Genomic DNA, 142941 nt, shown 5'->3' with positions numbered 1-142941 from the left:
GAGTAAAAATATCACTTTTATATACTAGTCACGTTGTTTCGGTTGTTAAAATTAACTTAACCTTCCTATCCTAAAAGATATTGGCGCTTAACACAACACGCTGCTGATATTCAATGCAATTTAGGTCGGTGCGACAAAGTGTATGTTACAATTCTCTCAATACATGTTTGCCTTTTTGATCAAAGTTGCATAAATAAAATATTCATCATGGGTACATTTTATCAGCTGGAGACTGGAGGACCCTCATTTGTAGGTGAACATTTTTTCAAGATTATGGGGTCATACTTTTTAGGGTATTGCTCGGTAGTGGCCCTTTTTTCTGAATTATTGCATTCCCTGCAATAGGAATGTAAATTACTGGTATACTCCGTTTAAACTTTATTCTTAACGTATGGCTTCAGTATGAAAATCAGAAACTATAAATATAACCAACTAAACTAAACTAAACTAAACTAAACTATAAAACTAAAACTCATTTGCCAAATTTTACTGTTAAATTTGGGAAAAATTTCCAACCGCTTCAATATTTTGTAAACTATACTTGACATTTTATATTTTTTTTCGGAAGGAAAAGAAGTCAAATTTTATTTTTTATCTAATTAATACATAAAAAGGTATATGTTAAAAAATCTAATCATGTTTAAAAATGGTTTTGCAACATATTTTTATTTTTAACGGTTACAAATGATGATCATGTTTGTTTTTAATTTATTTCAACTTTGACGAATTTCTAATATTTTTCTTTTTTTTTAATTAACGTTATTATCAAATATTAAATTATTTGATAAATTTTGAAAAAGATCTGTCTTAAAATTATTATTTCAATTTGTGGGAATGAAAAATTTGAGGTTTAATTTTATATTAATTAATACTGTAAGTAAATACTTAGACAACAATATAAAGCTGTATCTTTTAAATTATTCAATAATTTTTCATTAAAAACATATGTTTGGTCAAAAAATCTTTACGAAATAGAATAACTTCATATTAATATTCGTCACCTTAATTTTAAAATCAAATCTTATTAGGATACTTTATTTAATCTCTTGTGATGTTCAATTAAAGACCTCAAATTATCTTATAACCGAAATTAAGATCAAGAATTAAAACAACGGTAGTTCTTCATAATTAATAGAAATATGACTGGCTTCAATTTGGTACTAATGTTTACTAACAACAAAAAACACATTGGCATATTTTGGCACTAAAGCTGGGTTCGTCAGATTTTAATAGAACCCGGAAATCCGGAGCATTAAAGCTGTCCTCTCATAAATCGCTTGGCCCTAGTTTTGTAAGGCAGCCGGTGAACAGGGCTTTCATAAATTACATTTGTGGTCGCTAGACCCGGAGAGAACACAAGGTTGACGTGAATTTGCTCGTGATATCAAATATTAGAGGCCAAACTATCAAACTGCAAATAACTCATTCAACAAAATTTTAATTTCCAAATAAACTAGTTATCCCTCGTGAGTTTATGATTTTATCAATCTATTTCATAAAAACCTTTAACCTACTTTAATCCTTAAGATGTCGAAACTAACTAAATAGTTGAATTTAATATAGTATAACGTTACCTGAAAACCTGAAATAATATAGGGATATGTCATAAATTTCAAATGAGACAAGGGTATTGGCAATTGATGGACAAAACAAAATCTTTCTTTTACTCTGATCATTTTTCAAACATTGTTCAGAAAAGATAACATTACAAAGGTATTCATTACTATAATGGAGGATAAACATTTCTTGCGAATTATTTCAATATTTTTTAAGGTAGATGTATTGCTTTCCTATTTATTAGAAAGAGCTGAAAAATACATGTAACGTGTAAATAATGTAGTATAAGAAAATACCGTAACATGTGCTCATAAAATCAATGTAATTTATTCTGTAGAACAAGAATTTACATAGCTGTACTTCATCCCTTTTTTTGCCAAGATTATACTTGTAGATAACGGTTAGTCTCCTATATATTACTGCAAATGATATTTTATTGCTCTTTCAAATTTTATGGAAACCCACGGAGGTGTTCCTGAAAAGAAAAACACATTTATAAAATTCAAATGCTACTATTAAAGTTATTATATACAACAATTCTTAAAATATTATATTGAATCAACATTAAAAATCATGATTAAACTTGGCCATAAATTTAATTCAAATTTACTGCTAGTAGTTATAGATAAGCATTGAACGTGTTATATGACCCAATTGCAACAGCAATCAAACAAAAGTTACAGGCCAGCATTAGTTGTAATACCAATTTATATTCGATTCGTAAAATTCCTTTAATCTTCTAGCTCTTAATGTAAATTAAATTTGGAAATATCTAAAGGAAACACATAATTAACCATGTAAATTGAACACTTTCTATTAAATCAAACAAATCTATTTGTTTGGATCACTCTTTTATATAATTTTACCCTTACCAAAGCTTTTGGAATTGAGTATACAATTGTTTGTCACAATTAACATTATTTCTCTTGTTCATTAGATAGGCACTGCTTTCATATGCACGGAATATTTTCATAATGTTTCTCCTTCATACTCGAAATTGTATGTATAATTTAGGTAATACCACGCATTTTATCCTCCTTTGTCTCTCTATATGAGTAACTCCGTTTACAAGACAGGTATTTAACATTAAAATATAATTCATCGTGTTGATTAATACTGATGATGAATATTTTTTTTGTAAGATTTCAAAAGTATGAAAAAAAAAATTTTTCGACATAATATGTTGTCGTAATAGGTTATTGATAGAATTTTTTTTTCTTTTTACTAGTTACAACCAGTGAAACGAGAAATACAATTGTAGCAGTCTCTCGCTACATATAATATACAAGATTTTCGAGACATTATTTGAGACTCGTTCGGCTTAAAAGATCTTGTAAACCCTATTACCTCTGAAGTGTCCTATCGACTGGTCTGAAAATCGCAATCACAGAATATTTGCAAATGTCAAGTTGTACTTAGGGTTATAATACAAAATAAATACACAAATAATTTGTAAAATAAATTATTAAAAACATGCAAATACAGTTTAAATGGCAGATATTACTTACCACCGCCGTCCTACACTTAAGCTTTTAACTCTAAATAATGAAAATCAGGTTAATAATAATAGTCTTGTTTGCAGAGGTGACTAGTTGGTTAGTATGTTTAATGCTTCCGATAAACGAGAGGTATGAAAATCTAATCTGTTAAAATAAAAAAACTAATTAGTTTTTGATAAGTCACAGAAGAAAATAAAGCCCTATCTCCTCGTCATCCAGAAATTTATTTTTTTATATTTAAATATTTTATAGAAATATGATCTGTTGTTAAACCAATGGCAGGGCAAAATTAGTGAAGAAGTTCTTAGTAAAACACTGATTTAAACGAAATAGTTACTCTTGATGCTTAATTTCTGTTAGGGGTAATGGAATATAGTACTATATTTAAAAATATATTTTGAATTTATTTCAAGAGATCTGAATTTGGTCTTAAAACAAATAACGAGAGATTCTGAAACATAATCAGTCTAGACAAAAAATTATATTGAGAAAAGTCAAAAACAGGATTTAGATTATTTCTTTATGTATAAAAGTCACAGTATATTTAAAAAACTGGTATGATATATTCATGTAATAGTGTGTTACGGTTTGTTTAAATCTTACTTAAAAATAATATTATCTATATTCTGTCGTTTGATATTATATAGTTCACATTTGTTCACATTTCATAGTCCAGCCTTAACTTTAGTTATCAAATCTTTGGCAATATTAGATATTATTTAAAAATACTGTCATGTTACAAATAATTAACTTATTTTACATACCTATAATATATATATATACGTACGTACGTACTACAAATTTCGCAGACTGCCGTTCATACTAGAAACCAATCTGGAGTTCGTATTAATAAATCTTAGACTAAGGATTCAGGTATAATGTTATTTCTATGGAATTCGATAGTGCGCTCATGAATCTACGTACAGGTGGATAAGTCATTTATTACGTAACGTATATAGATAGTGCATTATAACTAAAAATATTTGATCAGCAGACTTGATTTGATAATTCCTTTAAATAATCAGAGAATCCATTTCTCTCTTCTCCTTTTGTACATTGATTCGTGTGTTTAAGGCAGCTGGTCATAAATTATAATCTTGGTATCTTGCCACGAAGTGAACGTTGAGCTTTTTGGGACCAGAAAAAAACAATTTGCTCTTGAATAACTTTTTTATTATCTGAAAATAGAATAGCGAAGCTGCAGTAATAATTTACGATGTACTGCTAATTATTAAAATAAAATAACTTTATTGTCAGTAATGGAAATTAAGAGGACAAAACATGGACTTCCGATTCTTTCTCAAATGACCTGAGTTATTTTTATTTTTATTTAAAACTTTAAAGGAACTGTTCGAAAAGCGAATTTCAAACTCATAATGGATACTAAAATTCTACATGTACATAATCGTACACTATCAATATATGTACAATACAGTTTAATTAATAATAATCGTCTTAATTCAGTAAAAAAAATTTAAAAATGAAATATTAAAAAAAACATCAAAATTCAGAAAGATTAAAATTAAATGTTTCCGTTTTTAACAGAGATTACGAAGCATTTGGTCTTTTGTTCTGTTTTCAGTATTGGAGAAAGTAAACGCCATCCGATTCTACGTTTTCCAATTGTGCCCTCTTTATTAAACTAATAAAATTTTATGGTCCACGTATTTTAAATTCACAAAAGCATTTCTCTTCGAATGAATCGATTTAGTCATGAGATTGATTAATAATAACGGATGCACGTGGGGCTTTCACTGTCTAATAATCTTATCTATACATATAATAAGACAGTAAAAATCGAATGTCTGTACATTAAATATTTTTCCATAAAACTGATAGGAGGCGATTAAAGAAGAGTCATAGAAACCAAAAAAACAATTTTTGTAATTTTTGTCTGTCTGTCTGTCTGTCTGTCTGTCTTTCTGTCTGTCTGGTACGTTATAACTTCAAAATTACTCAACGGATTTGAACGCGGTTTTCACAGTTGGGTTACATATAATTAGGAGCATTGTCAAAACTTTGTTTCGTCAAAATCGGTTAAGGGAAAAAGAAGTTATGGTCAATTGAAAATTTACTTCAAGCACTGCTTCAAAACTATCAAACACCACAACTTAATATTGATTAGTTAAATATTATATATTAGTTAATTACTTCTAATATATGTTAATCTTAATATTAAAAGTTATGAGAGGTAACAAAAATAACAAATAACGCAGTGCGTGCGGGCGTGGTTGAACATTGTGCTCGATAGATGGTGTTGATACAAAACGCCATCAAAATAGATCGCGGTGCTAAGATTCTCCTTTGTGTAATGACTACCATGCGGTTCGAAAATTCATTGTTGTTTGTAGGTAGTTCTTGTCTATTATTTGTTATCGTCTCTTATCTGTATGTTTTAAGTCTGCCATATGTATGGTTATGCGAAAAGCTACCAAAACGCGGGCGGAGCCGCGGGCAACGCTAGTTTAAAATAAATATCTGATCTAAGATATAATTATTTTATTTACCATTTCATATTTACATATTCTCTTTCCTGTTACTGCAATTTGTCATAAATAAAATCATTTTACAGTATTTTTGCTGATGTAGTGGTTAAACGAACAAACTTACAATCATAACTTAGTCTGCGGCTTTTAAATAGGTCTGTGGATGCTCGCCTTGACCATGTGTACAGAATTAAAGTGTCATCGTGAGATTATTTCATAACGTAAATAAAGTTAAATGATTATGAATAAATTTATTATCATATACTCACAAATATCTTTCTCTCAAATTTTATAATTTATCAAAGCTACATGAACGAGGTTCTCTTATAAATAACTGAACGAATAATTCTGCAGCTGCCGTTAAAATATTAAGGTTTGCGACTGCTGTTCAAACCGGTAAAAAAAAAAAGAAAACGCTTAAATTTTCCACTGTTTTGTTACATGGTTAAGACTTACGCGCCCAAACAAAAATTTGCCTAAAATGATCAAGGGGACAAAGTATAAGGACAATATTATGTGAAAATAATGCAATTTTGTTTCTAAATTTTTTTTCTTCACATTTATGTTTTGTATCATAAATTAATTTAAAAAACTTATAAGTATGAATCAAGATATATGTATCACAATTATTGTTATTATAACTAAAGATCAAGTATCTCAATTTTACAATTGATTTATAAATATAGATTTTACATGGATCGTTTATAAATTTGACGAATGTTAAAAATATTTTGTCAATTCTGATATTTTGTAAGTATTACATATATTTAAAAAGTGGAATACTATTAGGAAAATTCGTAGAACTTTTTATAGGTAAGCTGAAATGTTTTAACATTGCCGTCGAAGTTTTTATGGGGCATTTTATGGACAAGGCTAGTTTGGTATAATGAATAAATATATAGAAGATATGTTATTCGAAGGGAATGTAATAGAGGATTTTAATTAAAACTTACATACTAATTGTGTGTGTTATTCGATAAATTAAAATATATATATATATATATCTATATAAACGAATTATTAGTGTTATATATTCATTTCGTAACTCCCTATCACCTCACTGGTGGAGTGTACCTGTTACAGGATTCATAAGGGAACTGTTGTTGCCCTTTGAATGGTACTGTATTAAAGAAATTACTCTATCAAGAGTATCTTTGTAATAAAATATATTTCCTAAAACATCTATGAATTCATTTTTCCCATAACGAGAATCTCTTAAATATTTTCTATTTTCTTTCTGCTTCTCTTCTATATCTATATTTTGAAAAGAATGAAAGTTTTTTTTTATGATATAATAGATTTGATAATTTTGTAAGGAGGGAGAAGCTTTAGAATGGAAAATAAGTTTTAATGTTGCATATATTTGAAATAGAAATACAAAATATACAATAGTATTTTTTTTGAAACACTTCTTTTCAAGATTAAAGGGCTTTAAAATACTTAACTTTTTGTTTTTAGAAATAGTTTTGTTAAATTTTATATATATATTTTTTAAGCTTCATTCTCAAATCATTTTTTATTTAAAAACCTTTTCAACCAATGACGGAACATGGGAGGTGAACTCTTTGAACTAATATAAAAATCAAATAATTGATAAAGGATTTGATTTGGAAAACCTATTAAGAAAATAATTGTGTTCAATTTATTTTAATTATATTAAATATTAAATTTAATTATTTATAATTAGATTGTATTTTTAAACAGATTTAGAACGACTTCATTATTTTTAAAGAGTGACTTCAGCCTTACTGACCTTATAATGCCTTTGTTCTTGATTATCGTCAGGCTCTCAAACTATTGAAGGTTCCACAAGGCGTCCCTACGAAATCTCATGGTTCTCTTAAGGATAAATCATGAACACGAGGTTAGCTTAAGGGTAATTATGTTAAGCTCAAAGGTACCATTCTCTGAATTTTTATTTTCGTATCCTACAATAGTAGGTTATCGTATTTGAGGATGCGGCATTCCAAAACGTATTATTTTTATGTTTTGTTCCCAAAGTTACTAGTGGAATCAAGGCTGTAGAGGCAATGGTGGAAAGTGCAATCTCCTTCTTATTCCACTACTGATGTCCACTACAATTCAGTTGTACTAAATATAGTACCACTTAATTGTTTTTCAAAAGAGCGACGCCAGCAAATACTTGAGTTTTTGATTATCGCCAGACTTTCAGGCTGCTAAAGGTAACTTGGTAGACGGTTCGAAGAATCCTTTATTTTGAAGAGTTTCGATTACTGCAATGGCTCAAGAGAGAATGTTTTCTGTACCATTGTAATTATTTGTACATACCAATACTCATTGTTGTAACAGAACTTGCACAAGTAGCTACGAAGGTGGTTATGCAGGTCACACCTGACAATTTTAATCATCCATAATAATTATTACACAAGTTAAAGGTATTCACTGCCATATTACATTTTTACGGGTGGTGCACTCTCTGCACCATCGAGCTTTGGCATTTCATGGTTCTCTTAAGGAAACATCAAGGACCTAAATGAGTAGGCATTACTTTAACCGTAAGAGCTTGCATCAGTATATTATTATTTTATAGGAGCGTTTTCTTGAAATATGGAGGGAACAGCTATATTTTAAATAGAAAAGTAGCAATTTCATTTTATGCTTAAGAAGTTCACCATTATTACACATCTTGGGTAAAGCTAGTAATAGTATTATTTTTTAATAACCTTAAATGTCAAAAAAAATTTGTTTGCCCAGAAGAAAAAAAAATACACTATAATAATTGACCTTTTACATAAGTTAAGGCAGATTTGAACTTGGTTATTCGAAGATTTATTTGTCCTCGACTATCTCGTGTACGTACAATTTCTGACAAGTCAGTCGCGTCCCCTCCCTTCCAACCGCTTACATTGTATGTACATATGTACGTCGGGAGGATAATATAATTAGCGCGGGGACTTTAGACGTTTTATTTTTATTTTACGTATTATATTAACTTACTTTTTCGATAGTAAATAGATAACGTATAATTATAATATTATTAATAATTATTATAATTACTGTTATACAATATTATTGTACTCTGCATTTCTGCTGCAAAATTCAACATTGAAACCTTAACAAATCCGAAATATTTTTCAGGTTTTATTCTACAATTCAGTTCTTAATCACATTTGCATTAAGAAACGAAGTAATCGTATGCTTTTGTTTTTAGACTCGTCTTTATTTCAAGAACATCCTTAAAAGAGTTTATATTCACAATATTTATTTTGAGAAGTACATAAAATGGTGTTTCGAATTGTAACAATTTTATTTTCCAAAATGGGAACATGTCTATGCGAACATTATATCTTTACGGCGACGAATGGGGCTCACGGTTAACACTATTGTTGAAACGTGGTTTTAATGCCAAGTATGGCTAAAACACGTTTTGGAATTTGCCATGATATATTTTATATTCTTTCCTTTTAATTTCTCTCTCAGAACTTAAGTTTGAAAGGTAACTCTAATGAAAACTATGTTTCCTATCGTCGAACAGTAAAAAACTGTAAGGATATTAATTTTACTAGTTTTGATTTTTTATTATTAATGACTTCTTTTACCAGAAGAAATTAATAAGAATTTTTGTAATGTTTATAGCGTTTAAATATAATACGTGTATACACATATAAAGTTAAGCTAACTTTGTCCGTTAATTAAGATAATAACTATTCAATAAATACGTACACACTAGTTTATCATAGCCAAACACTTTACAATTATAATTAGTTCCCATCGTATCTAAGTACACTTTACAACTACTGTGAAAATCAAAAACCAGTTTTATATTATTTTTTTCTTCGTTTCGAAACCTACTAATTTCATTTATTATTTTATACTAGTAGACCCGTAGAACTTCTCCTGTCATTTCAAAGATATCATTCAGATCACGGGGCTGGGTAAGGGACCTTGTTCGTTTTCAAAACCATAGACCGTGGATTTCAGTAATAAAGTCCTTATTTCTGAGTAATATAACACTAATTAAAGCAAAAAAATAAAATACCGCTACTCTAGAATTATTAGATTTACTTTAACGATATGAAAGATGTGCGATCTATCTGACTGATGGAACTTACGAGTTAAATATATTCTCATCTATATTAAAAAAAAGTTTAAAATAAAGGTAATTGTGTTTTCTCTTAAATTATATATTTTTCGAACAATTTTCAAAATACTTTTTCTTCCTTACAATAAATTACTAACACAACAAAAAAAAAACTACTGAAATCATTTCAGCCGTTCACACGTGATGACATGTGTAAGAAAAATATGGATTCATATATATGTAAATATATATATTTAGTTTTTAAAGCTTCGTACCAATCATTTTAGACCTGGAAATGTATACCTGATAAGGCAAACTTTGTTCCGTCTTAGATATCCGATGTCCATCTCCTGGTTCATAGCTAGCAACCAATTTTGAGCCATCTGTACAACCGTTCTAAAGTAATAAATAGTGTAATTAACATAACTTTCTTATATATATATATATATATAAATAAATTTGAGAGGATTTTCTCACACCATTTCACTTGAAATTGATTCTATATGTAAAAGCCGACGTAAGCTCGTCGTGGTAAGATCCCGACTGCTTTCATAGTGCAAGCCGGCTACTTCGACGCAGACCGTACAGACGGCAGAAGAAAAGACTATGTAAATAATGATTGTGACTAGTGAGAGAACCGAACAATATGGAATTAAGGATATAAACTAACCAGTATATACCTCCTGTTATGTACGAGTATGTATAAATAAATATTATCAGTATAAAAATATGAATTATATGGATAAGGATTATTAAAAAAAATATATTATATATAAATGTAATTGTTAATATAAATAAAATGGTTGTAAGTTTTTTTTTATGGCAAAGAGGGCTAATGAGCAGACGGCCTACCTGATGTAAGTAGGCCCGTCGGCCATGGACATCCGCAGAAGTATTTTGCGGATGCGTTGCCACCCTTGATTTGGGAAGAGGGAGAGGAAAGGATGGAAAAAAGGAAATGCAGGAAAGGGTGGAAACAGGGAAAGGGCAACCGGCTCTCTCACTCATCGGGCGAAACGCAGCCATTTAAGGATATTTCACGCCGATCTTCTGTGAGAGGGTGGTATTTCTCCTGTCGAGCCAGCCCATGTTCGAGCTGTAGCAATTTGACCACAGCTAGGCTCTTCCACCATTACTTATAAATATAACTTCTTTTTACTAAAGTATAAGTATAAGATAAGTAATAAGATTATTTATAATTAAGGCATTGCATTATTAATAACAGTATTGTATTTATATATCTGTAAATACTGTAAATATAGCTTACCTTATAGTTTTATTGAAATGAATTGTTCAAAATTTTCCTACGAGATACATAAAGTAGAATATCTGACAGTTTTGTTATTTGTTTGGATTTCTTCAATTTTATTTGGTGATGCATATTGGACTCTTCTATACTAACAAGAGCTTTTAGCTTAGTGGCTCCAATTCCATGGATTTGACAATTTGAATGATTGAAAAATTTGTTGTCTGTTTTAAATTTAAATGTATAATTTTATTTTATATTACCAATTCTAAGTTTATTGAAATATACAAGTTTTAAATCAAATAATGGTAATTTATAGGAGTGTATAATTTCATATTAATAAATCCTTATTGTATCGAATTGGATTGACATTGACAAATGACTAGCTACTGAAAGTCAAATGGAGGCGTCCAAGTAATCTCAGTTTTCCAACCTATCTAATAAATCTCCATCTAAAAACTCAAATTAATCTTTCCAAAGCTGTTTGCTCTGAAACTTGATATTTGAATAGTCTTCAAGATCACAGCTAGTTAATCAAACAGCTTTTGGGAAAAGCTAAAAGCTATAATTAGACCTGCTTTATTCCACATTTTTATTAAATAACTAAATGAAGGGTGATATTGAGTAAATAATTCATTAATTTCCATAAATTGTCACTGTTTCTAAAGAATACTTCAATATAATCTGAACTCTAAAATCTGAAAGAACTGAAACTCAAATACGTTTCTTCCACCTACTAATAAATTTATCTTTAGTGAGTAACTTGAGTGCAAAAAACGGGTTTATTTTGTCTGTCTTTTATTGAACATTTCATCAGATTTTTTTACAAATACTTTAATAAAGATCAATAAAATATGTCCAAATTTATACAAAGCAAAAAGCAGCATCGAGTCCTACTAATGACCTCGCTTGTTAATGTTCGAATGAAATGTAGAAGGTTGTTTGAAAAATGTGTATTTGACAAAATGTTGAAACAAGGAATATTAAGGTAAAAAATTATAAAAAACTGAAAAAGATAATATGATAACAAATATATCAATTAATATTTAAAACACGGCTATCACCTTGATCGTGTTTTTTATAACTTGCTTGAAAAATTGTCCAGGTTTAAAAAGGTAAATAATAAATTGAATATAAGTAAATTGTAAATAATCACTTTAGTATATATGTTTGTATCCATGCACATGTAAGTTTCAAAGTTAATAAAAATAAAACAAACGTATAGACAGTTAATAAAATCGGGTCGCTTCGATAGACATGACTTCTCTTTAAGATTGACATACTTAATGTCTCGGTTAATTGACTAAATGACTTTTAAAAAAGAAGATAAATTACGTAACTTTTTGCTGTTAGAACATTTTTTTTTTTTATTATTTAAAATAAAATCTATTAACTTTAGAAGCACAAACAATAAAAAATTAACATACAGGAATATAAGAAAAAGTTAATACTTTTGAAGTTTTCATATATATATGTTATCTTAAATAACAGCATATTAGTTTACAGTATTTTACTTTTTGTATTATTTACGTTACCAAAAAAAAAAGAAGGATTTACGAAACCAAAGTTCATGGTTTTTTAGAATTATTTTGTTTCAAAAGAAAATATTAATTTTTTTATTCACTAAATTATCTGTAGGAATGTATAAACTTTACGAGTATATGAGGAATTATGTATTTAGCATTAATTCTTTAGCTTTTCTGAATTTTATTTGAATTTCGATGCAATCGCATTAAACAATCTTAATTACTATAATATGTATGTATGTATGCTTGTGAGTTAGACTGATGGCATCTCATTTCTTTTTGTAGATAGTCTTCCTTTTGTCTTTTCTAGTGTCCTATACTTCTCAATTACAACCAAAGAATTTTCTAAAATCACATTCTCTGATCTATGTATGATACGAGCTACATACGTATATAGTGTATAGTGTTTCTAGAAATCTGGACGGAATTGCAAAATATTTTATTTTTTCCTTGATTTGTGCACTAAACACTATTGTATTCAAAATTTGAAGCTTTTATGTATACTAGAAGTGCCTTCAAGCTTTGATTATCAGCCAGTGAGTGAGAAACAAAATTAAACGAAATGAAGAACTTTGACTAGTTGAAATTTTCGTACTACTGGTTCCAATTGAATGAGATTAAAAATATACCATATTTACATTAATGCTTGCTTGGTTACTAGAAAAATAGGCTTCTAGATTAAACCACAACGAAGTTACGTGAGTTCGAAAGTCGCCCGAACTGCTTTGGGATAATATGGTACGGCCGTTCAGCTTTTTTTGCTCGACTTGGCGGGGGCACTGCCGCTAGTCGGAGTTTCTATGATAAACCAAATCAAATGCCCAAGAACTGATAAAGGCATCGCGTATAGAATAGCACGCTGAAGTGAAATTAAATCCATTGTTATATTCCATGACGATCAGATCATTGATAAAGCCGAATCGTTAGTTAATTCAAATTTTGTTCTACACTACTATGTACCGACGGTTTTAGAAGGGAGGGGAGATGACAGGATTATTGATGGATCGTTATAATTGAAGCCCTTTGGGGGAAACATAAAATCAGGAGTGGACGATGATAGGACAATTTTATTGATTTATTTAACTGGCTTACCCTTTCATTATCAATGTCACTTGACTTTAAACACTTGAGTTTTTGCGTGGAAGTGTGTCAAATTTGTAAAATTTATTGCTTCTGATGTTTTCCAAGATACTTAAATTATTCGTTGTAAAATAGAATAATAAAACAAACAATATGCGTATTATTTATAAAAAACAGATCAAAACAAAATTCACAAATGTATTTAAGAAAAAAATACGTTTGGTATATATTTAATGAAATTTTAACATATTAGCTTCGAATTTTAACTAGTTAAGTTATATTCAAATCGATGATGTACTCATTACTTCCTACGTTAAAAACAACAAGGTAATATACTCACAAAATAACAACAAGAGAATAATTAATTAAAAAAAACTTTTTCTAACCCCTTTTATCATTTATCATATACAAGTATAAGGTAATTCTTTTTTCACCAAATACATTTTTTGTTTTATTTACCTATAGTCCATAAATCTGGTATGTGTACATGAAATAACGTACATTCTTATAGCTTACTTCAAATATAATGCTACTAAAATAAAATATAGTTTTAATTAAATGACATGTTATATTATAATGACGACATTAAGTAACATGGGGTAATGTGAAAGATATCTGTAGTTATCGACTTCCTACCATAGCCCCATTTAGCTTTACTCATTGATTTAAAAATCATTAGTCAAATAGTAAAGTTTTGTATATTGAAGAATTTAATTAGACCGTAAATTTTCAAAAATTCATCCATCGCCACACACGTTGTCGCATCCTTGGTCTGTCGGACCTTGAACCTATGCTGTCAACCTCTTTTCAGGCAACTGAAAAGACCAAAAATAAGTATTTAAAGTTTATTTTTCTTTTACAATTTGTTAGGATTACATTTATATTTCTCATAGATTTTTATTGTTAACGAAACATAAAAAACAAAATACTCCAGTTTAATTTAAAATAAAATCTTTTAAAATAAAGTTGTAAAATATGTACACCGGAATTATTCGGAAGTAAAAAGATTTATTTGAAATTTCCAATCACTGAAAACATTTCAAACTGTTGGTAACAACTTTCTTGTGTCCATTATTCGACAAGAACTTCTTTATAAGAAACTTATCTACAAGAAAATTAAAGGTTCTTTGCTTTAATTTTTAACCAAAAATCTGGTATCTCTCGAAATTGAAGATTGGTTTTGGAAGCAGTTTAAATTTTTTAATAATATAATATACTTTATTAGGAACAATATAACCAAGCATTCTTTTAATTAAAAATATACGTACGTACTATTAGAGAAGTCTCAATTATTTAATTAGCGCAATAAAAAGTGTTATTTATTTACAAACTGATATGTGCAGAAAATTTAAAAATATTTATTGGAAGTTAATAAAAGAAATATGATAATTATGTCATATATTAAACCATTATTGCGACGATACATTGAGCTGAAATCCTTTTGGTGTGACAATAAAAACCTCCATTCTAAACGTTTTATTTTTTTGTCATTTCAATATATATAGGTATATAGACATTTTTGAGCAGCTTAACCATAAAATAGTAAAGTAAAAGAATAGCATTAACAAGTCCTTGAATATCATTAATTAAATTTTCTAGCCCATTTTGTCCACATATTGACTTTTCATTAAACACTTATTAATATTACCCTAAACATTTAAAAGTAGATTAAAAATGTAAGATAATGGGTTATACAGATAAAGTACTGGCAATAACTTCGGTACCCACCCGTAACAATGCAAAGTATTCCAACCTAATTTGGTAATTTAAACTAGATAAGATATTCAATCTACTGCCCCAAGGAAACCAGTAAATGTAATTAAAAACTCAAACTTGATTTATAGTTAACTACAAACTAAAATAGCTGGTTGGCAGATTCACAAGTATGACATAAATCGAAATAGGGATTGTTCTCGGAACCTCCAGTGACATATACGAGAACACGACTAGCTGATGTGTAAAAATTATATATAGACATAAATAACAACAAACACAATATAACCTTCGACGGCTAAGAAGAGTTCTCGCTTCATACACGTCGCTCCCTCATTGACGTCCTAGGCCGAGGTGTGGCCTTTTAGAGACCTTTGAGACAGAGGTATCCTCCATGGTCCCTTCGGAACTAGAGGACCACCCACCAATCCCGGTGACGCTGTCAAAGCCGACAGGGGTAAAAATCAAATAAAAAAAAACATTATTTTTATTTTGTTTTACAATATGTCATGAATCTCATTAATTTAAATAAAACTTTTGTTTGTAATCCGTTTTTTATTTTTAATTCACTAATCAGTTGTGTACTTAATTATATTAATGATTTTCCAACAGGCCTCAAAAAAGGTTATCAATTTGCCTGTATTTTTTTATGTTTGTTACGTAAGATTGTTAAGGGTGGACTTCCAAGATGGTCCCATGAAGATTATAACAAGACCTGATTTTGAAATCCTGGGAAAATTGAGGAAAACCCTTAAAATGTGTTGGCATTCATAATCCACATTAAATAATGGTATTACTGAAGGTGTATTATGTGTAACTTACATTGTCAGAAGATAGATTTCGTAATCTTGTTATTAACTGGCTTCAAAGAAAGAATAGGTTCTCAAGCTATCAGATTCTTTTTATATGTATGCTCCCTGATTTCTCGAATACTACCGGACAGATTTAAGAATATTTTTTTTATCTATAAGGTTGTATCCCCCAAGTAGTCTTATTGTCACCAAATCAGGTTTTTATAAAGGGATCCTTCAAAAACTGAAGGAAATCAATTCTTATTTGAAAGTGTTTCTTCACGTTTTTCGGATGACTCTTTAAGTCGTCATGCTAAATTTCTTTCTTTATGACGCTTTAGATGCCCATTTTTGAGAATTTGCAACTTCTGAACTCGACTCCCTCTTATACGAGATGCACGTAAGGAAGGTCCTTTCATCTTGAAACTGCTTCTTTATTAGGATAAAACTTAAACACTTAAAAAAATAGAAAGTAAAAAGCAAAAAATATTTTACCTTCGTTACCTTACGATTACAGCTATATGGGTAATATTTCTTAGTAAATAGAATCATTACAGGTTTTTATCAAGTTATATGACAATAAGGGGAGGTTAATCTAGGTTTAAGTTTATTTTAGGTCGTCTATTTTAGTATTCTAATATTATACATTAGTGTTTAGTTACTTAATCTGTAGAAGGCACTAAATTAGACAGACACCAACATATTAAGAAACTTTATTTAGTTAGGTATTAAATTAGGTTATTGATTGAAATAAACATTAATTAATTAAATTGAAAAGTAAATAAAATTAGTGTTCTTTATCTACATCAGGTATTGAGTCGATTTTTTGAACATATTTAGAATTTATTATTAGATATGTTAAGTTAGGAAATAGTATTTAAGTGTCAAATATATTTTTGTATTTCAGTTTCTGTTTTTTTTTAAAGTCGTTTTTTACTTAATTTTGTTTCTTATTTTTAAGGATTTGACAATTATTATTTATTTCTATCCACATTAAAGCACTCAGACATATTTTAATCACCAAGATTTATTATCTATAACAAGAATAGTTCTATGTATAGTAGATATATACATGTTAACAATATACAAGAAGTAGAATAAAACCTTAAACATTTATAAATCTCATCGAATTTCCAGCTGGCTGTGTACACTTAGGCAGTGGATTATCATGTCATCGAAACCCTACCACATCCATTTCGTATTTAATATTCCGGAGTATTTCAGATCTTACTATTGAATGAAACAAGGATACCTTAACCATTGTCAATTAGGTCTAGACATGGAATGTTATATATTCATATACTCATATATATATACACTGTCTTACGTATATTCATTTAGAAATATTACTATACTATTTATTTGTGCAGTAAAATTATAGTATATGAATTGTTCTAAAATAAGGTTGTCTAATATTGTAAATAAAAAATATAAACATAAAATAAATTGTGGTTATCCTTTATTTATATAAAGAATTAAGTAATTTTGTTTCTGAAACTCACATAATCCTTTTTTTTGCAGTATAACAACTTTATGTACTTTAAATAGTAACTACACAGCTATGTAAATAAATCACGTCAATTTAGTAAACCCTCTATAGCATCACGCTTATTTGTACGAACCAAATATCCTTGATTACAATGTTATCTATATTTCAATATGTGTATTACATAAACAGTTCAAATTTTGGTATGTGGCTTTGACACTATCTACATAATATTATTGATTTCTAAATTTTTTACTCAATACCTCACTTGTGACAGGTCAGACTAAAATAGTTACTTTTTTTTAAATTGAAAATTTCTTTTGTCACACTTCCATAACAAAAATAGAGTATTTGAAATTTATTCATAATAATAGAGGTGAAAAATAAATTCTACTATTGTGTCCTTTCTGTGAACTCTATTGATTCTGGCAATTGTATCTTGAAAGGCGCAAAGAATATTTGAGAGGAGTACTAACATATATTTAATATAATTATTGTGGATGTATATATCTTCATTATAAAAATAAAAAACTCGTAAAACATTACTATTACCTAAAATAAAATATTATCAATATAATGAAAAAGTTATCTAGAAATATAACAATTATATATTTTGTTTATTAAATGCAAACATATAATATTACGAAAGTATTTATTAAAATAAAATCTCAATTTAGTTCCTAAAACATTACTTATGAATCAAATCAAAGCCATAACTCAGTACGTGATCTTCATTTAAAATAAGAGCCGTAAAGAATTACGGCTTTCTTTGTGAATGCAAGCAACATACAAATTGCAGTTCTTAGAACTAAGGACTAGTAAATCACATATTTCAGACAAATTTTATATATACAAATGAGAAAAATATTTGTTAACTTATTCATAACACAGTGTATAACCCCTTGATACCATATTTAGATCGATAGACTGATTTTGAAGCTCTGGCATCAGGAAACTCGATGAAATAACGTTCAAGTATAATATGAAAAATATCAGTGCATTTTCAGATAGTTTCTCTTATTTTAGATTATTCCCAAGACTGAGTTTCAAAAACGCTAATGATTATATTCGACATCCTCTAGAAATTAAAAAATTAATTTAATGTGTATCTACGTGGATAACACTGAAAATATTTAGAAGTGTCCAGTTAGAAACATTGCTAATATTATTTTTTTTAATATAAATTTTAGTACTTTTTGGTAATCTAATGTAGTATATAGCATTCATTTGTCATTTGAATGGGCGGCAAATTAACCTATAGTTATATTAGTGCTGTTAGACGCATGATAGAGGAAGATAAAAAAGTGACCTATGTGGTATGGGTCAAACTAAAAAAATATTACACGAACATTTAGGCGTCTGGAATCTTTTTCCATACTTTAACTGACGACCAAAAACACCTTCGCATGGACTACTGTCGCCAAATGTCAGATAAGTTCAACGGCGGTGACTCAAATGCTGTATTTGATAACGTTACAGGTGATTAAAGCCGCATATGTTGCCACGGACCCGAAACTGAAATACTATCAGCTCAGTGGGTGTTGCCTTTCGAGGATCGGCTAACTAAGATATAGAAAAGAAGAAGTCAAGGAAGAAAGATGATTGCCTCATTCTTTAGTCGGAAAGGACATTTCGCGAAAGTTGTGTTAGAAGATGGAAGGACAATTACTGCAGACTGATATATCAATCTTTGTATGCCTGTTGTCTTGGAAAAAAATTGACAGCAGCGCCCTCTACACAGAATGGTCCTACACCACGACAATGCTTCAGCGCACTCCATGAAACGGATTGTAAAATACTCATGTACTCATGATGCCATAGTCATCTATGGCAGGTGTCAAGACAATGAGTCATCTGTCATACAGTCTTGACCTGTCCTGCAGACTTTTATTTATTCTCAAGAAGTAAAGATAAAATTCGAGGCATTACGAACTCTAAAGATGCGGTGAAAGCGTACGGAAATGTTTTCCGTAGTACGAAAATGTATGTACGAAAATGTTTCATAGAAGAGACCCCGAAGGAGGAATGGGCCCATGGTTCCGTCGAGTGCGACGATATGTAGAGAGGACTGGAGATTTATGAGAATGAAAAGAGAACGGAAAGTATTGGTAATTATCTACATTAAGGCGTTTTTCATTTTCTAAACATTTTCAGTTACCTAGGTATATATAGGGTTTTCCATTAGGGGCGCTTGATCTTTGAAATGCAAAAAAAAATACATGTAGGAAAGATATTTGCGAAATTTTTTTTTTATTTGGAAGGTCTATCGACCCCATTATGTATGGAATATGACATCATTCAAATGACCGCCACGGCTTCGGTTGGTGGCGCGCACACGAAAGGTCCAATTTTCGATGACTCTGGCGCACAAATCGGGCTGTATTTGATCGATGGCGTGGCGTATGTTGACTTTGAGGGCATCGGTGGTTTGCGGCTTGTTGGCATAGACCTGCGACTTAAGAAAACCCCACAAGAAAAAGTCCAGCGGGGTCAAATCGCACGATCTCGGTGGCCAGTTCACGTCGCCTCCGCGCGAGATGACCATGTCCAGAAATTGCTCGTGCAGAACTTCCATCGTAGCGTGTGCTGTGTGGCACGTAGCGCCGTCCTGTTGAAACCACATGTTGTCCAGATCCATATTCTCGATTTCAGGCCAAAAGAAGTTGGTTATCATCGACCGGTATCGCTCACCATTGACGGTGACGGCCACACCATTATCGTTTTCGAAAAAATACGGACCAATCACGCCTCCGGCCCAAAATCCGCACCAAACAGTCACTTTCTGCGGGTGCATTGCCACTTGGTGAACCTCGTGTGGATTGGTCTCGTCCCAAATACGGCAATTTTGCTTGTTGACATAGCCATTCATCCAAAAATGCGCCTCGTCGCTGAAGATGATTTTTTTGCCAAAATCGGCGTCAACTTCCAACTGCTCTAATGCCCAGTCAGCGAACACACGGCGCTGTCTATGGTCATTAACCTTGAGCTCTTGGGTCAGCTGGATCTTGTACGGGTGCAGGCTCAAGTCACAACGCAAAATTCGCCAAGTTGTCGTCTGCGAAAGGCCGAGTTCCTGTGCGCGACGCCGAATTGACTGCCGCGGGTTTTCGAGGACACTGTCGCGCACAGCGGCGATATTCTCGGCAGATCTCGCGTTACGTTGACGCACGGGAACCGGCTGATTGTTAACTGACCCGGTTGACTCGAATTTGTCCACCAATCGACGGATAGTCGACTCGGCAGGACGATCATCGCGACCGTAAAACGGGCAAGTGCGCGGAACGTTGCTCGAACTGAAGACCCATTTTCATAAAACAATTTTATGATTTGCACGTGCTGCTCGACACTGTAACCTGCCATGGTGGTTTGGGAGGACGGAATGAATATAACACACTGCATTTGACAGCTGTCACTCAAACAACATGGCCGCAATCAGCTGTCAAAGTTCAAGCGTCCCTATTGGAAAACCCCATATGAAAAATAGATCTAAAATCTAGTTTGACTGTTTTACAAGAAAGTTGATGACAACCTGTTAAATTTATTTTAAAAGAACAAAGCTTCACCAAAAAATGAATTGTTTATAACATTACAAACGATCTATACACAAAGTGGTGGTAGTTTTGTGTAGTGTAAAATTTTGTACGTAATTTCTTAGCCAGGCGACGTTGCTGTAAAATGTAATTTCAAGTTTTGAATTTCTAAAATAAGATTTTTGCATACAAATAAGTATATTAAATAAGTTTCTTTTTACGAAATATTACACATTTTATTCATGTGTTTTTGTTTCTTATCGATAAAGGAGATCATAAAAATTGGAAAGATTCTGGCAGAAATGAAAGACCTAATGAGTATAATAATAATAATAATTCCATTACTCGGGCTGTCCTGAATCTGGTGTTTCGTTGAACATATTGCTCCGCTGCGGAATATTTGCTTGGCCACCTTTCCAAATTTCGTCTTCAAATATTGGCACAGACGGTCAAGCTATAATATCTTCATAATTGTCGTGGTGAATATCTGGCTTTACATCATTATCATCTTTACCATGTGGACATTGATATTTGTATTAGCTGCGAGACCAAATTTTCATTAAGAAAAACCGCAGTTAATGCTTTTGGGTGTAGATGAATCTTTCAGAACCTCACCCTTTCTGGCGATATGTCACACCTGACTGGTCTCTCGAAAAACTACACCTCAATGGTAAAAAAAACATTTCTTAAAATTAATCGAAAATCGTATTCTGATAATTTTTGGAGCACCTTTTGTAAAACAAAATGCCATATTTCACTGTGTTACTTAGAAAGGGCACGTCTTCAATATTAACGAGTATATGACCATTGATTCTGGTGAGGTGTACTATCAAAAAGTATCATTCATGGTATGCTTGTAAGCAATTGTCTAGTTTTTCAAACCACATAGCATCTTTAAATATTCGTAGTGGCCTTCGGGAGTAAGGAACCCTATGTAGAGAATAAAGTCATCCCTAATTCAGATCTGGTGAAAACCAGTGGGATAACTAAGCTCGTGAAGTGAGTAGATCGTCCAAGCCGATCAATTTGATTGTGAATGTGTGAATACGGATGCCTTTCACTCTCCGTAATGCGATTATTTGATTGAAAATCAACGCACATACGGTCTGTGCAATTTTTTTGGTTACCATGATTATGGAACTTGCATACTGAAATCGGAAATTCCTGATGATGCACTTATCAAAAAGAATCCGATGTAAAGAGAACCGAGAAAGGCGTTAACCCAGAAATTTTTGATTCTCGATCTTACGACGTTTTTCAATAGTCGGCACGGAATCAACCTGAGCCGTGGTGCTATTTCGAGGGAGCTGTTAATTATGTGCACAATTAGCATAATTAGCTAATAATCAACAAGTATGTCGAACACCATCATTAAGTATCCCGGTCTTAATTATGAATGGATACCGAGTTCTCGGAATTATATATTCTCCGAGAAATATTGTTCAAGTTAACTAAGCTATTCGCGCATGATATCCGCTTTTCTATTATTAACTACGTGATCGTATACCGAAGACACACTTTTTATTATTCGGGCCGGCACATTATCTGCTGTCGGCGTTACGTTACTATTACTAGATTTTACCACAGCGGTTAATCTCACGAAGATGTTTATTGGAGTATGTCGAAGCGGGTCGAAGAAGGAGTTCTCCACAAACTTCTTAACTTGTGTGTCTATCGACGAGTTCGCAATAGTAAAAAATAAATAAAGTTGAATAAAGAACCTACATAAACACTTTCAAAAATCAAGGTGTAATATCTCGACTACATTATTAGTATAGTATAAAAAGATATCTTAGTTAATTTTTATATACATAATCCAAAGACTACCAACTTCTGTAATGACAGCTGTGTGATGTAATAAAATATTTAATTTAAATAAGTCAAATTTAATATGGTGAGAAAGAAATCGAAGTAATATTTTTATTCCTAATTTAAAATATCTTACACATTTTCAATTATGATTTAATATGTGAAATCAAATAATAACGTACTAAAAAGTTTCTTAATTTAGAGTTAAGTGTCAAATTGAAGATTTTAAAAACGAATGCATATTATTTTCCTGACTTTAATTAATATTTTGAAGTTCCCATGTCACTCAAATGACAATATACCGTTAACATACTTCTGCTTCAAGTAGAGTGAAAAACAGTTTGGTGTATCAACGAGTTTCCAGTATATTCATTATTGCCATATAGTATACTCATATTACTATTTATTGGATCAACATGTGTATCCTACATATTTGAAAGTTACGGAGAGCGATATATATACAATTTATAGAACTATTAATTCATGGGCTGGTATTCGTATCGGTGGGCGGGCCGATCTCATTTGGATAAGAGGGAACATGAATGCACTGAAATATCGCAATGAGGTAGTGGAATCTGTGATTATCCCACACAGGGTATAAATGGGTCAAGAGGTCTAACTCATGCACGACAATGCCCGTGCCCATACGGCTGAGCTGGTATCAATTATGCTTAGGGACATGAAATCAGTCCCTGTCTGCCTGTCTGCCTGCTCAGTCCCCCGACATGAATCCCATTGAACACGCATGGGACATGTTACAACGAAGAGCTATGGTAAATTTTTCTCCAAATTTGATAACAGAAGAACAACTTTTCCTGCACTTGAAAAGAACCTGGGACCTGATACCACTGCTCGATTTAGATAACTTAATTTTGAGCATGAATAACCAATGCCGAACTCTAATTAACGTTAGGGGAGGAAATACTGATTATTAACTTTAATTACATGCCTTTTTTGTTATTTTACGACTTTAATTTTCATAATTTCCTACATAAAAGTCATTATCTACAAATTAAAAATTATACTCAAAAATAAAATCACAAAAAGATAAATTAAAAATCTTTGATCCATCTCTTTTTATGTATTGCAAGTATAAACCATAATATAAACTTCAATTTCATATATAATTGTTTTAACAAGATATGTACAGAATTTCATATTATAAGGTAAAAATGAAATATCCCTAGGCATTGTTGATGTGTGTACATTAGCAAATATAAAATGCAAAACTTTTATTACTGAATTTGTAATATCATTTTAGTTATGGCTTATAACGAATTCGGGTTTTGGTATATCACTAACTTATCCTGCCGAATCACCATCTTAAAAGTAATAAGACATAAAAGACCGTCTTAGAATAGGAACCTTTAACACTAATATACCTCAAATTCACGACTCCCATTAAAATTTATTATTGTTATTATTACAGTCGTTACAATTTCAGAAATAAGACATTTTATAAATTGGTTTTAATGTTATTCGTTTCTATGAAAAAAGGAAAATAATCTCAATTATTAATAATTTTCTTCTCTCCCTATTATATTTTTATTCGAAGATTATTATACTTATTTATTATTTCTTATGCTTTTATTCAAAAATTTATAAATAAATTTGAGATGTCCATTTATAGATTTAATTTATTATTTAAAATATTTCTAGGTGTACTTTTGTGACATTAAGACGAAAGTTCTAGGCATTCAACGAATACACCATACGGATACTTGGTCCATCATGTTGCAGGGAGAGGAGCTTCAACAGTGCCTGGCACTTGCAATCCAGGTGTAGGTTTAAAGGGCCCCTATCTAACAGGCGATAAACGCTCACCTCCACCATTCAAACTCCCTTCCTAGCTAAACAAATTTGAAAAAAATCTACTAAGGCTGCCTTCAAATTACGTTCTCAGAACAAATTGATGTTAGTTCTGAACAGGCCCAAGTCTTTCACTAGGTTTATAGAGAGATTTATCTGTTATACGTCTCGCTCCCATTCTACTGCGTAGAAATCTACAACGACTCTATTCCTAGGTTTCCCAAGGAAACTTAAGCTCTATTATCATAACGCGCTTTAAAATTCGAAAATATAAAAATATGTCTGGTCTGGAAACTGACGTACAAATAACCTCTGGGATTTTATATTGCTTCTCATACTTACCCATCGCTATAGTCCAATTCGGAGCCACTTTAATGATATAGTAAGGCCCGACGTTTAATTTTATAACTCGAGTGCCTTCTCTCAGAAAACCTATTGATCGGTCCTTTGTAGTTATTTCCATTTACACTCTGACTACCGAAAGACTGACTGACTGCTTCACGTATGATTTCAAGACATCTATCGTGACGACGCTAATATTGACCGCTATCCAGGAGTACACTATATCCTACCAGCAAATGCTAAGCAGTTTCAACTGCCTTAATACAAATATAGCAAGTTTTTTTATTCTGATGTGGAAGAGACATTTGGAACACATTGAGATAAAAAATTTGCAGTGCTAACGCCAAATCATGAATGAAGGTGCGCCATTTTAGTACTAATGGAATGCAAAAATCTGGTATGTCTAACCACTCGCTCTGCAACTCTTAACTTATTCCATGGATCTTACATTTAGCATTCTCGTCTTGTCGATTGAAACTTCAATATATCCGTATCTTTGGCCTTCTTACTCTGTGACTTTGTTCTCCTATCATAAACTTTTATGGAATTGAAGTCTTGACTCTAGCTCTAGGGCAACTTTGTCGTTTGGATGTGATTTATCGACGTCATCTTAAGATATCCCCCGGATATATCTCTCTGTAGGTGTTTATAGAGCTCCGATGGCCTTTTTAGATTCATCTCATAACTATTGCGATTCCTGAATAAAACTGACGAATCAGCGATAGCGAGAGCCTGAGTCAAAACTTCAACACTTTTATAACTCCTTAATCTGACTTTGACAAAACGGTTTAATTAAAATCATAAACAAGGAAAGGCCAATTTAAACGTGAAGTTGGGTGATTATCGTATACCCAAATATTTTTGACGTTACTAATCGGTTGGTTATCTACCTTGTTTAGACCCTTTAAAAAGCTATCTAAAAGTTTTTCTAAGGATGAGGTACGACCTAAATTATCAATTTTACGACGGAGAAATTTAAATGTTGCATTTTTTGTAACCGTAGAAACATATTGACCGCCTAACGATAATCCCGGATCGTGTGAGGTATATCTTGTATTCCATTTACCGAGATACAGACAGTGACATTTGTTTGGTTTTGCCCTCAATTCATCCGTCCACTCACAGAATTTATCGTGACGTATCAGTATTGTGAGCTTATTAGCGAAGAGTAAAATGGATTCCGCTAACCTCATTTTTCTCATTACTTATTAGTTTATCTACTAAAATATTAATAACAATATTAGATATTATTAGTGATAAACAACAGCCTTGAAACAGTTCTACATTGTCACTCAAAGTTTTTGAAAGGCCTTATTTAGTTTTTATAGAAAATTTGAATTTTGAGCAATATAACGCTGACGTAATACATAAGCTGGATATTTTTTAACCGACCAGGTATAATGGAAAACAAATATTCGAACACTCTTTTACAATTTTGCCAGCAACACTGACACCTGGAAAGCTGACCCTATTACTCATATAATACGGTCTTTTTAACATTAAATGTTCAACTAGTACTTAAAATGAAATTTTAAATGAAAAAATACAAAATGAAACAACTGTAACTAAAACCGACTAGAATACAATATTTTGGAGGTTGAACTTTGAAATCTTAGCCGTGTCGATAACTTTAAAAATTTTTCAATGTTATTTAAATTCTAAATGATTTATTTTTGTATTGAAGCTATAGTCTATTTGATACAAATAGTCTTTAAATATCATGTAATCGAAGACTATGTTATTTATTACTCCCGTAAAAAATATTAATTTATTTTAATCTGAGATTTTCATATACAACAAAACATATGTATTTTATACTATTTGGGTCTTATCAGACTTAAAAACTCCAAAATAATTGCTTAAAATTGTACCTATGGACAGTAATATTTATTTTGACTGCTTTCCAAAATGAAATAAACTAAAATTACAGTTTTTCTGGAATTGTTTAGCTTTAGATGGTATTCCTTAATGTATAACATCGATATAACAAAGAATTACAATAAAAGAAAAATTACAGACATGTATAATGAAGCAACATCATGAAAATTTTGTCATAACCAAATTCTTTAGCAAAAGTTAACATAACTGACTGAAGATAACACGTTTACAGCAACCTATACGGCTCATGAAAAACGTTATTGTAAGAACGTGGATACGTTACCAAAGAAAACTCAAAATGGATTCTATGAAAATATTTTAGATCTCTCTGTTGATTTTCCACACTATTGATGTCACGCCCAAAATAATTTTTAGCCTTAAATATGAAGAGCAGTAAGATTAAACAAATGTTTATATGTGTGAAATATAATCATATATTTCATTGTTTAATTTTAACCTGATGAATGAATGTTGCATTGCTATTCTAATTTTTAAAAATAAATTGTTGTTCGTCAATCGTTACCAGCAATCCAGCCAATTTATATCTTTTCAATGTTTGATTTAAATTTAATTTGTTTTTGTCATATTCAGCCAACAATTTCTTCATTTGGTCGCGTATTTTTCAGGATTTAAGAAAAACGCTCTAACTGTATATTGAAGTCTGGTAGTGTGATCCACTGTAAGTTCACACACTGCTTCTTTTTCAAGATATCGCCTATTATGTCAGTAGCTCCCTTCGATTATGGTAATATGGCAGGTAATCGCTCAACTGCGTTTCGAGGTTTCTCGGATTGAGCTATCTCGAATATGTTTTTTACTCTTGCTCTTAAAAAATTAATTAATACATCGGATTAATGTATCATCCGTATATAATCCATCGTCTTAGTCGTAAGGGTGGTAGTAGTTTTGTAAGCACAAGTTATCTTTTAAATAAAATAAATGAGTGTATCTTGTCTTAGAAATAAGAGAAACATGTATATTAAATTACTAAATAAAACTAAATACCCATTGCGGATATGAGATGTATATGACCAAAAGTGTTCTACATATTACGTACAATACGTAACATGCATAAAGTTGTTGCTTTGATGATATGAAATGCTTAATATTACTTTTATCATAATTTTTAATTCATATTACTGAATTAAATTTTAAACTACACGAATGTGAAATTTTCTGGCACCTGTGTGAATTTACAATAGTTAACAAAATTATGTTTTGCAATGTGATAACATGTTTTAGCTTGTAACAGTAAAGGCAACAAGAATTTTTTTTGTTCAACCTTTTAGTATTAAATGGCAGAGTCTTTTATTTATTTAAAAGTCTTTATCATTGTTGTCCAAAAACTAACTTTGGTTGTGAATTATTAGAAATGACCAGTGGTTGAAAACTACTCAAAAGTTCCAAGCGTCTTCAATTTTAATCAACTTTAACACTTTGAAATAATTAAGTATCGTTTATGTAATGTTCAACTCTTGAATTATAGTACACATCTAAAGACTATGTTTATATTTATAAAAACCTATAATTCTGTATGATTTTTTTTTAATGAAACTAATATTTTTGTAAAAAACTAAATTTTCCTGACGTTTCGGTTACTTTTCAGCAACCGTGATCACGGGCAGACGAGATGACGAGACGAGGAAATCTATTAAAAATATGGGTTTTATTGAAATTAATAAAACTCGCGAAAATCTTAGATCTCATTACTGTATGATTTTTTTTCACACTTCATTTGTTGATTAATTTAAAGGGGCTTAAATTTTATTTTTTTTACAAAAATCTATGCCCTTATAAATGAACACCACATATCATATTATACTTCTTATAAGTATAAAATATTATAAGAATCGTAATTTTTCAAAGAAAATCGAAGAAGCATAATATAAATAGCAAAATCAAAATGATTATTTTTATTAAGTCACATCGTAATTACTTATTATTGACTTTAAATCAGAAATATATGTAATATACATAACATATCAAGCTTAACACAATTTCATCTGAAATAATACATTGGGAAAGCAAGCTGTGAAGCTCGGTTATTGCTTCTATAGGAAACTCGTAAACAAGAGTAACAGATGTCTTATTGACTTAAGTTTCACTGTAAATACAAAAACTTAAGATTCCGTTAGCAAAAGCAAAAAAAAAAATTTTTTTAATGGCTAAAATTTATTTAGGATATGGATAGTAAAAAAACAGTGCTAGTTTCATTTCAAGTGTTATTGTTATAATATTATTAAGTTACTGTACTATAAATAAGACACATTTTTATATGCTTATGCGTGTGAAAAAGTTTGCTTGTTTATTTAGAGCTTTGATTTTCAAAAGGCAGACCAAGTTGTTACGAAAGTATATTTTGTAAGTTTGCGTTTCATTACGGTAGTGTTTCGTTATGGTTTGCACTATTTTTTGATATTTGAAAGTCTTAAAATATAGGAAAACAATTTTAACTTGAATGATGATCTGAGATTTCTAAGATGTTCTTTCTATGGGTATTGTAGTACACATTTTTTCATCACAATTCAAAACCTATCTTAACATTAGAAATTTAATATTTTAAACATATTGAAACTAATATGAATCTTGATATTTGTGGTAATATGTCTACTCATTATAACTTCTGTAATTTACTTATGAAATCTCATCATCGAAGTTGTATATGATTTCTTAAGTTTGTTTCAGTAATATGCAGATTTTTATATTATATTCTTATTTTTTATTACATACCATAAATGTGGTAATGCTCTTGAAATTTTTAATATTTTTGGCATTGAAATCTATACATTCAATTTCTAACTTACAAAAGAATAAATAAGAGCATTGACTACAAAACTCAAACACAATCCACATTCAATATTATTTGACTGTTTACAATAAGCTTTTAGTGGAATACGAGTTTAAAAAAGATTTTGTCATATTTAGGATAAAGGTTATCTGACACCGGGAAAGTGCTTTTCAGAAACATTCATACGTTATAAAAAGTGAGTAGGTATGCATCTAAATATTTCGATAGAATATTTTCTATTTGATATATATATATATATATATATATTATTTTTATTTTTATTTTTATTGTTTAATTATCAATTACAATGTAGTTTCATAATATTTTATGTTATAAATTAATTATGATTGGAGGATTCCAGTGGAAAACTGAATAGTACCGGGGTATACTCGAGCGTCTAGACAAGGATATAAAATAATGTTTAAATAAAAAAACCGACTTCAAAAAAACGACATAGGAACTAAAAATCAAAAAATATTATTACATTTAAATACTATTTTACATTTAAATACTATTCTAAATCAAAAATCGAATTAACTCCTAATGTAAAGAAACGAACATAATTTTTATTAAGTTTTCAATAATCTTATTTAATATTTAACTAAATATATACAATTTCTTAATATCTAATCACCTTTTGAAGTCGACTTGTAAACTAAAGTAAATTTAAGACTAAAATAAACTCTATTCTAACTGTGGATTGTCATACATTGTACAAACGAAGAGGGACGTCGGTAACGAACATATCACAGCTATGAAAAATAGACGTGCATTGAAGTGTGGGATTAGCAGTAGAGAAACGAAGCCATTACATCCATTTTAACAAATAACAGATCCTCGCTCGGAACACAATTTTATACCGAAATATGTGTGTATTTTTTATATTTTTATGGGGTAGCTTAATTCATTTTCATAATAGTAAAAAATTACCTAATATTAAAAAACTAAAATTTTGCAAGCAATTTTTTTTTATCAACACAAAGGTTTGGGAAATTTTAATGACCTCTATTTTAACGTGCTTGGTGTTACGTAACAATTTATAATCTCAGACGCGAAACACCTAACAATTATGCACTGGTTGGCAAGAATATTCTAGATTGTGACTTCAAATTCGATCGATGCAATAGCGTTTTCCTTCAACTTCTTTGAATTTCTCTCTCACTTTTTTGATTTTTAATATTTTTGTAATAAAAATAAAAAATATTGATACCAGATCAATATTTATATGCCGGTATGCGTATGCCATTCTGAGAGACATTCTAAGATAATAAAGTTTATGAAGAATTTTTTTTATCACTTTTTAAATCTCAGCCCTATTCCCTAAACCCACAAAGTAATTGAAATTACTAAAAAATAATAAATCCTAACTTCAATAGATAAAATGGTTATCCATCAACCAAAACCTGAGATCTTCTCATAAAAAAATATAGAATTTCATGTCCATACCTCAAGAATCAATTAGAAAATTCATTGTGAATCTAGACAAGTGCGTAAAAAATCGTTTGTTGTAGATCATAATTAACGACACTAATTGGAATGAAAGTAATATTTTTTAGATTACTACTCATATTTTATTATTTTAAAAAACTACACACTCCCTACGTTTCAGTTACTTTGCAGCAACCGTGATTATGGGCAGACGAGATGTTAATGTCTGTCAGTTGGTCTTGTTATTTATCACCTACAACCAACGATTTAATTACTTAATTTTCTGGTGTACTACTCTGGATGCCGGCAGTATACGCTTACTGTGTCACGAGGTCCTGCGGTGTAGCTACGGATATGTAATTATTTTTTTTAAAGACGGAGTCCAAAGTGCTGGATAGATTCCAACCATCTTCTCTATTGAAATAGGGATGCTTTTTAATTTCAATAGGCTCGCGGATTAACCTCGGTATGCACCTGTCTTCACGAGCGAGAATTTAAGGTTTATCAAACCAAATGTGACCTGGTTTATACATTGTGTATACACACACTGTTGACTTCGACGCGCGCCTAAGTTTAATATATATTCCTTCACCCTTGTACCGATGCTCCTCTTTGTCTGTATAATATATGTAATGTTCATTAGGAATCCTGACAATACTTTTTGACAAACTGTGTACAGGAAACTCACACGTACGGATAGGTATCTCAATGGTAACTCACACCACCACTCTATCCAGTTAGCTACCGTTGGCAATACTTTATTACAGAGATCCCAACATCTTTGTGATGCTGACCATCTAATGGACGTGCAGCACCAGGCAGCACCAACTCCTGAACCAATTGGACTTTGTATGGCGTCATATCAAGGTCTTTATGCAAAATTCGTCTCAATGATGTTTCCGAAATGTTCAATTGTTGAGAACGACGGTAAGTTGATGTTAATGGCGCTTCACTCACCCTTTCTGCCACAGCAGCAGTATTCTAGGGTGTACGCACTGTTTTTGTCTTTTCACGCTTTGGTTTATCGACGAGAATGCGAGTTTCTTACTACATACGGAACTGACGATGCTTCTTTTCTTCCAAAATCCGTTCGTACACAATCTGCAACATCACAACATGATTTGCAAAGTAATGTCGCAATATTTCCCAATATGCTCAAGCGCATACACTACCATATTCGTTCAGTGGAAGGATAAAACTAATTCTCTGTCAAATCAGACATGAGCTAAGTGTTACCATTCACGAAATAAGCACTAGTGGGAAAAAACGTTAGATGGCGGCCACTGTAGTAGATGGAATCAGCACTGTACGTTCTCCTTCGTTGGTACTGTAGAGGTTGCGGATATCATTTACGAGAAGCCGTCAGCCTGACCTAAACCCTCCTTGGGAATTTCATAGCTTTCTTTCTCCATATTTATATACATATAGTTACATATTTTTCCATATTGCTAGTAACAAGATATTATTCCATGTAATTTCACAGTAATTAATTTCAAAGATTTTTATTTCATTATGCTTAGATATTCACTTATAGCTACAGATAAACTAGTCGGGATTAGTATAGATGTAGTTTATAATTTACCTTCGTTCACAAAACTTATTACTTACCGAGAAGTTGAATTCCCAATAGGAGAAGCAGCAATATTTTCTATACAATGTTTTTCTGTCAATTTGTTTTCTGGCACATACAATTTGTATATCAAGTCAATAATGAAAAATCTTTTAGTGCGATAATTTGTCCATCAACTAAATATACGTACTTGTATATTTATAGTCACTATACGGTTTGAAAGAAGCCAAACACTCAGTTCTAATATACAAGTAAATATAATAGTCTGAATACTCTCGATTTTCAACCCTTTCCTGCTTATTTCCACAGTTAGTTTTATGAACTAAATCATCACAACGAATAGCATCTATAATTTTGAATGTATTTAATTGGGTGGTCCAGTTCTACGCAGTAAGTCAGTTATCGAGGGGTTGATCTGAGTCCTCGGCGCTCAAGTAACTGCCAACACTCTTTCTTACTGTATGTGTTCGAAACCATCCGAAATTTGAAAAAAAACCTGGCACTTGACCGTTTAAACCGATTATAACTTTCAAATAAACGATAATATTGATCAATATATCATTACTGTATAGAAATATTGTACCTAAATTTTATCTAAACAAACACGAGTACAAAAGCTTACCGCTCTGTACTACTTAGTATAAACAATTACATTTTACATATTAAATAAGAACATTTATGGCGCAAACTTAATTTCAATTATAATTTTAAATATTTATATTTCAATAAACTTCCTTACATCATGGGCCACTAAAAAATTCATGAATATTTTATTTTTAAAGTCAATTCCTTTTTAAATAAAAGACTTGCATTTTAATACCTACACTATGCTAATAGAAGGCAAATTTTTGCCCTGTCCATATTTATTCAGTAATCGTTTTGGTAGCTCATTAGTGATTTCACTAGCAAAACAAAAGTAAAGTTAAGTAAAGTAAAAACTTGAATGCTCAAACGTGAACATAACCCGACTTGCATAATACACAGAATATTTTAAATTCATTATCGTCTAACAAAACTCTAACAAAGATTCATTAAGAATAATAAACGACTATAATATATATCACGTCATTTGTGCAACTTTTTCGATTCAAAAATGTATTATTTTTCTTATAAGTTTGGAGTTGTCTAGAAGACAACCCTTTTTTGGCCTAGAGCGCTTTAAAGTTTTTAAAGTTGTTTGTTTGTCATGAAATTGTGCCACGGAATTTGTCAATAGCTTAATTCTACAGGGAGTTATTAGCAGTGTTTTGAAACTGTTACGAATATTCTTTCTTACTATCAAGGAAAGAGCCTGTAACTTAAACCTAGAAAAAAAAAGTGTATAAATTGCATTTCATTTAAGTTTACCAAAATATAAAAGCTTGTGTTATTAAACAAAAATTACATCGAATACTAACATAAACACCAGATACCTGACATTTGCATATTTCATATGATTATTTTTTTCAGATGTTTATCCCGGACACTAAGATGAAAATGATTCAAAGTTTTGTTCTATAGGACATTTACATGTTTAAAGATAGAGATAACGAGTGATGCCAGACATTTATATGTTCCCCTTGTATTATAATTTAAATGTTCCACTTTTTCGTTGATTTTGTTTTCCAGTTGTAGTGCCTAATAGTAATCAACCATTATATCAAATCTATAAAAGCTATGTTCTATTTCCCTTTAACTAAAACCCCAATATATTGTTTTGATCTTAGCAATTAACTGGCGTCAGTGGTACTGCTTATGATATTATAATTTTTTTTACCTTTGACTTTTAAAAAATATAAAATTGTATTAGTATTAAATATCAGAACATTTTCTTAAACTTAGCGGGATTAAAATAATACTTCTTGGTAACAAATTTTAACTCCCACTTCTATAATCACTTAATATAGCAAATCCTAATTTTCATTTATTTTGATAACGATTATAGCATTATTTTACTCAAGAAAATTTTTTCGAAAAAAAATAACTGGAAATAGACTATAGACTTCACAACCTATTTAGTAACTGAGACGAATAAACAGTTTTACTAATTGATTATTCCTTAAAAAAAATTAGAAAACCAATGACATATATATCAAAATTTTGCATAGTAAACTAAAAACATCAAAATATATATAAGTAAAAAGTTTTTAATTCTTTCACTGATAATCTATATTATATGTATTGCTATAACTATACATTGCATCCTTAATTGTTTACTCGACATTTTTTAGTCTACTCATACTTCCTATTGTCCGAGGTTTTCGATATCCCCCAAAACTCAGTTATTTTCATTCCAACTTTCAAATCCTACGGTTGTCTTATTAAAATTTAAAAATAGATTTTTTTTTAAAAGCCTTAATCCCTAAACACATTAACACGTACGTAGGCATTAATATCTTATAATACCTTATAGAAAATAAATCCCCTTTTGTTATATTAATCATCATCATCCTCATCATTATCAGTATTCATTTAAATGAAACTAACGTTTTGGGATTACAACATGTTATTTTATTATTTTCAAACGTGGTGAAGGAACATGTCTCAGGTGCGCAATATTATGTATGATGCCTATTTTTAAATAGGCGCGCATCAAAGTCAGCAGTATATGAACACACAATGGACAAACCAGGCCACTTAATTCGGTACGATAAACCAAAGATTTATCGTACCGAATTAAGGCGAGGCTATTGAAATTAAAAAACATCTCAATTTCAATAGAGATGATGGCTGGAATCTATCCAACATAAGGGATCCCCTCCTTAAAAATATAGAATGCCATGTCGTTGTCGGTAGAAGATAAATAACAAGACCAACTGACAGATATTCACATCTCGTCTGCCCGTGATCACGATTGCTGCAAAGCAGTTTTAAAAATAATGAAATAACGCATAATCCGAAAATATAAGTTTCATTTAAATGATATAACCTCCATATTCCTTACATATTACAACTATTTTTATTTCATTCATATATTTATTTATACTATATACTTGTATAGTCGAGCGGGTGATACTCGACCGTAATTGAATGACTATTTCGAGTTCAAATGTAGAATATATCATTATGTTTAACATTTTGTGCCAATAACCATATTGAGGAATCTTGACGGCTTGAAAAATTATATCTGTGAATCAAAGTCGTGATAAGTTTTTTTTATTTCATATTTATATGAAAACGTGATTTGTGTATTTCTTCCCCAAACAATCTTTGACCTTGACCTTTTAACGCAATTCTCTTGAAAGGGAAAACAAAGTTTTCGTTATACGAATAACACGCTTATGTATTATTTTATAGGAAGAAAAATCTCACGTTTTAAAATTTGTTTGAATTATTTCAATTGAATATATATCTGATTACCGAAAATTTTAACCTGTTCAAATAACATCGCCACGTTTATCTGCCTAAAACTTTAAGAATTTTGCTTTCCTATATCTGGACTAAACTCTATTGAGAAAGGGATTTTCATCACTTTAGGTTAAATTGTGTTTCACATATAGTTGCAGAATAATATATACATTTCTCAAATACAAACATTTACTCGCTTGACTAACAAATAACATCAAATGTAAGTCTATTAAAAAAACTAATAATAATGATCTAATTACAATTCAATATGATATTTATCAAATGGTGAAGAAATTGTTACCTGGGGTCAAAAACATTCTGGTAGACCATGTGTAAAATGTGCTTGTGTTTATTGTTTTGGTTATGTAAAATTTTACCGTCGTCAAATGTGTTTCACACGTCACTGACATTTTACATTTTGCTTCAAATTATTGAAAATGTCAACCGTATTTCATGTGTTGGGCTAAGATTATTTTTCCAATATATTTTATTGAGAGAATAATCTTGACAGAACTTTGTTTTCTACAATAATCCTTATATTTTGAAGATTGTCGACTGACTAGCCAGTATTCCTTCGATAAAAATAACACTCAGTTTAAAAAGTAACCTTTTTTTTCTGGTCATATATATATTTTGCAAATATAAGTATTAGACGTTCTATAAAATTTAATAGTGTTATTAAATAAGTGTAGGACTAAAGATAGTTAAAGTTGACTGACTATACTTTAAAATAAGAAAAATTTTAGTGAGTAATTAATAATTTTTATCTTCATTTTCTGAAAAATATATTTATGAGTGAGACAGTCTTTTCGGTATATTCTAGAGTTTATTGCTAAAGTAGTCTCAAATATATATACCATATCTATATTTCATAAGAAAGTATAGGACATCAGGTACGATTATATATTTAAATATTAACTACATTGTAATTTTTAAAAATATTTAAATAAAATTAAAGTTGTTTTGTTCATTAAAGTTGCTTTTTCTAATTATTTTATAAATAGATGAAACAAACGGAATATTTAATTTTATTCCAAACATCGTTACTCGCTTTATTCACTTTTTTTTAATACATTTTTAATTATGCTCTCTATTTATATTACAATTATTACTGGAATACGAATGATTTGATTTATGAATTCCTTTGATTCCTTTGACACAAAATTGTCTAATCTTATCACACTGAGATGTTTATAATACATACAATTCTGAACTCACTCATCTGCTACTCGAGATTGTTTTCAAAAGATTATAATAAATACGCAAGATTCTAAACATTTAATTATTTTTTATTCAAATCAGTTGGTTTTACATAAAACGTGTAAATAGGGGGACCACAACGTAAAATTACACAACAATTAAGACATTCCAGGTAAAAATGTCAATTACGATAACAGGACGATTTTATTTTTACTGCGATATAAAATTTCAAAGCTTAAACAGGTTTTTAAATGATCCCCTCTCCATCTTTATTAATTCTTGTTAAATGAAGCGGATGTTCTTGAAGTAATTTAATAAATGTAGTGGCTCTTAACTCCCAAAACATTTTACAGACCGGGTTGTTGCTTTTATATAAGGCTGAAGGGTTTGAAATTGTATTAATTTAAGAAGTTACCTTTCTTGTGAAGTTTAAAATCACGTTATTGAAGTTGTTATTGTTGTCTGGATTTATTTAAGAACCAATAATATGTAGATAGACATCAAAACATTTTAGTTCTTAATAGCGTTGTCAAATCAAACGCTGTGACATAAAATAATTATAGTAAGTGAAAATTAATAAATAATTGTAATCTATACTACAGAAAACATTTTTTCATGTGTGTATAGAAAAAGCACTCTGTAAAAAAAATGCTGGAATTTAAGAAAATTAAGTTTGAAACAGAAAATAAGCAATTCAACTTTTTTCTCGCTATCTGTGTGGCTATTTAAACAAATCTCGGAAATTAGTAAAAGTTATGTATAATTTATTTTACGGTAAAAAAAGGTAAGGCTTTTAAATATAATGAAAGAAATAACTTCTTTTCTTTCATAATTTATGTAAACATTCATGGCCTTTATTTTTATCTTGGTTTTAATTTTGAAAAACCGCTATAAAAATTTAAAACTCTTAAAAAGATACGAGTATGGTTAGTAAAAAAAAATTAGAATCCAATATCTGTCCATTGGGAGTTCCGAGGATAAAGGTACTGATTAACAGCTTATCGTGAGTTTCAATTACTATTTTTCGCTTCAGGGACTTTTACAGAAAAGAAAATCTAAATAAACCAAGAACCATGGATTCCTAGAGTTAAGTTTAGTAAATATATTGGATTTGGGCAATATATTCCTCTTATAAATATCGTTTGTAATACATCTGGAGGCGTGTAGTCTTATTAAGTATAGTGTAAATAATCAAGGGCATTGTTATTGAACTCAAATTCTAAGAAATAAAATCTAACAAGACAACTGTTAAAATAATATTCAAAAATATATAATATAACAGAAGAGTCCTATTTTTTAGATAATACAGAATAGAGTCTCATGACAAATGACTACGAAATTTCATAAAATATAGTTAGAACTGAATGTTTCAAATTGAATTTTTTTTATTAACATTCCAACAACAATGGAACAAAAGATGTAACCCATTTTCTCGATTCCGTAACAAAATATAATTCCGTTATTATTTATTATAATTAATATGCTATATTCAAGTCATAATTAAAATACGAAGTTGAATAGATAAATGTTATTCACTGTTTACTTCAAATACACGATGGTACGTTGTTAATTTTGGAACATACATATTTATATGCGAAAAAGTTCCATTTTAGTATATATATATATTTATATATATTTATATATAACTCTATGTCACTTTATAACGATGATTATTATGAAAATTTACACTGAAAATTTTGTTACACAACGTTATTATAATTTGTAGTGATCAAAGCTGTTTGATTCAATATCAGATGTCATATATAAAATTTGGTTTATATAAAATACGTATATTTTTTAATATAATGGTTAGTACAAATAAAAAAAAGCAGTAAATAAATATATAGAAAGCCTTTATTAATAATATTTTGTAATGCCTTAAAAATCATATCTTCTTTAATAAAAAATATAGGCGTTAAAAGAAATCTTCCTTTAAATCTGACCAATACGAAATACATATTATTACTGACTATGTTTCATACGTAAAACATATTGAACATATTTATTTCGCATATTCACGCTTATGTTTCTTAAAAATCCTACTGTTGTAGAACGCTACCGATTTCTAGGAGACTGTTTGACTCAGAACACGCCTTTTAATTAACTGTCCCTAAACTATACCTTTTTTTTTTTTTTTGATGACGCAGGGAAACTTTTTTTACGAGCCGTCTCACCGGTTTTGGTGGGGCCGGAGAGGATGTGTGAGACTCGACCTGGGCAGGTCCCTACTCACTAAAACCACTGCGAAAGCCATCGGCCGCTATGTTGGTGCACCCCGGATCTGTCAGCGACAGGGCACACCAGCGACTGGCCGGTCTTGGCGTCCCTTAACTATACCTACATTTTTAATGAATTTGAGGAAAACGTATTTTTAATCAAGGTAATTATTCTCTCTACTGTAGGAGTAATAGATAGCCACGGACGATAAACTATTTAACTATCAGCTGGCCAATTTGTTTTCACTGGCCAATTTGGCCACCAATTTGTTTTGTTTGGGTTTTGGATCTCAGAAGTTCACTCCTTGTTGTTATAACGATTGAAGTATCAATTTCAAACTCTGCAAATTTTGGACTTCAATACATGCGGTAATTATACTCGTAAATAAAACTGATAAATAATTTTCATTATATTTTTATATAATTTATGTTTTATAAATATAAAAATTTTTTTTCTTTCGTATCAGAATACTATTACATAAAATTTTGTTCTATAAAATGGTTGGCGGTAATAAAATTCAACTAAATTAGCTCTTTTTCTGTTTATACCAATGTTTCTTATTTCTTTATACATCTTCTGAAATAAATGTCACGTTAAATAAATTTTGAGTTAATACAGTTTAAAAATAATTATGTAAAATATTCAGCAAAAAATTTCAAGAAGAGTAGAGATTTTAAATATATGTGTAATAGCATCCACACTCGGCTTATCTACATGGATGACAATTGGTTATGAGAACGGCTGTAAGAAGTTTTGATAAAGATTAGAGACGCCAGACCTTTAATGAGCTGGAGTTACGGAGCCTTGTTGTTGTTTACAAAATGTAAACGAGAAGAGAGCAGTGTTATTATCCTGATAAACTGTATTTCTGACTTTCTGAGGGATAGCTCTCTACAAGCAATATTCAATAGATGCTCACCTAAGCCAATGACGGTCAAAGCAGGAATTCCTCGGAAGTCTGTCCTTTCCATAACTCTATTTTTGCCTCACTTTTTTAAAATTCATATTTTGGTTTTTGATGTCATTTTAAATTCAACATGTTGAATAATCCAATAGGCGGACTATTTATTTTTTAGCACTTCTACAACTTCTGTATGGAATAAAAGCTGTCGCTGAAAATAATGCTAATATATTCAAAGAAAACTGTTAAAAAAAAGTTTTATCCAAAAGACCTACATACACAAAAAGCCTTTTCTTATTTTATTTTTTTTGCTATTATAACGCTTTTAAAACTACACATGTGAATGTCACTTCAACCCTTCATCTATACATATAAGACAGTAAAAATCGAATGTCTGTACATTAAATATTTTTCCAAAAAACTGATAGGAGGCCATTAAAGAAGTCATAAAAACCAAAAAAACATTTTTTGGAATTTTTGTCTGTCTGTCTGTCTGGTACGTTATAACTTCAAAATTACTCAACGGTTTTGAGCGCGGTTTCCACAGTTGGATTATATATAATTAGGAGCATTGTCAAAACTTTGTTTCGTCAAAATCGGTTAAGGGAAAAAGAAGTTATGGTCAATTGAAAATTTACTTCAAAACTTTTAAACACTACAACTTAATACTGATTAGTTGTATATTAATTATATATTAGTTAATAGTTAATTAGTTATATTAGTTACTTATAAAATATATTCTAATATTATATGTTAATCTTAATATTAAAACTTATGAGAGGTTACAAAAATAACAAATAACGCAGTGCGCGCGCGCGGTTGAAGTGTTGAACACTGTGCTCGATAGATGGCGTTGATAAAATAAGTTATCACCTTAGATCGCGGTGTTAAGATTCTCCGTTATGTAATGACTACCATGCGGTTCGAAAATTCATTGTTGTTTGTAAGTAGTGGTTACCTCTTATTGGTTATCATCTCTTTTCTGTGTGTTATTATTTCAAGTTTGATAGATATATGGTTATGCAAAAAAGGACCAATAAGCGGGCGGAGCCGCGAGCAACAGCTAATATTATATAAAATTATTGAAGTATTTTTAGAAAATTTAATGTAATCTTTTTTTTACTCATTTCATTTAAAAGACAATTTCACAATTTTGTGATCTTTTTTAAAATTAAATAATAATAAACCGTTTTAGAGACAGCTATTTCTAAAACACTATACACTTACTTTGTTAAAAGGTAAATAAAAACACGAGACAGTTCAAAGTCTAGACATTCAATAGGAATATCTGAAAATTATATCACGTTATTAAATTGTCATTTTTATCAAAGAAAAAGGTGTTTATTGATTAAAATTTTATTAGTTAAATTAATTTCTAAAAGAAAAAACACACTGACAAAGGTTGAGTTAATTATAAAATAAAGCAGAAAACATACAAGGAGTCAATTCGCAGAATATTTTATATATAATATTTCGCAGTACAAAATAAAGAAATGATTTTAAATTACCATAAGGTTCGTTGGTATGATCGTCTGGCAAAAAATTGCAGAAAATGGCGTTATTTTTTTGGGTCTTAATGTTCTTTTTATGACCTTTTATTTCACTTATTCGTTTAGCTTTAGAAAAAATTTTGAGTACAAAATAGAATTTTTTTTTATTGAAAATTTTTTGTGTTGGTATTTAACAGGTGCCACTTAAAAATATCGTGTTCCATTAAAACTTGAACTAAAAAAGTTAATAAATATTATTGTTACTATTAACATTGAGTTTGATTACAATAAAGGAAATTAAAAAATCACCTTAAATGTAATAAAATAAAGAATATTTTTTTCACATCGCCATAGACAGAATTACCGTTACCGAATCCAGGCAATTATATGAAATCGCATTACATACGAATATATAAGAGAGATTTTTTGTTAATTTATAAGATTTAAAAATTAAAGATAACTTTATTTTCGTATTTTGGTGATAACCTACAACTCACAATTGTATTTTAGAGCCATATATAATTACGACATAGTTATTATATTTATATAATTTAAAAAAAACATTCTCGGCATTAAATTGTATTATTAACGAAAAAAAATACGCTTTCATAGAAAATCCAACTAAAAAATGGAAAATATTTAATAAATTTGAATTGAAAATAGTGTAAGAAAATAATAGTTTAAAAAAATAAAAATAAAATATTTAATTTAAAAAAAAGCGTGCGGTGAGTGGTATCAGTGGTTATAAATATCTTGAACAGCACCCCAATTAAAATTTATTTTCCATATTTTAGTTCTATTTTCTATGAAAGCGTATAATTTTAGTTTTCTTAAAATATTATTTATTTTTAATTTTTTAGAATTTTCCATAGAAGTGTATTTTTCAGTTTTTTTTAAACTATTATTTTTTAAAGTCAGTGACTTATCCGATAGATGAGTAAATTAAGTGCTTGCTGCCTTCCTTGGATAAGATATGCGGTTCTCAGGTTCCCTCTTCGAAAATTTTATCTTAATCACAGTCAGTAACTTATCCGAGAAATAGGTGATCGGCGCGCTTGGTAAGTTTTTCCTTTATTGATCTTGACACAGACACTACCAGGTCTCGGGAAAACAAAAAATCGCTAAACCTGATTATCCTAGTAAGGATAACGGGTCAAACTGTTTAAAATATTGAATTGTCATCGGCCATAAGTATGCCAAATTTCGAGTTAATCCGATGTTTTAAAGGGGGTCAAAATCATGTTCAAAGGTTCCGTTACATACTAACATACTTACATACGTCTGAAGCTAATAAAAGCGTATTAATAAAAATAAAACTTATTTCTTAAGACAATGTGCTATTAATTATATAAAAAGGTTAAATATTAGAAACCTTGAATAATTAATTTAAAATTTCAATAAATGTTATTATTGATGCCATTTTCCTGTTATTAATAAATTTCCAATAATGAAGTCCTTGTAAAATAAAGAAACAACTAAGTTGAGAGTAAAAAGTTTGATTCCATTTAAAATAATTTCATAAACGAGAATTTCTTAATAAGAAGTGTATATTTGAATGATGGTAATGACTCTATTTCATTTTTTCGAAGATGTTATCTATGTTGAACGTTATTTCTATGTTAATACAAATACTTGTTACAAAGATTTTGCCACTGTACGTTAATTTAAACTAGAAAACAGAAGCGGCGATTAATATTTGATTTAAAGAATTCAATAGCATAATCACATACTTATAATTATGCTGTACATTGTACGATGCTATAAATTTTTCTTTACAATAAAATAATTCATTAGACAGATATGTTTTTTTTATTCGACTCAAATTATTTGTAATTGCAGATGGATTCCTTAATAAAAAACAAAAAAAAGACGGCCTTTAATAATCTTCAATATAATTTTAGAAAAAAATTATATATTTAATTTTCCAGTCTCGTTACCTCATATAATTGTATGTACAAGTATGTTTCTCTCTTTCTGGACATCAATATAATAAAATTATAAATATTTTTCCCACCAATGATGGTTTGCACCAACATAATAATTAATATACCATATTTTTTACTTTGTTTTTATTTATAATATCGTTACAGCTTAAACTTTTATAGTTTTAAAACATTTTATATTTTCAATTTTGTTGACATATTCACAAAAACCAATAGTGCGGAACGAATCAATTAGTTGATTTGTTCGTAATAGAGAAGAATAACAAACGGAATAATTCTAAAATCACATTCAATCTCAATATTATAAAAATATCTTAGATCTCATTATTCAATATTATATATCGTGTCAAAATTAAAGTCTCTTTTTGAGTAAATAAAAGTAATTTTTTTAATTCCATTTTTTTTTTATCAAAAAAATATATATGCATTCAAAAAATATTTCCTGCAATCTAATAAAAACGAAAAAAGATCTAGAAATATTGGCTTGAAAATATTTTTTTTTTTTTCAAAAAAATGTTTAAACTTATTTGAAAACTCTAAAAGTTTACATAAATATATTTTTTTGAATATACTATATCGAAATAAATTATTGTTAAGTAAAATATCTTTGAAAGATATATCTCTATTTTTCTTTCTTAGCACTTTTGAGAGCGTCTAGTACAACAATGAAATGAATGTCTTGGAACATTTCAGTATTCTGGAACAAGGAGTTGATGGCTCTTGTTAAAGCACAATTAAATGGACTCATTGAATTGAACCATGTTCGAGTAAAATATTCTTTGATACAAGTCGTATAAATAATGATAATTTTATTGAAAAAATAAAAATTTCAATTTCGACTGTATTTTTTAGATTCGATAGCAAATAGTGAGCAGATAATAATTATTATTTTATGACAAATTTAACAAATATTTCTAAATATATAAAAAATTGCTTTGCAGCTAATATAGGTTTTCAAATAAAAATATATTATATTGTCCGTCTTTTAAGTAAAGATTAAAGATTTTGTAATATATTTACAAAAAGTTTTAACCTTCTACCCTCTATTACAAAATAAGGTTGGAAGCCATAAAGTTCTTGTTTTCGAAACACAGTTCGTGATAAGAAGGCGAACTTTAAACAATTATATATTAGCACTTCTACAAATTCACGGCTACAATAAATTTATGTTTTATTATTATAATTAAAAAAAACATAATTGGAATTCACTTAAAAAGTGGAGTTGGTAACCTAACCTAAACTAGATGTTTGTAGCTATGTTTGAATGTGATTCCAAACTGTATTCTGTTATATGTAGATGTATTTTAATATTGTTGTATTTTAGGAGCTTAACATAATAAATATTATTTATTAACATAGGTATGAAATTTGATATTTCAAACATATTACTGGTACTATGTTCTTCGTGTTGACATTTTCGTATGATTAAAGCAAAGCCCAGCAGCTTTCATTACCTTATGGTATATGCGTTTTGATCTCGACCATTATTGCTTTTGCTACGAGTATAATCAACGTAGAATTCAGAAATTCAATTTAACTAGGCGTGGGAATAAACATGTGATATAATAATAATCTTATATTAATATTATTAATTGAATTGAGTTACGTTGAAATAGATGATAATTTCATAATTTGCTAAAAACCATAAGTTGTAGACTTATAGAATAACATAGCAACATCAAAGGATACATATATTAGGTTTTTTTCTATTTAATCTGTATGCAAAAAAGAAATATTTAAGCAAGAAAGAGCAAGAAAAGATGCTGGATAAAGATATTAAATTTTGTTATATTTATATAGTTGGATGGAAGTTATTTAACAAATGTAACAATGCCAGCATACCATTTTGTCAAATTCGACCAATTTATTCCTTTAAAATATAGTTGTATAAATATTTTAAAAAAAAATAACAATATTTAAATAACTTATTGGAAGTCGTTCTTAACGTATTCTTGAGGGCCCCTTTCTCTAATGCTTCATGGCCTTGTAATTAGCAGATTGACTAACATTAGTCAAATCTCACAAAAATATAAAAGACACCTACCTATGATCCAATCAAAGCATAAATTGTCTATTGCACATGTCCCGACTTTCCCTTGATATCGACAAATTAAAAGAAATCAATGAAGATTGAGTACTTAACCAAAAAAAATTTGTAAGGGACCCAGCTGCTACTCTTCTCTCTAAGAAATGGGCTCTTAATGTCTCTTCAGAGTCTCCTTGTTAACTGTCCAATACCGCAACTACGGATTTTATTGACTAGACTCATCAGTTGCTGTTACAATCGTACTAGTACTCAGGTAGGTAAAACTGTAAAGCAGAGCTCTCTGGGCTAGCTGAGCTGAGCTGACTTAAACGCAACTCTCGAGATATCCCCAAAAAAAAGCCAGTAGAGTGAGATCTGGGCTCCGGAAAGGCCATGAAATGTCTGCTCGATGCGATATCAGTTTTCCATTAAACATTTCGTTAACAACTGCCAAAGACTCGTTGGACGTATGGGATGTCGCGCCATGTTGTTGAAACTAGGTCCTGCTATTATAGGCTCCAAAATTATGTAGTTGTGGAAAGAAAAAGTTATGTAACATTGCTGTGTAGTAATCAGAATTTACTATTATTGTCCGGCCTTACTCATTTTCGAAGAAATGGAGTCTGATGATTCCGTGAGCCGACATGGCAACCCAAACTGCAACTTTAAGCGAATTTAAAGGTCTTTGATGTTTCAATTAGGGATTTTCTTTGGCCCAATACGACAATTCTGTTTATTAACAAATCCACTTAAATAAAAATGAACTTCATCCGTAAAGAGGATATTGTTCAAACTTAGAAAACGCTCTAACATTGTTTTTGCAAAATATACGACGTAAATGATGGTCATTTGGTTGCGATTCCTGTACCAATTGGAGCTTATATGAGTAAAATTTAAGATCTTTGGTTAAAATACGGCTTAAAAATGTTCTTGATATGGCGAGATAGGCTGATCTCTTTTGGGACGATTGCTGGGAATCGCGCCGTACAGACGCCGCGACTTCGCTTAAATTTACCTCCGTTCTTATGGATCTTAGACGTCTAGCAGAGTTTTCATTTAATGTTGAACCTTGGATAGAAGGACTAGGAAAACAAGGCAAACCTTTGATCAAACGCACTAACATCATCAACGCAGCATCAGACTTCTATGAAAAATTGTACAGTGATGTGACTCAAGACAATAACGTCCCAAACACCAACGAAAAAAAAGATGAAAGCTATATGAAAACAGTGGATGAAATAGAAGTTATTGAAGCAATAAAAAGTTTGAAATTGGAAAAAAGCCCTGGATCGGACAAGATCACAAAAGAAGTATTGAGACTTGCGCACAAAACTATACTATAAAATAATACTACAAAATTCTGAAATACCCAAAGAGTGGTCGGAGTCAGACATCATACTCATCTATAAAAAGGCTAACCCGAAGGTTATTGGCAACTACAGACCAATAAGTTTGCTATCGAGCCTCTACAAACTCTTTTCTACCATGAGAAATAAAAGAATAAGTAATACATTGGAATCCAAACAACCAGTTGAACAAGCAGTCTTTATAAAAGGGTTCTCTACAGTTGACCATATCCGCGCACTCAAATTAATTATAGAGAAATATCAAGAACAACGGTGACCGGTTACATAGCGTGCATTAATTATTATCAAAAACTTATGATACGGTAACACACGTAAGTATATGGGACATTTGCATTTTTGGAATAGTTATAGAAACCCCCTGATAGTTATTTTGAAAGTATATTACATGTACAGAATTGACCTCTATAGATTTATTATAAGTATAGATTACAATTTTCAAATAACAAATAACATAAAATGTAAAATCATACATTGTTATCCTTTCAAAAAAGGATACACTTATATTTTTAATATTCTCGACAATTTCACACTTGCTATCGGTAAATCTTATAGCTAGATATAATAATAACATTTGTCGGCAAAAAGAATTGCCAACATCAAACGACGCAAATATTGAACGAAGCTCTGAGCGAAGTAGTTTGAGTTGTAACAATTTTATTTCTTGGTAAAATTGAACACGTATGAATAGCTGAAACATGTTTTCAACTGTACAAGGTTCTCACCAAACGCTATTGTTTCGATGAAGGTTAAATTTCTACTTATTCTATCCCCTTTAAATATAAATGGGATCGACAATTCGTTCACAAAAGTATCGTGTAACACTTCTATTATTTTGTTAGTTCGCGATAATATTTTAAGTTTAATATTAAATCAGGGTATACCATTACTGCACACTCCAAATATACAGAATACTTGTATGTATATATTTTATAATCGATTAAGAGTACCTAATACTTTCCCAAAAATGTAAAACACGTTAATGGAAAAAGTTTTTTATATATTTGGATACCGAGGAAGTTTTTAGGGTTTTAATGTTGTCCATAAGCATTTAGATGATGTAAGTGTGTATATCGGGTTCGTGTGCTTGTAGGTGTGTAAATTAAAATATGACATGAACTAGTTATATAAAAAATATATAATTTATATGACTATTTTTCACAAAATAAAATTGTAAGTACTTGTTAAAAATTACAATACAATAATTATGCCAGTTATAAAACGGATCAATAAAAACGTCGGGATTATGTAGTTTTTAAATAATAAAATCCGCGTAGTAAATCCGAATAATACTAGTTTCATTTAAATGAATACTCGCGAAAATCTTAGATCTCATCAATAAAAACCATTTTAGGTGTAAGTCTGGTATTTTACACATAAATGACAAAAAATTGACTCTTCGAGTACGCTTTTCGTACTAGAAAAAGTCGTGGAATTTTAATTTTAACCTTCTTTTCTTGGGACAGCTTCATTTTGCTTAACTATGACATAATTTCGCTGTTTCTCACGCAACAGATTTCTTGCTATGTTCATCATGACAGAGAAAGCAAATGTATCAGATGTACAATATTTTCATAGAAAGATACGGAGACACACCTTTTTTACAGAAATCATTACATGGTGTTGTTTTTGTTTTGATGAATCGTCTCTGGTAGTTGGCATCTCTTATGAATCCAAATGCCAACAATGTTTTTAATAGAAGGATCAGAAGAAAATATAAGGTTGTTATTAAGGGTTTTTATAGGATACTAGTTCTCCAGCCTTTAGTAAAAGTAAAAAAAGTTCCATCCTGGTCCAACATAACTTGGCCGTCTTGGAATTTTTCAAATACTAAGAATATCTGTTTCTCTTACATCCTACCTTCTGTTCGACATCAAACACGGCATTTATTTCCAGTGTTAATAGTTATACAACTTTTATAATCATGACTTTACAATAGCACTTGCCAAAAAAAGCACTTGCCAACTTTATATTGCATGTCTTTTCGTGTGTTCCAGAATTCCAATCAGAATATAACCATGTATATAATATAATATGTTCAAACTCATGAACAGACATATTAGATTTGTATATAAAAGACGTACATATTTTTCACATTCATTTTAATTATAGCTAAAGTGCAAGAAGAGATGATGCATTTTTTTTATTTAAGGCATTTTTTAAATAAATAGAGTTTTGTAATAAAATATTATTATACTTGAAAAATGAACTGATTTGTGAGTAAAGAAATAATCAATTATTATGTTACTTAGATGTACATACCTACGAGTATATTAGTCAAATGCTTAGCTTAATATAGGAAATTGAAATATGTTATGAATAAAATATTTTGTTGCGAAAGTTTATCTTGACTGTTCTCAGACCGTTTTAAGTAAAACGAAAGTTTATGCTCTTATTTTTAAAATTTATTTCTTTTCCTAGAAGTAAAAGAGCAAACTCAATATAATTTGAAAATGTCAGCGAATAAAAAATAAATAGTATTAAAAATCGTCAAGGCAACCATCTATTTTTGTGACTTAAATAATAAATTCATTTTAGTTTTTCGGGTACTACAAATATAATTAATCCATAAACGATATATATCTATAAATTCATATAGTTACATATGTTTTAAGATTAAAACATATTAAGGCGAAACAAGAATTAAAATTTAGATAGAAAATATATGATGATAAACCATTTACATGAATTTGTTTTATTCTTGAAACTATAAACTTTTTAAATATAGTAATTATCATAAAATTATTTGACCAAATACCATAATTTGTTTGAGCAGTCTAAATTTTTTTAATGCTAAAGGGGGCAAACGAGCCGATTGCCAACCTGATGGACAAAGGTACCGTCGCCATCGATATTCGCAACATACCTTAGCGGATGCGTTGCCACCCTTGATTGGTGGAAAAACGAAAAGGCAATAAATTTTAATAATAGTATTTGTAGCCATTCAAAAGTCGTGGTGGCCTGGAGGATAAAGGCCCGCCTCTCATACGTGAGGGCGCGGGTTCGAAACCTGGCAAGCACCAATGTGATCTTTTCCGAGTCCTATGTACTTTCTAAGAGTTTTTAGACACGAATGATGGACGGTGAATAAGAACATCGTGAGGAAACCTGGTCTTATAATTTCAAATTATAAGATTGAAATCACCAACCCGTCTTCAGCAAGTGTGGTGATTAATGCTCTAACCTTCTCCATGTGAGAAGAGACCTTCGCTCAGCAGTGGGCTCCGATAGGCTGATGATGATGATGAAGAAATTTAATTTTATTAATTTGTCTTCTGTGAAGCTTTCAAGCTTTTCTCTATAAAAATATGAATGCAATTTGTAATAAATATTATTGTATATATATGAAGTATATATGTATTCCCTAAATATCCAGGCAAGAGGAGATACTTACATCTCCGTTAAACACATGGCATATATTATATTGAAAGACTATTCTGCATCTCATTTTTTCTTTTGTATAGTTCTTATATTTATTTAAAATTTTTAATATTTTAAACATTGGTAATATGTGTATACTGTATTTTAATGAATTTTATATGTCATTTATCATTCTTTCATTTTATAGTATAACAACCGAAGCTTACAAGTTTTTGTATTAGTGTGTATGGTGTATACCAAAACATAACAATAATAGGTAATTTAAAAGCTATAGTTGTCTTGAGACATGACTAATGATGACAATATGTCCAGTAAACAGTGAGGCTGATCTAATCACAAGCACGTGTCGTCAATCAAATATTCGAAGGCCACAAATTATGGAAAATTGATATGTGACGGACGCACAGCAACAATTAATTTGTGGTGAACACAACATGCTATTTAATTGCAACTGATGCAAATCAATTGAAAACACAAAGTTGTCATATAATAAATTACGTTAAAGCCTTTTTATAAATATATTAAACAAGGATTACAGTTAAACATATTTTTGATACCTATATTATCAAATTGTTTTACAATTATTTGTTCATATACATGACAATGTATACATATTTATACATACAATTTTCACATGAAAGTTATAATAACTTTTAAATGATTGTGTAACTATAACGTTTTATCAATTGAAAATTTCAGCGGAACCTTAATTCGTCGAGTATTTAAATAGAAACAATATTAACTTATTTCTCCTATAAAGACTATCTTGAAAATGATTTGCTGCACATAAGGTACCTACATCCAAAAATAAATAGTTATATTTATCACAGCTCCCTACATTATACACTGTGTATAGGATAGTGACACGATTATGTGAGTGCCATATGACCTTACGATAATACTTGCGGGACGAAATCATCCTATTGTTAAAATTATATAATTATTTCATGGCTTCCTTTACCTATATACAAGGTGTGTTAATAAATTTATAATGTTAGAAAAAAGTATTATTATTTTTATTACTAAAAATATACTATAGCAAATATACTATAAAATTTTCAATATCTTTGTAGTAAAAATGTAAAGAAAAATCTGGAATATTTCTAGTTACAGTACGTACATTTTTTTAAATTAAATACATTTTAAATATAAACGAAATCAGAACAGTTTTAATATGTAATATTTAGGAATCAAATGCTAGGATTTTCAGGTTCAAAATTATATGGGACAACGGAAAGGACCAAAATGTGCCATACATTCCATCGCAATTTCGCCGTTGTAACATAACTTTAGAAACCCTTTTTATGTCGTTTTTCTTACTTTGAGTAAAAAATATAAAATCGTTATTGTACATTTAAAACCTTATAATATCGAATTATTCTTTTATTTTTTATAAAATATGAATCGGGATAAAAAAAAATTAAATAAACTAAATGTTTAATGGTGATTTTTATTTTTGTCTTTAAAACCTGTACTAAGATTACTTTCTCTGGAATTGAGCTTGTAAAAAGGTTTTCATCCACGTCACAGATTATTCTTAAATATTACACAAAGCATAAGTTAGTTATCAAACACACCAATGCGAAAGATACTATGATAAAACATATGTATAATACCTATAATAGCCTTGCATTTATGTTGCCATATTGAATTTATTAATAAACAATATAATTCCTAACCGTTCATTGGAAAAAAATGCTGTATATTAATCAACACAATTCCATTAATTGCTTACAAATATTTTTATTTACCGGGCACCAACGTCTGTCATTAGCTGTTGATAATTTCTGACCTATGTATGAACTTGATTTATATATTTGCATTGTCATAATCATCTTGTATATAAAAGTGACGTATTCGACAGGGAACGATTTATTTTAGTGCCATTCTGCTTCAATTGACTGACCAAAATGGTGTACTTAAGTGTATCTTTGTTGCTCTTTTTCTTTGCGAGTGCGTTTTCTGGTGGAGGCAAGTAATTTATTTACCTAAGATACTTCATAAGTGTTTGCCGTATTTAGTAAAAATTAACTATTTTCAATTCGTAAAAACAAAATATGAATTAAACTTTTATTGTTTTTTTTTCATTAATAAAAAAAAGCGAAGCATTTCTTATCTTTATATCAACGGGAAGTTTTTAGAATACATTCAATGCAATATACACAAATTTTGATGTTTAGATTTAAGAAATATCAAATATCAGTTATGGCTAATGTGAATTTCTTAAAATATAAATCTGTTTATCTAAGCACCAATGTTACAATAAAATTTTACGAGTACGATCATTTTCGGTATTATTATAATCAAATTATTATATCATGACTCTCATAAAGTTTCTTGAAATCAAACAACAATTTGGCAGTTAATCTAATGTTTACACGCACTTTGACATCCGATAAACGAGATCCGGGATTATTTTGGGTAAGAGAATGGAAAGTTTTATAATAAACATATTTCCTAAAAGGCAAATTAACTTTTTTTGAACCATGGGTGTTGGAGGAATTCAAGTTAACAGTGTACTAATTTTCTATGCGGTAAATAAAATAAATACCTTCAATCCAACAAAAATCGTAGAATTTAATGGTGTATGCAAAGTTATTAAAAATTTCAAGTATAAGTTTAATAGCGAAATTTATAAACAACTTTATCAAATTATTTAAAGGTCTAGGAATTATAACAGAATTTTATCAAAACAAGTCCTAATTACCTGTGGACACTAATAAATAATTATATTGTCATTTTAAAAAATAATACTTATTTAAGGTTGATAATAAGTTTTTAGCTTTTTATTTCATTATTTTATTTTATTTTTTAATGGAGTTAAATAGATAACCAGATATGGTACACTATGTAAATATTATTACCACTGAAAAATTAATTGAAAATAAATCTAACTATTTAGTAGTTTTACTTCAGGGGTGCTTTATTTATTTGTAATACCTGTATCAAAAATTTTACACCTGTATGTTAAAACATATGGAATTGTATACGAAATAATAATATTGGATGTCATAGGGTCAATGACGTTTATTTCGTAATGATATTAACATGCATTGATTTCCTGATGCTTTAAAACATGTTGCAAGCTCGCGCCTAAACTGGAATTAAGTATTTTCCTTACTGTCCTTGTAAAGTATTTTTTATTCAACCTTTATCTCTTTGGACAAAATACTTTGGACATCAACTTGCCATTTGAAAGAGATATTGTAGATACCTATACAGTAGCTTTAGAGGTTAAAAATATATTTCAAGGATTTAATAGATAACGTTGGTAATTGTTATCTTTTTGCTGTTAGCGTTTAAATAAAATAGCTATTTTTAAAACCAGAAAAATATATTTAAAAACAAATCGAACTTAACCTAATTCTAGTCTCTTTCAAAACTATTTATCTGTTAAATAAATAATATTTATTTAAAATTATCTAATTAAATAGGAGGATTATATATTGAATTAAGTAAATGTCCTTAATATTTTAATATATTATTTCAGCGGATTTGCTCACACCCTGTGACGTTCATGATACCGATTGCTTAAGTAAAACAACACAAGAGTTTTTGGAGAAAACAAGTGCGGGGATACCAAATTATAATATCAAGCGGTTGGATCCACTCGTTATACCAAAATTAGAAATAAAACTCTCTGAAAAGTCAGAACCAGTGCTACATTTTAAGGATCTAACGGTTACAGGATTGAAGGGTCAACAATTTTCTGGGTTTAAGTAAGAAAAATCAATATTTTTACTAAAACATAATTGAAAATAAGTATTCGAATTCAAATCAGTTGTCCTCTAAAGAACTTACAAAGAAACAGAGTGTGGGATGAACGAGTAATCCTCCGTGTTGATAAAATTGAAAGTTGTCTTGGCTCATCAGGATGGCCTTGAAGGTTTTTATGTGTAATATTGCAATCTGATATTTGTAATAGATATTAAATATTAATTTTGCTGTCACTACAAAAATGGGTATTACTTCTATTTTTATTGTAAATTATTTGTTCTGTGAAGATCTCACCATGTTTAAAATCATTAGTTATTGTTGTTGGTTGTTCCCACGATCCAAAAACTATGACATTTAGAGACCTTAAAAACTGATCACTTTTAATCGTTTTGTTTTTATTGATAACTTTTACAGAATGGATACAACAGCCAAAACAGTAGAGTTGCAGACGAAAGCTGATTTGGATATTGTTGGAGAAATAACATTAGAAATGAAGAAAAAGTCCTACACTGGTTCATATGCAGCTAAAGGAAGTAAGAGGAAAATGAAGTATTATGTAACTTTAGTAAGAGTATCTAAAGTATTAACAGTCAGGCACTTGCACTAATTCTACGTATAAGTAATTGAAAATCTCTGTTTTGTTTACTAAAATCCCGGAACGCCGAGTGCGGTTCATCCTGTCAAGCCGGACAATATACGATTAGTCTCTATCTCAAAATTCAACGTTTCTAAAACAAACTTGGATGATTTTGTTTAAGAAACTCAACATTTAAAGCTAATTCATTACACATTTTTAAAACCTAAAATTTATCAAAACAATTTATACAATAAATCAAATCTATAGCAAAATAATTATGTGATACAAAATTTCGTTTTCATGTTAGTTTTATAAAAAAGTGGTATTTTAATAAAAATTGAGTAATGTTCATAATATATGCAGATTAATGTAAATATATCTCACCGGATCAAAATTTACAGTAATCAATTCATCAATATAAATTTCTTTCTTAAGATTGTACAATAAAGCAAAAATATAACACTAACTACAATACGCTACAAAAAGTACTGTATTTTTATCGTTCACAAAATGTTAGTCATATAATTTTTCTTACACATTATATGTTCAGTGAGAAATAAGTTCCATTAATATCTTATGTTCTGCAGCTGCGCTGGGAACAGCGAAATATGACTATGCTTTCAAAACTGATGACAAAGGAGTAGAACATTACGAAATTGGAACAGAAACTAATGAATGTCAAACTTTGATTGACCCACAAGTTACTTATGATCAAGAACTAATCCAGGCATTAGAAAAAGGTACGGAAACTGTTTTTGCACAAGCAAATATGCTCTCTAAGGAGTATGGGAACATAAAAGAAAAAATGGGATTAGAATAAGAGCGAAGGTTCACTAAAAAAACGTTGCTATATCTATTAATTTGGTCTTAATTTATTCGTAGTACTTTGAAAGATTTTTTTTTCCTCCTGCTAATTAACTTAAGACGGCAGTCATCTAATCTGTTCTTAAATTAAAATAAATAGACCTTTGTATTTGTCAAAGAAGTTTGTTTCTCTATGAAGTTAATTATCGGATAAGTTTTAAAATTAAACATGTGTTAGAAATTGTTAAGATCAGAGACAACAATTTTGCCGAGCCTTTCAACAAATTCACAAAACGACTTCAATATTCTAAGAATATTATAAATGATCTTTCACGAGATTGAGTTTAGAGAAAGGCCTGTTAATAAAATTATAAATATGTTATCAGAGTGTAATTCTTTTTTTTAAGAAAATATATTTTTTTAAATCTCGTCTAGTAAAACATACTACAACCTCTTTATCATCTTCCAGATACAGACCTGCAAGGGAGAAAACAACGTTATTATGCCAATCAAAAGGACATAGAACAAAGAATTTTCTGTGAAATTGTTTCTCACGCCTACAAAACCGTTGTTCATAATATAAGAGCGGCAGCGAAAATACTTCCTAAAAGCGCTTTTCTGAAAGGAGTCTGATAATCTGTTATTACGCCTTATTGCCATTAAAGTAAAATCAATGAATTGAATAAGCAACATACCATATAGACGGTGAATAAATTACAAATCATTTTGTTTTAGTACAATATTGTAAGTATTATAAATGGTCTATTAAAAAATGTATTATTTAAAAATAAAAAATATATAAATCATGAGTAGTACACTAACCTACGTTCCTTTATTCATCCTCGTACATGAAAAGTATAAGTAGAAATATATAAGTAGTGCATACGGTAATTATAATTTTTGTGTAAGACTTACTTAGTTACCAGCCCCGGCTTCGCACGGGCTCTTTACAAAAGATATAAAATAGCCTTTTTAATTTTGAAATTATTAAACTTATATTATGAAAACTTTCGAATGATACGCCTGATTTAAATGATTTATAAAGTAATTGACAGATACTGATGTAGGCTTGAAAACGAAGTAATTTATTTTGATAAGACTTAATACGGTATTTATGAAAATAGCTTTCCAATAAACACTTTAGGAATACCAATTCTTAAAAGTTGTGAAATGTATATAGTATGTTATCCTTAAGGTATAACCATATGCCAATGAGGACTATTCTGTAGACCTCTATAAGATACACAATTCCGCGATATATTATTTTGTTATATCTCAAAGACTTTAGGCAGCGTTTCCGTTAAAAGCTCTGAGACGGCTCATGTTTTCCCGACATCTTCAACAAATATCGTTAAGGTACAAACAAGTAAATACAAAAACTTAACAAATTATATACTAAAACCTTTCTAGAGAATCACGCTATCGAGTGGTGATAACTGTTTGATAATCGATGCAGTAGTTTTTCCGTGTATCGCAAACAGACAGACACACAGACGCAGCGTTGGACTTTGTTTTATGATATGTTTATTGATATTGATATTGATATTTATGCTTCTATTTTTAAAATTATTTGTATTACAAATATTTTCCAACACATGAAAACGTTTGAGAAATATAAATATATTAATGTTTAAATAGATTAGGGGGGTTAGTGATTCAAATTAAGAGGTCACATTATCAGATCGTACAACTGAAAACATCCCACAAATAATAACTTTGCCCTAGCGATAATATGAAAGTAAACTTCAATTCAACGAATACACATATCAATAAACTGTTATGATAAGAAACACGAGTTCCACATAAAATTATGTATTCCTAAGAAAATGTCTTAACATTATATTCAGACTAATATTGTTTCATAATAAATGGAACATAAATAGTAAACGGTGTTGAGTACAACAAGTAGAATTAATAAAATATATAAATTAAAATCACGGCAACATTAAAACTTGAAAATAAATGTTGTAAATTACGAGTAGGTACATGAACTCCACTAATAAACTCCAGGAAATGAATTCACTATGAACCGGACGCAGATGTGTATATAACCTACCATGTAACCGCTAAGACAGGAAAAAGGGTTGTTATTAAGTCGTAAAATAAACTATTTTAGACTTATATTTAACTTTTCATTAAATATATGCATTTTGCATACGAACTAGGAATTCTGAATACAAGTGTCTGCTTTTGTTAATTACTTGATGATTTACAAAAAATAATAACGTATATATTATTATTTTTTTGCAAAAACACCATGTCGGAAGAAGAAGCACATTATTTTAGCCCTCTTAGTGAGTATACACAAAAAATACGGATACACCTTTAATATTTTCATAACAATGTAAAAACAGAAACAGGCTAAAATAGGAATACTTTATTCAAATTTGCATTCTGTCTTTGTATAGAAACGGTGTGGGAGAATAAATTTACACATATTGATGTCATAATAAACTTTTCTAAACCCACATCATTTTGTAAAAGATGATTTTTAAATCTAAATATTAGGTATAAATATTATTATAACTACCTTTTTTAAACCACAATTTAAACTAACGAAAAAATACATCATTTTCCGTAGACTTTAAAAGAAACTATAAAAAGTAACTACAATCAATTCTAGAGTCTCGTTGCCTCATTTATCTTCACCTTCCCAATTTCCAAAGTTGTTTTCTACTCCAAGTTCTGTTTCACCTGCAAGCACCTTAATTTACAACTGCCAACTGCATATTCATTTAGTTTTCTTGAGGGCTCAAAATTCTCTGCCAAAAGATTGACAATGATATATTTTGAGTTGCATTTGTTTTGTAACAATGTTCTTATAACATTATGTAATCGCTCCATCTATTTGCAAGACTTCTAGGCTTCAGCTCGATATAACAGTGAAAGAAAATAAATAATTTTCTATTTTATAACAATTTTTACTTTGTACTTTATACTTTCTTACCGAGAAAGACAATAATTAAATAAAGACATGAAAAATAATGGTAGGTATTAATGGAAATCATCTAAATTTGTGTACCCACCACTGAACACAACATAAAGTCTATTATTTACCCTTAATGTATTGATAACTCGTAATCTATAATTTGCTCGTAATGTTTAATTAATTAATGCTCTATTTATTCATTTTTAAATAAATTATCGTATGAAGCAACAAGTCCAACAGTAAATATTATTATAATTTGATTCATTTAAGCATATTAAGTTTGTTTTCTAATATTGAAATTAAAATATGTCGCCTAAATTCAGCTACATATCGCAGCTTCAACTAAACATTCATTACTAAGCTCTTAATCCACTTATAACTGTTTCGAATTAAGTCTGATAAATAGATCTTAATTCGGTTAGTTCTAAAGTCTACTTAACACGAAATTCCTGCCTTTGTGTTTAATATCTATATTAAATTATCTTATAATATTAAATATGCAATATTGTTATGACTGCATATTACAATATAATAAATTATTGTTATTATAAATTTTTAAATGAATTACTAATAATTTACTAAATTAAGAGAATAAATGTTTGGAACGTCAAAAATTCGTTAACGTTCTTTTTAACTTTTTTTCTTTTCGGCATATAATTTAAAAAGTGTAAATCTTTCAACGAGCACTCAAGAATTGAACAGGTACCTAAAATTGAAATGGCAATCTTCGGACTACTTTGTTCTTTTAATGAAAAACCGTTTAGAGATGCTTTGTACAAAATGCTTTCAGTATTTACTGTAGCCTTAATGCCAAATATTTTTCGCAATTGACCGAGGCAGTCTATAGAAATCTGAGGTTTATTTTCTGAGTTTTTTACTTTTTTGAATGTTATTCACTCAAAAAGTAATAGAAATATAGTAAACTGTAGTAATAACTTCTACGAAAATATTATTTACATTGCTATAAAAATCCTTTATTACACTAGAATATTTGAATCAATTATTTTTTAATTTAAATATAATATAACAGCGTTAAAACAATAGAATAGTCATGAACATATTTACCAAATACATATGAGAGGACAAACGTAAAAAACAAAGATTTTTTTTTAATATAATATCAATCCAACTTTATATTTACGTAAAGCAGATAAATTATTAAACAATGTACCCAAGATTCTTACAGTGAGTCATTATTTTACGAGTAATTAGTAATTTAAAAGGCCACAGGGAATATTTAGAAAAATTTATTAAAATAAAAACACCATCTTTTTATAAAACTAACTTTTTATCTAACAAAACTTAGTTGCCGTACTATATTGAAAATATAAGACATAGTTACAAAAATATCATACCTTTATATACACCTAACCTAAAGATAAATAAACTTGGAATATTTTATTGCTAGTCGTTAAGACACGCTATTTCATTATGCGTTGTAGGTTATACAGTCACGTTGATTATTGTTTAACAATACATAAATTATTAAGAAAAATAGAAACGTCTTCATATTACTTGCAAATTTTTAGTCATAAAGAATCAGTTCAGATAAATGATCGTAATATACTGTACAAAATAAAACTAAACAAAAACACAGTGTAAAGGTAGAACCCTTAGCGTCAAGGGACCCAAAGTTACACCCAACAAATTACGGAATACTCGCACATAAAATACTTTTAACTCTTTCTTTTTGAAAAAAAACTAAGGTCAGTATGTATAAAAGTGGTGCGGACAACCGGTCCTTTTTCTTGATTCTTATTTAGTGTCGGCGAGATGTTACTCAATTGGGTACGAATTTTGATATGTGTTTGTGTATTCAGTTTCACACAATTTTGCGATGGCCAGTTTCTGAACTTCCGAAGTTTTGACATACGTGAGTATTCATTTATATTATTATTTTTAAATGTAATTTGCTTTCAACTTAAGTAATATTACAGACATGTTTGTTAAAATATAATATTTTACTTTAATTAACTCTATGTCATTACCATTCGTCCACCTCTTTGCTTATTCAATTCTTCAGTTTTATAGAATTAAATATCAAACACGTTAATTAGTGTAACTTGAAATAAAGAACAGAAACTCCATAAATTTTGCAATTATAACCTATTTAAATAGCATTTTTTTATCCATTCAAATAGTAATTAAATGTAAAAAATGAACCCTTGAACTTAATGAATTGTACGAAATTAAAAATTACTTCGAAAACTATATTTTAAAACAGTAAGAGGAATTTACCTTGTACCAAATGAGTGACCGAAAATGTTCATATTTTATTTTAATTAGCATTTCCACTGCGATACATAACAGTTGGTAATTAAAATCATATTTTACATACGGTAGGTCATCTGTAGATAATTAGTACTAAATGCTAAGTAGTGCGAGTGGGCCATAACTTAACGTCAAAAACATGGTATCAACAATTCAATACATTACACAAAATAATTGTGATTAAACACAGCTCATGAGTCAGTTAACAATAGATATGTCAGTACAGTTGGTCTCTTAAAGATAAAAGCTTTAACCAATCTTTAAAATGTTTACAATATAAACGTAAAGTATTGTAATATTGTTGATTACACCGCTATCTTAGTATCATTAATTAATGAAGTTAGAGACTAAACACGATTTAAATTTATTTGCATGTCAAGATATTAAACTTGGTACGGTTTTGTTGTTTTGTAAGAAGAATTACTTTTTGTCGACTTAATACAATAAATTAATGCATATGTTTTTATATATTTAGGTACTTAATGTACGTATAAGTAATTGCCTGTGTTCTTGGACATGAATTTTGTCAATGTGAAATAATTGTGCCAACAGTGAAGTCACACGTTGTTTATTTAAAATCACTTAAAAATATATACTTTACTCAACATAATGTTTTCAAAAACACTTTTAATACGTGTATAATTCAAAATTAAAAAATATTCTATAAGATAAAGTATCTTTTTAATAATGATTATAAATAAATATTACCGATTCTCAGATTAAAACAGATCAAAAGTTTGTTATTACAAGCAGCATATGTAATTGTATTTCTCCTTTGATGTCTCGTTGCTTGTTAGGTCAACAAAATCCCTCGAGGTTTATTTATTCCTAAAATTTGTTTGGTCGTGTAGTCGATTTGCCCGAAAACAAAGACAAAAGCCAATTTAAATTAGTTTTCTATGCAGTACGTTTATTGAAAAATCTACTCCATAGACTTTAAAGTAACATACTAAAATAAAGTTAGGTACTATATAAATCCTTTTGAATTTAAAACTTTTTATCTGCAAGGTTATTTAGTTTTATAAATTAAGATTTTTACAGATGTTCTTCATGAGATATTTAGGTAAATAGGGTGTTTCACCATTTTGTCCTCTAACACTGTTATGACCTTTATACATACCTATACCTAAAGGCAAGCATCCACGATTTTTTTTAAGAAAACTGCTACTTCTTAAAAAAAAAGTAAAGCGTTAAGTTCAAAACAACCTCCAAGTTGATAAGCAAACATAAATTGAATAACAAATAATTAAACGTTGATAAATCGTCTCTTAATAATTATAAAAGTATTCCATCCTCTTCTTCGTGTAAGTAATTTTCCGGTACATCATTATATCGTTATAATTTATCCTCATAAGTCATCCTTCGAGAAATAAATAATAACATTTTATAAATTTATCTCTGCGGATGAATCCGTAACAGAGTAATGCAAATGAGACACCTTAAAATTTAGATATGGTTTTCGTTATTCTTTTTATAAGATACTTACAGCACCTAATCAAAATATTCTTAAATAAATTTCACATTTGGGAGCGAGTTTTAGATAAATTAATTAGATCATATAGTCTAATGATAAAACAAATATTAAAGCCCTCCGGTTTTGAAAAAAAAATGTTTTTAACCAGCAGACACTTAAGTTCCTACCTACTCGACAATTTCCTTTTATAATTGAAAAAGTTCCACAAACAAAAAAGTTTGGAATGTGAACTGTACAAGTACAATTCTCTTCTAAGATCAACTTTTTATTTATATGTGTATATTTGTAAACTACTTGTTATGGTACCTATAGGCTTTTATTTCATAATTTAACGCAGATGTACCTTGTAGTTAATGTGAAAAATTAACAGTATGACATATTATATGAAGCTTTATTCTAAACTACAACAAACTTAAATTTCTGAAATTGTGTGAGTTTATGTACGTAACTACATAATTAAAACCGTTTTTAACCTCAAAAATAAATATATTTATACTTCCAGCACAACAAATCTCTAGCGAATTTTAAATTTCAGAAATATTTTGAATAAGTTAAGCGAGGAACTCGTGCGACGCGATACATAACTTTATTTAAATTTTCAATGTAAATAAATTTCTTTTCTAGTCTCTTTATCCTATAGCATAATTGTTTCCTACCCTACTTAAAATTCTTAAACTAAATCAGTCGCACAAATCTTAAAACTTTATTTACAGTCTAACTTATTCGACTAGATATTTAAATCTCAGCTTTGCAATCTTTTTAAATTGTATTGTCATATTTAAACTTTTATTGCAACCAAACAGTATAGATTTTTTTTTCCTTTTAGCCACCAGCACTCCCTTGCCCTTTCCAGCGTGTCGAGCAGACAACATAGAATGTCTTCGTCGAGGACTAAGAACATTTTTCTTCTTAATGGACTCCGAATATCTTGGGATGAAAACTGTGGACCCTATTATCTTAAACAGCCTTACAGTAGCGCTACCTGAAGAGCAACTATCATTTTTAATGAGACGTATCAATGTTACCGGAGCCAGATGGACTAAACTCCTTGAAAGGAAGTATGTTACACAAATAAAATTTGATAGAACTTTATTTTGCGTCGAGAACATTTTAAGGTCAATGTAAATATTAAGCTTCAATTTTTATACCACTATATGGCACCATATCCATATCTTAAATATGTGGTGTATAAATAAAACAAAAATTTTTGTTATTGATTATTTCAATGTTTCATTACCTTTAAAAATGTGTCCACTAGATTTAATCTTGCTGGCGGAAAGAACGGTGTAAGATTTCTAAGCGATCTTCACGTTACTGGAGAACTGACGATGACTACAACAGCAAGACTGGAGCCGTTCTTGGCTCTCATTACAATGGACATTCGTAAGTTATTCATATGAACGTAAACATATTGGTTTATAAAAGAAGATGACAACCAACTGTATTTCTTTTTTTTTTATAATTTACGAACTATATTCAAATAAGAAATATCTCTAAAAAGCACTTTACTTCCTATGAAAAAATATATTCGTCATAGCTTTGAATAAATGCACAATAGCAATTGAAATAGTTTTTATGTTGACTGTTTCCAAATAAAGATTTTTTTTTCTATACTAATATTGTAAAGAGAAAGGTTTTTATTGTAATGGACAACTCCATACGTACTCAACCGATTTTTAAAAATTCTTTGTTCATGAATGTAGCGTACATTAGTAGGTCAGTTTAGCTGTTATTATATATAAAAAAACTAGCTATGCCTTCGACTTCGTTCGCGCGGAATACTTTTTTATATTATTTATATTCATAAATAATATAATTCAAAATAGGCCAAATTACTCCTGAAAGGTAGTTCTCAATCGTTCTAGCTTCTTCGATCACTACTCTAACCAAGTTCTGGTCCCAATAGGTCTTTCAAAGATTAGCAGGAATAAATAGACAAGCTGACAAAAGTACTAAAAAAAATATATTTTGTTATAATATATACAGTATATGTATAAACAATTACAAAACTTGGTTACTTCAATATTACAAACAAACACCCGGATATTATTCACTTGTATAGATAAACAGGCACTACGAAATACAGCTTCCATTATTTGAATATCCTGTTGGAAATGTGACTTTTAGTTTACGATTACACATAAAGAAAAAAAAACAATTTTTAAACACTGTATTTTTAATATTTTACAACCGTTAGAACATTTCGTGAAGACATGTATCAATTTTAGATAATTGAAGGTGCGTTATTTTGTTTTGTACATCACGAACTATTATTGGCTTGGTATAACACATTCCATTTCTTGTTCACACGGTCTAAGAATTACACATACATGTATCCCAAGTAATACGATAAATCCAATTAGACCTTAAGAGCGGTTTCAATGAACTGGTTTAACTGGTCATTGTCTTCATAGTGGTGGTACCCTGCAATAATTACACTTCCTTGATATTTGTTTGCAAGGACGTCCAGTTATTTGCAATTTATAAACATACCTTGCTAATTTCGAAATGTGTTTGCTCTTGCAACTTGTAGTCTCTTATAGGCTATATTAACATGGAGACAAGTCAAGCGGTAATAATTAATGTTGTGCACGACATATTTTTCTTAAATAACAAAGAGGCTTTGGGATGTTAAAGATGGGAATATTTATTTTACGGTGAATTTACTTTTCAAATAACTTCTAAGAAAAGTGGTTCACTCGACAAGGTTTTGGAGCCTATATATAAGCTTTATTAAATGTTTTAAGGTCGTTATCCTCCACATATTTAGATACCAGATCGATTTATGAGTCATCCTGAAGGTTATAAATGTCAAGAGAAGACGTGAATCTTTTAAAATAATTACGTTTTAAAAACGAATTATATATTAACCTAGCTGTTGCCCGCAACTCCGTCTACGTAAAAAACAATAAAAACCTTTTCAGCGCCGCATGCGCCCTGTCTCCCACTTGTGCATAAAAATAATTAATTTAGGGATCGGGATTCGGTTTCGCTTTAAAAATAAGCCCAAGTGACTCTTTATTACAACAACTACCTGACAATAAAGTCGCGTCAAAATCGGTTCAGCCATTACAAAGATTAACTGCAACTATTAGACTGAGAGGCAAACAGACAAAAATTATAAAATATGGTGTTTTGGTGTATGTACCATATATATATTCATATGCATATAGTAAAAACGTTTTTTTTTTGTAATGTGTGTTGCTGTTAGCCCTGCGGCTTTTACAGCGTCACCGGAAGAGAAACTAACGGTTATTTCAATATTACACACCGACACTCTAATTATATTTATATCTATAGATTATACCGTCTATCTTGGTAAGTATAGAAACAAATCAAAACTAAATTTATAAATATTTATCGTCGATTGTAATAAATGCTTATTTAAGTACATATATGTACCACATGTTTACCTTGACATAGAATATTATCCTGACGAGTTCAGTTTGGCGTAGTTAATACACAATATAGAGATAATGTAGTTTTATATTAAAAAGGGCCCTTTTCTAAATGAATAACTACTTTAATCAAAAATCTATTATTGATACTTATATCTACGTCGTTGCCTTTCATGACAAATTTTACACACTAGTAATGAAATTAATAATATAACGAAATATATTAATTTATCTGTCTTCATAACGGTAAATTTAATATAAATATACGAAATTGCTATTGATTTAGTTCATGTTCTAAAATTCCAGAACTACTGCGATGGTATTAGATAGAATCAAAATTAGTGTTCAGTGTTAATATGTCACTGCCGACAATAACGTAATTCATTATTTCCTCACGACAAATAGTGAGGATTTCCTTTTAGTAGAGGTAACAGAGTTACTAGATAATTTGCGAAGCAAACGATAAGAAATTAATGAAAATACTCTTTATGTTCGAATACAGAAACTTCCGTCAGGTCTCGAGGGAGATAATGAAAATAAATCTAAAAAGTGGTTTCTTCTTTTCACTTAAGTAGTTAGTTGTTAATAGTATGTTAGTCCGGTCAATTTAGGCCAAAAAATGAGGGTGAAGTTACATAAAGTCCCAACAAGCTGAATTTCTGTGAAGTTGTTCAAAACATAATTATAAACAATGTCTCCAAGTTCCCCATCATTCCCGTTTAAGGAAAAATTTTTATTCAAGGTCAAAGGTCAAAAAAATGAGTTTTTCGCGATTTTCAGCAAAACGGTAAGTTTTATCATAAAAGTACATCAGACAAAAATTGTAGATCATAAAATTATCTATAAAAAATGTATCAATACTTTTTTTCTTACGAGCCACCGTTTCTGAGATATAAGGATTCAAAAAGTTATAAAAGTTGTTATCGTCATAATATGCATGAGTACGCCACGTATATACATCTAGAGTTGTTATATGTTATAGTTTCAATGTTGAAAGAAAAGTTTACGGCTGAAAATATATTGGTAAAACAAGCTAATAATGATGCTGATGTATTGATTATTGAAACAGCAATAGAGCAATTCAATTTGACAAATACAACTATTGTTGTTGGTGAAGATGTTGACTTACTTGTATTACTCACTGCTCGAATGCCAGCTGAAAAAACTATTTTTTTCTTAAAATGAGGAAAAGCTCAGCATCAATCAGATATATATTCATCAAAAAGTTTATTAACTTTTGTAAAGTGTCAAGATCATGTACTATTTTTACATGCAATAACTGGCTGTGATACGACATCTGCATTTTACAGGAGGGGTAAAACAACAGTTTTCAAAATGTTTGAAAAACAAGATTTAATTCAATGTGCTGAAGTTTTTAAAAAGACTAATTCAACTCAACAAGAAGTTATTACCAACGGCACCCGCTTTCTTCTTTCTATGTATGGAGCTCCTAAAAAAACTACCTGTTTAGATAAGCATCGATATGCATGTTTTGTTAAAAATACTAAAAATAAACAACAAGTTCAATTAGCTTGTCTTCCTCAACATCAGTTGCTGCTCACCAACATCTTTTTCGAGTATATTACCAAGTTCAAGTGTGGCTTGGTAATCAGCTAGACCCTACAGACTGGGGTTGGAAGTTGGTCAACAATATATTAGAGCCAGTTCAAACTTTTCTTCCACCTGCGCCGGAAAAACTGCTGAACACTATTTTTTGCAACTGCAAAAAGGGATGCAGTGCTAAATATGGTTGCAAAAAAGTCGGACTGTTTTGTTCTTTGGCATGCACAAATTGTCAAGGCCGGTCGTGCTCTAATATTGAAACACAAACAATGGAGGATTCGTTTGACTTCGACGAAGTATCATGCGATACATCGCTATTGGCGCAATTTACTTGCATCCAAAATGAAGATGAAGAAGAAGCAGGAGGAGAAGAACAAGAAGAAGATCAAGAAGAAGAACAAGAATTTGAAACTTACGAATAAGACAAATAAACTTCAACACTTTTTTTTAATTTACATCGCTTTTATCTTTCCCAATCTTTGAAATTTTCCGTTATTTTGCAATAGTTTTACATTAAACAGGATCACAACTGACCCGTGGAGTTGGCCTACGTTAAAAAAAACGCGCTAAGTACACTACCTCATAGGTGACGTGGAAACGTGTGCATATTATGACGATAACAACTTTTATAACTTTTTGAATCGTTATATCTCAGAAACGGTGGCTCGTAAGAAAAAAAGTATTGATACATTTTTTATAGATAATTTTATGATCTACAATTTTTGTCTGATGTACTTTTATGATAAAACTTACCGTTTTGCTGAAAATCGCGAAAAACTCATTTTTTTGACCTTTGACCTTGAATAAAAATTTTTCCTTAAACGGGAATGATGGGGAACTTGGAGACATTGTTTATAATTATGTTTTAAACAACTTCACAGAAATTCAGCTTGTTGGGACTTTATGTAACTTCGAATGTCTAAATTGACCGGACTATGTTTACTTTATATTGTTTTTATTTTCAGCATTGGTAGTTTTTAGGGGGTAGTGTAATAGAACTAGTATGAAAAATTTTTTTTTTAAATAATACATTTCTTTGAACCTTATATTAAAGCATTGCTAACAATTTTTTAATCAACTAAGACAAATAGATAAAACTAAAAAATATTAGCAATAAGGTAAATTGCAGTCTTTGAAATTAGTTTAAAAATAACTAAGGTTCCTAAAAATACTTTCAGAGGGTGTGGAAAGTAATGTAACCTATTCTTGGGCTGGAGAGAGAGGAGTAGACAATGAAGATTACATTTTAATTGGACCTGAGAGGATCGCTGTCAGAAACTCAAGAACACCCACGTTCTATTTACAAAATGGTAGGGGCTAGTATTATTATGTAGCGTACTAATTTCAATATTATTTATTAATTCACGTCATTTGATTATAACACATGTTTAATTTCATTTTAGGTCACAAAGAAAGTGTCAGCATGATGGAAAGAGTACTACAAGTTAAAACATCTGTTTTAGACCATATAGCCAATGAAATAACTATATCTTTAATGCATTCTATAATGGATAACTTTAGAGTATTTGCTAATAAAGTGCCAGCTAAACATTATTATACATATGCCAGTGTCGAAGATAATTAAATAATAATCTGTGAATTTCTATTCTATTTTTTCACCCTATCAAATTTATTATATCTCTTTAAGAAAAACTCAAGATAATTTATTATTAAAAAGTATATAATTTTTAAATGTTCATAAAATTTTTTGAGTTCAAATAAGTATATGTATGTTAATCAAAAAAAGGAATCAAACCAAGTTCAATGAAAATTCATGTATAAGTAATTATAAAGATGGACTAAAAAAATTTGCCTCATAAATTCATACAATAACATTTTTACAAAAAAACCTCAAGCATAAGGCACTTAATCAATAATCATAGGACAAAAATGCCTCACACCATTTTGGAAAAAAGTGTATCCTGTCACTCTGCTCACCCAATATTAACTAACATAGCTAAGAGTAACTGCAAGGAAACTGGCTTACAAAAGAAAAATACTCGGTTGATCTATTTGAGCTAACCATTTGTTCCGTTGATCCGATTGGGATTGGGATGTTTATCCCACATACAGATCAACATCACACAAATAAACACACACACACCAACATCAAATTTATAACATCCCCTTTGATATAAAAGGAGTTCATTTGTATTTTGTAATAATAATGTGATAGCAAATACATGTGACAATTAATTTTAAATCTTATAATTATATTAAACCAAAGTTTAGTGCTAGTTTAAAAAATAATACACAAAAAAATAGTTTTTAGTTTATATAATGATTCAAAATACATCTCCAAGTGCTTCTTCCAAAAACTTTTTATAAATAGCCATAAATTTTGCAACAAATGCTTCTATATGAAATATGGATTTATTACCCAGTCTCATTCTATGTTCATACTGGGCTGCATAGCTTGCAATCTTACATTTCATAGACATATCACAGTTACAAACTAATTCCTTTAAAAGTCCTGCAAATATTACATCTGGTGGTACTCCGTGTATTATTAATTCATATAACTTTTGACGAACTTCAGCAAGTTTTTTGGGTGATTGTTCAGATAAAATCATAGCTGCTGTATCTCTTATAAATATTTGCCAATCTGGCTCGGGAACTTTCTGATCAGAGGTAAATGGATAATGCTGTACTTTACATGCCTCACACATTAACAAAGCACGACGTAGATTACGATCTGCACTTTTTGCTATCCGCATAGCTAGTTCCGATGGCAAACTTAGGCCTTCTTTTTTACAAACAGCATGCAAAACCGATGCTATTTCTGTTTCGGTAGGGGCTGGCACCCTTATTGTTAAACAACGCGATCTTATGGCTGGAATAACTCTTGAAATTGAATTGGCAATTAATATTAGTCTGCAAGTACTTACATATTTCTCCATAGTACGACGAAGAGCATGTTGTGCATCTTTTGTTAAGTCATCTACTTCATTTAATATAACAACTTTAAACTCACGCTGACCGGCAGAGTCGATCTGATGCGTTTGTGCCACGTTTTTTACAAGATCCATAATAACAACTCTATCGTGTATACCAACATCAGTAGGATTGACCTCAATATGATAATTGCTACTGACAGTCATTATTTCTATTTTCTTATTAGAAGGCGTTGTAAAATGCATTGTTTCTTGACGCAAACGTTCAGATCCGGATCCATATAGTTCTCTTAATAGGCACATAATTCTAGTTTTTTTACCAGCTCCTGATGGACCGTATACAAGAAGATGAGGAAAATCACTTTGTTGAACAAGACTTTTCAATCTTACAGCTTGATCTTTGTGATAATCTAGCTTCATTAAATCTTTAGGGCGGTGTTTATCAACCCAAAGACTCATCTTGTTTATCTTAATTAAACTAAAGCTAAATTCCTCTTGGACTTTAATAAACCGGCTCAAAATTTCAAATTACACAATGTCAAAAGTATCTTGACTTTATCAAAATGCCCGCCAAAACAAAATCTGCGTTCCAAGGAACTATAAACAAAATTTGTGTATGGTGGCGACATTTTCTATTTCTATTTTTTTAAACACAAGATTTTACATAGTTTATGTTAACCCTAAAATATTTTGTTGCTGAATTAAACTTTGTTATAAATTATTCCAAATGTATTTTAAACAATTATATATTTAAAATAGAAATAGCTGAAGAAGTGATATTTGAGGTTCTAACTATATCTTAATTCTTATATCAATCTTATTTCATTATTAATAGCTAAAGAACTCAGATATTTTAAAATAAAAATCTATTCCTGGTTGGGTAATGGCACTGACCTTAATTTTATACCAAGGACGGTATTATCGTATCCTTTACAGTTAATGCGGTGTTTCGTATTGTGATTCGTCTTCGGAGATCAACAGCAAAAATCTAAACGTTATCTGATGTTTATATCCTATACACTTTATTTTTAGTTTTATTATATGGCAAATCTGTGAATAATTAGAAGTGACAGGCAGTAGGAACCCCAACTGGATGTGGTATAGGCATACTAAATCTTATATTAACTCTGTCCCAGCAAAGCATTATTTTTTCCCCTCATCAAAGGCAGCTATGGAGGTCCTAATTTTTTTCAATAATGTTACATGTTATCTCATCTCTTTAAAATGAGATTTGAGTATAATGACTGATGACTGGAGTAATTTTTAAAAATATATATATTTAAATAAAAACCCTTAACTAGAGGAGTGATAGTCGATGGGGTTCAAGGAATTTAAATAGTTCTAGGAGTGGGTAAACCACCTACTCCATACATTAACTTTTTAGTCAGCGATCTTAGAATATCAGTGTTCTCAGTGGTCTTAAAATCATTATAGGCTTACTTATAAAACAGATTAGGTTGATGATGATTGATGGGAATGATGATATGAAACCCTAGATTCAAATAATTGTATTTTTTTAAATCCGCAGCTGTGGGTAGTTTTTATGCCTGAGTTTTATTCGATTAAGCAGATGGTGTTTTCCAGCTTCATAGCAATATTCTAAATTTTAATTTTGATACTACCTGTCTAATGATAAAAAAATTGTGGCAATTGTTAAGTACATCGATTCAATATAATTCAAACAGTCTACCTCATGGCTTTAAACACTACATTGGTGCCATAAATATTTTTTTTTCTGTCATTTTATATTCCAAGACTTCAATTTAAAAACGGCTACATAGATTTTTCTTATATATATTATAAAAAATAGTGTTAATTTTTTATCCCGATGTTAAAGTATATGTATAGAGTAATCAATAACGTCATGTGATGTTATGTCAGTGTCAAAAGTCAAATACTTAACGGTAGCTTAATGTCAATGGGTTCACCCAACTCCAAAGTAAGCAGACAGAAGCCACTCAAAATCAGTAAAAAAGGGATACTAGGTCTTCCTTGATCAAATAATCAATTTCTTCAATATGTGTACACTAAATTAGAATATCTTCATTTAGAAAAATATACAATAACTAATACATCCAATTCTGGGCATAAATTGAAGCAAAAATGCAAAAAACAAGTTTAAGTTATTTTTTTGTACTCCTCATCGTGTCCGTGACTTCATGTGAAGAATATAACTTGTACGGAGATGCTGGACAAGCTTATGCGTTTGAAATTGATATCGGACATCCGAAACAAAAGGTATTTCATTAAATTATTTAATAGAATGCATTGATGGAAAGCATTGTACCTGTTTAACACTTTGTTATTACTTATCAAGAAAACTAAACATACAAGTGACCGGCTTCTTGATTCTTTTATAAATCGTATCATTTACTTCCAGAAGAAACCAATAGGATTCTTCTCATTTTGTTTAACAGTTATGTCAAGAAAATGCTTAAATTACATTTTATTGTAATTTAAATCAATTTTTATGTTACAGCTTAATGTAATAATTGATACAGGAAGCACAACTTTGGCTATTGCAGCATATCCAAGAAAAGATAATAATAAATATTTTTATCCTGGTAACTCAACAACAATATACAATAGTATCACAAAGGTAATATCAAAATTTTAACACAACAATTTACATAGAATAAGGTTTTTGATTGTTGAAGAGTGCATTGTAACAGAATTTCGATAGTGGTAGAAAGTAAAAATATCGGTCCTTGTAGTTTAATAAAAGCAGATATGGTTCTAAGATCTTATTCATAGGAAAAACAAAGATAGCATCTTAATCCCAATTTATACATATTTAGAATATTTACATTGTTATAAGCAATATTTGTGTCTTATCTATTTTGATGTGGTTTTATCAAAAAGTCAAAGCTTTTTATCCTTGTGGACTTAGTTACATCAGCATGTTACTACCCTTGGCTCTTAATTGTTTTTCAAAAGTACTGTGTGTTTAAGTGCTATGTTAATTCTTGAATAGAATACTTGTTTCTAATCTTCATTGAAGTTATGGGACACATAAAAAAAGCGATGAACTGAATTGAGATCAGTGTAAAATTGATATTTGATGTGGCAAAATATTAAACATAAGATTTTATGACTTCACATTTCTTATAAACATTTTTATATTGTAGATCGAGTCAAAATATTATCAGGGGACATGGGTTGGCCATTTAGTATCTGATTTTGTAACCTTCCCTTCACTACCGTTGATACCAGAAGTTAGGTGTGATATCGCATTAATAAGTAAGAGTCACAAATTCTTTATGAACGGCTCGGGATGGCAGGTAATTGATACATAATAATTATAATAAAATTAAATTAAACTAAAATTTATTTAATAATTAAATAATATCTACAATAAGATTTTATTATATTATAATCATTGATCTGTTCTATGTTTCAGGGATTACTAGGGCTTGCATATTTATCAGTAGGAGCCCGAAGTGATGGTGTCATTGTTGGTTCCTGGTTGGATTCTGTTGAGAGATCCTTGAATAGGCCTATGTCTTTTCAGTTCAAGTTATGTGGGGTTGAGAGTCCTAACAACGCCACACATTATGGAAAGTTTGAAATGATAGGTAATATCTCTTAGAAATTAATTTATGTCATTAAGTTCACATACATCAAACATAATATTTATTTGGTTGTTTCAGCTGATAGTTCAAGATCAAATGAAGTTATTTATCGAACTCCAATTTTGCGTAAGAGATGGTATGAAATAGGTGTGCTCTCAGTGAGAGCTTTTACAAAGTTACCCAACTCGTCTTTTGACAAATCCAATGATACATTAAAAGACAACAATACTATTGACAAGGATATGTGTATGAAATTAAATAAAGATAAAAGTATTTTGGATTCTGGAACAACCAGTATAAGACTGCCCGATGAGATATTTACCAAGGTAGGAAGTTGTAATGTTTATTATAATCTAAGGCACTAAGACATTTAACGTAATATTATTGTATTAACTTAATATTACATTATTTTATTTCAGGTTGTAAATGTACTAAGAAATGCTGCACAAACAGCAAATATGTTGATTTGGGATGAATTTTGGTACCATGGCGAGGTATGCTATAGTGTTGTGTTTTTCTTCAAACTAAAGTTGCATTTTTATATGTATACTTTAAAAAATATTAAAATTCATTGAATATTTTTATTTAATTAAATGATTGATATTTCAGGCTACCTGTTGGCCGGAACCTCAGGAATGGTCTTTACCTTCAATTGCCATTGACCTTCTCAGCACTGATTCAGATAATGAATATTTTACATTGGAAATACCGCCACAGGTAATTTTTTTAATATTTGTATTTTTAATTTCAAATAAAATTTTTTTTGCTGCTGCTCAGAATTTATTTTCATAATTTTGGCCCAAAGTCAATATTTATTGTAAATAGATTTTTTTTTTAATTTTTACTCGCTAATAAATATACTTATTTAAAATAGAACTTTAAATTCTATACCAGTTCAAATTTCCTTACTCATTTGATTATATAGACTATAGCTAGCGTCAAACGTCAGTATAAACGTCAGTCAGTATAAACGTGAGTCAGTATAAACGTGAGTCAGTATAAACGTCAGTCAGTATAAACGTCAATATAATAGGCCAATTATGTCACTTAAAGTCGTGGAGTTAAAGTCAAATCAAAGTCAAAGTCAAATTTTACTTATTTTTATTCTTCTAACAATATATCTTAGGGCGATACATTCAGAGGAATGTATATAAAAGAATAAAGCATGTCACAATACAGATTTGTATGTAGGTGAGGTATTCGCGATTAAAAGAAAGTTACGGCTTCAAAAAAAGTTGTACTTCCAATGTCATAACGATTGTCATATGAGTCATTAAATAGTTTTGAACTTTAGAATATTTTATTTCAATATATAATTTCATCCATAAGCTTAATTTTAAAGAAAAACGTATTAAAACGTGAACAAACTAATTAAACTTGAAATTATAGTATTTTTAATTTAAAAAAATATGGGTACCAAGGCTCTAACAGTGAATTTATCTGACTTTTCCTACTATATAGTAAAAGGTTTTCTTTTTATAGACAGTTTTTATACAAAAGTTTTTTTTTTTATTGTATAATTGTCCCAAATATTTTAAAATACAAACATTTATGATTTGTTCACATAATCTTCAAGCTTATTTATATCAAATTTGTAAGTAAATATCTACAAAAATTTTAGTTGAATGAAAAGTCAAGAATTTTATGAATTACTTCCGATACGATTATAGTTTTAATTTATTATTGTGTTATATCAGAACTTTATGCGGGTGATGACGGCTCGCAACAACAGCATGTCGGGTCGCGTGTCCGAGTTCTGTTACAAGCTGGGGCTAGAGGCTGGCGGACAAGAGACGGTCCTTGGATACACCGCAATGGAAGGACTAGAGGTATAAATGTACTTAAGAAATATGTGAAATTGTTTGACTTAGCCATACGAAAAGGTCCAAACAAGATATGTAATATTTCATTGCTCCTTAAAAAATAATTTTATTTAGTTAGTTATCCCAACATTGATGAAAGTTTCTGATTTCTTTATTGCGCAATTATTTGGACCGGAGTAATACTCCTGATAGAAGGTCGACATGAAGTGTCATTTTGCGTTGTGTTTTGTCCGATGAGTGTGAGTAATGATCTTCTATCCTGTACCTGTAGGCGTGGGTTACAGTGATACCCGATGAAACGGTGTTCCGCTTGGGATTTCCGTTGTGAGGTTGTTCCAACGAAAAAAAAAACCGGCAATTGTTTGCGTTGCAAGATGAAAACCGTATAGAAAGCAGCTTGCAACTACAGATGGAATCAAAGGAACTCACTTACCCCATTGAAACCCATACTTTGGCACTCAGTTCAGATTAAGCATAATACGCATTGAAAACACTCAAAAATCATAAGGTTCAGGGTCATAATGAGTGATGTGTGTTTTATGCAGAACGCAGTCCTTCCTATGCTTTCTCCCTAAACGTTCAGCGGCCCTAATTAACTTCGATTTTGACGTACCTCTTATGGGTTTCTGATTCTTCTGATCAAGTTTTGTTTGCATTGAAACTTGCCAATGTCTACCTTATCCCAAGTTGGGTAACAGAAAGTACAGACCCGTCCATTACAGACCTCCATAAGATTGTACGTTCACTCTACGTTCTATCAACTGTATAAAGGGGAATGTTTATAGGTATTCTTTGTCATGGTGCCATCTTCACGCATTTAATATCAGTCTACGACGTAGAAATGAATGTCAACCACATCTTCTAAACACTTTTAATTACAGCACAGTATGGACCTCACGGTCCTTCTTTTCATGGACATGCAGGTTCCGACATTATGAACACTTCTCAGTATTTTCCTGATAGGGTCTTTCTACAGCAGAATGTTCAAAATAAACCGGCAAAACATCACGTTTCTCCTTATGTTGTAGCTGTCCATGGATATTGATTCCCATTTACCACCATTCAGGCCGTTTGTTCATTTGTCACATTGTAGGTATAAAAGTAAATATTACTCGTATGTGTTCGATGTTCACATTGAGATTTATATATTTTTTTTCAGACTCTTTATATCTTATGATTCGTTAAGAAAAAAGTAATTTTGGCAAATGAAAATATAGTTCCAATTTTATTCCAACCTTAAAGTATCGTTTTAGTTTAACAATGGAAAAAATATTTTACTAATACAAATATTTATAACATTGTAATATTCAATAACATTTAAATAAATTGTCAATATATTACAAAAAAAAAATCAATAAGAAGTTTTCTGACAGTATACATTTTTCATTTTTCTGTGATATTTTTACTTATAATTCTAGTCATTGTTTAATGTTTAATAATAATGCATATCATCATTATTTATGATGGTTGGATAAGGGTAAAAATATGTGGTACAACATAACTTAATTGAATTAAATGTACATTAATATGAAATATGATTTAATCATCTTTAATGAAATGTACATTATATTGAATTACAATTAGTTGCGCCAGATCTAAGCCATCCATAATTTTAAATTAATTAAATTGTCCATTTTCCAGAAAACGATTTTATTTTTCATATGTACCAAATTTCACGTGTCGTATCCATTATTATTCCAGGTACTCTTCAATAGATCAGCTGGTTGGATCGGTTGGAAACCATCAAACTGTGGTCCAAATGCACGTGTAACAGGCCCGTATAATATTTCATCGTCCTTAATATCGCTATGCGAGTTGACAGAACCGGTCCCCGATGTTGCGGTCTCCATTAAAGCTGCCCAATGGACGCTCTGCGTTATATCCATTGTAGCCGCTGCTGTATTAATATATTTACTGGCTCCCTGTATTAAGGTATACTTAATCAGACCGTTGCCAAGAACACAACAAATCTCTTTATCCCAAACATCTTTAGTTGAAGAAGAAGCCTAAATATAGGTAGAAGAATCTATTTTATATTAATACCAAATTATGGATGAGCGAAAATTACCAAAAAAAAAAAAAATATTTTGGAAATTATTTTTTATAGATGTGATCTGTTTTCGTTGGATAATTTTAAAATGATCGTCGTATACCTATTCATACTTATTTCACTGATCTCATTTTCTTCTTAACAAAATGTGATATTTTAGTTTGTGATAATGTTTGTTTTTCAACGTATATCAAAAAAAAAAAAAATTACAAGAACTTATGTTGCGCAGGGAGTTCAATTTTAATCTTTATTGATTACTATCAGTATCAATAAACAAAAATAGTCATGAATTTTTACGTTCCTTTTGAAAATGTAACGTTTACGTATAACGGTTCTTTTTATTCGGAGCTTTTTTCCAAACGAACCGTTTCTATAGTTGTATATGTATATGTATTTACTTATATTTTAGTACTGTAGTATTTTAATGGGCATTTTGTAATAAGTATAAATACTCTTTGAGAGTCATTAAAATTATAAAAAGTCTTAAGGCACGATTTTCATATATTTTGTAGCGTTTTTAAGTTGCACAAAATCGGTCTTTATAAAATTCTTAGTATAACTTGCACAGTGTGTTTTTGGAAGACTAACATGCTTATATAGTCTGAGACTACGTCATAGATTTAAGTTATATCTGGAAAACTGAATTGATATTTATCTTATGAAGATCAGTTATCAGGTAATATTTTTAAGTTAAATAATTAAACCTGGAAACAATTTTTTGTACTAATTGTCACTAAATAGTGTAACCGAAATGCCAACCAAAAAATATTGAGTGTAATTTTTTTTATCATGATGATATTTTTTTTTGATATTGACTAACCGCTTCGAATAGTGTCTGAAACAACATTTCTTGGTCAGACTTAGGCAAAAAAAAAAAAATTTCTAGAATTAATTATTAAATAATCAGAAATTTGTTTATTCAAATAATGGTAACTAGCTGACTTAGTTTAGTGAATGTCTTTCGACGTAAAACTATTTCTACTATCAATATCTGTCCATTTCATAACGTATCATTTTTCATAATCATACTTTTGTGTTGATAAAAAAAAAAAACATCCGTCTCAGAATAGACCTTTATTTATTCATTTAAACTTTAAAGATTAGATAAATGAAAATAGATGATAATTAAAATCGTAGTCTTATAACAAATTAATTCTTCATTAAAGAAGTCATTTTCAATTTTTCCATACATATCTAGAGGAAAAAAATCTCATAATGCCATATATATTTTGTAGAAAAAATACTTTTAAGAGTAAATGGCACTTAACAATTATTCTTCTAGCACATTTTTAAGATTTAAGTAGTGTTAAGTACTTAAGCCTGATGAGCGTGTTTTACTTTTATTACTTCACTATTATTAAAATATATACTTTTTTGAAATATTTTGATTCAGAAAAAAATGCAGTTAATGAAAAAATCAACAATGCAGTATTAATCTTTTATGCTAATACTATTTTATTTTTATTCGTTTATTAAAAACGTTTTGTTTAATTTTAGAGCATTTTCAAGTGTGATAATTTTTATTTAAGTACTGTCGTGTGCGTGAAATGTAGACAAATACTAAGGTATATTTAAAAAAGAAATTGGAATTTAATTAGGTCATTGAATTGAAGAACTTTGATGTTGGGATTTGTACTTTGTTTTTTTAAATTTCATCTAAATAAATGGTAACTTTCTTCTTGCCAGACTTAAAAATACGTGGCCAAAAAAACAATGTTTTTTTTTATGTTAAGTGTTGCCATGAAATTTATAATTTATATATTGTTTGTGAATGGAGTGACCAATTAGGCAAAAGGGTTTAAAGATAAATTTGTCAAACAACAAATTGTTATATTTACAATAAAGTATTGTCTCAAAACGGTTTTTTATTTTACCTTTCATTAAAATCATATCACACCTTGCAAACACGTAAAATATTTAGTATTTTTCTTCAAATATTCCTGTTTAAATCTATTCTGAACGAATACGAAAACATTAATACTATGTATGTTTATGAATAACACTATAGCTTTTACTGTTAGGCATACGTCTTAAATAAGATGCCTCTGTAAACTTAAACACACATAAAATCAAGTACTCTCCATATTAAATATTCGGAATTTAGCTAAAAATCTAGAAACAGTTGTCGTTCAGGATAAGAACATAAACATAAAAAAAACGATCAATGATAAGCAGGTAATTGCTTTTTGGGTATGCGGGTACATGTTCAGGTAAAAGTGAGACATTAGTTTTGTATATTCCAACTGACACTATAAATGCGAAAGTTTGTGAGGATGAATAGATGTTTGTTGCTCAGCCACGCAGAAACAACTTAACGAGTCGCAATGAAACTTTACAGTAAAAAAGCCTGGACATCAGAATAACTTTGTATAATTTATTTCCAATGTTAGTATTACGGGACCTGTTGTATTATGTAGAAAGTCACGTGACGCTGACTATAAATGTTGCTGCCGTTTAGTTACCATAACTTCCATTGTTTTATCACGCTTTATACATTTCTGAGTGAGCACTATTCTCAAGATCACGCGGACTAAGTCGCAGGCAAAAATTTTTGAAAAAAATATGTACATTATTTTTCTTGTTTTTTAAGGTCCTATAGGTCTATCAAGACTTTCTATGGTATTATTTTAAATATTTAAACCAGCCAAAGCTAATTAGACTTCAAGTCGTATATTAAAATAATAAAAGATAGATGTTTATTTCTTGAAAAAAATAATAATATAAGAATTACTTTAACAAGATAAGTAGATAGGGATCCATCACAACACATGTTATGTTCGACAAAAAAAAAACAGACTTGTAAATTCTTGATAGTGCTGGTAATAAAACAATCAACTTTAACCAACATGGTCCTGGTGGTATGACTGACCGCACTCCACGCATTGTCTCATATTACAATTTTCCGCTTTTTACATTGACGGTAATATTTTAACTAGTTTTGGTTTTTTAGTTTCTTTTTTGATTTGACAAGTCTTTTTAAGTGTTTTCTTAGATTTTTTGTTCTTCTTGTAGTTTTATTCTGATTTTTCATAAGAAGGTTTCCTCTCTGGATGTTTTTAACAAATTTCAATAATATGAGTTAGGTTACACCATATTTATACGTAAAGATAAATTATGATCATTTAACTAAAAGCTTTAAAATATCCCAGTAAAAAATTTTGTCCGTCAAGCCAAACATTCACACTGTTTTTCAATTATGCATGTGTTTTGATAATTTACAAAATTTTAATCATTACTTTAAGCAATAATTATCATTTATTTTCGAATAAGTCCCGTTGAAACTGCACTCACAAAAACATATTTTTTTTGACAGAATAAAATAATCAATACCTTAAATACACTATATGATATAAGATATTATCTTATTGATATAGTAAAAGATACATCAAAAATGTAAAGGCACATTATCATCTACATATCAAATCGTGTTACCCTAATGTATTTAGTGCCACTTCAATAACAATAGGATGAATACAATCTCATTAGTGTGTATCTACTTTAACATTCATCAATATACGTACCTAATTGGATTATCATGTCGCATACAGATACCTTGCATTAAAATGTATAGATTATTGATCAGTTAATTAAAGATATAAAAAACATGTTGGCAATATTTTAATATATTTAATAGTATATTATACCGTGACCTAAAAGAAATATTTTAGTAAATAAACAAAATTGATTATATGTAGGGATATTTGTTATTATTTTACTTATTTTATTCTCGTTAAAGACAAATAAAATCATGTATTGACATAGTTAATAGTTTATTCTATTTGATTTTCAAAAACTAGATATGTTTTCAAGTTTTTCGCACCCCTGGGAATAAAGTTATAGTAACAACCGGATAAGAGGAAGGCGTTCGTATAAGTCAATGGTTCCGTGGAATATTATAAATTATTGAACACCGAAAGACAATAAGTAGGTATGTTTTTTATTTCTATAGAAGTAAACATACATGAATGTGTTTCATTTCATTAAAGATCTCAATAATGCACACTTACTTTTTGTCATTTTTAAGTGAACTCCGCCCAGGACGCCGTACAAGGCAAAGCTTTCATAAATATTTTATGAATAGTGACAATTTCAAAACACTGTTTAAACTCATCTTCTGGAAAAAATGTTTGAATTCAATTTAAAAATTTGATAAAAAATATAGGGAATGTTCTTTTTTCCAACTTCTTTTTTTCTCGTTTGCTTTCGTTTACTCTTAACGCCTAGTAAACAATTATCAAACTGAATTTTAAAATTGTTATTTTAATTATTTATTTATTAAAGTGGTAGAGACTAGCTGTGGTCAAGTAACTACAGCTCAAACATTGACAGCCCCGACCGGGGAAGTAATACACTCTCACGTGTGAAGTAGTCTTTAATAGCTGCATTTCGTCCGATGAATGAGAGAGTCGGTTGCGCTTTCCTTTGTCCGATTCTTTCCTCTTCCGGGCTGTTGATGTGTGCAATGACCTCCTCGTCCTCCTCCTCCTGTCCTGCGTCAGCCTAAATCTGTTTTGAGGCGTTGAACCTGTTTCATTGTCACGGTGTCCAAATAGACCCTGCAACTACTGATCAGATCGGGGTCTCCTCCGTGCCCCGTGCCAATGAAACACAAAACTCATCTCTCAGTTCAGAGCAAGGACAATGTTCTTTAACAGGATGGTTGTTGCACCATCAGCATCTTTCCATCTTTCCTACCAGTTTAAGAAAACCAGCAGCGCATCCGCAACACCTTGTTGCAGATATCCTTGGGTGACGGTAACTATTTTCCATCAGGTAGGCCGGCTGCTCGTATCCCCCTATATCGTAAAAAAACTTAGAATGACGCACTTCTAGTATTGATGTTAGAAGCAAAAGCTTTGTAATGCTATCGTAGAGTAACTTGGCGTCATTTTTTAAAAGTGAATTATATTACATATTAAACGGAGATTCTGAAGATCTAGTCAAATTGTGGCCGTGTATTTTACGACCTAACACATAAAGATTAATGAAACGAATATTATTTGCAGTATGATATATTTATGGACAAAAGTTTTTTGAAAAATATTGTACTATAAAATACAATACTAAATACTAAAATATTGTACTGTAATATTTAAATTGTACTACGAAAGCTCGTACGGAACCCTCATGATATTAATACTGTCTAGTATTGCATTTGAAGTGGGCAGCCAATTAATTTTTACTATATTTGAAACGTAATCCTCGACACAGATACAAAATATTTTATTAAAATATGGATTTATTAAGATTTTCCTTACCATAACCCGCTTTTAAAGTTAACCGGCTAAAAAAAAAAAGTTTAGTGAGGTCGATATAATTATACAAGTTTGTTTATGATTGAAACTGCAATGAAAAGATATGGGAAATAATGATAAACATAATATGTAGTTATAAAAATGATCTCTTTGTGAGTTTATTTTCTTTAATAAGCTGGAAACATAAGTAAACGGATTTCGATTAGATTTTATTACTAATTGATTTGGAAGTATTTAGTAATTATTTTATATATTAGTTACAATAAGTGGTAACACGTATGATATTTTAATATGAATTTCCACCTTTCTAAAGACAGTGAAGTAGTAAGACTCCGTATACAACTTAATAAGTATAACGGTAAGGAAGTAAAACAGGTTGCGAAAGAAACAGAGTTGTATTTAGTAGCAGGTACAACTGATAATTAAATAATTTAGAAAAACATATTGTCATTTATATCAAAAATTTTGTGACCATAATTAAGTGACGGACTTGACCGTTCTGCGCGGGAGTCTGCGCCCAGTCATTAGCGTAAACAAAAGACGTGTCCGCGCCCGTGCCGATAAAGGCGGTGTTAACTAAACTATTGCTAATGACCAGGCTTAGACATTCGGTTTGTATTGCACACGGCACGCTCTGATGCAAAATCGTTATCTTATACCTGTGATCTAATGCTGCGTTTCGACGTCAGAACTGCACTTGCTTAGTTGCCACAACAGGAAAAAAATTTAAATTCGCTCCAATCAGCCATTAATTAATTAAGGAAACAGCACGTTTCACTTGATTCCATTAGATCATATTACATTGTTTCAAAATCTACTAAGAACTTCAGTATATCTGTTATTTAAATAATGTATGAGTAGGCACTATTAATAGTAAATACTTATGTGCATGAGAATTAAATATTTCTTATTTACAATTATCGTGGGATATTTTTAAGTTTATCAACCATAATACATATATCATGTTTTGATTAGAACTGATTTGTGTAATGATTAATGCAATAAATTGCAAATATGACCATGATGACAATGATGTATGAGAAGAGATGTGTCAGCCTTTAACCCAAGCTAATAAACATCCTTTAGTATAAGATAAAATGTTATTTATTCTATTATTAATAAATAACTTATGTGATGATTTATTTTTATACAATATTTGTTATATTCTTTATGCCAAGGCTATAAGCCTAGATTTTATATTACAATACAACAATATGTAAGTGGTCCTAAAGACTCCGGTTGGCTCTACTTTATGTGAGGTTTTCACACACAGTTATAAACTGGTTTGATTTTGGCACTTTTAAGAATTTTTGTCAATTTGTTCCTATAAAAATATCGTAAGGCTATAAAAAACTAAAACATTAGGAATGAAAATCTTTATAAGAACTAAAGTAACGACGTTTTAGTAACACAATATAGCTTCATAATTTTATTGAGTTTTTTTACCAAATCAGATTATTTTGATATTCAATAATATGTTCTCGCATTGAAAGGAAAGTTTTGATGTAGTTACGTTATTTTGCAATAATGCTTGTTTTATGTAAAGGATTTTATATCAAGTAATTTTAACTTGATTTATAAGTACCTATTAATCGTAATCTAAAAGTTACATATTAAGTGACTGCAATATTTATTTGAATATTTTATTTCACTGCTTCAAGATTCGGCCCTGATTTTTTATATTATTAACATAAGTTGTAAAATGTGAATTCTAATCGAGTTTAATATCGGAGAGTAAATGTTTATGGTACATCTTATATACGAATGAAAATATGTCGACAGCCCTTTTACGAATCGTAAAGTTTATTTTTACTTAAAATAATTAGGCTCACAGGAAGATATATAAATGAAAAAAATATATTTTTATATTATCTTAATGTTGTATGTTATGTGTAATTTATTTGGATTTAACCTTTTATCGAAACAGGTTTTACAAAGATATCATGGTGCATTAACAATTTAACAAACTTAACTAATTCTGGCTTTTAGAAGCATTTTTGCTTCTTATAATCAAAATAATATTATATTAATATAATTTTATTTTAAATATTAGTTCAACATTGCTTTAATATTAAAAACGTACTTGGACCAATTCATTAAGAAATGCCAGGGCCTTTTCGTATTCATGAACTACGTACCTACAATCTACATTTACTTATAATATGACTGTAACTGAGCCTCAGCGTTTGTAATTCTGATTATAATTACAAATAATGTATTTTTTTTCTGATCCTTGTGACATCGTCTGTCAATAGAATACGTAAAGGATCTGTGGTGAAACAGAAAACAAATATACAAATCTGCTAACCTTTAGTAATTATTTAAAGCAAATTTTCACCATTCAATGAAAAACTGAGGAATCAAGACTTATTGTAAATTTCGTTAAATAGGAGTCATGTATTTATGTAAAGAATAATCGCATCTCTTACTTCAAATATGATGTCAACACGATTTCTCTATGTATGGTTGAAAAAATATTTCAATATCATAATTCGTTGTCACCTAACAAAATAATTATCATTGATTTTATTACGTTTAGTGATCATTAAATATTTCAATTTTAATTCAAATATTACACGAATTATTTGAATATTAAGATGTTAAACTACGAGTCACGATACATGTCCGTGTATGAAAATGACATGTTTTAGTAGCAATGTTAAGCTTTGAACTTTGATTAGTTACAATTTCTCTTACAAAAACATCGCTTCATTTGTTTTTCGGAATGGAAACTTCAGATATCAAGTCAACTATATCACTGACTTACAATTGTTGAGTTTTGTTTGTATTTTTGTGCTCTTAAAATTTGGTTCTTTTAAAACATAATTTATATTTTGTAATAAATTACAAATTTCATGAATTTTTGTCGTTCAGATTGAAGTTAGGTTTTCCTTCCTACTTAAAATTCAAACCAAACAAAATAAAGTATGTATTTCCCTCACTTTCACACCGACAATTCTGACCAAAGCGCACAATGTAAAGGAAATTCTTAAAGGAATACTTATGTTAATCGTGAATGACATAGTTTAATGTTTCATGCTTAATTTTAATTATTCGCTAATGATCTTAGCATATAATATTTCATCAATATTTGAATAAACATGGATATCTCATGAATATCTATGTAAATATTCAATATTTACCTATGTTATATATAATTTTGCAATTTTCAACAATTCAATTTAAATAAGAAAAGTATATTATATGAAAAAACAGACGAACGTTTTAGTTGATTGTTTTTAGTCCTCTTTTGCATGTTTTGTTCTATTTTTATTTTTTTCTCAAAGCAGTAGTAGTAGCTGTTCCAGCAATATCCCTTCCAGAAGCATCATATTATAATTACATAAAGAAAATAATTCGATTATTTATACGGCGTACGTTATTTCAACACACAATTTATCAAAAATATTCACGGTTTTTGCTGCTATCGCCTTTGACCTAGCTGTTCCAAATTCTTTCAAAAAGAAGTTATAGCACCTTATAACCTAAAAATTCGGAAACCTACATATTCGGTGCTTATTGCCTACTTTCTGCTCTGCTGCCATCCTTTTAGCTGGGTCAAAAAATGGTGCCTCCTGGAAAAGAGTTTCTATCACAGCAGCAGTTCCTAATAGAGGAACTAAAGTAAATAGATTAGTTGGACTAAGGTACAAATGCCTTCATCTATTTAGTAGTGTACAGTATAAAAATATGAATGTACACAAATATTTAAAGAATCAATGATAGGTAAGAATTTAAATAAGCAATTTGTTAATCAAAAGAAAAGTTGAAACAAAAGTTGCTAAAGCATAGGGTTTGCTAAATATGTTTCTGACGGCCAAAGGCTTTTGTTTCAGTGATCTAAGGCGAACGAATATCGAATATTCCCTGCGTCATAAAAAAAAAAGCGTGGTGATTAATGCTCAAACCTTCTCCATCCGAGAAGAGGCCTTAACTCAGCAATGGGCTCCGATAGGCCGTTGATGATGATGATGATGATGATAATGATACCACAATTGAAAATAATAACAAATACAAATAGCCAAGTCCGGTCCGCAGCCAGTATAATAATCAGTTTTTATGATGTGGTTGCTTGCACCATTCTCGCCTTTAAGCTATTTTGTCTTCCTGCTAGTATTGAATGCCGTATTCAGCATTACTCTGGTGTATGCTTTTTGTCACAGACATCGATCTCATTGCGGATAGTAAGTATGAGTTTCAGAACAGATGGGATAAATTGGCGGAGCGTAATAATATATAGAGTATTCTATAAAGTATGATTAAAAAAATTTGACAACATAAAACGTTCCATAGGATAAAGATCGCTAGCAAGGGTTGAGGTTGGATTGAAAAAGTATTCCGTTACCGTGATATTGAAACCTTCCAGGAAAGTAGCATTAAATTTAGCAAAAATTAAATGTGAGGAGTTCCAAAGGTAAAGCTATAGCATGTATATAAAATAAACCGGTTTTAAGAACTATAACAGGGTAATTAATATATTGTTCCAAAAGAGAGTATGCTTTTGGCAATAAATTATCTGCAAAACCGATCCTTTGCGAACTTTCCGCCGACAACTTTTTATTCGTTGTCGTTGGGTAAAATATTTTTTGCATTATGCATAGGAATGTAATTGCTGGATTAAATCTTAATGAGAAGGTGGTAAGTTGCAAGTTTTATGCATTTTTGCAAAGATGAAAATCAATAATATTTTCATAAAAACTATATAGTTTCAAACAAAACATATATGAATATCACTTATTGACGGAAATAATTATTTATAACAATTTGACGAGTGAACTTAATAAAATAAGTTTAAGAATGAATGCAACTGAAGCAGACAGAAATAATTAGTGAGAATGCAATAAATAAAAAAAGATAACGTGAGAAGCCGAACCACGAAAAAGAATAAAGGCATCACACAGTATTCATTTAATTTTATCATCGAATTATACTTCAGCTTGTATAAATCGTCACGTTTATAATTTTAATTTTCCTTGAATATTTTTTTTCCAAAATAAAAAATATCCATGTTCATGGTCCTGTCATCTCAAACTTTTAAAATGTCGAGATGATCTTTTTTTTTATAACTCCATACTGTCTCGACTCTTTACGTATCTTATAAACTGTGAGATATGTGGAACAAACATGTACATATAAGCGTGTAACTAAATCACTAACCTTTTATAAATCTTAAGAATTTCTGGTAAACAATTTTTTTTTAACTGGTCCTTTATCCTTGATAGGCGACCTAACATATGGGTCTCATATTTCGTGGAGGTACTAAACTGGATACAAAGTATCTGCTCTTTATTAATCTGTCGGGATTTAGTAAATCCTGAAATCCTCGTTTGGGCTACTCAATCCTATCATTAGACAAAATAATCATATGACATCAATCAATAAATAGCCATGGTGGATTCATTAGTTTGCAACCAGCAAAAACTTCGAATATAGCTTCAATTTTATGGTTTTGAAAGGCGAAACACCATCACAAATGTACCCAGCACTTATTTTACCTATAATATTTTTTAACTTTCAACCCACATTATTTGCTTACTAGTAGACATGTTTTGCACATTCTACCTTTTTACCACGTGCTTGTCGTGCTTACGTCAAATCACAATATCACGACCTCGCTTTTGACGTGGCAAAGACTTTAGTCAACTTTCATAGGTTCTTGTAAGCATCCTTATATTGTTTTTTTTTATAGAGGTATGATTTTAAAGTTCGTTATCTGATGATATTGAGCTTCTTCGAGAATTATTACTAGTGGTTCTACAGACCAGTAGTTTCGAAAGAAAAATACCTATAAGTAAAATACATTTGACATAATTTTTTTATAGTTATATATCAGTAGGATACTAGTTTATACACGTAATTTAGCTTTTCAATCAACTCTTACTGTATTCAAGGTCAGGAAAATAGCTTATTCTTAAACCAGGAAGAACACGTAATGTTTACAGTGGCTCTTTCAAAATATATGTTATTGTTACAATTAAGAGCGAACGAAGTCGCGGGATAAATCAAGGTATTTAGTAATAAAATAACAAGTTCAGTGGATTGGCATAATCAAGTTTATAGGTAATAATTTTAAAAATACTTTAAAATGATTAATTGATGTTTGCTATTATTGCCATCGAAGTTTATTATACTGTTTATATAAAGCTCCGTAAGTATTCGTCTCTAATATTTTAGTGCACTAGCATCATGAATACCTCTTTGTTTGCAATTGTTTTGTTCACACTGGTCTCATATAATTTAGGCTTAGGTAAGTTAAAGTTACTCTGATATTAATATGGTATTATTTTTATTTTCTGTTCTAATTTCCATTCTAATCTGATATTTATATGCTTAATGTAGTTATTCTGTCATTTCAAAAATCGACCCATTCTTTGTTTGCTATAAAAACTATATTTTACATTGATTGGCACTGTGATGCCTATAACGACTTAATGGACGGTAATAAAACTAAATATAATAAGAATAAATATCTTTCCTAAAAGTTTTAACGAATTTATATAATAATAAAGTAAAATAATTGTTCACAGTCAGCCAATAATATTTACAGCTGGTTTATAAGAGGGATTAAAGTCTAGAATATGATTCCGTATACGTTATGACAGTTCGAAATAGTAAGCTAAAAATACTCTTAATCATACAAAAAAATCCCTGCTGTTTGGGATCACGATTTCTATTAAGTAGTCGAGACATCTTTTAATCAAGTGATATAATAATAAAAACAGAAAACCATAGTTTTACTTTTATATTATTCAATTATAATTATATTTTTTTATTAATTCATTTGTATATGTAATAATGAAAGAGTAAAAATTTATTGATTAATTATTTCTGCATAATCAAAGGTATTTTTTTATTTATTTGGAATAAGCGAAAAATAAACTGATTCAAATATTTAACATTATACGATAGCCCGCACGTCCCAGGGTTAATACACTGTGGAGTGTGTTGACCTCATATGGTTTGCATGTTTGAGTTTGTAGCTTCCAATTATTATCTGAATTGGTTATGAAAATGAATTGACTAATGATCTTCAAATAAGGCAAAATAATAAATATCAAATAAAACGAAATCTAAACGTAAATAAGGAGTAAAAACCTAATGCTTATAAGAAAAAAAAAATTCAACAACTAAAAAAAATATTAAGTGATCAAAGAAATAGGAGCTGTGAATGTTAAGGTTTATGAGCAATTCTTTGAACTCTATTTGTCCTTCTGTTCAGTTTTTGCCTATCTATTCACGTTAATGTCTGAACCTTTTTAAAATATTTGGTTTTCGCAGTTTCCCTAAAATTTTTGATTCGACAAAATTGTAAATAAAAAATAAGATTTTTTTAAGAACATAAAAATTTTGTCTTTAAAATGTTTCTTTATTCCTATTACTTTAAATATTACAATGAGGCGTCTTTGTACATGATATAGAAGTAGCAAACATTTCCAGAAACAAATGAAAGAATACATTTGTTGAAGACATAACGGACATTGATTTAAAAAATATATATCTTTTCAGAGCCTAATATTCAACTGAAATGCTGGATTGGGGATTTTGCTTGCCTCACAACTATTTCTCAAGCCAACTCCCCGGTTTTGGCCGCCGGTATACTTAGGGTATTGAAAGAAACAACCCGTTCAATGTTTATCGATAATGTGCATGTCGATAAGGCGGGATTACATTTTGATATGAATAATATAATTGTTCAAGATCTTAAGGATCCAGTTATTGATAATGTTAGGTAAGATCACAGTTTAAAACATTATTTTCAATAAACTTGAAGATTATAAATTTTCTAGAATTAAGCCACTTTTCTAAAATATATTGGTATTATGTTTTGGGCTAGCTTGTTTCTTTAACACGAATGTGACATTTGTCGTAACAAATTACATAAGTATACTGGTATGTTAAATTTAGCACAAGTATTTAAACGTTTATGTTTGTGCAAAATTTTTATTGAGGTATTATAATTTTTTTGACAACAAAATTAATTTTGCGATTGTTCTTTGTAAAAAAAATATTTATTTTAAATAAGTAAAGTATAATAATATATTTGTTTATAAATGCGCTTCATTTGTTTATTCTAAAATTATGTTGAATATACATATATTCAAATATTTCTATGCCTGCTTCTTGTGCTTTAAGCGTTGACCCGATTTCTAAGACTTTGCGCTTAGTTTTCCACTCGGACTATTCAGTCAAGGGCAAATATTCAGCTAGTGGTTTTCTGTTCAATCAACCATTGTATGGCGATGGAGACATCAACATTGATCTACGTTAGTTTTGAATAAAATTTCAATTATATTTTATTTGTCGTGTCTGATTAAACTATAATTTAAAATTCTGTTTTATATATCAGGTAACGTCCTAACAGAAATGGTTATAACTTATGATATAATTAAAGATATTAACGGTCAAGATATCATTGATTTGAAAGGATACAAATACTGGTTTGACTTGAGAGCAGTCCCACTATATCGTCTAAGTAACCTCTACCATGGGAACGAATTGTTAAGTAAGTTAATTTTTTTGTTAAGTGTGTATTAATTACTTGAAAAATTGATTACTTTTTACCTATTGTTACAGGTCAATCTATGCACAAATTACTTCACGAAAATTGGAGTTACTTAAATAATATGTTTGGAAGATATTTCTTTGATAAAGTCAATGATAATATTTTTAATGCTATTCGTTTATACTTGCACTCTTACCGCTGGTCATCTTTCATATGAAAACCTTAAAAAAATATATACGACTAAAGGCGATTTTGTTGATTGTAATAATTACTAATATAATGACATAAATATATTATATATTCAAGATTATACTAACAATACTAATATACCATAATAACATTACCTATAACTTCGCTTTAAGACCGCCGCAAAATTTAATTAATAGGAATAATAATAAATGTGACAGATATTACTATCAAGGGCAGGAATAAGTAATCCACAACCAAAAATTATCGGTTTATTTTTTTTTAAATTAATGATTACATGAATATAATCCAATAAATATGTTGATTAACACTAAATGTATTTATTACTAAAAACCTTATATCCTAATCGAATTGAATTTAAGCATTACATAAGTATTACATTTGCAAATTATATAGAACCTCAGTATTGAAAGTCAGTAAAAATCTTTAATAAATTAATTAAGAAAAATAATAAAAAGTAATATTAATCGGAGCGATGTTTTATGGGCCTTTTTTGCTTTAACGCGTACACTTATACTTCCTGGTACATATTTCACGGATCGTCTCTTTATTTTGAAAGAAACAAACAGTCGTTACCAATGAAGCACTCATCTCAGTTTTATATTAATTACTTAATAAAATATTTTTTTTAGTCTAAAAAATATTTTAATATCGGCCAAAACTATTTAATAATATTTATAAAAATATTAGGTTCTGTAATAAAAAAACGATGATCAAATGCGGTCTCAAAAATTTAATTTTCGAACTGGATTTTTTTTAATAAATATAATATTTTAGAAATCATACATAAAATCTTAGACTTAGAAAACTAAGGAGATCCTATACACAGAATTGCTTGAAGGTGACGTAGAATCAGAACCAAGTCGTGTAATTTCCGGTGCTTTCGATTTATTTATATAAAATCGTCCGCACACCTTACGTACTTCCAGATTTGAGAAAAAATTAGAGGAATTTTATTTAATATTTACTTTTATTTTGCTATATATTTTTATGACACATGCTTAAACTGACAGTTTAATATATTTTAATTTCTGTTCTTATTAATTAAGGTTTAACTTGCAATATCTCATGTATCTACATATCATGTAAAGATTTTTAAGTATAGTCATGCCAAATAAAGTTAAATAAATGTTTATAGAAAGCTTATAAAATAAGTTTAATATTTATTGAACAATTTTATTGACATAAGTTTGGAACTAGGCAATCGATAGAAATGGTTTGTAGCATTTCCGAAATAACATTGAAAAGATAAAGATAAAAGACGTTTAACGCAAGTAAGTAAGAAAAAAAATTGTTTAATTCACAAAACAAAACAAGAGCCAGCTGAATGCTAAAAGTATCTCTTGACATTATGGGAAACAAAATACTAAAAATTTGCTTTTAAATATTAAATAGTAAATAAAAACATGTTTACTTTGCTATATAATGTTTATATAATTAATTTTTTATACGCAAAATAAATGAAATGTTAAGAATTAAATGTTAAAAAACAGGTTCTAGTTTGTTGCTTATACTTTGACGTCTGTTCTTATTCATATGATATTATTGTCTCATTCGTTTCATATTATCTTGAGAGTAGTCACATATCTCAATGCTAAAATTGTTAGTTATAGAAAAAAAAACTTCTTCTCTCATAATGAGATCTAAGACTTTCGCGATAATTCATTTAAATATAACCAATATTTCTAACGACGGGATTCTCATCTCGAGTGCCCGTAATCACGGTTCCTGCAAAGTAACCGAAATGAGATCTAAGATTTTCGCGAGTATTCATTTAAATGAAACTAGTATTATTCGGATTTACTACGCGGATTTTATTATTTAAAAACTACATAATCCCGACGTTTCGGTTACTTTGCAGCAACCGTGATTACGGGCAGACGAGGTGTGAATGTCTGTCAGTTGGTCCTTGTTATTTATCATCTACCGCCATCGATTTCTTAATTTTCTGGCGTACCGCTCTGGATGCCGGCAGAATGCGCACACGGTGTCTTGAGGTCTTGCGGTGTGGTTACGGACGTAGGATTTTATATTTTTAAGAACGGGGTCCCAGGTGTTTGATAGATTCCAGCCATCTTCTCTATAGAAATTGGGATGTTTTTTTAATTTCAATAGCCTCGCGAATTAATCTCGGTATATACTTGTCTTCCCGAGCGAGGATATGAGGTTTATCAAACGGAATGTAGTGGCCTGGTTTGTCCATTGTGTGTTCACACACTGCTGACTTCGACGCGCGCCTGTTTTTGATGTCTGAGATGTGTTCTTTAACCCTTGTACCGATGCTCCTCTTCGTCTGTCCAATGTATGACAAGCCACAGTCACAATCGAGTTTGTATACACCCGCTTGTTGCAAAGGAATGTTAGTCTTGATTGGTCTCAAGAATTGGCTCACTTTCTTATGTGGTTTGTAAATAGTTTTAATGGAAACCTTCTTCAAAATGTTGCCTATTCTGTCAGTAACTCCCTTCACATATGGTAGTATCGCAGGTTGTTGTTCAACTGTGGGTGGCTTCAGGTGGTTCTTGCGATGCTGGCGAGGCACGGGCAGGTTGTTGATGGTGAGAGCATGTTTTACATGCTGCAGCTCGGCCTCTAGGTGGTCAGCATCACAAAGGTGTTGGGCTCTCTGTAACAAAGATTTGGAAACGGTAGCTAACTGGATAGGGTGGTGGTGTGAGTTACCATTGAGGTACCTGTCCGTATGTGTGGGTTTCCTATAAACAGTATGTCCCAAAGTATTGTCAGGATTCCTAACGACAAGTGTATCAAGGAAAGCTAAAGAATTATTTGCCTCCAATTCTATAGTAAACTGAATCTTACTATTGATAGAATTAAGATGGTTCAGAAAAGCAGATGTTTTATTTTTATTTAATATTGTGAAGATGTCATCTACATACCGTTTATATATTAAAGGTCTTATAGGAGGAGAGCGCGAGGCTATTGAAATTAAAAAACATCCCAATTTCAATAGAGAAGATGGCTGGAATCTATCAAACACCTGGGACCCCGTCCTTAAAAATATAAAATCCTACGTCCGTAACCACACCGCAAGACCTCAAGACACTGTGAGCGCATTCTGCCGGCATCCAGAGCGGTACGCCAGAAAATTAAGAAATCGATGGCGGTAGATGATAAATAACAAGGACCAACTGACAGACATTCACACCCCGTCTGCCCGTGATCACGGTTGCTGCAAAGTAACCGAAACGTCGGGATTATGTAGTTTTTAAATAATAAAATCCGCGTAGTAAATCCGAATAATACTAGTTTCATTTAAAGTAACCGAAACTTCGGGAGTATGGTGTATTTTAGAATAATAAAATAACTTAATATAATAAATAAATCCGAAAATATTAGTTTTATGCTTCTATCATATTTTTACTTTTTTGTTATACAGTTATAAAAATAACTAATTTCTGTTAGCAATGTATATACGAGTAGATGTTAGCCTTACGTCTCTGGTAGAGTGGGCCAGTGCTGAGACTTATCCGTTACGAACGGGTTTGAAGGGCTCGTAAAAATAACTCGTTATTATGGGTTGGATTTTAAAGTTAACTATATAGGCTAGCATGTGCATATTGATGCAGATATTATAAAGTTGCACTTTTATATGTAAATCTTTCTTGAATCTCTTAAAGCAGTATTTATAATAATAAATTTAACAAACACTTTCTATCACCATACTTTGACGAAACTTTCTACATTATAAGTTTTATTAGATACAAACAGTCAAATAGCAATAAAGAGTATTTAAAAATTCTAGAAAAGTATGAAGACAATTAAGATGTAATTTATAAAGTCATGTAATCTGGAATAACTAAATAGCTTCACATTGAAAAATAAAGTCAGAATGCTTTTATTACAAAAAACAAACAACTCAAAATTACTTTGTGTAAAAGAAAAATCACATCATATAAGACGATAAAAAGATAGGATCAAAAGTTCTTGTATCCATTTGATAGCACAACAATTTACCAAGACGCAAGTCTAAATTAAATATATTTTTGAGTGGGTACATATTATAAATATATGAGGTTCACATATTATAAATATATGATTAAAAAAAAATGTGTTCACTCAAAAATCATAAATATAAACTTGAACACTTAAAAACAGAGTTTCTCTTTAATAATCTTGTTAAATTATGAGTTTTTTTTACAACGACAGAGTCTACGAACACAGTGTCCGTTTCCAAGCTTAGAAACGAATATTCAAAATTGAGAGTCGTCGAACAGAAGTTTATATTTCAATCTCCAAGATAATATTTAGATTAGAAGCAAGTATACTCATACTAATTATTTCTTTTCTTTTGATGCAAGTTATATTATTAGAATATTTAGGTAGTGTATTATTATCTATTTTACTATTAGAGATGTGGCTTTTTTATGACATTTTTTAACAATCCAATATTTATTAAAATTGCTCTTCATTGGAAAAGATAAATTCAATTACAAGGTTTCCAAAATTATAAGATACAGAAATATATAGAATGTTATCTATATTTAAAAGTTTTTAAAGTAATGATAAAATAAAGTTTTTCAAATAATGTAGATATATTTTTTATGTTTACTTAGTAAGTTTTAAGTAAATTTAAAACCTAAGTAAAAATAAATAAAATAGAATTTATAGTTCCTATATATTGAAAACTATCAAGTATACACTATGAATAGTATCTGCAAAGCTCTAGTTGCAGCTGGTTGACCAGACTTTAATATTACCAACTTTAGAAATCTAACCTGTAGTAGTAGTTCCGTAATAAATTTTAGCTATTTCACATTTTCAATGTTTCAATAATACAGAAAAGGTGTAGTTTCTATACTGTTTCTGTCATTTAAATCCTTACAATTCTGTATTCTCAGTTTTATTAAAAATGCTTTTAAGTAACGAAAAAGTGGAATTAGACAAATATCAAAATTCAAATATTTTAATGAAGATTGCCTAGTACTCAATATAATATTCTTCCATTCTTATACTTAACATAGTGACGGAAGATATGTTAACATAGTGACGTAAGATATTCATAATTAAAGCAATGAAATTCCTAAAATTGTGTCTCGATATGAAGCTTATAGGAGTGATAGAATATAATAAGGAGTATCATAGAAAAGTAGCGAAATCACGACAAATCTATTATCTGTCCTCCCATGTTATAATATGTTTAAATATCCCATAACAGTTGTACTATAGTAGGATCATCATCATCAGCATATCGGAGCCCACTGCTGAGCAAAGGCCTCTTATCACATGGAGAAGGTTAGAGCATTAATCACCACGCTTGCTCAAGACGGGTTGGCGATTTCAATCTTATAATTTTGAAATTATAAGACCAGGTTTTCTCTCGATGTTTTCCTTCACCGTCCGTCAGTGGTGTCTAAATACTCTTAGAAAGTACATATTAGTCGGAAAAGATCACATTGGTACTTCCCAGGTTTCGAACTCGCGCCCTCACGTATGAGAGGCGGGCCTTTAACCGCCAGGCCACCACGACTATTGTAGGATAATACTTTATAAATTTTATTAAATCACCCTAAATATGAACGCTTGAAAGTTTCTCCAAAACCTTTTCAATATAATTAACAGTAAAAGAAGGCTATATAAACAATTATTTGCCTTACACTTCAGATAACTTACCTTCATTGTTGACGAGTTATTCTAATCGAACGGTAATAAATTTAGGTAATTCTTTGGCTTATTTATTGTTAAAAAATGCTATTTGTACTAATACTGTGTCTGAGTATAATTCAGTTTTTGTACTCCTCATGTAGGTATCTAACATTAATTTATTTTAATGATTATCAATGTACCTAAATAACATTCTAACTCCAGCTTCACCACTAGAGAAGAAATGTTTTGCAAGTGATACAAAATGATGAGATCTAAGATTTTCGCGAGTATTTATTTAAATGAAACTAGTATTATTCGGATTTACTACGCGGATTTTATTATTTAAAAACTATATAATCCCGACGTTTCGGTTACTTTGCAGCAACCGTTATCACGGGCAGACGAGGTTATACAAAATGCCTTACTACAAGAGCACAAGAAAACGTAGCTCTATTTGTAAAGGGTATACCAGATATATACGTTGAAAGACTTGACCCAATGTTTATTGATTATATAAAAAATGAAAAAGAAGGCTTAATAATGGAGGGATGGAATAACCGGTTAGGATTATCGAATGCAATTATAGATGAACTCCGGTGCGTATATAAAAATATAATATAATAATAATATTTGATTGATTTCGTAAACATTTGTAACTTTTCACTACGTGATGATTATTAAGTATGTATATAACGTATACCTAGATAAATCAGAACTCGAGAAATACAATGCAATGAGAAAGTTCTATTTTTTTGCAGTATAGATATGAGTTCAAAGCTTATGAGACTGGTTTTCCACGCTGAGAAATTCTTATTCAAGAATAAATACAAGATTTATGGTTTACTTTTCACTATGCCAATTTGTGGCGAAGGAGATTTGTTATCATTTGAAAGTGAGTAGCTTTAATAACCTGTTAAGCAAAAAAATTTGCACTGAAAATAAAGAAAACAAAATTAGATTTTCTTAATATCAATAAAAATTGGAAAAAATTGCATTCACAACTATTTACTACATTCTTTAGTTACGGTGTTTTTATATTGAATAGAATTAATTATATATTGAATAGAATTAGAATTAGTATATATCAATTATTTAATTAGCAATCAATAATTTATGTTACAGGAAACAAAAATATTGCATTAACAATGCCTTTCGACATACTTGTTGATTCTAAAGGCCAGAGCTTCATGAATTTAAAGAATGTTACATATAACTTTGAAACAAAGGATGGTGCTTATTTTTACCTTACAAACCTATACTATGGAGACCAAGCTAAGAGTAAGTATTGTTTAAAGTGAAAATAATATAACGAAAAAAGCACAAAAAATCGTGCTATCATATTAATAACGTACTCATAAGTATATTTTAACATCTTAATAATCGAAATAGGGTAAGGAAATTAATTATTATCTTTATTGTTTACTTGATATTTTTTGTCTTTCTTATAGGTGATTACACACACAATTATCTTAATAAAAACTGGAAGCTGATCACTCAAATATTCCCACCTCTCATTTTGGATGATATATGTTTTAAAATATTCAACGCGGTTGCTACGTTGCTCCAAGACTTGTTGTTATGAAATTTTTTATTTATTTAGTTATATAAGATATAATAATAAGGAACTGTAAGATATCGAGAAATTTAAGAAAAAATATATTTTATAATTTAATTTTGGCCTGATAAAGTATCATATGCAAATTATTATCTTTGATTGCCCTATTTCTAGATGAACACTATAGAAAGATTATAACTTTGTTTTTTATTCACTAAGTCATAAGTAGTATCACAACCATAAAATTTTCCTACAGTTTATTTTAAATAGTCTCTTGAATTACTAAAAAACACTTAACTGGTATATTCTGATAATAAATGATAGTTGTTATAATTGTTCCGTTTAACGATAGGTCATAAAAAAGTACCTATTTTACTAATAAAAGTATCCCTCTTGCTTAAATAATCAGCTAAAGTTTTAATGTTTGGAGCTGTTTTTGATCGTATAATGCTACAGGTCTCATAATTACTTAAAGCACCTAAAATATTTGAAATCCCATAAATTACGTTGTCACATATACTTTGATACTTACTTTCATTCAACAAATTCTTGTAAATGCAAAGCTAACATTAAAAACTGTTATGGTTTTTTTGTTTATAAATGAAATATTTAGATTTTTTATGATTCTATTATTGACACCAATAATAATTGTAATAAAGATAATAATAAAATTATAAGTATGGGATGGGATGATTATCTTAGAGGGAGAGGATAGTGAACACTGAAACAAAGAATTTTACTTTCAGAAAATACCTATTTTTCAAATAAAAATATAAAATAAACCTTTATTTTTCTTTTAAAATCCAGCTAAAAATCGTAACATTAAAAAAAGAAGATAATGATTTCTAAAGTCTTTTGGACGATCAACGATTTAAAAAGATATATAAATTGCTGATAAACATACTGATAAAAACTAATTATTAACTAAAAGCATTGTGGTTGGCTGCTTTCTATTAAAAAATATTAATGAGATGTGAAAAGTTGTTAAATCTTTGGGTTAGTTTGAAAGTATGTACATAATAATTTCTTCTGTAAAATTGAATGCAATCAGTTATAATTACTTTTATTATATAAAATTCATACATATATATATATTTTAGAGGCACTATAAAAAAGTATATCGCATGATACATATCTCTTAATAAGACATAATTTACTTCCTTATTGAACTTTTAAATCATTAAAAATTTAAAAGCTTGAAATATACTACAGCGATGTTTAATTTTTTGTTCGTATTTGAAACCTGTCCATCCTGTTAAGATTAAGATACACTAAAATAAGGATATATAAACCATTATTTGCTTAACACTGTTCAGAATTTTTGCATCCAGTGTTACAGACAGTAAAACCTTCTTTATTATTATCCACATATTTTTTTGATTATCGGTCAAAATGAAGGCTGTTCTATTAGTGTTTCTTAATATTTTACAATTATTATACATTTCTTGTAAGTATATATATAAATAGTTTAATATTTACTGAAACATTTTAATGACGTTTCATCATTGACATTATAGCCTCACCTCTGGAGTCAAGGTGTTTTGCGATTGACACTAAATGTCTTACTGCAAGAGCACAAGAAAACGTCGCTCTATTTGTACAGGGTTTGCCAGACTTAAACATTGAAAGACTTGACCCAATGTGCATCGATTATGTTAAAAGAGACTTAGCAGGTTTAAAATTTGAGGGAAAGAATTTACGGATAGACGGTTTGGCAAAGTCAATTATTGATGAAATTAGGTATGTAGATATGTATTTTAAGCAACAGTTCTTTGAAGTATTATATACCGACTATTTAAGCGTTTCATTTAATTATATTCATTTAAATTCACGCTTACTTAAAAAAATGTTTGGCAAATACTAATAGATATATATATTTTTGTCTATATTTTGTTTTAGAAAATAATTTTTCTTTGTTGCAGTATTGACATGAATTCAAGGTTAATGAGATTGGAATTTCATTTAGATCCAATCTCTATACAGAGTAACTATAAACTCGATGGTAATCTGTTCACGATACCAATTTGTGGCGAAGGAGATTTGGTCACTGTAGAGAGTATGTTACTGATTCCTTGATCAATATATTACCTACACTTGTTTTAATAGGCACTTTTATCTTCCATTTGGCTGTAATCTTAGGACAGAAAAAGAGTTACTTACTTCTTACTACTCTTACTTGTTATTTATATAAAATTTGTTTACCCATAAAATCATATTCTCATTAGTTCGTTATTGTTGAAGTCATTTAATAGTATAAAAATAAATAATAACTTTCACAATTGTAATATGAGTGGCACTTAAATAATATTATATAATAACAATACAAAATTTTGTAAGTTTGTTTACAGTTGCGAAGATTATATACTTGTTTCTATACGTCTATTTCCTATAATATGATATCCAGCGTCTTGGAAGTAGTAACCTTAAAATCTAATTAATAAATCTGCGCTTAGACATAATATAATATACGCAATATGTATATTTGTCATTAAACTTCAATTGACAATTTATGGAAGTATGTAAATGTATGTTTTAGGAAACCTACAAGTTGATTTAAAAATGCCATTTGATTTACTTGTTGACGCATATGGCACAACGTTCATGAACTTGAAGAATTATACGTACAATTTCAACGTAAAAGACGGCGGAGAATTCAGGCTTACAAACCTGTACTATGGAGACCAAGAAAAAAGTAAGTACCTATTCAAGATAAATGATAATTGTGAAATTTTAAATAAGCTAGTCACATAGTCTTAAAATGTTTGCTGTAAATACAAAGAGCAAAAATTTTATATCCAATACGATTAACCTTGGGTATTAATTTATATTGCTTCTAGGTGACTTTGTCCATAACTTTTTGAACAACAACTGGAAGGCTATTACTCAAGTCTTTGGACCTCTTATTTTGGACGACGCTGTCTTCAAAGTATATAACGCAATTGCTACGTTTATGCGTTCAAGACCTTTGAATGACTTGCTCTTATAAAATGATACATATGAAGATTTGGAATGTAAATAAGTGACTATAATAAATCAATGGTCGAGTAATGTGGCATGGTGGCAATTAATTTTTCTAATTATTTTCTGAATAAATTTTTATAGCAAAAGTTTATATCTTTTTTTCTGTTCTTATTGTACAGTTATTTAATATTTCTTTGTAAAGAAGAAATAACTAAAAATAAAGACTACATACTTATAAAACTTATAAATCAATCAACTCATAAACTTATGTATACAAAAATTCAGGAATGTTTGATAGTTTTAAATTTTTTTACACAAACATCATGAGAACAGAGCTGATAGGTATAATTTTCCTTAAATCATTGATGAAATCAGTAATAAGATTATTACAATTTTATCATTTGCTATCAGAAATTTACCTAATCAAAAGAAAATAACGAAAAAATGTTTAAGCGGTATACCGATTAAAATAAACAGTTCCTTTTGCGATCAATTAATCTTATTGTTTTGTTTCCTTCTTTAACAAATCTTGTGAAAAGAAGCAGTATTACGTTTTTACACACATATACATATATTTTCTGTATACAAAATGAGTTGTGACGTGGCGGAATTGTATATATAATCTGCAAGTGGTCTGCCATCTTTATCAACTTCTCCAAAAGCTAAATCAAATGACATAATGAACCTCTGTGAATGTTCGTTCTGTCTATTGAGAATATGAGTAAAAATATGTAACTGAGAATTTTATAATGAACATTCAAATCATTTATGAAGTGGCTCTGGAGTCCTTTATCATCGGAGTGCAATGAGAGAAACCATATGTTTTAACTTTAATCAATGTGAACGTTTTTTAGCCTCATAACTACAGAGGTGAATATTAAATCATTTTTTAAATGACTTTATACTTACATCCAATAATGTTAAATCATTGATGTTGGAACATTATGAAGATTGATATACATATTTCAACAATATAATAAACAATAATAAGTTTAACCTATCATAGTTTTTTGTGCATATTACAGGAAAATTTTCGCAATTGTTTGGTCAAAGTCAATACAAAGTCAACTTTCGGTAATATATTACATGAGTAGAAGCATGTCTTCGCTCTGGTCTAGTGATAAATGCCCTTTGACATATAATTGTACATAGTTACCGACGACAAAATTTTAAATGAGTTACGATTGACCGAGAACAGTTGATCAAAGTAATCTTGTCTTGGTGGAACGACTACTTTTAGAATTATAGCGTAAAGAGTTTCAATTTCATATTTATATTTATTACATGAAAGTTACTGAGGGCAACAGGACAAAGCAATCAACGAGTCACTCATATTCATGAGGCTACTTGAATGATTGAAATCTTTAGCCTGTGGGACTACCTAATGGCAATAACCCGTGCCAGCATACGAATAGTAAACCGGTTCTAAGTTAATCATATCTTTAATTATGGATGCATAGAACTCCAAGTGTACTACTCTACAACTGTATTTATTCACAAATTGATCATTAACGCTCTACCATATTGGAATGCATATGTTGCGACATATTATTAAAAAAATATTTTATCCTTAAGACTTCAATTCCATAAACAGTTTTTGATAGGAGCACAAAGTTACAGGGTTAGGATTAAATGGGAAGGCCCAAGATACGGAAATATTAAAGATTTTTGTTTGGGAAGACGAGAGTGCTAAATATAAGATTCATACAATGAGTTTAGAAATGCAGAACGAGTGGTTAATCATAGGAGATTTTTGCATCCCTTTAGTACTAAAATGGCGCATCTTAATCTTAAAAGAATAGGTTTCGTCGTAAATTTGTACGCGGTAGAAGTGAGATCGAAAGGTATCGAAATCTCTTTACAATCTACTGAAAGACTTGGGCCTGTCCAGAACTATCATCAATTCATTCTTAGACGCACCTAGAAGAACCTAGAAGGCAACCCTAGAGGGTTTCTTTCAAATTTGATTAGGTACAGAGAGGAGCTTGGACGGTGAAGGTGAGTGTTTTACGCGCATTAGATAGGGGTCCCTTAAAACAACCGCTGGGTCGTAAGTCTCAGCCACTGTTGAAGGTCCTGTCCCTGCATGAAATTGCCCTGGCTGTCTCGTAGATTCAAAAAACTTTTATATATACATGTTTTTTTAGTTACAAAAAAAATCATTGATTACGTCAAATATAATAAAACAGCTAACTTACAGTTTAATAAAAAAATCATTATAATAAATTCAATATATTTTTTTTCTTAGAGTTATTAACAAAAACTAAAAAAAAAATAAACAGAATGTACAATTTACCCATGAATCTACTTTACGTATTTCACAATGTTTGGACTAATATAGATTTTAGAAAGTAAAAATATATTTAATTAAAAATTTCTAGTATCCTACCTGCTGGAACTCCACTATATATTTTTTTATTTTGCGTACGTAAATATTTTCTTTTGATATTTTGTCTTAATACACAATTTATGGTAATTTTAAGTAGGTATAGGATACTTTTTAAAGAGAATGTGAAATTCAACACCTTTTTTCTTTCTTTTTCATCATTATTTGCTTTCTTGAGGATAATACAAGAGGGCAAATAATTTTCCTCCTATACAGCAAATATGTCGCGCATTTGAAAAAGTTGCAATAAGTTTGTCTAATTTCAGGCTTTTACTCTTTTAAGAAAAATATATTTATCAAAGTTTTCTAATCAAAATATCTGCCATGAGGTTCCTTCTAGATAATACTAAGAAAGTAATGGTTTCATTTAACCTTATGTTTTTTTCCTCATAACTGTCAGCTTTATGACAATCATTAAATTTACCTTTTAGACGGCTTATTGTTAGAGTCCGGCCGCTCATAGTTCGCGTTTTCAGCACTTCGTGGTCCAAAAGTCGATGTAACTTTGAAGTGACGTACAAGTAATGGTAAAATTTTAAATATCTTTCTTTTCCTTAAACACGAGTGATTATCTTAATTTTTTAACAATGCTTCCACGTTCATAAGCTTATTTTGTTTTAGGCTAAAATTATAATTTTACAATTCATTAACAATTCATATTCATTAACAACCATTTCAGTCATTCAAGTTAACAGCGCTGTTTTAAGGTTATGTAAAATTTTTGTTTTTGAAATGGTGTGAAAAAATAATAATGAAATTGTATCGAATATTTTAAAAGAACATGCAATTATTTGCTAATAAATAAAATTAAAAACAAGATAATTGTATACCAAACAGAATTTAAGATGAATTTATTTTAGATCTTGTTTTTGACATTGTGTTAAAATACAGTTCCTATAATTGTGTGTTGTGAAGCAATTATATGTTTTTGCTATTTTTATCGAAACGTCTAAATAATTTTATAAAAAGTTTTGAGATGTTTTTAAGGGTTTTCAATCTGAAGTGAAAGGGATAAAAAAGTTCTTTATAATTACTTTTATAGCAGCGATGTACAGCGTGTATTAACAATTTTTTTTATGACTACAATGTCAGAAGAACGTTTGAGTTTTGCAAGAATGTAGATGGATTTTCAGAGGTTAGAGTTTCATCCTTATTTTTACCACACTTATCTATTACCATCGTTTGAAGTACTACTATACTGTAGTATAGTGGTATAGTATAGCCTGAGTATGTGAAGAAAAAATTTGTAATAATCCTTTTAATTGTGGGTATTAGTTTCCGGCGCAATTGAAAATCAATAGTTTGTGAACTAAATCTTATAAATGCAGAAAGAGTAAAATTCATGAGACGGATTCAAACTGTGTCTATTATGATGTTTTCAATAGATTTTTCTATTGACTTTTTTTTCTTTTTTACGTTGTCTTTATTTGAGTCTATTCACTGCTAGTGTAAAGGAAATAGAAATTTTAATAAAAATTATTGAAATTTTTCTACTCACTGTTTGTTTCTATTAGAACTTTCATGAGTATAAATGGTTAAAAATTGTTATTGTATAGCTCTTCACGCTAGGAAAAAGAAATTTTGTAAAGCTGGAAAAAATAAAATTAAAATCCTGGGACTATTTCTAGTATAACAAAACATCTCATCATTTTAAAAATTGTAAATGGGTATTGGTGATATTTTTAAACAAGTATAGACAAAAAAATACTATTTAATGCTAAATATTTATTTAAAAAAAAAAAAATTGTACTCTCTGAGTATATGTTATAAGTGGGAGTCCTGGAAACTTAATAACTCAATTTTTCTTATTTTACTAATGTACCTGATTAATGATATTATTTTACAAATTCTTCTTGAGTTTGTATTAATATGAATTATTAATTAACAAAAATATTATATTCTATTATTTAGGTATTTAAAATAAATTATTCAAAGACCAATATTTAATGATTATTCGTACAAAAATATGTCAGTTAACTTAAAATAATAAAAAGTTGTACATAATTATTTTTAAGTGCTTTATATTGCTAAAAAAAAGAATGCAAATGAAATTTAAACAAATTTTAAAATAGAACCAATTCGATAAACATTTTAGTATACACAAAAACTCTACTGAGATTTTTATTTTTTATATATTTTAAAACATTAAGGAATTATCTATATAAAGTATGAGTGTCAATTATTTTGGTAATATTTGCGTTGACTGTTGCAACTAGTATAATCTCATTTAAATTATGAGGTTCTTTAAATTATTTTTTCAAATTATAGTTCAGCTAGTTTTTATTTCTCGTGAGTATTCTCTAATTAATTATTTAATTTAAATGAAACTAGTATTTTTCGGATAAACTACGCGTGATTTATTTTTGTAAAAAACTGTCGAGACGAGATGTGCCTCACATCTCGTCTGCCCGTGATCACGGTTGCTGAAAAGTAACCGAAACGTCGGGAGTATGTAGTTTAAATATTATATTTAGTTTAAATGAATAAAACTCGCGAAAATCTCAGATCTCATTAATTATTTAATGTTTTATTTTCATATAATTTAATTTGATATTTCAGAGTCACTAGTGAAACCAAGAAAATGTTATATAACCGATACGCTTTGCCTTACTGCAAGGGCTCAAGAAAATGTGTCTGTTTTTGTAAAGGGCTTAGAAGATGTTCCTACCGAAAAGTTGGAACCTTTGTGTATTGAACACCTCCAAAAGGAAAAAGTTGGTTTGATATTTGAGGCACTAGCTGTAAGGAATGAAGGATTTAAAGATTTAGTTATAGACGAATTAAGGTAGGTTAGGCAAAAAAAAACAAATTAATTCCGTGTACATTTCGACTTATTGATTTGAATTGAATAAAATTGCGAGTTAAAATACAATAAATCTATAATACGTTTATATTCCAGAATAGATATGGCTTCAAACGTAATGCGATTAGTATTTCACTCGGATTTTAAATTAAAGGGTCAATACAAAATGGATGGACTTTTGTTTAAAATGCCTATTTCTGGAGAAGGTAATATGGAGATTACAATGAGTGAGTTTTAAAACAATACTCTATTTAATAAAGGAATAAGAATCAACTTTATTAGATTCTTTGTATTAGTTTATATAAAGCTACCATTGTACGACGAGTCGCTTGGTTATTCTTCTTACTGGACAAATAATTGTATTGTAAATGTTTTTATTCTGACTTTGATAACTAAGACATCGAGGATATTCCGATATTTCGAACCAATTTGAAACTATATGTTAACGACGACTATCGTATAAGTGCTATAATTTAAACGATGTGACATTGGAATGGGCCATCAGTCCAATATTATATTACCGTTATATTCGTGCACATTACACCCATTTATATTATTAAAAGAATTAAAAAAACGTTAAATATTGTTTCTTAATCGAAATTTTTACATAATAGAATAATAAATGTTTATTTTTCAGATAATACGAATATTGTTATGATCATGCCTTTTGAAATATATCTTGATTCTCTCAATAGAAGTTTTATGGATTTAAAAAATTTTACTTATGATTTTGATGTGAAAGATAGTGCGAATTTCAATTTTAGTAACTTATACTATGGAGATCAAGAAAAAAGTAAGTATGAAAAAAAAGTTTTCAAATGTATTTAAATTTTAAACTAAAAATCGAGTCAGCATTCAGAAATTAATTAATTGCTATCGAAATTATGATCTGTAGGTGTATAATGATTTTTCGTTTATCATACGACCAAGAATAAACGAATTTAAAAATGTTATAACGTTGATCTACAAATTGTAATATTGAACAGGTTTATGAGTATATGAGCGCTCTTAATAAATTTATAAAAATATTTTTTTATTATTATTATTCTCGAATAATTTGGTTCGTTGTTTTAAAGAAAGTTGAAATTCACATATACAGTTATGCACGTCTCTACTTTTTACGAAATTGTGTTTTATATAAATATAGATTTCACATGACCACAATTTGATATTGTTGTCATGTTTTCGGAATAATGTAAATCCGATATCAGATCTAAATATTTGTATTTATTCAGGTGACCATATTCACACTTACTTTGTTGAAAACTGGAGGCTTGTAATTCAAGTGTTTGGGCCTATGATTTTTGACGACGTTAACCCGAAAGTATTCAACGCTCTAGCAACATTTATGAGATCCAAACCTTTACAAGATTTACAGCTTTAAAAATGAAATTTGAAGATGAAGATTAAAAGTAAAATACTTAATTGATTCGAGAGGTTTTGTCACAAGAATTTAACATGAAGTGTAAAACGACAAAAAATACTTTTTTCTTCATAATTAAGAAAATAGATTTAATTTTAATCTAAATTTTAATATAAATGTTTTTGTTATATGTTTGATTAAATTAAATAAATGTTTTTTTACAAATTTAATTCTTCTTCTTCTTCATCGTTGCAAGAGTCTTTGCAGACTCGTCGTGGTCATCACGTATCAGTGATCCGTGATACATGATGACTTTCATGGGAAGAGATAGTTGCAGTGGTTTCCCCTTGCCTTCTGCACCAGCACTTTTTTGGGGATATGTAGAGACCCCAAAGGCTTGCTGTCGCCTGTTCCGGCCAGTGGTGTTTAAATACTCTTAGAAAGTACATATGACTAAAGATCACATTGGTACTTGCCAGGCTTCGAACCCGCGTCCTCAGGCATGGTAGGCAGCCTTTAAACCTTCAGGCCACCACCACATGTAAATTTAATAAGCAAAAATAATTATGTTTAAAAGCAGATGGCTTCTTACCCCGCTCGATGAATCGTCACATTTTGAAATCGGTGCACAAAAATATTTTACAAGTGAAACTGTTTTTTTTTTAAATCCAGGAATAGTAAAATAATTGTTATTGTTTTGATGACGCATAACAACATTACGCTTTATACCTTGCATGCTTTCAGTTAATATTTTATATGCAGACATACATGGATTCTCAGTTGACATATAATGATTGTTGAAGTGATGAGAAAAGTAAAGTATTTGCAAAGTATTCTTGATGGCTTGCCATCTTTGTTGCTTTTATATCATAATCTTTTTAGAGGTTCTTGACTTATTAGTTCCTTAATTTAGTTAACACATTCATTTGAACTTCCGAAGAATTCGTCATATATGTTTTGTGATAAATTATTATTATAGTACATTATTTTTGGAAAGCAAGGTTTCAATATTTACTACATTATTATTTTGCGTATATAATTTTAAATAACAATATTTTCGTTTTAACTAGTTGGAATAATCTTAAAATTATTTAAAGGTTTATAGGCTTAAAAACAAGCCGAATGTTAAAAAGATTATTAAAATTTTTAACACTTTCTCTATTTTTAGTACCGTGTATACAGATTTTATTAAACTTATAAATTTTGAACTGATGAGAAAAGTAAAGTTTTAGCAAAGTATTCTTGATTGCCATCTTTGTAGCTATTTATATCGTAATCTTTTTAGAGGCTCTTGACTTATTAGTTCCTTAATTTAGTTAACACAATCATTTGAACTTCCGAAGGATTAGTCGTATATGTTTTGTGATAAATTATTTTTATGGTACATTAATTTTGGAAAGCAAGGTTTCAATATTTACTACGTTATTATTTTGCGTATATAATTTTAAATAACAATATTTTCGTTTTAACTAGTTGAAATAATTTTAAAATTATTTAAAGGCTTAAAAACAAGACGAGTGTTCAAAAGTTAATTAAATTTTTTATTTTTGGTAAAGAAGAAATCTTTTAGAAAAAGTTTAAATTTTTTTTCTATTTATTTGGTGCACCCATAAGAAGGCATTAAAAGATAAAATACGTGTAAATAAATGATAATAACGTGGAGGTCATTTATTTATAGAATGTACTACTGTTCTGTTAATGCTAACAAAATAATACAAAAGTATTCCTTATAGTTCAAGACGCTATCATAATATTTTTATTAAAGTTATTACTTTGTTCTTTTATATATTTATATATACTATTTAGCAATGCTTGATATTGAATGAGTTGAATTTGTCTGTAGTAAAAGGTATTCGTAAACTATTAAAAATTTAAAAATATTTGATGTTGAATTTAATTTAACGCAAAGTCCTATAAACATAGACATGTTTTGTTATAATATTCTATAAAATAGTACTCTGCATTTATTTCTAAAGAATCTTTTTAGGGATATATAGTTACTTTAATGTAATGGTATTTTAACCGTTGCAAATTAACACTTAAATATTTCTAAAATTTTGATTTATATTCAAATTCAGCTTTAATAAAAAGAAGTTATATCACTTAAGGTTTATAACAATAATGTCAACATATTTTTTTACGTGATTTGTTTAGAGCTGTGCAAATAAATAATTATCAAACTTCCATATACAGATTAAATCACTACAACGTATATGGTGTCTCAAAGAGCAATCGGAAGTAAAGCATTCATTATGTTTTAATAAAAATATTAATTTATCTGAACATCCGTTAAAGAAATTGTTTCCACATGGATCCGTACGTGCTTCATTTTCTTTATAAATTTAAATAAAGTGTAATTGTTTATAACAAGTGTACCATGCTCTGTAATTCTGACTATAACCTAACTGTAACTGAAGTTTTTTTGTGAAGACTCATGCTTAAATAGTTTATTTATGAAAATATTCCGAATATTAATGTGTACTCTTTACATTATTCTTAGAATTATTTTAATAAACTATTGTTGGTATGTGTAGTAAGAAAATCTAGATTTATATCCTTGCGGGTGAAGGCTCTACTGAGGATTATTATCGGATACATAGAACGCGGATTGGTACAAAAAATATGTCTCTGGAAAGTGTTCTCATACTTAGAATTTTTTAACATCTGTTTTTATTACGAGAAGGAATAAAAATGCTATTAAGAAACAACCATTATAAACATGAATAATTGTTTTAAATGAACAGCTATAGCACACACATACGTATGGAAATATCAATTTTTTGTGAAATAATTTTACCAAAGAATAATAATTTTACCACCGAATAATCAAGCATTATCGTCGCTGTTGCGAAATAATTTTGTCTTCTTTAGTCAGAGAAATTTTAAACTCTCATTTTATAAAATATAGTAACGAGAGAAAACTATTTATTATTGAAAATTTTTAATGGGTAATTAAAAACTAAAGAGTTGTTTTTTTTTTTATTTATTTGATTTTTTTAAAGAACACGTGAAAAATAAGTTTATATTTAGTAATAGTATTATTTAAAATAACTTTATCTAAATTGCATGGGACAATTATATTTTAATGGCTATTTTTTAAGGTTTATTACAGCAACGCAACAATATTTCAAAAAATGTGTTATAAGAATCCTATCGATAAATTTGGTTTACTAAATATACTAACATGAATATTTTTGTAGCTGCTATGCACGACAAACTTTTATTTAAAAATTGAACTAACATCGCCCGCGCCGCCTCAACACCGTTGTATGATAAGATTTTATAAAACGTGTGACGTTGCGGACTCCTCAGAGCCAAGACTTGGTCGTGGAAACTTCTACTTAGCTACTACTTCGAAACCAAAACATTCTCAATCCAAGGAATATGACTTTGTTATCTTAAAATGAGGTAATGTTAGGTATAGTTTATAAATTATAGTAGGTATATATTTTCATTATAGTATTTTTTTAGTTTTCCTGGAAACTGTAGTTGAACTTAAGACTAAATATTACTGTGAATTTTTATGTTCTTATTAAGATGTGCTTTTAATAAATTAATACAATTTAGAATTTTTTGCTGAGAAACTAACCAAATTAAATTGATCCCGCTAAAACATCAAAGCTAATAAGTTAATTAGAGCAGACTAGGTGCGTATTAAAGTGTTTTTCATACTGAAATCTTTAACTTTCACAAATTATATAACAAACTTACCACCACATTTAAAAGTGGGATGCCACACAAAACGTTCTAATTCGTTTTAATGTAGAGATATGTACATTATAAAAGGGCCAACACATAATGCCACAATATACGAGACCATTGCAAAGAAATGTATTATGCAGAACTATAAAAGTCTTATTATTTCTGAGGATACTGCAGTACGGAGTATAAAAACCTGAACTTCGATACTAATGTGAATTGGTATTAATGAATTATTTTATATGCCTCCTATGTATAGTACTAATACAACAATAAATAGTACATACATATAGACATGACATACACATACACATTTCTGCATATGTTGAATACATGTATAAATGTATATACATACAAATTTTAACTAAGAGCCTAGTTGGGAGGTGGTAGAGCCTAGCTTTGGTCAAGTTACCACAGCTCGAACATAAGCTGACTCGACCGGGGAAGTACCACCCGCTCACAAGAGAGAGGCGTGAAGTAGCCTTTAGTGGCTGCGTTTCTCCGTTCCCACCCTTTCCTGCCATTTCCTTATTCCCACCTCTCCCTTTTGCTCAAAAATCAAGATTGGCAACGCATCCGCAACATCCATGTTGCGGATGTCTATGGGCGATTGTCATTACTGCCCATCAAGTAGGCCGTCTGCTCGTTTACCATCTTTCACATAAAAAAAAACTCAAGGTCCATAAACACTAACATAATCGACATTGATCAATGTAAGCTTCAATACAATGTATACGAAATTATCGGAACACATTTGTAAAATTAAAAATGTATCGTTTGTTTGTATAAACTGATAAAGAAAATAATATTTATTTCTGGTTCGTAATCATGTCGTTTGAAGTTTATATTTTGAAAATATGTTATCTATAATTATAATTATTATTATTGATTATAATCAAAGTGTAAATAATCATAACAGTGCATAATGTTAAAAACTGTACACAAAATTTATGTCAATAACTGATAAAAACACAAAAATGCTGCTGAGTATTTGTACGAATAATTGAACGTATATTACGGTCGGCTAAAATGAGTCTATCCGAATTCGAGCCAGCTTCTTGCACTTTGTCCTTAGTCAGCTGTTATCTGCAATGCTACATATGATAGATGGGGGAAGAAAATTGAGGCAATGTTATGAAAGTTACACTTTTAAACGAAGGACAACATCTGTATTTCTTTAATATTTTAGGACTTATGGCTGTAATATATCTATTTATAAGCTTCATATCTATAATATCTTATGCAATACTATAACCACTAGTAGACTATTGCATAAGATTTTGTTAATTTATTATATGCTGGTAAACACTCTAGTAGGATTTAATCATAATTTTGGCCATGGTTACGTTTTGAAAGTGTCCGTGCCACTAAAAATCTTATTAATTATCAGTTCATTTAATTAAAAGTGTAAACGAAACAAACAATCAAATTGACTCTCACATTTTATCAGAACTAACTATGAAATATTTAAATAGTGTTAAATATTTATCTATAGCAATTGACTAATAATTACAAATGTAAATGATTATTAACATTATCACTAGTAGTATAGAGAGTTAAATTAAATCAATTGTTAAATGGTTGATGTTTCTATAATCAAGGGAAGGCAACATGATTTCCCTGGGATACGGGACAAACGTCTAATATACTTATACGGCAGTTTGAACCTAATAACAATTTTAATAATAATAAATACAATATTTATAATGGAATGCCAACGAAGTTTTGTCGGAAGATGAAGGACACTCTAAAACTTGTTATTAACGAGGTATAAAAAGACTATTAACCGCATATCGTGGCAAATGCAGGTTATGAATTAAATATAGATTTAATGGAGACAAACACTTTTCTTTTGATTTTCAAAATAAGTGAATGTTAGTGTGTTATTAAAGTTTACCAGATTAAAAATGCAGAAAGGGATAAAAATATCGGTAATCGCATTTGTATGATTATTTAGATAATTTCATTTTGATATATATTTATTTTTATATTAACTTTTGTATTTGTCTTTTTTCAAAAATTTTATACAGTACAGTAATATCGATAACAATAATACACATGTCTATTGTATTTGCAATTAAAGAAATTTAAATATATATTTGCAAACAGGATGGATGATAAATAAATAAAAATATTGTGTCCAAAATTAAAATTAAAAACAGTAAAAACAATATATGAGAAAACAGTTGCTTAGAAAATAAAATTTAAAATTTATTAATTAAATAGTAGTAAGATTGCATATTAGGATTTATAATCCACTGTCAAAAGTAACATGTAAAAAAATCTGATTTCTATAGCAAATCAAATTAAGTTAAATTTTTTTATTGAATTCAAACTAAATGACATTGATGAAAGACAAAATTTATGTTTCACTTATGAATCAATCTATGAAAAATATTTTAATAATAATAAGTAAAAATAACTCATGGCGTTATAGAAGTTCTTTATAGAAAAGTATAAAGTAGTAGTAACTTCGAAAAAATCTATGGTATAAAACAAACATATACCTCCGATATCTTCGAACCCAAAAGTGAATGTACCTACTGCCTACTCCAATACACACAATCACATCCTTCGTTTATATAAAAGATGTTTTAATTACACACAATACGTTATTATTCAACTGTTTTGCACAAAGGACAAACATGCGTGCTGTAGTTTATACCTCCGTTTTTGTTCTTTTACACCTGACATATGCGTCGGCAAGGAGTAAGTGTGATACTCGACTCATAACATGGATTTTTTTTACTTTTTTCCAACAAAGTTGGCCAATATCTTTTAAAACCTACATATTTTAAAGAAATAGAAGTTTTCTACTGATTCAGGGAACTTAACTGTATATTTTTTTATAGTCAATATACCATTCCGCTGCCATGCTCTGGACTCCGAGTGTACAAAGGCCTTAGTTCAGAATCTTGTTGTTCCTCTATCTGAAACCCTAGACCCCATGTACATTGATCCTTTAAGAATTAATGAAGGAGGATTTAACGGTGACTATAGCAATGTTACTGTAACTGGAGGAAGAAACGCTATCATCGATAGTGTCGGGTAAGTAATTTTTTATCATTCACATACTTATATTGATAAAAGTTTATTGCGAGAACTTATTTACAGTAAGCATTGCCTAACCTTGTGTTTCTTTATTGCAAAGATTTGACCTCGGTAAACGAGAGATTATGATGCAGTATCATACCGATCTGAAGTTAAAAGGCAGATATAAGTCGAGTCCCATAGATGCGGGAACAGATGTATCGATGTTCATAAGTGAGTATGAGATGTTGTAGAAATTTATCAATCAGAGGACTACAATTATACGCCTTTTTTGTAATTACTGAAATATAGGAAATTTTAAAAATAAACATTAAAGTGAATGTGTGAGAAAGTAACAAAAACAATTTTCGCTGATAGATATCATAAAAACAGTATTTCATACTGATATAAGTTGATAAAACTAATATAAGTACTGAAAAAACTGATATAAGTTTTTTAAAGAAGATCAAATGAATATACTGCGATTATTTTGTCTATTAAGATTGAAATAGATTACTTTAAATCTAACTATTACTTCGTTTCTTCTTCGATGCATTGCTGGATATACATTCGATTGTTCTTTTAAAGAAATCTTTATAAGAAAACTTTTATTTCAGGAAATCTTTATGTAACACTTACAATGCCTTATGAAATCATCCAAACCGCTAATAACAATCGCTTTCTTAATTTGAAGGCCTTCAAATATGATTATGAAATCAGAGATAACATCCAATCTCACATAAGAGATTTATACTACCAAGCTTCCAGTAAGTATAATATAATATATTTAAATATCTGAACTCGACATTCACTGTTGATTTCTGTTATTTACTTGTTTCATACTATTGAGTTGTCTTCAATAACGATGTTTTTATTTTTTAATATGCATATACAACATTTTTAAAAATGCCTTTGTTCCAGACGGTGAAGGGTTTGCAGACACTAACCTACAGAACCTCAGATTGATTCCTATTCAATTGGGAAGAAATATGATGGACAAAATAATGGTTAACGTGTTTGAGACTCTGAGAGCATATTTACTTTCTGAACAATTATTGAATTTCTTCATTTATTAGGAAGCTACATTGACGATACTGTTTATGTTTTAAATATTAGACATTTATTAGAAACAAATTTATGAAACACCCTTTCTTTATAACACAGAAATTAAAGTTTCAACATATACAATTTTACTTTTATTTTACATTTATGACTATGGATTAACTAGTTTTATATTAATTTCAAGCGGATAATAATAATCCTTGCTTTTATTAAGTCCGATTTTTTTCAAATATGCTTAGTTACTATAAATATAAATTTCAATAACTAAATATATATATATATATATATAAACACATATACATATTCTAAAACAGTCCCCGCCGCGTCTGCTTGTTCGTGATAAACTCAAAAACTACTGCACTGATTTTAAAACAGTTTTTAACTACTCTATACCGTGATTCTCGAGAAGTTTGTAGTTTATAGGTTGTTATGTATTTGTATATATTTGTGTATTAAGCATATTTGTTGAATATGTCGGGAAAAAATGAGCCATCTGGAAGCTTTTAATGAAAACTCTGCCTAAATCCTTTGAGATATAACAAAATAATGTATGGTGGAATTGTTTATCTTATATAGGTCTACAGAAAAGTCCGTAATGTGAAATGTCTACCTCTTAAGGATCTATACTGTATTCATTTTACTAATTTTAAAAATTGGTATTCATGAAGCATTTATTTGAAACTTAATTACGGTATTAGTTCCTAGGAAATTACTTCATTTATTAAGCCTACATCAGTATCTAAAAATAGCTAGTTTAATAATTCAGATCGATGACCGTGTTTTTTTTTTTGTTATTTAAATAAATAGTTAATTATTTATTAAGTTTCCTGGTCATTATTTGTATATCTTTTTTATTTTATTTTTATGTACAAATAAATATCGTATTTTTTTTATATATCAACATAAAAATACAGTATTTTATTGCTTAATCTTAAAATAGGTTTAACGAGAACTGATGATAAAATTTCTGTTTGTCTTAATTAAACTAAAAAAATATGGTTTCGACCCTTTTTTTGTGAAGAAAACATGCGAAGCCGTGGCTTAATTTAACTTTTGATTTGTTATGTATCTATAAAAACAATACCCTGACTGCGGTTGACATTTGATCCATTTAATAAAAAGGATGATTGTAATTATAATTCTAATTATGTCACATTCTATTTCAATCAAAGCAGTTGTTTATTTGTTTTAATTTAAATTAATGTAATATTCCGAACTTTTGTCACAATTGTAAATCTATTTATGACTTAGGTCGTGTAACTATTAAAAAGAACAGAATAAATACCCCTATAGACAGTACAAACGTGGTACACAAGATGTTAAAAGATTTATCTTCTCTTCCAGAAAATAGACTTCTGCGAAGTACTATTCTGCGAAGACTGCATTGTAATGTAACTCTTGACTCCACAGGACGTCATCCCCATTAAGTAGATTTTCATTTTATCATAGAACTACAAATACGGCGTCGTCCTTATTTTTATTTGCTGAAGCCAAGAATTACTTGCTATCCATAAAATTGAATTCGAAATTTTAATATAATATTATTAATTTAGTAGCAGAAACCGTAGAAAATTATGACTAATTATTTTATGACGATAGAAGGAAACATTTTTAACTCAGATCATAGTCTTGATATAAACAGGATTTACGATTGCATCGAGCTCAACTATTAGAAAAATCAATGTGTTCAAAACGACATTGCTTCTAATTGCTATGGTCATTACTAATTATACTAATTGTATTTTATTAAATATAGACAATTAATATGATTGTACCCAGTAAGAGTAATGATTATTTTACTTGAAACATTATTTTTCGCCAAAGTACAGAGAGGTTACGAGGTACATTTTTCTTTGAATACTCTTATAATATCTAAGATTTTCGCGAGTTTTATTTATTTAAATGAAACTAATATTTTTCGGAGTACGTACTTTTTTACGTCGTAGTAACGTCGGGAGTAGGTAGTTTTTTACAATAATAAATCACACGCAGTTTATCCGAAAAATATTAGTTTCATTTAAACTCTTATAATATCTTTCATATAACCATATTACGAAATGTTTATTTGAATCAATCACTTTCTTAAATTTAAAATATTATACAACAATTTTTTTATATCACATTTAAAACCGACTTGAAGCAACTGTTCTTTTTTTTAATCTTATATATCTCACTTTACCGTTAAAAAAAATATATTTGTCTACGGAATATACCGGAAGGCTTTGATCAAGTCTCAAAAGTCCCATTTCTATTTAATTTATGTTAAAAATACATTAAAATTATACTAACCTTGTTGTGTGTTAGCTATCTCCACTAGAAAAGCAACTTCTTCCATTAAAACTTAGACGTAATGATGTAAGTCTGTGTTGTATGTTAAGAACGAGTACTGGAAGCTTTAATTGCTTTTTTCTTTTCAAAATAATACAATAACTTCTACATTATTTTAAGTGAATTCATTTTGAACATCCCATTAAATAGGTATTATATAAAAACTTGACACCTGTATATTATTTATATATGAATAATTCATTTATCACTTGAAATATGTCTATGAATAAGTGAATTTGAAGACTTCGCTATAAAAACGTAGTAACTTTTTTTTTACTGAGTTTATCAACAGGAAAAGGGATTAAACTAATAAACTGGCAATCATGTTTGAAAATAAATTCGAACTTTAAAAAAGGAAAGGTTATTAACTTGAAATTTATAGAAAAATAGTTCTTACATACTCGTAAATGTAAATATAAATAAATCTAGATAAAATAAAAGTAAAATTGTATATGTTGAAACTTTAATTTCTGCATTATAAAGGTGGAGTGTTTCATAAATTTGTTTCTAATAAATGTCTAATATTTAAAACATAAACAGTATCATCAATGTAGCTTCCTAATAAATGAAGAAATTCAATAATTGTTCGGAAAGTAAATATGCTCTCAGAGTCTCAAACACGTTAACCATTATTTTGTCCATCATATTTCTTCCCAATTGAATAGGAATCAATCTGAGGTTCTGTAGGTCAGTGTCTGCAAACCCTTCACCGTCTGGAACAAAGGCATTTTTAAAAATGTTGTATATGCATATTAAAAAATAAAAACATCGTTATTGAAGACAACTCAATAGTATGAAACAAATAAATAACAGAAATCAACAGTGAATGTCGAGTTCAGATATTTAAATATATTATATTATACTTACTGGAAGCTTGGTAGTATAAATCTCTTATGTGAGATTGGATGTTATCTCTGATTTCATAATCATATTTGAATGCCTTCAAATTAAGAAAGCGATTGTTATTAGCGGTTTGGATGATTTCATAAGGCATTGTAAGTGTTACATAAAGATTTCCTGAAATAAAAGTTTTCTTATAAAGATTTCTTTAAAAGAACAATCAAATGTATATCCAGCAATGCATCGAAGAAGAAACGAAGTAATGGTTCGATTTAAAGTAATCTAAAAGTTATTAACGTGAATTATCAGAGTCCGCGTAAATTATGGCTCTTTTTATTTTATTTCCATCTTAATAGACAAAATAATCGCAGCATATTGATTTGATCTACTTTAAAAAACTTATATCAGTTGTTATATGACATTTTTCCTTTTATTTTTAGCTCACGGAGGTATGAGATACTGTTTTTATGATATCTATCAGCGAAAATTGTTTTTGTTACTTTCTCACACATTCACTTTAATGTTTATTTTTAAAATTTCTTATATGTAAGTAATTATAAAAAAGTCGTATAATTGTAGTCCTCTGATTGATAAATTTCTACAAAATCTCATACTCACTTATGAACATCGATACATCTGTTCCCGCATCTATGGGACTCGACTTATATCTGCCTTTTAACTTCAGATCGGTATGATACTGCATCATAATCTCTCGTTTACCGAGGTCAAATCTATGCAATAAAGAAACACAAGGTTTGGCAATGCTTACTGTAAATAAGTTCTCGCAATAAACTTTTATCAATATAAGTATGTGAATGATAAAAAATTACTTACCCGGCACTATCGATGATAGCGTTTCTTCCTCCAGTTACAGTAACATTGCTATAGTCACCGTTAAATCCTCCCTGATTAATTCTTAAAGAATCAATGTACATGGGGTCAAGTGTTTCAGATAGAGGAACAACAAGATTCTGAACTAAGGCCTTTGTACACTCCGAGTCCAGAACTTGGCAGCGGAATGGTATATTGACTGTAAAAAAATATACAGTAAAGAACCCTGAATGAGTAGAAAACTTCTGTTTCTTTAAAATATGTAAGTTTTAAAAGATATTGGCCAACTTTGTTTGGAAAAAAATAAAATATTCCATGTTATGAGTCGAGTATCACACTTACTCCTTGCCGACGCATACGTCAGCTGTAAAAGAACAAAAACGGAGGTATAAACTACAGCACGCATGTTTGTCCTTTGTGCAAAACAGTTGAATAATAACGTATTGTGTGTAATTAAAACATCTTTTATATAAACGAAGGATGTGATTGTGTGTATTGGAGTAGGCAGTAGGTACATTCACTTTTGGGGTCGAAGATATCGGAGGTATATGTAGGTCTATGTTGTTTTATACCATAAAGTTTGTCGAAGTTATTGCGACTTTTTACATTTTTAAAAAAAGTGCCTGATTTCACGCCTTGAGTTAGTTAGTTTAAAGTTTACTTGCTACATACAAAGTCTTAAAATATTAAGTGTTTGTCAAAAAATTGTATTTACTTTATGGCTTGATTATCCAAGTATCCAAAAACTTTTCATTGTAATAATGGACAACATATAAATAGAGGGAATTAAACAGCTTTATGTTTTCAAAATAATTATTATGATTAAGATTAGTGATTAATATTAAGATCAGATTGGTATGAAGAAAAATAAATTAATTAACAGTAGATTGTAGAAGATAATTTCTACATTAGCTGGTTTATTATTCGTAGTACCAATATTACAAGCGTAAAAGCTTTAAGCTCCGGTTTAATAGATGAGTGAAAGTAATTTCCATTTTATCATTATTTTTTCCCAAAATTATTTTTGTTTTAATTCGTTATTATATCTACAACATATTGGAACATCTACTGTAATTATTCTGTTTTGGCACTGGTCCGTTGTTCTTTGAGTTAAGATTTGGTTGAAAGGAATGATTATTATAAGTAAAATATTTTTATGTCATCTATGAATTGGGTTAGGTGGTAACTTGGATATTTTGTATATAAAATATTTTTTTTATTAATTGTGCTTTATTCAATTCTGTTTATAATACATTAGTTTTTTAAAATATATCAATACATATTATAAAACAAAGTCCCTCACTACGTCTATCTGTCTGTTTGCGATAAACGGAAAAAATATTGCACCGATTATCAAACAGTTATCACCACTTGATAGCGTGTTTCTCGAGGAAGGTTTTAGTATATAATTTGTAAAGTTTTTGTATTTACTAGTGTGTACATAAACGATATTTGTTGAAGACGTCGGGAAAACATGAGCCGCCCGAGAGCTTTTAACGAAAATGCTGCCTAAAGCCTTTGAGATATACCAAATGATGTATGGTGGAATTGTGTATCTTATATAGGTCTACAGAAAAGTCCATGCTGACATATGTGTATACTTTAAGGATAACATACTATATCCAATTTTAACTTTTAAAAATTGGCATTGCTAAAGTGTTTATTGGATAGCTAATTTACATAAATACCGTATTAAGTCTTATCAAAATAAATAACGTCGTTTTCAAGCCTATACCAATTAATCTGTAAATTAATTTTTAAATCATTTAAATCGGGCGTACCATTTGACAGTTATCATAATATAAGTTTAATAATTCTCAAAATTAAATAGTCTATTTTATATATTTGTAAAGACCCCGTGCGAAGCCGAGGCTGGTACCTAGTATTATTATATATGAGTAACAGTAAAATTTTTAAAATTCTCAATTTCCGTAAAAAATATTGCGAAATATTAACTAAACGACACTTTTAATATTCTTTGTTTTACTCGAGAACAGAAGTACTCATATGTTATAAAATGTCGCTTAAGAGGTAATGCCACCTGGCGGGTCATTACATTCCTGTCAATGTGGTGCAATGAGTGGCTCAGACGTCATACTTAATAACAGGGGCCGCTTCATTTTAATTCTTTTATAAAGCGTTTTTTTAGTATAACAGGTTTTATTTTCAAAAATAAAAGTTTACAGTGATCATTTGTTGTAATGATATTAGAGTAGTCATAAATTCTGAACTTTGCCTAGGAGCCTTGAATACCCACAGTTTCGAAGTGATTTCATAACAAATAAATAATATGAGTTAATATTCAGTTTTCTATATTCTGTATTCTACAAAATATTATGTATTGTTAAAATAGTACATTTCTATTTTCTATGATGTGATATTTTATTTTTCGGATTTTAATTGACGGGTAAAAAGGGACAAGTAAAACTGTGACTTGCATATCAAGAAATAAGCGATTGCTATTTGGGTGAAGTTCAATGTCAACGGTTGTTTATGTGTGCCAAGTATTATGCCTATTTAAAATAAAGAAATCCAATGTATTAATGGTATTAGTAAATAAATTATTAATTATATTAATTATGATTTATTTGAGGAAAAATACATGAAATATAAAATTTTCACTGTTTCTTGGTGACGAGTTAACAGTCTTTACAATTTGACGTTTATTGCATTTAGATTGACGCTATTTACTGTATTATGCATGTCAACGAAATTTACTCGTAAGTTGAAACAGACGAAAACTTAGTACATCTTATCAATATATTTTATCATATAAGTTGTAGTATGTTATAAAAAAGATATAATTGCATAATTTTTTTTAAATTTCTTATAGATTTTTAATTAGGCTATATTTTGGACATAACACAAACTATGAAATTGGTACTAAATATACTTTATAATCATAAGAATTTATTTATATAAAAAAAAATAATATTAATGTTTAATTTTTCACTTATATTAAACAAACCGTAATTCAACGTGTTGACCTTATTTTTAATGGTCTTTACATTTTTTTATGTATTTTTATGCAATTTAAGCATTTTTTTATTTATTTATTATATTGATATTCATATACGCAAAAGTTTTGTTGCATAATCGAATATAGAGGCATACTAAGAAATTTTGAAATTATTTAATAAATTAAAATTAAAATGTTGCTTAGTAATGAAAGTGCATAGCTGTAATGGTTAAAAGAATTTAAGGCTGCGATAACTCTATCGATTTAACACACTATGTTACAGTGATAGCATTTGTTTTTATGGTCGCCTTTTCATGAGATCTTCCCAGTGGAAGACTATAAGACTGTCTCAACAGAAATAATCATTTCTTTGTCATGAAATAACATAATATAATTTATTAGAATGAATGATTTTAAACTCAGAGTGGCGAGATTACGGTATTTCAAACTGATTACGAGAAATAATATTGTGCTTTTTCTAGTTTGAATATCAACACTGTTTGAAATGACATCATGGTTTACGTCAACCTTGAAGATATGCAGGATAGTTTAGTAGATTTTCCTAAATTAAATTTATCGCCATTGTAGCGATTGTTGTTATTCGGAATGACAAAAAAATTTTAACTGCGTGGGCTTCGAGTCAACTGCTATATGAATAAGTTGTAGAATGTTAATAGAATAATTAAATATTACTGTAATCAATATTGATTTTATGATAATTTAAAATTTAATATTTTTAAAGTCAATATTCTATGTAAAATTAATATTAGTCACACCCAAAATTTACGTTAATATTTTAATATAAAATATTTACTTGTATTTATTCATTTTATTATTATGTTATATAATGTAAATAGCTTATATATATTTATATATATATATATATATATATATATAAATATTCGTCAGAAACTAAGGTGACATTGTTTAATCGAGTATTTTAAAGATAAAAGAGTTTTTCGACTGTTAGCTGCACTTGGCTTCATAAGTTCATGTTTATTACATATACTCGTAGTTTGTTAGGTGAAAAATGTACTTTTTGTTTTTGCTCGAGTCTTCTCATGATTTCATTGCTTTATACTAAGTAGACTACGAAACAGGTCAGTTTAATTTATAAAGTTTAAAAACTTTATCAATACAATTGCAGCGTTGTTCGTTTTGGGCAGAGTAAAATATATTCAATAAGTGGAGTACATACTATTATTACTACCGGTAAAATGTTTATACACTATACTTCACTTGTAAGTACTACAAATAATTTATATGTTTTATATAAAGAATTGAAATTTTTTTACCTAGTGATAGGAGGGTTATATTTTAACCGGTGTATGTCTAAGCAGTATAACATAAATAAATAAATATGGATTAAACGACTGTGAGCTAGTAATAGTCGAGTAACGCTAGTGATCCGGTAAATTAAAAATTATGGAATTCATTTACATAAATTTATCAAATCACTATTAATTATACATATTCCTTGTATCAAAACTTTTTTAAGATAGGAATTAAACAGTTTTCACCGAAAAAATAAATAAAATTAATCTACCCTTTTGATAAAAGAACAAAAATATCAATTATGTAGATCTAATAATTTTTTTATCAATGACTTGCATACGTTGAGGAATCACGCACCACATTAAGCTGGGTTTAACATCTCTTTAATTTTGTGATAACCCTAAGTAGAGAATCTATATATAATGAGACGAAACCTCTCAGCATTCCATGGATTCACCGCATGGGTGCAGCGTCTATCGCGTTGCAGGGAGAGGCGCTTCAACTGTGCCAGAGACTTGCGAGCCAGGTGTAGGTTTAAGAGGCCTCTAACTAAAGCGAGTTTATGGCCACCTCCACAGTCCAATCAGTTCTATCTATCTCTAGGGCTGTCTTCGATGCACGTTCTTAGAGCGAACAGATGTTAGTGCTGGACAGGCCCAAGTCTTTTTGTAGGTTGTAGAGAGATTTAGCTGTTGTACCTCTCGCTCCCAATTCTATAATGTAGAAATTAAAGACGAACCTTTTCTTAGTGAGTTTGTTAGAGAGTTCGAAATAATTGTTGACTTTGATGGCATGGTCTTTGGGGATGTTAGTTTCCCAAGGAACAGTAAGCTCTATTAATGCACACGCATTAAAATTCGCGAATACAAAAATATGTCTGATCTGGACGCCGAAGCACCAATATCCTCTGGGATTTTATATTGCTTCTCATACATATCCATCATTACAGTCCAATCTGGAGCCGTTTTAGAGATAGAGAAGGGCTTGACGTTTGATTTTATAGCCCTAGTGCCTTCTGTCACAAAAATTATTGATCGTTCGTTTGTGGTTATTTTCCTTTGAACTCTGGTTATCGAAAGACTAACCGCTTCACGTATGACTTCTAAAACCCTATCGTGATGACGCGAGTATTGACAGCCATCCAGGAGTATCCTACATCCCACCAGCAAATGCCTAGCATTTCTAACTGCCTCACTGGAGATGTAGCAAGTTTTTTCTTACCTCTACCCCATCTTACTAAATTACTTTGATATGGGAGAGTCATTTGGAACGGATTGAGATAAATTTTACTATTGCTGGCGACCAATCATGAATAAAGGTGTGCCATTTTAGAGCTAATATAATGCAAAAATCTCCTATGTCTAACCTCTCGTTCTGTATGGATCCCATATTTAGAGTTCTCGTTTTGCCAAATAAAAGACTTTTATATATCCGTATTTTTGGCCTTCTTACTTGATCCTAAACCTACCCTATTACTTTATCTTCCTATAATAAAATATTTATGGAATTAAAGTCTTGACTTTAGCCCTGGGGCATCTTTGTCTTTAGGGAGAGATATAACGACGTCATCATGGGATTTTCCCAGTATAGGTCTTTTGGAAACTTTTAGAGGTTTATAGAGCTCCGATGGCCTTTTTACACTCATGCTAAAATTATTGCGGTCCCTGAATAAAGCGTACGAATCTGGCGACAGTGCGAGCCAGAGTCACAACTTCAACACCTTTATGACGCTTGTGTAAGAATATAGTAAAAATATTATATAAAAAAGATAGGTTTACATACATATTTTATATAAAACAATTCATTCAAACATCTAATAATATTTTATTTACTTAATGTACATGTAACTAGTATTATTCGGATTTACTACGCGGATTTTATTATTTAAAAACTACATAATCCCGACGTTTCGGTTACTTTGCAGCAACCGTGATCACGGGCAGACGAGGTGTGAATGTCTGTCAGTTGGTCCTTGTTATTTATCATCTACCGCCATCGATTTCTTAATTTTCTGGCGTACCGCTCTGGATGCCGGCAGAATGCGCTCACGGTGTCTTGAGGTCCTGCGGTGTGGTTACGGACATGGGATTTTATATTTTTAAGAACGGGGTCCCAGGTGTTTGATAGATTCCAGCCATCTTCTCTATTGAAATTGGGATGTTTTTTAATTTCAATAGCCTCGCGAATTAATCTCGCGAATTATACTTGTCTTCCCGAGCGAGGATTTGAGGTTTATCAAACCGAATGTAGTGGCCTGGTTTGTCCATTGTGTGTTCACACACTGCTGACTTCGACGCGCGCCTGTTTTTGATGTCTGAGATGTGTTCCTTAACCCTTGTACCGATGCTCCTCTTTGTCTGTCCAATAAATGACAAGCCACAGTCACAATCGAGTTTGTATACACCCGCTTGTTACAAAGGAATGTTACTCTTGATTGGTCTCAAGAATTGGCTCACTTTATTATGTGGTTTGTAAATAGTTTTAATGGAAACCTTCTTCAAAATGTTGCCTATTCTGTCAGTAAATCCCTTCACATATGGTAGTATCGCAGGTTGTCGTTCAACTGTGGGTGGCTTCAGGTAGTTCTTGCGATGCTGGCGAGGCACGGGCAGGTTGTTGATGGTGAGAGCATGTTTTACATGCTGCAGCTCGGCCTCTAGGTGGTCAGTATCACAAAGGTGTTGAGCTCTATGTAACAAAGATTTGCCAACGGTAGCTAACTGGATAGGGTGGTGGTGTGAGTTACCATTGAGGTACCTGTCCATATGTGTGGATTTCCTATAAACAGTATGTCCCAAAGTATTGTCAGGATTCCTAACGACAAGTATATCAAGGAAAGCTAAAGAATTATTTGCCTCCAATTCTATAGTAAACTGAATCTTACTATTGATAGAATTAAGATGGTTGAGAAAAGCAGATGTTTTATTTTTATTTAATATTGTGAAGGTGTCATCTACATACCGTTTATATATTAAAGGTCTTATAGGAGGAGAGCAAAGGGCTCGCACCTCGAAGTCCTCCATGAATATGTCAGCGACAACTTTAATACCTCATAAAAAAATTAAAATAATATTTTAGTTTTATTTCATTGCATGACACCAAAGATATACTAACAGAGTTGTATCTTAAAAATGAAAATATATATAAAAAGGTTAAGTACGCAATATATTCAATTTAGGTAGTAAATATATAAAAAGTTATTAATCAAATGTACCGGTGACCAAAACTGTCATTTATTATTTTTCAAGAACGTACTGAGATGTTACGAGGTACATTTGTGTTTGAATACTCCTGATAATATCTTTCATATAACCATATAACGAAAGTTATATTTGAATCAATCACTTTCTTAAATTTTAAACATTAAACAAGAATTTTTTTTATATCACATTTAAAACCGACTTGAAGGAACTGTTCTTTTTTTAATATATGTTTTATATCAAACTTTACCGTTAATCAAAAATTATATGTCTTCGGAATATATCGGAAGGCTTTGATCAAGTTTGAAAAGTCGCATTTCTATTTCATTTATGTTAAAATTTCATTAAAATTATGCTAACCTTGTTGTGTGTTGGCTAGTTCTACTAGAGAAGCAACTTCGTCCATTAAAACTTAGAAGTAATGATGTAAGTCTGTTTTGTGTGTTAAGAACGTATTTATTTTATCTCTCCAAAGTCCTTTAAAATTTTATTTTTATTAATATTTATATACTATTAATATTTATAATAGGCGTTTTAATAATAAATATTAATATTAAATTGAACACTATAAATAATGTTACTTTACTTGGGTTTTATTTACATAGGAATATATTTCTTTTTATAAAAATACCATTTGCAATAAAAAAAAACACTGAAATAACTGTTTTCTAAAAATGACCAACTCAACAGGTTGTATGTATGAAATAAATTTAGTGCCAAACAACTTTTTATTGCGTTAACGAAACAGATAAATTGAGGGAATTAAACAGTTTTATGTTTTCAAAATAATTATATTTTGATTAAGATTAGTATTAACAAAATAAATATTTTTAGGTTCAATGAAATAACTAAAGTAATAGGTATATTAGTCACACTAATACACAATCATAATTTATACCTCACAAAATCTAACAATGTGATTATGCAATGACTCACGCTGCCGAATTTACAGAGCTCCGACTACTCCGACGGTCCACGAGGGTTCATTTGTAACGCTAGGCCTTTGCCTGGCGTTAGTTGCAGGGGGCGGGGGTCGGAAGCAGGGCTGGGAGACAGCTCCCGGACTTTGTTAGGGTGTCGCCCAGCGTTCGCCCAGTGCGGCGCTTTGGGATATCCTCGAAAATTCACGGGTGACCCTGCTGGCCTCACAAGACGCCTCCTCCGTAGGTAACTTGCCTCGGTGAAGAGTAATATTTTATAGGTCTTTCCCACACCACTCGATATTTTAAGATGTTTACTTTTTAATTGTAACAAAGTATATATTGAAAATATTAATTTTATAAGTAACTCTTAAATAATAGCAAATATTTTGGTAAATTGTATTTGAAAGCGGATTCCAACTTAACGGAACCGATTTTGTACCTAAATCTTACTCTTACTTTTTAATAATAATTCCTTCAGTATTAAGTCGGATAATATTTTAAATACAATTAATATATTTATTAAGTATTATTTATACATATAACAGTTTTATAACAACGCTGACTTCAATATAATCAAGTATACTAAACACTGGTTTGTCTTATTATTGACGATGCAACACTTTTGTAAGTCTTACCCTCACTATATGATAATTTACTGTTTAAATTGTAACAAAATGATAATTTAAATATTAAAAAACAAATAATATATTTAATAAACATTGTATTGTTACCGACATATTAATCCTTGATATGGAATATCACATTTTGTTTGTTAAATGACGTTAATATTTATTATAACTTCTAAATGTATTAAATTATGACTATTTAACTTATATCGATTTAAAGGAAATGTGACAAAAAAAAAACATTTCCTTTAAGTGTTTTTTTGTTACTTAGGGTATTATTTTATTTTGTTTTTGAGTATGGTATGATTTTTAAAGATAACTCTATCGGTCACTCGCTGTTAGATACCGATCGAGACTTATCGAGTACTTGAAAATATAAAATCATTTTAAAGTATCAAGGTGTTTTCTTGTAATCGACTCATCAGGTTATAGCCTACGAAGTGCTAGTCAAAGCGCTATTAGAATAATATACTCCCAAATACGGTTCCTGAGCGTAATCGAAAGGAGTGTATATTACAGTATAAATATAGAAAAGTATCCTAACACTTGCATCTAACTTTGACAAAAGGGTTTTATGAAAATCATAGACGAGGAAAGGCCAATTCAAACGTGATATTGGATAATTATCGTAGATACAAGCTTTTTTGATGTTACTTATCGTTTGTTTATCTACCTTGTTAAGATCGTTTAAAAAGCTATCTACTATTCCTTCTTAGAATGGTTTGCGACCTATATTATCTATTTTACCTATATTTGAAAGTAGCATTTCCCGAAACAGTAGAAACGCATTGATCGCCTAACGATAATCCCGGATCGTATGAGGTATATCTTGTATTCCACCTACCGAGACACAGACAGAGACATTTTGTCCTCAATCCATCCGTCCGCTCACAGAATTTATCCACCTCATCCAATAGTACTTGACATTGTTTGGGGGTGGCGTGTCAGTATTGCGAGAACGTCGGCGAAGGCGAAAATGGGTTCTGTGGTGTTTTGTTTATTGAACATGAACCGACTACCTCATTTTTTTCTCGTTACTTATTAGTTTTTTTGTATTAAAATATTAATTAGAATATAAAATATTATTGAAGATAAACATTGACCTTGAAATATTATAAAAAAAAATCGTTATAGAGAAATATTTAATTACGAGACATTTTGAATACTGACTTTGCATAAGCGAAATAATATAACTATATATATGACGATGATGTCATGTGGATGACTAAAATATTAAAAAAGGAAAGAAGATATGTAACTGATAATAAGTTTCTAATTATTTTTGATAACATGATGTCTGGAAATTATTTCAAAATATAAGTAGTCTTCAATAGACTTCGTTAGCTATTAAAAATATTTTCTCAAGAAAAGAAATACATAGAACTTTTAATGAACTTTGAATACATCATTGTTTCTTTTCATATATTTTTTTAAATGTATACAAAATTAAGGTGAAACTTTTGCAGTCACTTTAATAATTATTCCTAATTCTCTTATTGATTAAATTTATTGTTGCGTCTTATGTGAAGCTAATAAATTCAGATATCATCATCATCTTTAATTATTATTACAAAAATGAAAGAATGTTTTGAAACAAGGAGCTCGTCGTGAATTTATTTTTTAATTCAAATTATCATTACATTGCAAAATTTTGTATTAAATATACATTTGACCTTTTAGTACACCTTATGAACTGGCTAACTGTTCGTAAATATCTGAAAATTTCCTCAAAATAAACAAGGTTAATACTCAAAATATTAAAAATAAATATAAAAATATAAGAAAAAACATGACTTAAAAAGTGAATGTCCCAATAAGTAAACTAGAATCCTTCTTCCATATAAAAGGGTACGAAGTGAAAATTTGATACATTTTACTATTCATCTGTTTGATACAAAGTACAAACATGCGTGCCGTAGTATATTCAACCGTTTTTATATTCTTACAGCTTTCATGCACGTCGGCAATGTGTAAGTGTTTTCTACTATAAAAAACAAACTTTTCACGAAGAAGGATATGGGAACTTACTAGTTTTATTGTGTGTGAAGAAAAAAATGAAAATAATATTTTCAACATGATATTATTTAGAAATTTATTTGATTTTTTTAATGTCTAACATTAAATCGTTTTTATTTCTGAATAGTTAATATACCGCTACGTTGCTTTATATTGGACATGGATTGTGCAAAGAATCTAATTCAGAATTATATGGCTCTGTTACCTGAGGCAGTTGACCCCATGCATATAGATTTTTTAAGAGTCGATGAGCAAGGATTTAAAGGTGACATAAATAATTTAACAGTGACTGGTAATAGAGACGCTATTATTGATAGTACAGAGTAAGTAACTCTTTGATTTTATTTTTTTCCTTTTATTATAGAAATACATTTCAATGTTTTATAATAAGGAGACAATAATGCTATCTAAGATTTACGCAAGTACTCATTTAATTGAAAATATGATTGTCGGATATACTACGCAAATTTATAATTCCGTGGTCACGGTAAACTTACTTTACAGCAACAAAAAAAAAATTAAATGTAAAATAATATAATAAATGAGAGTAGAATATCCGAAAATCATAGCTTCATTGAAATGAACACAATAATAATATGTATGTGTTGTTACTAAATAGTTTCGATTACAATAACATGGAGATTAAACTTCAATATCATATGGATTTAACATTGAGAGGCCTTTATAAGTCCAGTCCTATCGACCCAGGAGCGGATGTATCGATGCTAATAAGTAAGTAGGAATTATTGATACAATTACTGTTTTTGATAAAATCAAGTGACAAAACTACATTTATTTAAAAATAACTGCATCTGACGTCAGTGATTTTGGTTTAAACTTTTTAAAATTACTTTTTAAAATAGACAAAAATCCCGTAGTAAAAAAGATCGATTTGCAAATAAAAGCTATTTATTGGTGCATGACTTCAATTTCTTGTCACTCGAAACTTGTTCTATTTTTTGATAAAAAAATCTGATTTCAGAAAACATTCACGTCACTTTGTTGATGCCATTTGAAATCATTCGGAATGGAGTTGATTATAATTTTATTAACATCAAAGATTTCAAATATCATTATCAAATCAAAAACGACATCCAAAGCTACATCAGTGATTTATATCACCACGCTTATAGTAAGTATTTTAGTTCTGTTCTTAAATTTTGCTATTCATGATTATTTAAAAGACTGGCCTAGGCATAGGTGAGATCAATCTTTTGGTAGTTAAAAGTAATTGCTTATTCTGATTAAGTTATGTGATGGGCAGGTTAAAAGTAAGACTTTTTTTCAGGAGGACAAAATATTTTCAACAGCCCTAAGAATTGTAAATTGATTGATATTCCATTCGGAAGAAGTTTCATGGACAAAATTTTGGGCAACGCAATTGAGATTGTTAGATGCCATCTGTTATCGCAACCATTATTGAATTTATTCATATACTAAATTTGTTCTAGAAACTCGCATCTCATTTTCATGTTTCATACGCACAAAATTTTATTTTGGCGTTATAATTTGTATAGCATTTTTTGTGTACTACTTTAATACTTCATTAAAAAAATTAAAATTATATTTTAGTTTTATTTCATTGCATGACACCAAAGATATACTAACAGAGTTGTATCTTAAAAATGAAAATATATATAAAAAGGTTAAGTACGCAATATATTCAATTTAGGTAGTAAATATATAAAAAGTTATTAATCAAATGTACCGGTGACCAAAACTGTCATTTATTATTTTTCAAGAACGTACTGAGATGTTACGAGGTACATTTGTGTTTGAATACTCCTGATAATATCTTTCATATAACCATATAACGAAAGTTATATTTGAATCAATCACTTTCTTAAATTTTAAACATTAAACAAGAATTTTTTTTATATCACATTTAAAACCGACTTGAAGGAACTGTTCTTTTTTTAATATATGTTTTATATCAAACTTTACCGTTAACCAAAAATTATATGTCTTCGGAATATATCGGAAGGCTTTGATCAAGTTTGAAAAGTCGCATTTCTATTTCGTTTATGTTAAAATTTCATTAAAATTATGCTAACCTTGTTGTGTGTTGGCTAGTTCTACTAGAGAAGCAACTTCGTCCATTAAAACTTAGAAGTAATGATGTAAGTCTGTTTTGTGTGTTAAGAACGTATTTATTTTATCTCTCCAAAGTCCTTTAAAATTTTATTTTTATTAATATTTATATACTATTAATATTTATAATAGGCGTTTTAATAATAAATATTAATATTAAATTGAACACTATAAATAATGTTACTTTACTTGGGTTTTATTTACATAGGAATATATTTCTTTTTATAAAAATACCATTTGCAATAAAAAAAAACACTGAAATAACTGTTTTCTAAAAATGACCAACTCAACAGGTTGTATGTATGAAATAAATTTAGTGCCAAACAACTTTTTATTGCGTTAACGAAACAGATAAATTGAGGGAATTAAACAGTTTTATGTTTTCAAAATAATTATATTTTGATTAAGATTAGTATTAACAAAATAAATATTTTTAGGTTCAATGAAATAACTAAAGTAATAGGTATATTAGTCACACTAATACACAATCATAATTTATACCTCACAAAATCTAACAATGTGATTATGCAATGACTCACGCTGCCGAATTTACAGAGCTCCGACTACTCCGACGGTCCACGAGGGTTCATTTGTAACGCTAGGCCTTTGCCTGGCGTTAGTTGCAGGGGGCGGGGGTCGGAAGCAGGGCTGGGAGACAGCTCCCGGACTTTGTTAGGGTGTCGCCCAGCGTTCGCCCAGTGCGGCGCTTTGGGATATCCTCGAAAATTCACGGGTGACCCTGCTGGCCTCACAAGACGCCTCCTCCGTAGGTAACTTGCCTCGGTGAAGAGTAATATTTTATAGGTCTTTCCCACACCACTCGATATTTTAAGATGTTTACTTTTTAATTGTAACAAAGTATATATTGAAAATATTAATTTTATAAGTAACTCTTAAATAATAGCAAATATTTTGGTAAATTGTATTTGAAAGCGGATTCCAACTTAACGGAACCGATTTTGTACCTAAATCCTACTCTTATTTTTTAATAATAATTCCTTCAGTATTAAGTCGGATAATACTTTAAATACAATAAATATATATTTATTAAATATTATTTATACATAAAACAGTTTTATAACAACGCTGACTTCAATATAATCAATTATACTAAACACTGGTTTGTCTTATTATTGACGATGCAACACTTTTGTAAGTCTTACCCTCACTATATGATAATTTACTGTTTAAATGTAACAAAATGATAATTTAAATATTAAAAAACAAATAATATATTTAATAAACATTGTATTGTTACCGACATATTAATCCTTGATATGGAATATCACATTTTGTTTGTTAAATAGCGTTAATATTTATTATAACTTCTAAATGTATTAAATAATGACTATTTAACTTATATCGATTTAAAGGAAATGTGACAAAAAAAAAACATTTCCTTTAAGTGTTTTTTTGTTACTTAGGGTATTATTTTATTTTCTTTTTGAGTATGGTATGATTTTTAAAGGGAACTCTATCGGTCACTCGCTGTTAGATACCGATCGAGACTTATCGAGTACTTGAAAATATAAAATCATTTTAAAGTATCAAGGTGTTTTCTTGTAATCGACTTATCAAGTTATAGCCTACGAAGTGCTAGTCAAAGCGCTATTAGAATAATAAACTCCCAAATAAGGTTCCTGAGCGTAATCGAAAGGAGTGTATATTACAGTATAAATATAGAAAAGTATCCTAACACTTGCATCTAACTTTGACAAAATGGTTTTATGAAAATCATAGACGAGGAAAGGCCAATTCAAACGTGATGTTGGATAATTATCGTAGATACAAGCTTTTTTGATGTTACTTATCGTTTGTTTATCTACCTTGTTAAGATCGTTTAAAAAGCTATCTACTATTCCTTCTTAGAATGGTTTGCGACCTATATTATCTATTTTACCTATATTTGAAAGTAGCATTTCCCGAAACAGTAGAAACGCATTGATCGCCTAACGATAATCCCGGATCGTATGAGGTATATCTTGTATTCCACCTACCGAGACACAGACAGAGACATTTTGTCCTCAATCCATCCGTCCGCTCACAGAATTTATCCACCTCATCCAATAGTACTTGACATTGTTTGGGGGTGGCGTGTCAGTATTGCGAGAACGTCGGCGAAGGCGAAAATGGGTTCTGTGGTGTTTTGTTTATTGAACATGAACCGACTACCTCATTTTTTTCTCGTTACTTATTAGTTTTTTGTATTAAAATATTAATTAGAATATAAAATATTATTGAAGATAAACATTGACCTTGAAATATTATAAAAAAAAATCGTTATAGAGAAATATTTAATTACGAGACATTTTGAATACTGACTTTGCATAAGCGAAATAATATAACTATATATATGACGATGATGTCATGTGGATGACTAAAATATTAAAAAAGGAAAGAAGATATGTAACTGATAATAAGTTTCTAATTATTTTTGATAACATGATGTCTGGAAATTATTTCAAAATATAAGTAGTCTTCAATAGACTTCGTTAGCTATTAAAAATATTTTCTCAAGAAAAGAAATACATAGAACTTTTAATGAACTTTGAATACATCATTGTTTCTTTTCATATATTTTTTTAAATGTATACAAAATTAAGGTGAAACTTTTGCAGTCACTTTAATAATTATTCCTAATTCTCTTATTGATTAAATTTATTGTTGCGTCTTATGTGAAGCTAATAAATTCAGATATCATCATCATCTTTAATTATTATTACAAAAATGAAAGAATGTTTTGAAACAAGGAGCTCGTCGTGAATTTATTTTTTAATTCAAATTATCATTACATTGCAAAATTTTGTATTAAATATACATTTGACCTTTTAGTACACCTTATGAACTGGCTAACTGTTCGTAAATATCTGAAAATTTCCTCAAAATAAACAAGGTTAATACTCAAAATATTAAAAATAAATATAAAAATATAAGAAAAAACATGACTTAAAAAGTGAATGTCCCAATAAGTAAACTAGAATCCTTCTTCCATATAAAAGGGTACGAAGTGAAAATTTGATACATTTTACTATTCATCTGTTTGATACAAAGTACAAACATGCGTGCCGTAGTATATTCAGCCGTTTTTATATTTTTACAGCTTTCATGCACGTCGGCAATGTGTAAGTGTTTTCTACTATAAAAAACAAACTTTTCACGAAGAAGGATATGGGAACTTACTAGTTTTATTGTGTGTGAAGAAAAAAATGAAAATAATATTTTCAACATGATATTATTTAGAAATTTATTTGATTTTTTTAATGTCTAACATTAAATCGTTTTTATTTCTGAATAGTTAATATACCGCTACGTTGCTTTATATTGGACATGGATTGTGCAAAGAATCTAATTCAGAATTATATGGCTCTGTTACCTGAGGCAGTTGACCCCATGCATATAGATTTTTTAAGAGTCGATGAGCAAGGATTTAAAGGTGACATAAATAATTTAACAGTGACTGGTAATAGAGACGCTATTATTGATAGTACAGAGTAAGTAACTCTTTGATTTTGTTTTTTTCCTTTTATTATATAAATACATTTCAATGTTTTATAATAAGGAGACAATAATGCTATCTAAGATTTACGCAAGTACTCATTTAATTGAAAATATGATTGTCGGATATACTACGCAAATTTATAATTCCGTGGTCACGGTAAACTTACTTTACAGCAACAAAAAAAAAATTAAATGTAAAATAATATAATAAATGAGATTAGAATATCCGAAAATCATAGCTTCATTAAAATGAACACAATAACAATATGTATGTGTTGTTACTAAATAGTTTCGATTACAATAACATGGAGATTAAACTTCAATATCATATGGATTTAACATTGAGAGGCCTTTATAAGTCCAGTCCTATCGACCCAGGAGCGGATGTATCGATGCTAATAAGTAAGTAGGAATTATTGATACAATTACTATTTTTGATAAAATCAAGTGACAAAACTACATTTATTCAAAAATAACTGCATCTGACGTCAGTGATTTTGGTTTAAACTTTTAAAAAATTACTTTTTAAAATAGACAAAAATCTCGTAGTAAAAAAGATCGATTTGCAAATAAAAGCTATTTATTAGTACATGACTTCAATTTTATGTCACTCGAAACTTGTTCTATTTTTTTATAAACAAATCTGATTTCAGAAAACATTCACGTCACTTTGTTGATGCCATTTGAAATCATTCGGAATGGAGTTGATTATAATTTTATTAACATCAAAGATTTCAAATATCATTATCAAATCAAAAACGACATCCAAAGCTACATCAGTGATTTATATCACCACGCTTATAGTAAGTTTTTTAGTTCTGTTCTTAAGTTTTGCTATTCATGATTATTTAAAAGACTGGCCTAGGCATAGGTGAGATCAATCTTTTGGTAGTTAAAAGTAATTGCTTATTCTGATTAAGTTATGTGATGGGCAGGTTAAAAGTAAGACTTTTTTTCAGGAGGACAAAATATTTTCAACAGCCCTAAGAATTGTAAATTGATTGATATTCCATTCGGAAGAAGTTTCATGGACAAAATTTTGGGCAACGCAATTGAGATTGTTAGATGCCATCTGTTATCGCAACCATTATTGAATTTATTCATATACTAAATTTGTTCTAGAAACTCGAATCTCATTTTCATGTTTCATACGCACAAAATTTTATTTTGGCGTTATAATTTGTATAGCATTTTTTGTGTACTACTTTAATACTTCATTAAAAAAATTAAAATTATATTTTAGTTTTATTTCATTGCATGACACCAAAGATATACTAACAGAGTTGTATCTTAAAAATGAAAATATATATAAAAAGGTTAAGTACGCAATATATTCAATTTAGGTAGTAAATATATAAAAAGTTATTAATCAAATGTACCGGTGACCAAAACTGTCATTTATTATTTTTCAAGAACGTATTGAGATGTTACGAGGTACATTTGTGTTTGAATACTCCTGATAATATCTTTCATATAACCATATAACGAAAGTTATATTTGAATCAATCACTTTCTTAAATTTTAAACATTAAACAAGAATTTTTTTTATATCACATTTAAAACCGACTTGAAGGAACTGTTCTTTTTTTAATATATGTTGTATATCAAACTTTACCGTTAACCAAAAATTATATGTCTTCGGAATATATCGGAAGGCTTTGATCAAGTTTGAAAAGTCGCATTTCTATTTCATTTATGTTAAAATTTCATTAAAATTATGCTAACCTTGTTGTGTGTTGGCTAGTTCTACTAGAGAAGCAACTTCGTCCATTAAAACTTAGAAGTAATGATGTAAGTCTGTTTTGTGTGTTAAGAACGTATTTATTTTATCCCTCCAAAGTCCTTTAAAATTTTATTTTTGTTAATATTTATAGTAGGCGTTTTAATAATAAATATTAATATTAAATTGAACACTATAAATAATGTTACTTTACTTGGGTTTTATTTAGATAGGAATATATTTCTTTTTATAAAAATACCATTTGCAATAAAAAAAAACACTGAAATAACTGTTTTCTAAAAATGACCAACTCAACAGGTTGTATGTATCAAATAAATTTAGTGCCAAACAACTTTTCATTGCGTTAACGAAACAGATAAATTGAGGGAATTAAACAGTTTTATGTTTTCAAAATAATTATATTTTGATTAAGATTAGTATTAATAAAATAAATATTTTTAGGTACAATGAAATAACTAAATTAATAGGTATATTAGTCACACTAATACACAATGACAATTTATACCTCACAAAATCTAACAATGTGATTATGCAATGACTCACGCTGCCGAATTTACAGAGCTCCGAATATTCCGACGGTTCATGAGGGTTCATTTGTAACACTAGGCCTTTGCCTGGCGTTAGTTGCAGGGGGCGGGGGTCGGAAGCAGGGCTGGGAGACAGCTCCCGGACTTTGTTAGGGTGTCGCCCAACGTTCGCCCAGTGCGGCGCTTTGGGATATCCTCGAAAATTCACGGGGTGACCCTGCTGGCCTCACAAGACGCCTCCTCCGTAGGTGACTTGTCTCGGTGAAGAGCAATGTTTTATAGGTCTTTCCCACACCACTCGATATTTAAAGATGTTTACTTTTTAATTTTAACAAAGTATATATTGAAAACATTAATTTTATAAATAACTCTTAAATAATAGCAAATATTTTGGTAAATTATATTTGAAAGCGGATTCCAAATTAACGGAACCGATTTTGTACCTAAATCTTACTCTTACTTTTTAATAATAATTCCTTCAGTATTAAAATATTTATTAAGTATTATTTATACATAAAACAGTTTTATAACAACGCTGACTTCAATATAATCAAGTATACTAAGCACTGGTTTGTCTTATTATTGACGATGCAACACTTTTGTAAGTCTTACCCTCACTATATGATAATTTACTGTTTAAATGTAACAAAATGATAATTTAAATATTAAAAAACAAATAATATATTTAATAAACATTGTATTGTTACCGACATATTAATCCTTGATATGGAATATCACATTTTGTTTGTTAAATAGCGTTAATATTTATTATAACTTCTAAATGTATTAAATAATGACTATTTAACTTATATCGATTTAAAGGAAATGTGACAAAAAAAAAACATTTCCTTTAAGTGTTTTTTTGTTACTTAGGGTATTATTTTATTTTCTTTTTGAGTATGGTATGATTTTTAAAGGGAACTCTATCGGTCACTCGCTGTTAGATACCGATCGAGACTTATCGAGTACTTGAAAATATAAAATCATTTTAAAGTATCAAGGTGTTTTCTTGTAATCGACTTATCAAGTTATAGCCTACGAAGTGCTAGTCAAAGCGCTATTAGAATAATAAACTCCCAAATAAGGTTCCTGAGCGTAATCGAAAGGAGTGTATATTACAGTATAAATATAGAAAAGTATCCTAACACTTGCATCTAACTTTGACAAAAGGGTTTTATGAAAATCATAGACGAGGAAAGGCCAATTCAAACGTGATATTGGATAATTATCGTAGATACAAGCTTTTTTGATGTTACTTATCGCTCGGTTATCTAACTTGTTAAGATCGTTTAAAAAGCTATCTAGTATTCCTTCTTAGAATGTATTGCGACCTATATTATCTATCTTAACTATATTTGAAAGTAGCATTCCCCGAAACCGTAGAAACGCATTGATCGCCTAACGATAACCCCGGATCGTATGAGGTATATCTTGTATTCCAACTACCGAGACACAGACAGAGACATTTTGTCTTCAACCCATCCGTCCACTCGCAGAATTTATCCACTTCATCCAGTAGTACTTGACATTGTTCGGGGGTTGCGTGTCAGTATTGCGAGAACGTCGGCGAAGGCGAAAATGGGTTCTGTGGTGTTTTGTTTATTGAACATGAACCGACTACCTCATTTTTTTCTCGTTACTTAATAGTTTTTTTTTACTAAAATATTAATTAGAATATAAAATATTATTGAAGATAAACATTGACCTTGAAACATTATAAAAAAAAATCGTTATAGAGAAATATTTAATTACGAGATATTTTGAATACTGACTTTGCATAAGCGAAATAATATAACTATATATATGACGATGATGTCATGTGGATGACTAAAATATTAAAAAAGGAAAGAAGATATGTAACTTAGTTAAGATAAGTTTGTAATTATTTTTGATAACATGATGTCTGGAAATTATTTCAAAATATAAGTAGTCTTCAATAGACTTCGTTAGCTATTAAAAATATTTTCTCAAGAAAAGAAATACATGGAACTTTTAATGAACTTTGAATACATCATTGTTTCTTTTCATATATTTTTTTAAATGTATACTAAATTAAGGTGAAACTTTTGCAGTCACTTTAATAATTATTCCTAATTCTCTTATTGATAAGATTTATTGTTGCGTCTTATGTGAAGTGTATAAATTCAGATACCATCATCATCTTTAATTATTATTACAAAAATGAAAGAATGTTTTGAAACAAGGAGCTCGTCGTGAATTTATTTTTTAATTCAAATTATCATTACATTGCAAATTTTGTATTAAATATACATTTGACCTTTTAGTACACCTTATGAACTGGCTAACTGTTCGTAAATATCTGAAAATTTCCTCAAAATAAACAAGGTTAATACTCAAAATATTAAAAATAAATATAAAAATATAAGAAAAAACATGACTTAAAAAGTGAATGTCCCAATAAGTAAACTAGAATCCTTCTTCCATATAAAAGGGTACGAAGTGAAAATTTGATACATTTTACTATTCATCTGTTTGATACAAAGTACAAACATGCGTGCCGTAGTATATTCAACCGTTTTTATATTTTTACAGCTTTCATGCACGTCGGCAATGTGTAAGTGTTTTCTACTATAAAAAACAAACTTTTCACGAAGAAGGATATGGGAACTTACTAGTTTTATTGTGTGTGAAGAAAAAATGAAAATTATTTTTTCAACATGACATTATTTAGAAATTTATTTGATTATTTTAATGTCTAACATTAAATCGTTTTTATTTCTGAATAGTTAATATACCGCTACGTTGCTTTATATTGGACATGGATTGTGCAAAGAATCTAATTCAGAATTATATGGCTCTGTTACCTGAGGCAGTTGACCCCATGCATATAGATTTTTTAAGAGTCGATGAGCAAGGATTTAAAGGTGACATAAATAATTTAACAGTGACTGGTAATAGAGACGCTATTATTGATAGTACAGAGTAAGTAACTCTTTGATTTTGTTTTTTTCCTTTTATTATATAAATACATTTCAATGTTTTATAATAAGGAGACAATAATGCTATCTAAGATTTACGCAAGTACTCATTTAATTGAAAATATGATTGTCGGATATACTACGCAAATTTATAATTCCGTGGTCACGGTAAACTTACTTTACAGCAACAAAAAAAAATTAAATGTAAAATAATATAATAAATGAGAGTAGAATATCCGAAAATCATAGCTTCATTGAAATGAACACAATAACAATATGTATGTGTTGTTACTAAATAGTTTCGATTACAATAACTTGGAGATTGAACTTCAATATCATATGGATTTAACATTGAGAGGCCTTTATAAGTCCAGTCCTATGGACCCAGGAGCGGATGTATCGATGCTAATAAGTAAGTAGGAATTATTGATACAATTACTATTTTTGAGAAAATCAAGTCACAAAACTACATTTATTAAAAATAACTGCATCTGACGTCAGTGATTTTGGTTTAAACTTTTTAAAATTACTTTTTAAAATAGACAAAAATCTTGTAGTAAAAAGATCAATTTTCAAATAATAGCTATTTATTAGTACATGACTTCAATTTAATGTCACTCGAAACTTGTTTTATTTTTTGATAAACAAATCTGATTTCAGAAAACATTCACGTCACTTTGTTGATGCCATTTGAAATCATTCGTAATGGAGTTGATTATAATTTTATTAACATCAAAGATTTCAAATATGATTATCAAATTAAAAACGACATCCAAAGCTACATCAGTGATTTATATCATCATCACCACGCTTATAGTAAGTTTTTTAGTTCTGTTCTTAAGTTTTGCTATTCATGATTATTTAAAAGACTGGCCTAGGCATAGGTGAGATCAATATTTTGGTAGTTAAAAGTAATTACTTATTCTGATTAAGTTATGTGATGGGCAGGTTAAAAGTAAGACTTTTTTTCAGGAGGACAAAATATTTTCAACAGCCCTAAGAATTGTAAATTGATTGATATTCCATTCGGAAGAAGTTTCATGGACAAAATTTTGGGCAACGCAATTGAGATTGTTAGATGCCATCTGTTATCGCAACCATTATTGAATTTATTCATATACTAAATTTGTCCTAGAAACTCGCATCTCATTTTCATGTTTCATACGCACAAAATTTTATTTTGGCGTTATAATTTGTATAGCATTTTTTGTGTACTAC

General features: G+C 29.5%; 10 protein-coding genes across 10 annotated transcripts; 8 read left to right on the top strand and 2 right to left on the bottom strand.

Moving 5' to 3' along the window:
• The first annotated feature begins 52238 nt into the window (after positions 1-52238).
• LOC116769609 (juvenile hormone-binding protein-like) lies at positions 52239-56348 on the top strand. The gene is made up of 5 exons (XM_032660748.2): positions 52239-52400; positions 53920-54148; positions 54561-54679; positions 55311-55463; positions 55997-56348. The coding sequence occupies exons 1-5, from the start codon at positions 52340-52342 to the stop codon at positions 56158-56160; spliced, it is 726 nt and encodes a 241-aa protein (XP_032516639.1). The 5' UTR covers positions 52239-52339; the 3' UTR covers positions 56161-56348.
• A 3544-nt stretch (positions 56349-59892) lies between these two features.
• Positions 59893-68762, top strand: LOC116769831 (uncharacterized). Its single transcript, XM_032661025.2, has 5 exons — positions 59893-60329; positions 63028-63259; positions 63460-63584; positions 68341-68472; positions 68566-68762. The coding sequence occupies exons 1-5, from the start codon at positions 60230-60232 to the stop codon at positions 68745-68747; spliced, it is 771 nt and encodes a 256-aa protein (XP_032516916.2). The 5' UTR covers positions 59893-60229; the 3' UTR covers positions 68748-68762.
• Positions 68763-69423: 661 nt separating this feature from the next.
• On the bottom strand, positions 69424-70596 carry LOC116769734 (replication factor C subunit 3). Its single transcript, XM_032660921.2, has one exon. The coding sequence runs from the start codon at positions 70513-70515 to the stop codon at positions 69448-69450; it is 1068 nt and encodes a 355-aa protein (XP_032516812.2). The 5' UTR covers positions 70516-70596; the 3' UTR covers positions 69424-69447.
• Positions 70597-71960: 1364 nt separating this feature from the next.
• Positions 71961-79359, top strand: LOC116769798 (beta-secretase 1-like). The gene is made up of 9 exons (XM_061522622.1): positions 71961-72294; positions 72536-72655; positions 73185-73337; positions 73457-73631; positions 73707-73954; positions 74048-74122; positions 74238-74345; positions 75326-75457; positions 77153-79359. The coding sequence occupies exons 1-9, from the start codon at positions 72160-72162 to the stop codon at positions 77459-77461; spliced, it is 1455 nt and encodes a 484-aa protein (XP_061378606.1). The 5' UTR covers positions 71961-72159; the 3' UTR covers positions 77462-79359.
• Positions 79360-88857: 9498 nt separating this feature from the next.
• On the top strand, positions 88858-91771 carry LOC116769569 (circadian clock-controlled protein daywake-like). Its single transcript, XM_032660704.2, has 5 exons — positions 88858-89003; positions 90263-90485; positions 90890-91020; positions 91104-91259; positions 91331-91771. Exons 1-5 carry the CDS (start codon positions 88943-88945, stop codon positions 91474-91476), a joined length of 717 nt encoding a protein of 238 aa, XP_032516595.2. The 5' UTR covers positions 88858-88942; the 3' UTR covers positions 91477-91771.
• A 4304-nt stretch (positions 91772-96075) lies between these two features.
• On the top strand, positions 96076-98771 carry LOC133319163 (uncharacterized). The gene is made up of 4 exons (XM_061522590.1): positions 96076-97666; positions 97829-97962; positions 98193-98348; positions 98519-98771. Exons 1-4 carry the CDS (start codon positions 97569-97571, stop codon positions 98650-98652), a joined length of 522 nt encoding a protein of 173 aa, XP_061378574.1. The 5' UTR covers positions 96076-97568; the 3' UTR covers positions 98653-98771.
• A 1204-nt stretch (positions 98772-99975) lies between these two features.
• Positions 99976-101733, top strand: LOC116769637 (uncharacterized). The gene is made up of 5 exons (XM_032660778.2): positions 99976-100072; positions 100143-100365; positions 100548-100681; positions 101162-101317; positions 101463-101733. Exons 1-5 carry the CDS (start codon positions 100018-100020, stop codon positions 101609-101611), a joined length of 717 nt encoding a protein of 238 aa, XP_032516669.1. The 5' UTR covers positions 99976-100017; the 3' UTR covers positions 101612-101733.
• Positions 101734-103360: 1627 nt separating this feature from the next.
• Positions 103361-108159, top strand: LOC116769799 (uncharacterized). Its single transcript, XM_061522649.1, has 5 exons — positions 103361-103430; positions 106532-106757; positions 106872-106981; positions 107413-107568; positions 108011-108159. The coding sequence occupies exons 1-5, from the start codon at positions 103361-103363 to the stop codon at positions 108157-108159; spliced, it is 711 nt and encodes a 236-aa protein (XP_061378633.1).
• A 6317-nt stretch (positions 108160-114476) lies between these two features.
• On the top strand, positions 114477-115943 carry LOC116769847 (uncharacterized). The gene is made up of 5 exons (XM_032661046.2): positions 114477-114546; positions 114690-114885; positions 114989-115101; positions 115485-115634; positions 115789-115943. Exons 1-5 carry the CDS (start codon positions 114483-114485, stop codon positions 115941-115943), a joined length of 678 nt encoding a protein of 225 aa, XP_032516937.2. The 5' UTR covers positions 114477-114482.
• Positions 115944-118748: 2805 nt separating this feature from the next.
• LOC133319188 (uncharacterized) lies at positions 118749-120334 on the bottom strand. Its single transcript, XM_061522648.1, has 5 exons — positions 120271-120334; positions 119932-120127; positions 119716-119828; positions 119125-119274; positions 118749-118970 (listed from the first exon to the last, which is right to left on the bottom strand). Exons 1-5 carry the CDS (start codon positions 120332-120334, stop codon positions 118816-118818), a joined length of 678 nt encoding a protein of 225 aa, XP_061378632.1. The 3' UTR covers positions 118749-118815.
• Between the last annotated feature and the right edge of the window lie 22607 nt (positions 120335-142941).

Source organism: Danaus plexippus, chromosome 14, assembly GCF_018135715.1.
Source record: "Danaus plexippus chromosome 14, MEX_DaPlex, whole genome shotgun sequence".
Classification (NCBI taxonomy): domain Eukaryota; kingdom Metazoa; phylum Arthropoda; class Insecta; order Lepidoptera; family Nymphalidae; genus Danaus; species Danaus plexippus.
Note: the sequence above shows the minus strand (reverse complement) of the source record. Positions and strands in the feature narration are given on the sequence as shown.

Bases quoted from the DNA above. Each gene is read 5' to 3' on its own strand.
- LOC116769609 (XM_032660748.2), top strand. From the start codon at position 52,340: ATGGTGTACTTAAGTGTATCTTTGTTGCTCTTTTTCTTTGCGAGTGCG. The intron at 54,149-54,560 runs GTAAGAAAAATC...TAACTTTTACAG, and splicing joins CAACAATTTTCTGGGTTTAA to AATGGATACAACAGCCAAAA. The intron at 54,680-55,310 runs GTAAGAGGAAAA...TATGTTCTGCAG, and splicing joins TTCATATGCAGCTAAAGGAA to CTGCGCTGGGAACAGCGAAA.
- LOC133319188 (XM_061522648.1), bottom strand. From the start codon at position 120,334: ATGCGTGCTGTAGTTTATACCTCCGTTTTTGTTCTTTTACAGCTGACG. The intron at 120,128-120,270 runs GTAAGTGTGATA...ATTTTTTTACAG, and splicing joins GACGTATGCGTCGGCAAGGA to TCAATATACCATTCCGCTGC. The intron at 119,275-119,715 runs GTGAGTATGAGA...CTTTTATTTCAG, and splicing joins AGATGTATCGATGTTCATAA to GAAATCTTTATGTAACACTT.
- LOC116769569 (XM_032660704.2), top strand. From the start codon at position 88,943: ATGAATACCTCTTTGTTTGCAATTGTTTTGTTCACACTGGTCTCATAT. The intron at 90,486-90,889 runs GTAAGATCACAG...TTGTGCTTTAAG, and splicing joins CCAGTTATTGATAATGTTAG to CGTTGACCCGATTTCTAAGA. The intron at 91,021-91,103 runs GTTAGTTTTGAA...TTTATATATCAG, and splicing joins AGACATCAACATTGATCTAC to GTAACGTCCTAACAGAAATG.
- LOC116769798 (XM_061522622.1), top strand. From the start codon at position 72,160: ATGCAAAAAACAAGTTTAAGTTATTTTTTTGTACTCCTCATCGTGTCC. The intron at 72,295-72,535 runs GTATTTCATTAA...TTTATGTTACAG, and splicing joins TCGGACATCCGAAACAAAAG to CTTAATGTAATAATTGATAC. The intron at 72,656-73,184 runs GTAATATCAAAA...TTTATATTGTAG, and splicing joins TATACAATAGTATCACAAAG to ATCGAGTCAAAATATTATCA.
- LOC116769847 (XM_032661046.2), top strand. From the start codon at position 114,483: ATGCGTGCTGTAGTTTATACCTCCGTTTTTGTTCTTTTACACCTGACA. The intron at 114,547-114,689 runs GTAAGTGTGATA...ATTTTTTTATAG, and splicing joins GACATATGCGTCGGCAAGGA to TCAATATACCATTCCGCTGC. The intron at 115,635-115,788 runs GTAAGTATAATA...CCTTTGTTCCAG, and splicing joins TTTATACTACCAAGCTTCCA to ACGGTGAAGGGTTTGCAGAC.
- LOC133319163 (XM_061522590.1), top strand. From the start codon at position 97,569: ATGTTTATTGATTATATAAAAAATGAAAAAGAAGGCTTAATAATGGAG. The intron at 97,963-98,192 runs GTGAGTAGCTTT...TTTATGTTACAG, and splicing joins AGATTTGTTATCATTTGAAA to GAAACAAAAATATTGCATTA. The intron at 98,349-98,518 runs GTAAGTATTGTT...TCTTTCTTATAG, and splicing joins CTATGGAGACCAAGCTAAGA to GTGATTACACACACAATTAT.
- LOC116769734 (XM_032660921.2), bottom strand. From the start codon at position 70,515: ATGAGTCTTTGGGTTGATAAACACCGCCCTAAAGATTTAATGAAGCTA.
- LOC116769799 (XM_061522649.1), top strand. From the start codon at position 103,361: ATGGCGCATCTTAATCTTAAAAGAATAGGTTTCGTCGTAAATTTGTAC. The intron at 103,431-106,531 runs GTATCGAAATCT...TTGATATTTCAG, and splicing joins GGTAGAAGTGAGATCGAAAG to AGTCACTAGTGAAACCAAGA. The intron at 107,569-108,010 runs GTAAGTATGAAA...GTATTTATTCAG, and splicing joins CTATGGAGATCAAGAAAAAA to GTGACCATATTCACACTTAC.
- LOC116769637 (XM_032660778.2), top strand. From the start codon at position 100,018: ATGAAGGCTGTTCTATTAGTGTTTCTTAATATTTTACAATTATTATAC. The intron at 100,366-100,547 runs GTATGTAGATAT...TCTTTGTTGCAG, and splicing joins TCAATTATTGATGAAATTAG to TATTGACATGAATTCAAGGT. The intron at 100,682-101,161 runs GTATGTTACTGA...TGTATGTTTTAG, and splicing joins AGATTTGGTCACTGTAGAGA to GAAACCTACAAGTTGATTTA.
- LOC116769831 (XM_032661025.2), top strand. From the start codon at position 60,230: ATGTTACTCAATTGGGTACGAATTTTGATATGTGTTTGTGTATTCAGT. The intron at 63,260-63,459 runs GTATGTTACACA...TGTGTCCACTAG, and splicing joins ACTAAACTCCTTGAAAGGAA to ATTTAATCTTGCTGGCGGAA. The intron at 68,473-68,565 runs GTAGGGGCTAGT...ATTTCATTTTAG, and splicing joins CACGTTCTATTTACAAAATG to GTCACAAAGAAAGTGTCAGC.